The 144,179-nt window shown below is 39.0% G+C and overlaps 1 protein-coding gene across 4 annotated transcripts; it reads left to right on the forward strand.

Moving 5' to 3' along the window:
- The first annotated feature begins 2,343 nt into the window (after nucleotides 1-2,343).
- PRKCI (protein kinase C iota) lies at nucleotides 2,344-109,365 on the forward strand. Of its 4 annotated transcripts, XM_003416243.4 has the most exons (18): nucleotides 2,344-2,584; nucleotides 19,923-20,044; nucleotides 64,176-64,265; nucleotides 65,670-65,720; nucleotides 72,526-72,611; nucleotides 73,897-74,037; nucleotides 77,158-77,212; nucleotides 78,226-78,284; nucleotides 83,034-83,210; nucleotides 83,589-83,686; nucleotides 84,338-84,424; nucleotides 86,926-87,061; nucleotides 93,653-93,740; nucleotides 94,732-94,857; nucleotides 98,234-98,313; nucleotides 99,611-99,700; nucleotides 100,228-100,343; nucleotides 103,865-109,365. In XM_003416243.4, exons 1-18 carry the CDS (start codon nucleotides 2,481-2,483, stop codon nucleotides 103,950-103,952), a joined length of 1,794 nt encoding a protein of 597 aa, XP_003416291.3. In that variant the 5' UTR covers nucleotides 2,344-2,480; the 3' UTR covers nucleotides 103,953-109,365. The 4 variants fall into 4 exon arrangements, with proteins under 4 accessions (XP_003416291.3, XP_064131533.1, XP_064131531.1 ...); XM_064275463.1 differs by lacking the exons at nucleotides 2,344-2,584; nucleotides 19,923-20,044 and adding an exon at nucleotides 44,830-44,938; XM_064275461.1 differs by lacking the exons at nucleotides 2,344-2,584; nucleotides 19,923-20,044 and adding an exon at nucleotides 56,036-56,479.
- Nucleotides 109,366-144,179: the final 34,814 nt, after the last annotated feature.

Below are 144,179 nucleotides of genomic sequence, written 5' to 3' on the forward strand. Positions count from 1 at the left end.
CAAGTATCTTGTTACACATATTCCACCACAATAAAGAAATTAAAATGGGGGTTAAAAAAAAAAAAGGGAATGAAGAACTGATATGTGCTACAACATGGATGAACTTTGAAAACATAATGGTCTGTAAAAGAAGCTAGATACAAAAGATCGTATACTATATGGTTCCATTTATATAAAATGTAGAGAAAAGGCACATCCATAAAGACAGAAAGTAGATTAGTGGTTACCAGGAAGAAGGGGTAGAATGAAGAGTGACTGCTAATGAGTGTGGCGGTTCTTTTTGGAGCGATGAAAATGTTCTGGAATGAGAAGCTGTGATGATTCCACAACTTTGTGAACGTACTAAAAACTATTAAATTGTATACTTTAAATGGGTGAATTGTATGTATGGTGAGTTGTAAAAGTAATCCTGTTAAAATTAATTTCATGCTTTCCCTGATAATCACAACTCATAGCTTTCATCCTTCAGAAAAAAAAATTTATATAGTGGGATTGATGCAACTCGTCAGTATTTACAGGTCCTTATCCCTGGTGACCTAGTGGTTAAGAGCTACCGCTGCCAACCAAAAGGACGACAGTTCAAATCCACCAGGCGTTCCTTGGAAACTCTACGGGGCTGTTCTACTATGTCCTATAGGGTCACTATGAGTCGGAATCGACTCAGCGGCAATGGGTTTTTTTCTTGGGTATAGCAACAAAGTAAGCAATAAGCCTCAGTAAACAAGGGTCACCTTCAAAGCAAGCTACAGGCCAATGATGAATTTTCAAGCTGCAAGGAATAAGGATCTAAATGAAAGTTCCCAATTCCTTACCTTTCACTTCTCTATAAATTCTTCCTCCTCAAATTACATAAATTTCCATTTCTAGAGCATTATATAATCTTTCAACTTGCCACAAGCATACTAAATTTTCCGTGGGTCCAATTGAAATTTTGTCATCTCGTTTGAGAAATAACTTACATTCCATAACTAATTGATCCGCATTTAACATGTTGATGCAGGTCTCCAACTGCCCCAAACCTGATATCATGTCCTTCAAGGGGAAATTTTATTAGAGCACATAATCCAAGTCTGCAGCAGTTGAAGGATGTCACGCTAGTATAAGTGTCACACATCACTCTGATGAGGCAATTTCCCAAACCTATTTTAGTAAAAATCCAGTTTATTTGATTATTCCAACTCTTCTAACCTGGATTGGTATCGTGACTGGTGAAGGAGCTAGATCCATGCTACCTGTGATTTTAGTAGGAGTTATGTGACAGAGCAAGACCAGAGGAAAGTCAAAGATTAGGCTGCAAGAATGAATCCTTCCTAATCCTTGGTTAACCGGTGCTAACAGAACAAATGCTAATCAGAGTCATTAACGGGTTGATTGATTGTATAAGTATTCATTGTGCACCTGTCCCGTGCAATGGCAGCACAACGAGGGACTAGCCATAGGGGCCGCGAAGGAAGAAAAGTCTGTCTTCCATTGTATCTTTTAATTGCTTTTCCTCCTTTATTACATTCATGATCCTATTTGTTACAAATATTAAATTCTTTCCACAAGAGAGGCTATACTGAGTAAGCGCCCATATTCTTGTTCCCAAGGAAGATACTGCAAAATTTAGATCATCTCGCTATGAGTCGGAACGGACTCGACGGCACTGGGTTGGGTATGCAATTGGAAGGGAGAATTCGTCAGAGAACAAAGTCTTATTCGTGACGAAGCCCAATCGTTTCCAGGGCCATCAGATGCCCATGCTGAATTCAGAATTTCCACGCCGACGGCTCCCACGTCGCACCCTGGAGACAGACAGGGCCAGGGAAAGACCCGCGTTCCGCACAGAAGGAACCTCAAGTCCCAGAATCCCACGGGAACTCCAAATCCCAGAATCCTGCACCCAAATCTACCCCGAATCCCCAGCGGCCGACTGCCGACGCGACCAAGTTGGAAGCTGGGAGGATACACTGTAGCTTTTGTTCTTTACCATTTTTCTTGCAGGGAAAAGGCTTTTTACAGAGCTATAGTTACCCTATTTTTCTTGTCTTCTTAATTACAGCTCCGAAGATAGGCCCCCTCCCGGCGTATTTGGCGTGATGACAAGCCCTCACTTTTTCCTCTCCCCCCTTTCTCTGGCCTCCGTAAGAATGGTTCAGCCCGGCACTGGGGCTCCGGAGTTGGATCGACGGTTGCGCCCGCCCTATCCCGGAATGCGGGCCTTCGGAACGAGCGAGGTGGGAGGGGCGGACGCGGGGAGGCTCCCTGGGCCGCGCCTGCCGTAGGGGCTGCGGCGGCGGCTGCCGGGGTGGGAGGAGCCGCGCGCTTCTGGCTGCCGACGCTAGGCGAGGCAACCCTCGGGTCGGCGCTGCGGGCGGGGAGAGCAGGTAGGCAGGCGAGGGGCCGCGACTCTCGAGAGGCTCGGGCGGCTGAGACCCGTACGGCGTCGGCGCCTCCTCCCGCCCTCTCGGCCCCGGGCGTTGAGGCTGGAGAGGGAGGAGATGCCGACCCAGAGGGACAGCAGCACCATGTCCCACCGGGTCGCAGGCGGCGGCGGCAGCGGGGACCATTCTCACCAGGTCCGGGTGAAAGCCTACTACCGCGGGTGAGTGACGTGGGGTGAGGGCAGGAGGGGAGGGGACAGGCCAGCTCGATTTGGCTTGGAGGTGGGGAGGGTGAGGGGCTGAAGGTGTGCTGGGCGGGTTGGGCTGAACGGACGGCTTCTGGGACTCTGGGTGGGTGACAGAGTGGTCGGGAGCGGGAGATGGGGGTGCGGGATTGGAGGCACCCCCAGGTGTGGTGCCGGGGTCCTGGGGTGGGGGGCAGAGTAGGATCTGAGGGGGAGCCTTCTCTGAGATAAAGTGGACTTGGTGGGTGTTGGAGACTCACCCACTGAGAGATTCGTACGTAAGGCCTTACGTCAAATCTGGATGTGTTTTGGTTGAGAGTTGAGGATTCTGAGTAATGCCTCAGTTAAATCAGTTTGCTACGGCCTTAGAAGACAGGACTGCATCAGTTCAGCTGGCCCTTTCAATGATTATCGGCAGGCCTAAAGCACCTTGGTCTCTAAGCCAGGTTTATCTTCGTGAAGTGTGCCTGGACTGTGGTCGGGCTGCCAGTGTATCAGACACAGGAGTTATTATTTAAGAGTAAAGTTGATGGGTGTTCAAGGATGTGAATTAGGTACTTAGGTCTTGCCAAGATTAGTTCGCATATGTGTTAAGTAAAATTTTGTGAACCCCTTCTTGACATTGTTGATTCAAGGACCATCCTATAGGGCGAGCTATTGCAAGGTGAGAAGAGGACGAGCCTAGGCACAAGTCTTAAATTCTGTGATCTTTACTCATATCATTACCTAAATTATAACTCCTGTGGTTACCAGGAAGAACCCGTCCCTAAAACCATTGTGTTAAATCATGTTCTATTATCAGTGACCCGAAGTGCCACCCTTCCTTTGAACTCAGTTGTGGTTTTGAAATTTCTTTGAGATAACTATGTTTAGAAGCATTAGAAAGTTGAAATGTTAGTGTGAGCGTAAAGAATTCAGACTAAGGGTTAACAGAAAACCCAGCTGCTTGTCCAGGCAGAAGTAAATTGCTTCAAAAACTCAAGCACTGAAAGAAAAAAAAAAAAAGAGAAAAACTCTCAAGTACTACAAGATTGAAACTGCATTGCATACTTTCACATTCCTGAGAGGATCAGTGAAGATAGAAAAATCTCCAATTGCCTCTTTTGTTTTAATTTCGAAGAAAAAGAAGCTCCTAAATATTTTGTTGATTTGATGTCAGAACTTACTAGTTTGCTGCAATGAAGCCTGTGACCTCTATTTATTAGCTTGACTGTATTCAGGACTGTATAAGGTGTTATGTTGGACAATATATCTGTTTTTACTTTAATTGATCAAGGGGGTATTGATTTTAAAATAATACCAAGAAGTGTAAAAAGTTTGTGGTTGTCATAAGAGCTGTTTTAACTTGAGGGTGGTCAGCCATGTATTTTGCATTGTGGGAAAAGTTTTGCTTCCTTTACCTTATCTTTAATTTGATAGATAATTCACCGTAGAGTATGTTCCATTTTATGAAGTGGACAGTCCATGAATTGTTAAGTGCAAGGAATGAGATAATAGTACATGTTTTTTAAAAAAAATGAATAAAAAAGATGTTGATAATTGACAATTTTGAAAAACTAGGTAAAAAAAACAAAAACATGCAAATTGTACAGAAGTATAAAATAAAAAGTACTCCCCACCCCCCAACCCAGCATCCAAGGTAACTAACCACTGTTGACAGTTTATTCCTGGTTCTTTTGGAGGTTGCTTTTATTACTTTTTTTTTTTTATAACTTTTATTAAGCTTCAAGTGAACGTTTACAAATCCAATCAGTCTGTCACATATAAGTTTACATACATCTCACTCCCTACTCCCACTTGCTCTCCCCCTCTTGAGTCAGCCCTTTCAGTCTCTCCTTTCTTGACAATTTTGCCGGCTTCCCTCTCTCTCTATCCTCCCATCCCCCCTCCAGACAAGAGTTGCCAACACAATCTCAAGTGTCCACCTGATATAATTAGCTCACTCTTCATCAGCATCTCTCTCCCACCCACTGACCAGTCCCTTTCATGTCTGATGAGTTGTCTTCGGGGATGGTTCCTGTCCTGTGCCAACAGAAGGTCTGGGGACCATGGCTGCCGGGATTCCTCTAGTCTCAGTCAGACCATTAAGTTTGGTCTTTTTATGAGAATTTGGGGTCTGTATCCCACTGATCTCCTGCTCCCTCAGGGGTCCTCTGCTGTGCTCCCTGTCAGGGCAGTCATCGATTGTGGCCGGGCACCAACTAGTTCTTCTAGTCTCAGGATGATGTAGGTCTCTGGTTCATGTGGCCCTTTCTGTCTCTTGGGCTCTTAGTTGTCGTGTGGCCTTGGTGTTCTTCATTTTCCTTTGCTCCAGGTGGGTTGAGACCAATTGATGCATCTTAGACTGCCTTTATTACTTTTAAAAGTTAAATTCTGTTTCGTGGTATATCAACTTTAGAAAGCATCTATTGATTCCTTCCCCTGAAAGATGAGAAATAGGGTGCACACTACTTTCTGTTTCCCTACTCCCCCCCCCCCCCAAAAAAACAAACCCATTGCCCTTGAGTCGATTCCGATTCATTGTGACCCTATAGGACAGAGTAGAACTGCCCCATAGGGTTTCCAGGCAGTGCCTGGCAGATTCGAACTGCCAACCTTTGGTTAGCAGCCTGACTCTTAACCACTACGCCACCAGGGTTTCTCCTTTCTTCCCAGTGCCTCTCAATTTTTGGTTGTTAATTATCATACTCGTTCTGCTGGTTACCTTTATGACTTCAAATTATACAAATTCTTGACTTACTAACCTTACATAGTCTCCGGTGACTCCAACTATGAAAAATGGAATTAGTGCTTTTTCTTTTCTTGTTGTTTTATTAGTTTGACAAACATAAATAGGCCTAGTTAGTAAATCAAAGTGATTGTAAGCTTCTCTTTTAGAAAGAAGCCAAAGTCTTGCTGTATTCTAGGAACACAGGTATCTTATGTTGTCTTGGCTTGTTGCTCCAATAATTTAAAGGAGAGTATGAGGACATAATAATCTCTTTAGTGCTTTAACCTTTGAGGCGAGGAGGGAGGAAATTCTGGCCCAGTGGGACAGCAGAACCACGTGCTACCTGGTTGCAGGCAGCAGCAGCAGCATCAGGGACCGTTCTCCAAGACATTCAAGTTAACGTTTTGTTTTTTTTTTTAAACTTATGAATTTTTGCTAAGCAAAGACAAGAATTAACCCTCTCCCTTTAGTGCTTTTTATTCAATGAAAGCTTTCTAGTAGTGCCTTCATTTCAAGCTGCATTTAAAGACGACATCAACAGTTTCTAAATTGTATCAATTTTTGTCCTATGAAATTAGATCTGTTAAGATGATACGTTTATTAACAATAGTCTAAACTGGCGGTTGTGATGTTACATGGTCAGCTGCTTATTACTACTGATGAAGTGACAATGAGTCACCAGCGAGTATAGGTTATGAACAGGTTGGCTAACTAGAACACCTTCTACATGATTTTAGAATAGAAGATCCCAGCTTTATACCAAGAAACGTAAGGACAATCTGCATTTGAAAAAGTTTTATTTTTTCTCAGATTTTCTGAATGGCCTTCCCCTTATCCCCTTCTAGCAATATTGCCTCCCAGTAGTTGCTGAATCTTGGAATAGCCAGAATTATTTAGTGAATTAATTGCCCTCTCCTTTCAAACATGTGTATGCTATTCTCATTCTGTTAAGTTTGACTTCAGCGAAAATGTGATGTCTTCCTAGATACAAGAGCTAACTGGAATTTTTTCTAGTTTTAAGCAGGACACTGATAGCAGTGAGAATCTGATTTGAGTGGAAGCCACCTAAGAGTAGCTGTCTCATGACATGTACTTCTCTTTCCCTCCCAGAGGATCTTCTCAGTGAGTCGCCGTCTTCAGTCATTACCAAGTGGTGTTAGTGTGGAGGAAGAGAAACAGGTTTTGTTACTTAGTGATAGATTGCCATTGTATGTACTTACCCTTATAAAAAAAAAGTTAGCTTGATATTGTGGGATAGAATTTAACAAGGAAACGTCTGGACTACTGATTTCTTTACATTATAAATGTATGGGAAAATTTGCAGAAAGCTTGGAAAAATGCTTTTTAAACCATTGGTGTTGATCAGTTGTAACAAGCCAGAGGATTCCTTCCATGAACATCTGGAAATAAGGTGTTGTTAATTCCTTACGTATTCGGGATGTATAGCTGGTTCTGTGAAGAAGTATGTAAGATTTCTCTCACTGTGAACAAGTCTTGGCAAGACTTTTTTGTAAAAGTGTTGCAAAATTATTTTAGCGATGTACTTTATTGACGGTTCTAAGGAAATAAAAATACTATACTGAGTTGAGGGTTCGGGGAAGGTTAGTTGTTTGGTCTTGGAGTTCCTGGCATGCAACTTAACCCTGGGGCAACTGTGCCACATTTTTAAGAGACCACAGTGACCTGGTGCCAAAAAAAAAAAGACCAAAAAATCCCCTCAGAAATTTGAATTAGAAAATATGGAGATAAATTGCTTGTTAGCAGTGGGACCAAAGAGTTGAGAGAGTGGCTGGAGAGGCCAGGATGGACCATATGCAAAATGAAGGTCTGAGGAAGTAGAGGGTAAAGAAGCAGTTCTGTATAGGGCAGATTCTTCCAAGAGGTTTTCAGTTCATGGTAGCTTTCTAATACAACTCCTACTTACCTTTTTAAGGTAAAACTTGAGTCTCTCTCTCCCTTTTTTTAATATGGTTGACATGAGCTTAATTAAACCATGCATTTTTAAAAATTCCTATCCTAAGAATTGGACAAGAGTCTAGTTCTTGTCCTATGTCTTGCTTAGAATTTCAAATATTACCAAAGAGTGTTTAAATTTGCTTCAGCAACACTTGCCATAAGGAAGGCACACAGTGCTTATACTAAGTGGGCACAGAGGATGTATAGGTGGGTAATAGAAGACTGCCCCTGAGCAACTAAGGGATTCGTGAGAGAAAAGACGTGCCCGTTGCCGTCAAGTCTATTCTGATTCATAGCGACCTGTAGGGCAGAGTAGAATTGTCCCATAGTTTCCAGTGGGTTAGAACCCCCGACCTTTCTGTTAGCAACTGAGCACTTAAATGACTACACTATCAGGGCTCCTTGAGGGAAAAGATAGAAGCAGTTACAAAATAGTTAAAATGGATGTACGTGTGTGGGTGGGTGGGTGGGTGTGTCTTAGTCATTTAGTGCTGCTATAACAGAACTACCACAAATGGATGGCTTCAACAAACAGAAGTTTATTCTCTTACAATCTGGTAGGCTAGAAGTCTGAATTCAGGGTGCTAGCTCCAGGGGAAGGCTTTCTTTCTCTGTCGGCCCTTGAAGGAAGGTCCTTGTCATTAATCTTCACTTGGTCTAGGAGCCTCGCTGCCTGGGAACCTTGCGTCCAAAGGACATGCTCTGCTCCCGGCATTGCTTTATTGGTGGTATGAGGTCCCCATGTCTCTCTGCTTGCTTCTGCTTTTTATGAAAGAAATTAACCTAAAACACAACCTAATCTTGTAGATTGAGTCCTGCCTCATTAACATATCTGCCGCTAGTCCCACCTCATTAACATCATAGAGGTAGAATTTACAACTAATGGGAAAATCACATCAGATGACAATGTGGTGGACAGTCACACAATAATGGGAATCATGGACTAGCCAAGTTGACACACATTTTTTGGGGACACAGTTCAGCCCGTAACAGTGTGTCTGTGTGCATGTGTGTGCGTGTGCACCAAGTAAAAAGTACCTGCAGGAATGACTACAGGAGCCCTGGTGTTGCAATGGTTAAGCGCTTGTCTCTTAAGCAAAATGTCAACCAGTGGCTTGAACCCGCCAGTGACCCTATGGGAGAAAAGACCTGATGATCTGCATTTGTAAAGATTACAGCCTAGAAACCTCTATGGGGCAGTTTCTTTTATCTAGGGTTGCTGTGAGTCAGAATTGATTGACAGCACATAAAAACAGGGATGAATATTGGGGAGGAATGTGAAGTGGAGGAAGCTTTCCTAGAAGATGAAGCGCCTGAGGTTTTTAAACGGTAAGTAGACGCTTGCCTGGTAGGTGATGATGTTGGGAGGGGGATCGTTCCAGGCATGGAACACATGCATGGTGTGTTTGAGGAACTAAGAGCAGCTTGGCTGTTAGCCCCATAAAAACAAAAACAACCAATCCCACTGCTGTGGTGTCACTTCCAACTCATGGCAACCCCATGTGTTACAGAGTAGAACTGCTTCGTGGGATTTCTTGCCTGTAATCTTTACAGAAACAGATTGCCAGGCCTTTTTCTTCCATGGTGCCACTGGATGGGTTCAAACTGGATCACACACAACTTGTACAGCCCAGAAACTCACCAGTCCCATATTTGTTTCTTATTATTAGTCTGTTACTGGGACATAAAGTATGAATGGATACTGATGAAAAGTGAGCCTAGAAAGGATGAGAGGCTACATTTTGAAGACCCTTGAATATCATACTGCAGGGTTCAGACTTTTTCTCATTAGTGAAAGTTTTAAGCAAGAGAGATATGTGATCAGCTTTGCATTTTAGAAAGATCACTTTTGGAACCATCATGGGAGATAGACTGGGAATGGATGAGCCTAATTTGAAGGCTTTTTAAGGTGTCCAGGTGAGAGATGCTAATGAGATGGAAAACCAAAAAACAAAACAAAACAAAACAAATCCATTGCTATGAAGCTGATTCTGATGCATAGCGACTCTTTAGGACAGTGTAGAACTGCCCCATAGGGTTTCCAAGGAGTGGCTGGTGGACTTGAACTGCTCACCTTTTGGTTAGCAGCCGAGCTCTTAACCAGTGTGCCACAGGGGCTCCATGAGATGTAAAAAAACCATACCTGTTGCCATCAAGTCGATTCTGACTCATAGTGACCCAGAGGACATAGTAGAGCTGCCCCATAGGGTTTCCAAGGATCGGCTGGTGCATTTGGACTTCCGACCTTTTGGTTTGCGGCTGAATGAACACTTAAGCACAGCGCCACCAGGTCCTGAGATTGAAAAGAGGATGTGAATTCAGTAGCGATTTTAAGGGGTAGAATTAACATGTATTAGGGATCGGTTGCATGTAGGGAAGAGAGAGGCCCTACAACTCATAGATTTCCTGCTTGAGAGAGACTATGGGGAGGAGGGTTTGGGGGGGTGGTGTAGCAGGATCCAGGGCAGGTAGAGGGGAACATGGAAGGAAGATATTTGTGGGAGAAGGATTCAATACTTGAAACAATTAACTAAATTTTGAATTTGAGGTTTTTTTTATGAGGCATCCAGAGCCCTGGTGGGGCAGAGGTTAAGAGCTTGACTGCTAACCAAAAGATAAGCGGTTTGAATCTACCAGCCACTCCTTAGAAACCCTGTGGGGCAGTTCTACTCAGTCCTGTAGGGTCACTGTGAGTCAGAGTTGACCAGATGGCATCAAAAAAAAATTTTTTTTTAATGAGGCATCCAGGTGGAGATGCCTAGAATTCACTGAACAGTCATTTATTGTGCCTGCTATGTGTACGGGCACGGTGCATGACAGCTAACCTATGCAGAAATGTCTGAGAGTGATGATAGAAACAAGTGATACCCGTCACCAAATACAGATCATAAAGGCAAGGCACTAAACCTAAATTAAAAAAATATGGAAATACATAAAGTGGAAAATTCCCCATATAGCTTCTCACTCCCACTTCCTAGGGGTAGCCATTGTTAACAGCTTTGGATATTCTATATCATATCAATATACAGCTGCAGCAGTGGGCAGGATCGGGCAGCGTGTCCTTATGTCGTACGTAGGGTCTCTATGAGTCGGAATCATTCAAGGGAACATAACAACAACTATGTATGTTTATACGTATGTGTACACAAACGTTCTTACATAGACACACCCTGACTTTTATTTTTCCAATAATGGGTTCATGTTTCTACACGTTTCTGCAGTTTGAGTTTTTTCTTTCATGACTGTCTTCCCATGTCAGCGTAGACAGACAGACAAGTAGAGAAATAGGTAGATACAGAGTGACCCACCTCTTCGTAGTTGATGTGTAGTGTTCACAGTGTTGGTATAACATTATTTAATCTTTTTTCTTATTTGATAAACATGTAAAGCTTTCTTCATTAAATCACTATTACAAATAATGTTGAAGGAACATCCTTATATATAATATATATTCTTGTAAACACGTCATATCTGTCCATTTTAAAATTTGATATTTTTCTCAAAAAAATGTATCAACTTTGTATTCCCAACAGTGATGTATGAGTAAAGCTTTTTCTTTATGCTCTCATTGCATGATACCCGTCTTTTAAACTTTTGCCAAATTAGCAAAAAGTGGTAACTTTTTTAACAAGTATCTTTTTATATATTATTGATTGTATTCTTCTCTGTGAATTACCTATTCATATTTCAGCCCAGTGTTCTATTGGATTATTTTTCTTTTACTTATTCATTTGTTGAAGGAACATTGATATTTTATCTGTCAAAAAAGTTGGCAGCATTTCTCCAATCTGTTGCTTGTCTGGAGTTTTTCATTTTTATAGCTACCAAATCTACCCTCCCCCCCCCCCTTTTTTTTTGCCTTTGTGGCTTCTGGCTTTGCTGTCTTAGGTAGATGCTTTTCGCTTCTAAAAATACTTTTTTTTTTTTTCTTTTTGTTATAGATTAAATTGTATATCCCCAAAATATCTGTTGGACTCCTGAACCCTACACCTGTGGATGTGATGTAATCAATCAGCAATCTGTTGAGGTCATACCCGTGTAGGGCAAATCCTAAACCTAGTGACTTCTGAGTTATACAAAGAGCAGCATAGACACAGACTCACACACAGTTGGGGAAGACAGCTGCCATGTGAAGAGCACCTACAAGTCAAAGAACCAGGACTACTGACAAGGAAGGGATAAACACAGCCAAGAGCCTAATTTGGACTTTTAGCCTTTAGAACTGAGAAAATAAATTTCTGTCCTTTAAACTAATTGTGGTATTTATGTTACAGCAGCATTAGGAAATTAAGAAATATTACTTATACAGCTGTTTGAGTGATTATTTTTTTAATAAATCTCATATTTTTGAGTCTAGCCATTTGTGATGTACTGATACAACTTAATTTTATTTCAAAATTTATCCTAATACCATTATTACAGTGTCCTTTCATTAGTGATTTGAAATGACAATTCTGCTATGTAGTAAATTTCTCACAAGTGCAAAGGTACTTTGTTTCATTGATTTGGTGAGGGGAATCTATTTTTGCACATACCAGTTGGTTTAATATTCTAGTTATAAAGGCCCATCCATTAACTCCTGACTTCCAAATTTTCTTGGCTATTTTTGCACCTTTTCTCTTCTCGATGAATTTTAGAAAGTTTTTATTGAAAAAGGAATCCTATTGGCATCTTGCTTTGGAATTGTATTGAATTTATAGATTAATTTGAGAACTGATAGCTTTATAATGCTGAGCCTTGCCCTCCAAGTATATGGTATATGCCTGCTTACTCAGTTCTTTGGTACTTTCCAGTAAGGTTTTATAGTTCTTGTCCCATAGGTCTTGCAAATTTCCTGTTCAGCTAGTCCCATGTTTATAATTTTGTGAATGGGATCTTTAGTTCTTACAGGCTTATTATATACCATCTATTTTTGTATGTTTAACTCGAACTGGCCACCTTATTCGTTCTAATAATTTCTTGGGTAACTGTCTTAAATTGTATAGGTAGATAAGTATGTCTTTTGTAAATAATAACAGTTTTGCCTCTTCAATATATATCTTATTTATTTTTCTTATCTTAACATTTGGCTAGGATTTTCCAGACAGGGTTGAATGATAACAATGATCTTTTATCTTAATGAACTAGCATCAGTAGTGAAAAAAATCTTTATAAATAATCTTCAAAGATACCCAGCCTCCTTTTCTCTGTTTGAATTACATTGAAGAACACAGAAGCAAGTTTTTATAAGTTACCTACATATTCTAAGAACTGTGCTAAGTGTTTTGCACTCATTATTTTTACTTAATCTTCACAGTAATCCTCAGAAGTAGATAACATTATTTCCATTTTACAGAGGCTTAGTAAAAGTAAAAAGATGGATCTTTGCCCTTCAGAGAAGTTTCTCTTTTCCCGTTTACTGTATTGATGGGACTCTTTAACATTGCTTTTTTGTCACATTAAGTTTTCACAGTGGTTATTTTTTAGTCCAGCTTTTACTTCCTTGATTATTTAAAAAATGGAAGTTGCTTCTACTTTTCAATTACTGGCAACAAATTAGCATAATAATTATATGGCAAAGTGAGGGGGACAATAGTTTTCAGAAGTATACTTTAGTTCTGGGTGTAGAGGTGCATCAGATTTGATGCCTAGAACCAGTCTTTCCTGGTCAGCAAGTAAGAAGGAAGTGTTTTTGAACCCAATAGGAAGGAGGAGACACCATGCAAAGTGTAGCTCTCATCCAGTGTGTATTTATTGTGCCAAGTGCCAGGCACTATGTTATCTCTGAGTAAGTTAGTTCATTGTTCATTGTAATTTACTCCTCCTGGATTTTATGTTTTTTAGTTGAGTAATATGGATAATTTGGAAGCTGACAGGGATTTCCATATGGTGGTGGTAATGGAGATGTTTGAGTTGGAAAGGCTTAGAGGACTAAAAGGTAATAGCATTTGTTAGCAAAATGAAGTAATTGTGCCTACCTGAGATATCTGTATAAGAAGCATGTAATCAGGTTTAATGCGAACAGTGATCACAAAGTGAACAAATAGCATATAGAGTGCTATACTTACATAGACAGCTTGTAACCAGATAACAAAGCTTTATTCTGTGGAACATCTGTGGAGAAATGGAAATAGTTTTGACATATAGAATACTGAACTATAATGAAATGTATTTAATATTTTACTATTAATTTCTAAGCATATTAAAAAATAGCCATCAATAGTTTGTTAACATTATTGATGTTATGGAATATCTCTGATGGTCCAGGGGCAAGCAGGGTAAGTAGGAAGCAGAAGTTGGGTTTCTAGATATCTAGATATTGGCAGCTCAGCTGCTAACCAACGGGCTGGCAGTTTGAACCTACTACCAGCTGCTCAGTGGGAGAAAGATGTGACAGTCTGCTTCCATAAAGATTACAGCCTTGGAGAACCTATGGGGCAGTTCTACTGTGTCCCATAGGGTTACTATGAGTTGGAATTGACTCCACAGCAATGGATATCCCCCCAAAACCTTCCACCCAATGGTCTTACCATCCATGGACAATCCTTGCCTAAATCAGTACATGAGTGACTGCAAACAAAACTTTGTCTTTTTTCCCCTGAATAAACTTTTTTTTTTTTAATTTAGGAGGAAAGGTTATGTTGAGATAGGAGAAGGTCTGAATATGGCTCTTTTTCAGGTCTTTTATAAAAGCAGTTAGTCCTAAGGAAAACCGTTAGATTCTGTATATAAGAACATAAAAAAAAAGGAGTATAATAAATATTTAAGGCAGTTTGTCTTCTGAAGCCCAATAGCAAAGTTGAAAAATGTTTTTTTCCAGCCTCTCTTTTTAAAATTCAACTAAAATTATATCTAAATTTGTTATTTTCGGAATCTTTTTGTGGTAAAGCAGGCAATATTCTGTTGAAGACTAGTGGTAAGACAATTTATGCTAACACTCAAAACCAGAGGAAAAAAATCGTCTATGCATAATTTGTTTTATTCCTTCAGAATGTAATATCTTTGCTTTGTAGTTTACTTTTAGCTTTGGTACTATAATAAGAATATGGTTATTATGAAGTGTATGAACATGGTGCTTTTCCTCTTACCATATTTTTACGCAAATAACGCACACCTCCTACATTTGCCTGCCAAGTGTACCCTCCCCTTGCAAAAATTAGCATAGCATGCTTACAAAAATACCTTGTAAGAGGAGGGTGTTCTTGGCAAACAAACGTAGAAGGCGGACATTATTTGCATAAAATACAGTATTTAGGAAGTGTTTGTATAAAACTCTCATATGTTTTAGTTCCTGGAACTTATAAAGAGTGGCAGTTCATAAAGAAAAGCACCTTATTTGAATCTCTTTAGGGCTTATGTACCTAAATTTTTTAAGGATTATACAGATGGTTTGAAAATATTTGTGTTGTTGTTTCCCGTACCCGTTGCTGTCTATTCCAACTCAGAGTGACCCTATAGGACAGAGTACAACTGCCCCCATGTAGTTTCCAAGGAGCACCTGGTCGATTTGAATTGCTAACCTTTTGGTTAGCAGCCGTAGCACTTAACCACTATGCTACCAGGGTTTCCATGTTGTTGTTAGGTGCCATCAAGTCAGTTCCAACTCATACCGACCCTATGGTACAGCAGAATGAAACACTGCCTGGTCCTGCACCATCCTCACAATTATTGCTATGTTTGAGCCTATTGGTTGCAGCTACAGTGTCAGTCCATCTCACTGAGGGTCTTCCTCTTCTTTGTGGACCCTCTACTTTACCAAGCATGATATCCTTCGCCAGGGATCAGTGCCTCCTGATAATATGTCCAAAGTATTTAAGATGAAGTCTCAACATCCTCCCTTCTAAGCAGTGCTCTAGCTATACCTCTTCCAAGACAGATTTGTTCGTTAGATATATTCAGCGTTCTTCACTAACACCACAGTTCAAAGGCATCAGTTCTTCTTTGGTCTTCCGTATTCATTGTCCAACTTTTGCGTGCATATGAGGTGATGGAAAATACCATGGCTTGGGTCAGGCACACCTTAGTTCTCAAGGTGACATCTTTGCTTTTTAACACTTTAAAGAGGCCTTTTGTAGCAGATTTCCCGAATGCAGTACTCATGCAATTTGTATGTTCTAGAAATATATTTTGTTTTTGAAAAATAAGATTTCTGAGAGATCCCTGTTTCTTACAGATATACTTATTAATGTGTTTAGTTTAACTCAATATGGACCTTAATAAGAAATTTGTATTTTGATGGTATCTGATATATTAATTTTTTCCCTTGCATTCAAAAAGGAGGCTCTATAGAGCTCTATAGGAAAACCTAGCAGCTTAGTGGTTAAGTGCTATGGCTGCTAACCAGAAGGTCAGCGGTTTGAATCTGCCAGGTGCTCCTTGGAAACTCTATATCGGGCAGTTCTACTCTGCCCTATAGGGTCCCTATGAGTCGAAATCGACTCGACGGCAGTAGGTTTGGTTTTTTTTTTTTGTTATACAGCTCTGTAGAAGCCTTTCTTTCTCCTCTGATATAATTCCAAAATACAGCCTACCAACTCTTCATCTCCTTGTACTAGTAGCCTTGAGAGTACTTTTGAAAGAAATGTTGCTTTAAGGCAAGCATGTTCTCTTTTGATGTCGTTAGAAGATGGAACTGTTTTTAATTTTTATTTCCTTTAAAATTAAAAAAATCTAAATATAATTTTATAAAAATCATGTACTCCCATGGTATAAAAATTAAAAATAACCTGTGCCATTCAGAAATGAATCCCTGGGTGGCACAAACTGTTCCGCACTCAACTACTAGCTGGAGGGTTACCAGTTTGAACCTACCCAGAGGTGCCTTAAAAGACGGACCCAGCAACCTGCTCTGCAAAGTCACAGCCTTGAAAACTCTGCAGAGCAGTTCTACTCTGCACATATGGGGTCACTGCGAGTCAAAATCAACTTGATGGAACAAACAACATACCATTCAGAAGGGCCTAAGTAAAAAGTACACCTTCCTTCCACCTCCAGTCTCTCCCCACCCCCTAGTTCCACCATTTAGAATTAACCACGTTTAAAATTTTATTTTATTTTATTGTATCACTTGATCAATGTGAGAGATGAGGAATTTAACATTTCGATGTTATTTCCTGGCCTGACTGTGTTTAGTTCTTGTTGTGGTTACGTTTAGAACCTTATATAATATACTTAAACCTTCCCCCACTTTTATTTTTAAATTATTAACTTTAGACATAATATTGACTCTCCAGTAGGAAAGATAGACATTTTTGAATTTACACTTCTCCACATCCTGATTTTTCTTAGTAATTTTTATATTGCAGAGGTTTATAACATTGTTATTCTATTTAACTCCTAAGTTTTTCTTTAAAGCAATTTTAAAAGAAGAATTTACAATGAATGATTATGTAAATATTATACACTTGAAGAGCCAAGTAGTGTGATTAAATGCTTAGAGAAGGAGAGGTAATCTTGTATCAGTTAAACAGTGTCAGTAAAACTTTTTTTAAAGGTTCCCCTTACTTTTGCTGTTTTGGGCTAATATGTTTTCTCAATCAATTTTATCCCATCTGTTTTCAGTCATCCAGGATTTTCTTATACTTCCTGGTCTGCTGTTGGCACCTTTTTTGTTTTCTAAGGCTTTGATAATTTGTTGTTTTAGTGGATCCTTAGGAAGGAAGAAATGTACTTGTGTGTTCCCTCTACCATATTAAACCAGAAGCATCTGTGTATTGCTTTTAGAAGATTGGATTACTTTTATCCTGTAATGAGGTTTCATTTCTATTTAAAGTATATATGAATACAATTTTTTTTTAATTGATTAAACACATATATCTTATGCTATATGCTAGGAAATTGTGCCACAGAGAATTTACCTAACTCCTCAAGGTCACACAGCTGGTAAGTCCTAGAGCCAGGATTTAAACCCAAGCATCCTGGCTTTAGTTTTCTGCTTTTAACCATTATAGTATGGCTGCCTTTTATATGGCATTTCTCCTTTCTGATATGCTTTTTATTTCTACATTTCCCCATGCTTTTTTTAGAGTACAACATATGACACTTCCATTCACTCAGGATATATTAATAGACCACCCAGGCTCTGCTTCAGGTATTGGTGATACAGTAATAAGCAAAACAAAATGCCTGCTTTCCTGGATTTTACATTTAGTCAGAGAAGATAGATTATAAAAAATAAGTCATATGTGCTGGCAGTGTGTGTTCTCTGAAGAATAAGGAAAATTACCTTCATGTACCAAGGTAGACTAATTTAATCTCCAAAACAATGATTATGTTTTTCATCAGCCGATCTCTTAAAGTGGGATTAATTGATTGTACCCATTATGTTTTTGTAAAAAAATACCATTTGTTAATAGTTATGCATTGAGTGGATGCTACTGTGGAAAGTGATGTCTCAGGAGATTAGCTTGCAGGAGGTTTATTAAGGAGTACTCTTGGGATCAACACCTGTGGAATAAAAGGGCTAGGAAGGAAGCAAGTTTAGGCAGCAGTCAAGCTGCACTAAAGTCTCGGCAGAAACCTCAGTTGACTTTCCAAGGAGTTCCGAACATGGGTTGACATTTCAGAGCTCTTGCAAGTTGCATTTAGGGCCCTTAATACCTTTAGGTTCAGTCACTGGTGTGGGCTTCTCCAGGAAGGAGATGTGACCATAGGTTAGGAATCAACCTCTGAAGGGGTCTGACAACTGAGGATTGCCTTCTGGCAGCACTCCTAGCAGCTGGTATAATAAATCCTCTATTGCTGTTGGGGGACCTAGGTGGATGGGGATAGGGGTTTGGAGGGTAGAGGGGAAAAAAGGTCAGATCACAGCATCTACCAAAAATATCTTTAGGAGAGTTGGATTTGGATTCATATTCCATTTCCTATGAGATTTTTAGCAAGTATGCCTTGTACCTTGCTTTTTAAATCTGTGTAATATGTATGTCTAATTTGACAGTTATTGGGAAGATTAAATCAAAGAAGGTTTAGACACCTGGAAAATGATAAGTATTCTATAAATGTTTATAGGAAAAGAAAACAAACTAATATTTCCTTGTTAAAAGTACATTTTCTGGAAGGTGGATTTCTCATAGGAAATATTTCTTCCACGTTGAGTCAAGAACTATTTGAGTGCCTAAATAGTTATGGGAATATATTAGGAAGTTCCAAGAATTCTTGCCTTCTAGTTGTTTACAATTCAGTTGAGGACGTGCCATCAAGTGTATGGTAAGTTAAATAACAAAAGGTGGAACGTAAGCTACAAGTTGGACGGATTTAGAAGTAAAGACCATTTGTCTTATGTGGCTGAAAAAGTTTTAATGGAAGTTAATGTTTAATGGAAGTTGATGTTGAAGTGCCCATTAAAGAGTATTTTTTCCTCCCACAAACTGAGCCATAACCTGAGGGAATGTCGGGATTAAGGATTTGGATGATCAAGATCTTGTATGTGTCAGGGTTGTGAGTAAACCAGGTGTCTGTAATAGAGTATTTCTGTTGGAAGTTGTGGGACCAGGGTGAGAACATAAATTGGAATCAGATACAACAATTGGTCTCCATTTACCTGGAGCAGCAGAGGAAGGAGGAGACCCAGGAATTGAAGAAGGACTGGACTGTAGGTCTAATTGACTCCAGCAACTGCTGCTTCCTTTGCAGTGAGACCAGAAGGATTGGATGGTACCTGCTTGCTGTTACTGAACATTTTGATCAAGGATTCAATAGATGAGTGTTGACCTAAAGGAGAGAAAATGTGGAATTTCAGGTTTCTTATAGAACCCACACTTACTGGGCCCATTGAGGGTTGAGAAACTCCCGAATCTGTTGCCCTAAGAAAGCTTTTTGACTTTGAACTGAAACTATCCCCTGAAGTCATCTTTAAACCAAACAACCAAACCAGAAACCAAAACCACTGCCATCGAGTCGATTCTGACTCCTAGCAACCCTATAGGTCAAAGTAGAACTGGCCCATAGAGTTTCCAAGGAGTGCCTGGTGGATTCAAACTGCCAACCACTTGGTTAGCAGCCGTAGTCCTTAAATCACTATGCCACCAGGGTTTCCAACCAAACAACAGTTCAGCTGAATTAGTAAGGAATGTTTGCCTTGAGCATTGCGCTCCTTTAAAGAATAATCTATGTCAGATTAAATTGGCAGCAGTAACTCAACACATAGTTGAGGGCAGTGGGAAGAGATAGTGAGAATACTGACAGCGTGAAGAATTCAACAGTGTCATTGAACTGTACTTGTAGAAATTGTTGAATGAGTGTATGATCTGCTCTGTATATTCTCACGAAAAATAAAATAAATATTAAAAAAGAAATTGGAACAGATTTCAGTTAAATCTAAGGCAGAAACGTATCAGTGCCAGAGCTGTTCCTCTGTGGGGTAGACTGCCTCAGCAAGGAGTGAGTTTCTGATAACTAGCAATAAAGCAGAAGTAGAACTGCCATCTCTCGGGGCAATTAGGGTGGGCTTCCTGAGTTAGGAGGGAAGTTTGTATTAAAGTTTCTCACAAATCCAGTATTTTTCAATCATTATTTTATTTTTACTTTACAGAGATAGTAGTTTATTGGAAGTCATGTATTTTGATGCACACACAGAATTGAGAAGTCGATCAAGTTGTCAGATGCTCAGTAATAGGTAGAGCATTATTTGTTTTAATAATTGTCAAACTTAAAACTGCTTTTCTTTTTCAGGGATATCATGATAACACATTTTGAACCTTCAATCTCCTTTGAGGGCCTTTGCAGTGAGGTTCGAGATATGTGTTCTTTTGACAATGAACAGCTTTTCACCATGAAATGGATAGACGAGGAAGGTGAGTGGGAATGCATTTGATTTAAGGTGTTATTTTGCTGTTGTTTTTAAAATACAATAACAGAGTTCTAAAAATTAAAGGAGGGAAAGGTATATTAGAAATTCGATGCTCTTCTTATTTTTTCTCTAAGTATTTAAGCTAAAAGAGTACCAATCTTTGCTCTTCCCTCTTTACCCTCAAATTGAGTGAATTTACTTGACCTTTTTTTTCCAACAATAAGGTAAACATCTCATCAAATAGTGTGACATTTTAACTTTTAATCTAAGTGTTGTCTTATTTTGATTTAAGAGATTACCTATTTTTATTGAATATTAAAGAAAATGTTATGGAATGAAAGTGATTGTGACAATTGTTATTTTAAAAGGTGGTGGCAGAAACCCAATATCTTAGTGACTTTTCCTCACAGAAAACATTTATTGAATATCAGTGTACTGAGGATGCAAGATATTTCATATTCTTAAACTCAGTCTTCTAGAGGAGACGGACATGTACATAACAAATACAATAAATGCTGGAACATAAACGCATAGGAGCCTCAGGGAGTACAAAAGAAGCAGCATCTGCTTCTGCCTGAAATATCTGCGATGTTTGACCTAAACCTCTAACAAAGAGTAAAGGTTTTTGAGGTGGAGGAGGTGAGGGGAAAAACACTTAGGCAGAAGAATAAGCTGTAAAAAGGCACGGAGGGGTAGAGAACATGGTGTGTGTGTGGGAGGGAGGGGTCAATTCACTACATCTCAAGTGTGGGGAGTGGTAAGGTATGAACTTGGGCTAGATCCTTGCTGCTCAAAGTATGGTCTGCAGAACTTGTTAGAAATGGGTACTCTTAGGCCCATCCCAGACTACTGAATCCAAGTCTATATTTAACATGGTCCACAGCTGAATTCCATGAATGTTAAGTTTGAGAGCTCCAGGACTAGATTCTGAAAGACCTTGCAAACCACGATAGATTTTATTTTACATGATAGAATGTCAGTCATTGAAATGTAGTTAAAAGATACCCTAAATACACTGCTTCTGTGAAATCATTTTCATTGCAGTACAAACGGAATTTCATTTTAATATTTGGCTCAATATTTGGGACTATTTCTGTGTTCCCTGATATGAAGAGCCCTGGAAAAATATCATCCCTGCCCAAAGCGGTAGGTAAGCTCACATTTTTGTTTTTTAAAAAAGTTTTTAGAAGTTTCTCTAATCCATGTTCACTGTTTAGGAAAAAAAAAAGTAGTACAGGTGTTTATAAAATTAAAAAAGGAGCCTTCTGTTTGCCCTTTCTCTTCTCTCTTCCCTCACCAATCCCATTCTTAATGGAGAAAACCACTGGTAACATCTTAGAATACGCTCTTCTAGGTATTTTTTATGCATATACAAACAAGTATGTTTGTATAAATTATCTATAAGCAACACTTTTCATTTACACAAAAGGAATTATACGAATCATTATACAGTGTTTTCCTGTGTATTGTATGCTTTTAAATTTGTGTATATCAGTTCATAACCTTTTTAATGCTCTGCACACTATTCCATATGGTAGATGTTCAATGATTCATTTGTTTGATCCCTTACTGATGAGCATTTGAACTGTTTCTAGTTTTTCACTACTGTAGCAGTATATAAAGAATATTTTCACATAGTTTTGTACGATCATATGGAACTCCATATAGCAAATTCACAGAAGTGGGCTAAGGAATATGCACATTGTCAATTTTGGTAGCTAGTGACAATTTGTTATCAAAAGAAGTTAAACCAATTCATAGTACAACTACAGTGAATAAGAGGGTCCTTTCACTCTTGTCCTCATCAACCTCAGATTTTAGAATTTTCAACATTTTTGTAAATCTAATAAGTGAAGTGCTAGCTTGGTTTGTGAAATTTTGCATTATTTAAGAATAAGATTATCTTCATCTGTTCAACCACTTCTGACCTACTCTATCACAAGGTTGCTTTAAATATGATTAATTGTAAGTAGTATGGATATCTTACAGTTCTTCAGCCTGCAAATGAGACAATATAAATTAGCACATATAGCAAGTACTCAATGAAGTGGTTCTTATGAACTGATGTCATTCTCATTTTAATCCTGTCCTGATCATTTCATGCCATTTGTTTGTCATTTAGAGTTTTTCAGTCAGTGATGCTCAAACTGATTTTCGTAGGAGTAACTGAATAATGCTTTTTATTAAAAGAACTTGATATAAACACATTCTATTAAGATTTTTTATTAGTACTTTTATACTTTGTATTGTCTTTGCCTGGAGAGTTCTGCTCCCACATAGCTGTATCTTTCTCGCCATTCAGGTCTTAACTCAAATACCATGTCCTCCAAGAAACCTTCTTACCCCACTCACTTTGTCTTGTTACCCCGTTTTCTCTTGTTATTTTATTGTAAGGTAGAATGTAAGCGCTGTGAAAGCAGAGATCTTGTCTATTTTGTTTGCCATTGAGCTTCAATGTCTAGAGCAGTACTCTACATAGTATGTTCAAAAAATATTTGTGACTTACACAGAAGACTAGTATAGCAACTTGCCATGGTTTAGTTTTACTTCAGTTATTGCAGACTTAAGCATTGGAATTGTTTATTCTGTTTCTTCTTAGGAAACCCTGGTGGCATGGTGGTTAAGTGCTGCAGCTGCTGCAGAAGGTTAGCAGTTCAAATCCACCAGGCGCACCTTGGGAACTCTATGGGGCAGTTCTGCTCTGTCCTTTAGGGTCGCTATGAGTCGGAATCAACTTGACAGCAATGGGCTTTTGTTTTTTTTTTTAATTTCTTCTTAAAGGAATAGCATATTTTAATTAACAATTTCATGTAGGTAAATTAAATTAACTCTTTGATGAAACGGCTTTATCGTTTTATAATGCAGCGATTAAGTGTTCTTATTTTCTTGGGAAAACTACGAAATTGTAGCCTTTGCCTCATTCAAGTAAAAGATTAAACTTCCCATTAAGGTCTCTTGATTCCTGTGTGATCCTTCGTACCCTGGTTAATTCTGGTACCAGTCTGGTTTTCTTAATTTTAGGTACACAGAATAATTATTTTTTAAGTTACCTGGGATTGTTTTTCAGCTGTTGTAGTTATGTCACCTTTAGTTTTAATCATGTAGGCTTTGGGGCACTCTGATCTAGAGAAAAATTTTTAGTCTAGGAGGATTGGAAGATAGGACTATAATTTGGTTTCCCTGGCATATTAGAAACACCATTCTAGAAGCTAAACATTTACTTGTGGAATTTTATATTAGGTCAAATAAAGATCATAAGCTTACATTTTTAAACAGATTTAAGACAACTGCACTTCTTCCTTGTGCTCAAAACCAGTTTTACTGATCTGTTTTGATGTACATGTGGAAAAACTGGTTTGCTTAATCTCACTAAACATTAGGGAATGAATAGCAATTTTGTAATCATCACACTCCTGCCCCCGTATACTCTTGTTGGTCAGAGGATATGGGGCAGAGACTGACAGTTGTGACTTTTTAGTTCACCATATTTTAATTGTGACTTGTTGTTTCTTAAGGATGTACTTTTTATATTTAAAACCTACTATTAAATATTTCCTGAAAATATGTGCATTTATCGAGAGTCTGATTGCCTGATTTAAAATCTGTTTCTATTCGGTCACTTTTCTTTTACTAGGAACTAGCCTTTGGGATATTTTGTTTCCCTAATGTTAAAGTTTTTATGGAGAATAATGCCTGCTTTCACATCCCAAGAGGTGGAGCCAGGTGGAAACATTATTGCTTTTTATAACATAGCCTCAGAAATCATAAGGCATTACTTCTGCCATGTTCTATTTGTTAGAAGCCAGCCCATATTCAAGGAAGGAGGAATTAATCCCTCCCTCTTGATTGGAGTGGTACCAAAGAATTTGTGGACATGTTTAAGGACCACCATACTAATCAGATTGAGAGAAGATTGATGTATGGATCAGACTTATTCTTTCATAATAATCAATAATGTATACAATTGTCAAATGGCCCAGAACAATCATACCAACTCGTCAGTGCATACTCTCTGGTAGGCATTATAGTATGGTGGCTAAACAAGAGCTTTAGGTTTATGCTTATCTGGGTTCATAGTCTGGCTCTGCCACCTATTAGCATTGTGACTCTAGGCAAGTTCCTTAACATCACTGATGCTTTCTTCTGTGTAAAATGGATGTGATAAAAACGTAATACCTGAAGAGTGTCGGCATATGCGGAGCATTCCATGTATGATAATGATTATTGTAAACCCAAGGTCCCTGAGTGGCGCAAGCAGTTTGGGATCAGCTACTGACCTAAAGGTTTGGCGGTTTGCGTCCACCCGGTAGCACTGAGGAAGAAAGGCCTGGTGATCTGCTTCTGCTTCAGTAAAGATAACAGCCAAGAAAATCCTACAGAGCTCAGTTCTACTCTGTAGCACGAGGTTGCCATGAGTTGAAATTGACTCAACAGCAATGGGTTTGGGTTCTTTGGTTTATTGTAAGCCCCAATTCTGCCCCAAGTCCTTTGCTATTACAGATGCTCCAACCAGGCATGAGGCACGCTCATTTCAAAGAGATGAGCAAGTGTGGAGGGCACCTTGATCTAACTTGGGTCGCCTGCGAACTTGACGGCCAATCTCCTCCAGCTCCTACAGCTCTCAGATCTAACCTGGATCGCCTGCGGTCTTGACGGCCAGTCTCCTCCAGCTCGTACAGCTCTCAGTGAGCCCCTCCAAAGTCTGGATTGCAGGCTGCTGGGGTGGGTGGGCATGGAAAGAGCCCCATCTCAGCTGGCATGTGGCCAGGGACTCAGATCTGCCAGCGTAGGTGCAAACATGCTTTCCCCAGAAAAGGTGCTTGAAGGCACAGACTAGGGAAAGGGAAGATTAAAACTAGAGAGTGGTCATGCTTGGTTTTCAAATAAAAGGAGAGCCTTGGTTTCAAAGGCCCTTTGATTCTCTTGCTTTGGGAGTAGGGTGTATAGGTGGGGAAAAAGGCTGAGGAATCATGATGAGGTCTCCTTGCCCTAGAGCCCTAAGACATGGGAACACCTAGAACTGGGCAGCTGCACCTCATGGCCACAGCTGTGCCCTTGACTGAAACATTCATGCTTTAATTGCTCTGCAGGATTTCCAAACCAGGGCTTCAAATCCAGTCATTTTTCAGTTCAAACCCCTGCTGAGAGGTTGCATTTCCACCCCAGATGTACTGAATCAAAATTTACATTTTAACAAGATCCCCAGGTGATCCTTATGTAGGGCTTGTTGGAAACACAAATTCTCAGCAGGGAAATTGTTAGAAATGCAAATTCTTAGCAGGGGTTCTAACCAGTTTGAAGCCCTGTTGCAAACTAGCAGCCCTCATACTTAACTTGGTTTGAACCTCACTGAGTTTGTAAATTTGAAAGTATTAATGCTTTTTTTTTTTAAATAATTTTTATTGTGTTTTAAGTGAAAGTTTACAAATTAAGTCAATCTCTCACACAAAAACCCATATACACCTTGCTGCATACTCCCAGTTTCTCACCCTAATGAGACAGCTTGCTTTCTCCCTCCACTCTCTCTTTTCGTGTCCTTTTCGCCAGCTTCTAACCCCCTCCACCCTCTCATCTCGCCTCCAGGCAGGAGATGCCAACCTAGTCTCAAGTGTCCACATGATCCAAGAAGCTCACTCCTCACCAGCATCCCTCTCCAACCAATTGTCCAGTCCAATCCATGTCTGGAGAGTTGGCTTTGGGAATGGTTCCTGTCCTGGGCCCATAGAAGGTCTGGGGGCCATGACCTCCAGGGTCCTCCCAGTCTCAGTCAGACCATTAAGTCTGGTCTTATGAGAATGTGGGGTTTGCATCCCACTGCTCTCCTGCTCCCCCACAGGTTCTCTGTTGTGTTCCCTGTCAGGGCAGTCATCGGTTGTAGCTGGGCACCATCTAGTTCTTCTGGTCTCAGGATGATGTAGTTGCTGGTTCATGTGGCCCTTTCTGTCTCTTGGGCTCGTAAATGCCTTGTATCCTTGGTGTTCTTCATTCTCCTTTGATCCAGGTGGGTTGGGAACAATTGATACATCTTAGATGGCTGCTTGCTAGTGTTTAAGACCCCAGACGCCACCCTTCAAAGTGGGATGCAGAATGTTTTCTTAATAGATTTTATTATACCAATTGACTTAGATGTCCCCAGAAACCATGGTCCCCAGACCCCTGCTCTGCTACACTGGCCTTCAAAGCATTCAGTTTATTCAGGAAACTTCCTTGCTTTTGGTTTAGTCCAATTGTGCTGACCTCCCTTGTATTATGTGCTGTCTTTCCCTTCACCTAAAGTAGTTCTTATCTACTATCTGAGAACCTCCCTCTCCCACCGTCCCTCCCTCTCCGCTCTCGTAACCACAAAAGAATGTTTTCTTCTCAGTTTAAATGGTTTCTCAAGTTCTTATAATAGTTGTCTTCTACAACTGACTAATTTCACTCAGCATAATGCCTTCCAGGTTCCTCCATGTTATGAAATGTTTCACAGATTCCTCACTGTTCTTTATTGATGTGTAGTATTCCATTGTGTGAATATACCATAATTTATTTATCCATTCATCCATTGATGGGCACCTTGGTTGGTTCCATGTTTTTGCTATTGTAAACAGTGCTGCAATAAACATGGGTGTGCATATATCTGTTCATGTAAAGGCTCTTATTTCTCTAGGATATATTCCAAGGAGTGGGATTGGTGGAACCTATGGTAGTTCTATTTCTAACTTTTTAAGGAGGCGCCAAATCAATTTCCAAAGTGGTTGTACCATTTGACATTCCCACCAGCAGTGTAGAAGTGTTCCAGTCTTTCCACAACCTCTCCAACACTTATTATTTTGTGTTTTTTGGATTAATGCCAGCCATGCTGGAGTGAGATGAAATCTCATTGTAGTTTTGATCTGCATTTCTCTAGTGGCTAATGATCGTGCACATTTCCTCATACATCTGTTAGCTATCTGAATGTCTTCTTTAGTGAAGTGTCTATTCATATCTTCTGCCCATTTTTTAATTGGGTTATTTGTCTTTTTGCAGTTGAGGTTTTGCAGTATCATGTAGATTTTAGAGATCAGGCGCTGATCAGAAATGCCTAGCTAAAAACGTTTTCCCAGTCTGTAGGTAGTCTTTTTACTCTTTTGGTGAAGTGTTTGGGTGAGCATAAGTGTTTGATTTTTAGGAGCTCCCAGTTATCTTTTTTTTTTTTTTTTTTCCCAGCTATCTAGTTTTTCTTCTACGTTCTTTATAATGTTTTATGTACTGTTTATGCCATGTATTAGGGCTCCTAACATTGTCCCTATTTTTTCTTCCATGATCTTTATCGTTTTAGATTTTATATTTAGGTCTTTGATTCATTTTGAGTTAGTTTTTGTGCATGGAGTGAGGTATGGGTCTTGTTTCATTTTTTTGCAGGTGGATATCCAGTTCTGCCAGCACCATGTGTTAAAAAGACTGTCTTTTCCCCATTTAAGTGATTTGGGGCCTTTGTCAAATATGAACTGCTCATATGTGGATGGATTTATGTCTGGATTCTCCATTCTGTTCCATTGGTCCATGTATCTGTTGTTGTACCAGTACCAGGTTGTTTTGACTACTGTGGTGGTATAATAGGTTCTAAAATCAGGTAAAGTAGGGCCTCCCACTTTCTTCTTCTTTTTCAGTAATGCCTTATTTATCTGGGGCCTCCTTCCCTTCCATACGAAATTGGTGATTTGTTTCTCCATCTCATAAAAGAATGTCCTTGGGATTTGGATTGGAATTGCATTAAATGTATAGATGGCTTTTGGAAGAATAGACATTTTTATAATGTTAAGTCTTCCTATCCATGAGCAAGGTATGTTCTCCCACTTACTAAGTCTCTTTTGGTTTCTTGCAAAAGTGTACTGTAGTCTTTTACGTCTCTGGTAAGATTGATTCCTAAGTATTTTATCTTCTTGGGGCTACTGTGAATGGCATTGATTTGGTGATTTCTGCTTCGAAGTTCTTTTTGTTGGTGTAGAGGAATCCAAGTGATTTTTGTATGTTTATCTTGTATCCCGGTACTCTGCTGAACTCTTAGTTTCAGTAGTTTTTTGGAGGATTCTTTAGGGTTTTCTGTGTATAAGATCATGTCATCTGCAAATAGAGATACTTCTTCCTTGCCAATCTGGATGCCCTTTATTTCTTTATCTAGCCTAATTGCTCTGGCTAGGACTTCCCGCACAATGCTGAATGAGAGTGGTGATAAAGGGCGTCCTTGTCTGGTTTCCGATCTCAATGGGAATGTTTTCAGGCTCTCTCCTTTTAGGGTGATGTTGGCTGTTGGCTTTGTATAAATGCCGTTTATTATGTTGAGAAGTTTTCCTTCTATTCCTATTTTGCTAAGAGGTTTTATCATGAATGAGTGTTGAACTTTGTCAAATGCCTTTTCTGCATCAATTGATAAAATCATGTGATTCTTATCTTTTGTTTTATTTATGTGGTGGATTATATTAATTGTTTTTGTAGTGTTGAAGCATCCCTGCATACCTGGTATGAATCCCACTTGGTCATGGTGAATTATTTTTTTGGTATGTTGTTGAATGCTATTGGCTAGAATTTTGTTGAGGATTTTTGCATCTACATTCATGAGGGATATAGGTCTACAATTTTCTTTTCTTGTGGTGTCTTTACCTGGTTTTGGTATCAGGGATATGGTGGCTTCATAGAATGAGTTTGGTAGTATTCCATCCTTTTTTATGCTCTGAAATACCTTTAGTAGTAGTGGTGTTAACTCTTCTCTGAAAGTTTGGTAGAACTCTGCGGTGAAGCTGTCCAGACCAGGGCTTTTTTTGTTGGGAGTTTTTTGATTACCTTTTCAATCTCTTCTTTTGTTATGGGTCTATTTAGTTGTTCTACCTCTGTTTGTGTTCATTTAGGTAGGTAGTGTGTTTCTAAGAGTTCATCCATTTCTTCTAGGTTTTCAAATTTGTTTCAGTATAGTTTTTCATAGTAATCGGATATGATTCTTTTAATTTCAGTTGGGTCTGTTGCAATATCGCCCATCTCATTTCTTATTCAGGTTATTTGCTTCCTTTCCTGTTTTTCTTTTGTCAGTTTGTCCAGTGATCTATCAATATTGTTGAGTTTTTAAAAAAAACGGCTTTTGGTCGTGTTAATTCTTTGAATTGTTTTTCTGTTTTCTATTTCCTTTAGTTCAGCTCTAATTTTTATTATTTGTTTTCTTCTGGTGCCTGTGGGTTTCTCTTGTTGCTCTCTTTCCATTTGTTCAAGTTGTAGGGATAGTTCTTTGATTTTGGCCCTTTCTTCTTTTTGGATGTGTGCATTTATTGATCTAAATTGGCCTCTGAGCACCACTTTTGCTGTGTCTCAAAGGATCTGTTAGGAAGTGTTTTTATTCTCATTGGATTCTCTGAATTTCTTTATTCCATCCTTAATGTCTTATATAATCCAGTCTTTTTTGAGCAGGGTATTGTTCAGTTTCCAAGTGTTTGATTTCTTTCCCCTGCATTTCCTGGTAGTGATTTCTACTTTTATGGCCTTACAGTCAGAGAGGATGCTTTGTAATATTTCAATGTTTTGGATTCTGCTGAGGCTTGCTTTATGACCTAATATGTGGTCTATTTTAGAGAATGTTCCATGTGCACTAGAAAAGAAAGTATAGTTGGTTGCTATTGGGTGGAGTGTTCTGTGTATGTCTACGAGGTCAAGTTGGTTGATTGTGGCGTTTAGATCTTCCGTGCCTTTATTGAGCTTCTTTCTAGATGTCCTGTCCTTCACCGAAAGTGGTGTGGTGAAGTCTCCTGCTATCATTGTGAAGCTCTCTCACTTTTCAATGCTGATAGAGTTTGTTTTATGTATCTTGCAGCCCTGTCATTGGGTGCATAAATATTTAACATGGTTATATCTTCTTGGTGTATTGTCCCTTTAATCATTATATAGTGCCCTTCCTTATCCTTTCTGATGGATTTAACTTTAAAGTCTATTTTGTCAGAAATTAATATTGCCACTCCTGCTCTTTTTTGATTGTTTGCTTGATACATGTTTGTCCATCCTTTGAGTTTTAGTTTGTGTCTCTAAGTCTAAGGTGTGTCTCTTGTAGGCAGCATATAGACGGATCTTGTTTTTTAATCCATTCTGCCTCTCCCTGTCTCTTTATTGGTGCATTTAATCCACTTACATTCAGGGTAGTTATGGATAGGTATGAATTTAGTGCTATCATTTTTGGTGTGTTGACAGCTTCTTTTTCCCACTTGATTTTATGTGCTGAGTAGATTTTATTTGTATGTTGTCCTTTCCTCGTATTTGTTGTTGTCGATTTTGTTTCTGCTGATTCTCTATTTTTCACTTGTATTTTATTTTGATGAGTGGGATAGTTTGTCTCCTTGTGGTTACCTGATTATTTACCCCTATTTTTCTAAATTTATAACTAACTTTTATTTCTTTGTGTCGCCATATCTTCCTCTCCATATGGACGGTGTATGATTACATTTCTTAGTCACTCTTTATTATTTTAATGTTGTCTTCTTTTATATAATAACATTGCCGTTACCCTGTGTTGGGCCTTTTTTTTTTTTTTTTTTGAAATCTTGCTTTTTTTTTTTTAATTTTTTGGATTTCCCTTTCTGGGTTGACTTCTGGTTGCTCTGCCCAGGGTTCTAGTCTCGGGTCGATACCTGATATTATTGATTTTCTAACCAAAGAACTCCCTTTAGTATTTCGTGTAGTTTTGGATTGGCTTTTACGAATTCCTTCAACTTGTGTTTATCTGGAAATGTCTTAATTTCACCTTCACATTTAAGAGACAGTTTTGATGGATATATGATTCTTGGCGGGAATTTTTTTTCTTCAATTTTTTGTATATGTCATCCCGTTATCTTCTTGCCTGCATGGTTTCTGCTGAGTAGTCCGAGTTTATTCTTATTGGCTCTCCCTTGTAGGTGACTTTTCTTTTATCCCTCGTTGCTCTTATAATTGTCTCTTTATATCGACTCGACAGCAGTGGGTCTTTTGGTGGGATCTTTGGTTTTGGCAAGCTTGATCATAATATGTCTTGGTGACTTTCTTTTAAGATCTACCTTATGTGGAGTTCGATGAGCCTCTTGGATAGATATATTCTCATCTTTCACAATATCAGGGAAGTTTTCTGCCAACAAATCCTGAACAATTTTCTCTGTATTTTCTGTCGTCCCTCCCTGTTCTGGTACTCCAATCACTCGTAGGTTATTTCTCTTGATAGAGTCCCACATGATTCTTAAGTTTTCTTCATTTTTTAAAATTCTTTTATCTGATTTTTCATAAAATATATTAGTTTCAAGTGATTTATCTTTGAATTCAGATATTCTAGCTTCTACTTGCTCAATTCTGCTCCTCTGAGTTTCTGTTGACTTAACTAATTCAGTAATTTTATTGTTAATCTTCTGAATTTCTGATTGCTCTCTATGGATTTTTCGAAGTTATTAAACTTTTCATTATGTTCCTGAATAATACTTCTGATTTCTTCAGTTGCTTTATCTGTGTGTTCCTTGGCGTGTTCTGCGTATTGCCTCATTTCCTTCCAGATGTCTTGAAGGGTTCTGTATATTAAACTTTTGTATTCTGCATCTGGTAATTCCAGGAATGCACTTTCATGTAAAAGATCCCTGGATTCTTTGTTTTGAGAGCCTGTTGAGGTGATCATGGCCTGTTTCTTTATGTGACTTGATACTGACTATTGTCTCCAAGCCAGCTATAAGTTATTGTATTAGTTTATGCTTGCTTACAGTGTCTTAGCTGCTTGCTTTGTTTTGTTTTGGTATACTCCTGTGGTTTGCTTGAGGGAGCTAGCTTGATTATTTTCACCTTTGGAGCTCTGGTGTCCTGTCCCCAGCTGGCTACAGCTGTTATCAAGTATATCAGTCTAGGATTCCAGTTTTCTTGTATGAATTCAGCTCAGGTTTCCAGGTAGCTGATATCCAGTGTGTGGTACTGGCTCTGTCCTACAGTCTTAGAGGGGCAGGGGTGATTGGCGTATATACCCGTATCTGATTGCAGCAGTGGGTCACACTCTGAACAAGGCAGGGGGCTAAGAACTGACCCCCAAGTGTCTCTGAGGAAAACGCGTCTCTGTTCTCTAGAGCATGCTGGTGGGTGGGCTCTGCAGAGGGACCGTGGGCACCCAAAGTTTTCTCGTAAGGAGTGGGAGGTGCCAGTTGTCCCTGGACCCCTGTCATGGGTGGCTGGGCCACCTAAGTGGATCCACCAGTCCTTAGGTCCCTGTTGTCTGTAGGTGAGGACCTTGTTTAATAGGCAAAGCAATATCAGACGTCAAACACCCACCTCTCCACTGCAGAACTGAAATGGTTGGAGTTTGCCAACAAGGGCCTATTCTCCCGAAATAGGCCCACACAGGCCCATGCAGAAGGGAAAAGTGCTCAAGGTCCACAGACAGTTTATGCCTGGACAGTAGCCGCTTCCGGCCTGAGCTTCCCTGGTTAATGGAGTTAGCAAATTATCTTTTCCCTGAACTTGGTAATATTTTCCTTCCCCAGGCCGGGAGGATGGCCCTAGGTGCTCACCAGTGTCTATCTCAGGCCCAGGGATTCAGCCGCTGGAGCTGGCTTTGTGGGGGGGCCCGGTAAAATATATGCAAGTAGTTAGCTTTTGCCGAGAGCGCCCTTCTCCTCAGGTTCCGGAGGTGTGAGTGGGCTGTGTGGCTGGCTGCTTCTCCCTGAGGAAACTGCGGCGGAACGCTAGAACTAGTTTGCCGCGGCCGCCACAGCTCCGGAAATGGTGCCTGAGGGCTCCCCGCGATTCAGGCGCGGTAACTCCTCTCCACTTCTGAACGGTCTCTTCATTCCCCTGCCCCTCAGTTCGTTGTCTAAGCTTGCCTTTGATGCTCAGGGCTCCCAGCTTGTCACAAATACACTCGTTTCACTTGTTTTTTTGGGTCTTTTTTGTAAAGAGGGCTCAAGGGAAGCATCTATTTATTCCGCCATCTTGGCTCCGCCCCGTGTTAATGCTTTTGAATCAGGCATTTGCCCTCCCCTTATGTCAACACTCCTCATTATCTGGGTCTAGTCTGCTTTCCCCGACTACATTAAATATCTGCTTGACCCTATAGGCAAATTCGGTTTGCATCCCACTTGCTTTGTGCTTTTCCTCCTGTAATAATGCCAGTAAAACTTACATGTATTAAGCACATGTGGTGTTCCCAGGACTGTGCCAAATATTAACCAGCTATAGTGTTAATTATTATCCGGGAAGCTGTGCAAGGGAGGTGCCTCCACTCCACAGAGAAGGCAACTAAGAATCAGAGGTGTTAAATAACTTCCCAGAGCGACACAGATTCTGCATAGCAGAGCTGTTATTTGAATCCAGGTAGTGTACGTTGGGAGTTTTCCAGTTGCAAGTAACAGAAAATCCACTTCAACTTGTCTTTAAAAAAAAAGGGGGGGTGGGGGGGAGGAGGAAAATGCAGAACAGAATTTCAAGTTATCATGGGCTCCAGACTTTGTGGAAACATGGAGACTAGACGAACCCTTGAAACTATTGCTCTGAGAAAGTCTTCTTAAAACTGAACAATGGTTTAGCTTAATTAGTGAAAAAAGTCTGCCTTGAGCATTATGCTCTTTTAAGAACTATTTATATGGGATCAACTTGACAACAGCATCTCACAAGATTAGACAGGAACCTTAGGGAGCAGAGAGTTTATGTTAATGGGGAGGAACAACTCAGAAAAGGAGGGTGAGAATGATTACACAACTCGAAGAATGTTGTCAGTGTCACCAAACTGTACATGTAGAAACTGTTGAGTTGGTGTATGTTTTGCTGTATATATTATCAACAATAACAAAATAAAAAAATTAAAAAAAAAGAATAATGCATGCTTTTAACAAACATACTGATTTGTTTGAAGGAAAAGAGTATCTCTAGGAATGATCAGATCATTAGAGATAGCTGCTATAAAGAAATTGAAAACTCTTTTTCTATGAATATAAAAGTAGAAGGGATAGGGTAACAATTTTTTCCTTCTTACAAATAGACTAATACTATACAGGCTGTTATTTAATCTTCTTTTTTCACTTCACTTGTTGTGGTTATCTTTCCCTATCAGTGCATGTAGATTTATCTTATTCCTAGTAAATGATGTATGTAGTATTAAATAACATGGTTATGTTATTTAACCAGTTCCCTTTTGATGGATTGTTTACAGTTTGACCAGTATAATATTAGGACAGTAAATAGCTTTTGCATATGTTCTTTGGGCACCTGTACTGGATTATCGGTAGGGTAAATTCTCTGAAATGGCATGAGTCCTGGATTAAAAAACCAGTTGCCATTGAGTCAGTTCTGACTCATAATAACCTCATGTGTGTCAGAGCAGAACCATGCTCCATAGGGTTTTCAGTGGCTGATTTTTTGGAAGTAGATCACCAGGCCTTTCTTCCAAGGTGCCTCTGGGTAGACTTGAACCTCCAACCTTTTGGTTAGCAGCTGAGGACTTCAATTGTTTGCACCACCCAGGGACTCCCATTTTTGATGATAGGTAATACCCAATTGCCCTTCAAAAATACTGTACCATTTTGTTACACTTCCACCGATAGCATCTGAATGTGTTTTTTCACACTGTAATAAAAGACCATGTGAGGGAAGAAGTTGAAAACAGATGATTTTCAGGGGGAAGAATGTATTATTCTGATGTAGTTCTTTTATTTACATCCTGTTGGCTTGAATAGGTGAGATTCATGAAAATTTTAAATGAGTATAATAATTCTTTGACATAAAGTTATGGAATTTTCAGAATTCTATGCAGGTAAACCTCTTTCTGACTTGGATCAGATTATAAAATCTCACGTGTCCATAGCAGGGAAAATTGAGTGCCAAGATATAACAAAACAATACTTATGGTAACATATTTTCTAACATCTTTGGTCCTGTGTGTTAAGAACTAAAATGGGGGACGAATGCTTTTCATATTTTTCCTTATCATTCCACACGGTGTATTGACAGTGGTAATCATGCCAGAAAGAACAGTGGGGGGAAACTTTCATTGAGTGTCTTTAAGTATACTGAAGTGTTACTTCAGTTCTTCACATAAGCAGTATTATGGCTCCAAACCTGAAAATTAAAAATAAAAATCTACAGCAGTGAAGAAAATCTTAAGTACTCCTGAGCAGATCTAGATTTGCATCTAATATAATTTTTCCTTCTGCTTGAAGAACTTCCATTAACATTTCTTGCAGTAGAGGTCTGTTGGTGATAAGTTCTTTCAGCGTTTTCATATCTTTACTTCACCTTTGTTTTTAAAAGATAATTTTTCTGGGTAAAGAATCCTAGGTTGGCAGTTTTTTTTCTTTTCAATACACTGTCTCCTAGCTTGCGTTGTTTCTGATGCAAAATCTGCAGTCGTCTTTTATCTTTGTTCCCCTATACTTAAAATGCCTCTTCTCTGGTTGCTTTGTCTTTATCAGTGATTAAGATGGGCCACAGTGTAGTTTTCTTCATGTTTCTTGTGCTATGGTTTGACGAGCTTCTTGGGCCTGTGGGTTTAGTTGTCACCAAATTTGGGAAATTTTTGGCCATTATTTCTTCAAATATTTTTTCCGTCACTGGCGCCTTTCTTCAAGGACTCCAATTACATGTTTATTAGACCATTTGAAGTTGTCCTGCAGCTCACTGATGTTCTGTTTGTGTGTTTCAGTCATTTTTTTCTCTGCATTTCATTTTAGATAGTTTTATTTCTCTGTCTTCAAATTCTCTTGCAATGGCTAACGTGCCATTAATCCTATCCAGTATATTTTTCATTTCAGGCATTTTAGTTTTTATTTGTAGAAATTCAATTTTGATCTCTTAAAATACCTTTCATGTCTACCTAACATGGTCAGTCTTTCCTCTATCTTCTTGAACATACCAACTATAATTATAATAATTATAATACTGTCTGCAAATTCTTTCATTTGTATCAATTCTGGGTAAGTTTCAACCGATTAATTTTTCTCCTCTTGTGGGTCATATTTTCCTGCTTCTTCACATGCTAATTTTTTAAATTGGATTCTGAACATTGTGAATTGTACCTTATTGGGTGTTGGGTATTTTTGTATTCTTAAAAATATTTTTTAGCCTTGTTCTGGGATGCACTTAAGTTACCTAGAAATAGTTTGGTCCTTTATTGCTTGATTCCCTGTATCTTAAACTGTTACTTTATTTTGTCCAGTTTCTTGATTGCTTCCAGTGAGAGCATAAGTGCAGTTCTTTTTACTCCATCTTCTCTAGAAGTGAAAATTGAGGACGGGCAGTTTGATAGGATACCATATACTTCTATAACCACTGACTTCCACTTCAGACCAGAAATTCACTACTGTTGTGATTGAGCCTAATATTTGAAAGATTGACAACTTAAAACATCATGGAGTTCTTGGAAAATTTCAGCAAATCTAGATTTTAAGCATTATAACCCTTTAGAAGAGGAGTGCAGTGACTTTCACCAAGAGTTGCACTAGTTTTTCCAGAAGCACGGTAGCAGGGGGAACAGAGGGTGAGTGTCTGTAAATCTGTGGCAGACTCGAATGTCAGACAGAGGAATGTGGTGGTGCTGTTTCAGGCAAGTGTTACAGGTTGCCAGCTTTGGTTTTAAGCCTTGTTTGTTCTTTCAAATGTGGAGCACGGAATTCAGCCAGATGCTGAAATAACTAAATATAACTAGTGTTATATATGTGTTTCATGCTACACATCTTGTTGGATTACCTTGTAAATAATTGGATCTTTAATATTTATCAAACTTTTTGAGGTCCAGTATTCTTAATTTGCTTCTTTATTTTTGTAGGTGAAAAAAAAATGTAGCAGTATTAGGAAAAGAACAAGCCTATTGGTGAATATAACAGATTTTATTACCTTGAAGTTCTTTACATTGGGCAGTTACTCTGGGTATATTCCTGTTTTAGGATATGAATTCAGGTTTTAGTAACAGAGTGGGCTTTGATAAATAGCTTTTCCCCTCATGTTTCTTTCATGATGACTCTCCATGGAATGTTTTACTTCTGAGATATGCATCCGACTTTATCAGGCTTTAAACAGTTGGCCAAAATAGGTTATACTTGAGCTAAAGACACTCAGTCCAATAAAAACAAAATAGATGGGAACATACGTAATGTTACTGATTAACTCTTATTTTCACACTTCCTTGTAGTTATTAAATAGTATTTGACCTGGAAACCAAAAGCAAGCAGATACTGGCCTGATAAAAAGATAATCTCCAACAAAAGGGATTTTTGTAAATATGGTACTATTGGTAGTTAATTCAATTCATGATTTTTAATCAAAGTATAATAATAAAAGACACATGTGTAATGCACCAAGCACACTGTGAGTCATTTTAAATCTACGATCTAATAGCTTTTTTATTTTTTTTTACGTAGTAGAAAACTAAAGATCAAAGAAGTAATTTTGCTAAAATCATACAAGAAACCTGGTATTTGGATTCAGATTGATTGACTCCAAAACCTAGGTTTGATGTACTACAGAACAGCCTATTGAGAGCTGTATTTTTTCGTGTGTGTGAAAATATGCATAACAAAGCATACACCCGTTCAGTGTTTTCTACATGTACAGTTCAGTGATATTGGTTACATTTTTCACATTGTGACACCATTCTCTGTCTCTACCCATATTGTTTCACCTCCACTAACTTAGACTCTTCTGTCCCTAAACTTCTCCTCTGTGTTTTAGAGTTACTGTTGTCAGTTTGATCTCATCTCGATAATTCTTTAAAAGAATGAATTACTCAAGGTGAACATCTTTTACTACTTGACTAAATTGTTTAGTTTAAAGATGACTTCATGGGATAACTTTGGTTCCAGGCTCTAAGATTATCTCAGGGCAGTTGATTCAGGGGTTCCCCCAGTCTCAATGGGTACAATAAATCTGATTTCCATAAGAATTTGAAATTCTGTTCCATGTTTTTCCTCTTTTTGATCAGGATGTATTTATTGGATCCTTGATCAAAACATCCTTTGAGAGGTTCCCCCCCCCCAGGTTTCAACTTGAATCTGTTAAAAAAAAATTTTTTTTATTGTGCTTTAAGTGAAAGTTTACAAATCAAGTCAGACTCTCATACAAAAATCTATAAACACCTTGCTATACAGTCCTAATTGCTCTCCCCCTAATGAGACAGCACACTCCTTCCCTCCACTCTGTCTTTTCCTGTCTATTTGGCCAGCTCCTGACCCCCTTTACCCTCTCATCTCCTCTTCAGACAGGAGATGCCAACATAGTCTCATGTGTCTACTTGATCCAAGAAGCTCATTCTTCACCAGTATCATTTTCTATCCCATAGTCCAGTCCAATCCCTGTCTGAAGAATTGGCTTTGGGAATGGTTCCTATCTTGGGCTAACAGAGGGTCTGGGGACCATGACCTCCGGGGTCCTTCTAGTCTCAGTCAGACCATTAAGTCTGATCTTTTTCCTAGAATTTGGGGTCTGCATCCCACTGCTCTCCTGCGCCCTCAGGGGTTCTCTGTTGTGTTCCCTGTCAGGTCAGTCGTTGGTTGTAACTGGGCACCATCTAGTTCTTTGGGTCTCAGGCTAGTGTAGTCTCTGGTTTATGTGGCCCTTTCTGTCTCTTGGGCTCATAAATACCTTGTGTCTTTGTTGTTCTTCATTCTCCTTTGCCCCAGGTGGGTTGAGACCAATTGATGCATCCTTTGAGAGGTTTTTGATGCTTCTTTTGAAAGGTCTGACCCAGGTGATTCCTAAGAACATATTTTATTTACATAATATTATTTAAATTGCATTTGGGTACAACCTTGTATTCTCCAGGAGATTTTTTTCTTGTGTTTCAGAAGCACAGAACCAACTAATGAAGGTTGATATGATTTAAGACAACATCTTTCTCCAAGGCACACAACTCTTTAAAGGTTTTCCTAAACCTTTTAATATTTTGTTGTTTCTCTTGTTAGTTGCTGTCAAGTTGGCTTCTGCTCATGTTGACCTTATGTATGACATAACATAACAGAACGAAACGTTGCCTAGTCCTACAGCATCTTCACAATCTTTGTTACGTTTGAGCTCATCGTTGGTAGCCACCATGTTAATCCCATCTCATGGAGGGTTTCCCTTATTTTGCTGACCATCTCCTTTACCAAACATGATGTCCCTTTTTAGTGATTGGTCTTTCCTGATGTGTCCAAAATAAGCAAGATGAAATCTCATAATCCTCGCTTCTAAGGAGCATTCGGGCTGTACTTCTTCCAAGATAGATTTGTTCATTGGCATTGCCTGGTATATTCAGTATTCCTTGCCAACATCACAATGCAAATGTGTCAATTCTTTTTCAGTCTTCCTTTTTCAATGTCCAGCTTTCATATGCATATGAGGTGATTAAAAGACCATGATCTGGGTGAGGTGCAACTTAGTCATCAAAGTGACAGCTTTGCTTTTTAACACTTTTAAGAGGTCTTTTGCAGCAGGTAGTCGTTTAATTTCTTGATTACTGCTTCTGTGGGCATTGATTTTTGATTCTAAAACTAAAAGCCAAACCTGCTGTCTAGTCAAAGTCAATTCTGACTCATAGCGACCCTATAGGTCAGAGTAGAACTGCCCCATAGCTTTCCAAGGAGCGGCTGGTGGATTCAAACTGCCAACATTTTGGTCAGCAGCCATAGGTCTTATCCACAGCCACCAGGGCTCTGATTGTTTATCCAAGTAGAGTGAAATCCTTGACAACTTCAGTTTCTTCACCATTTATCATTATGTTGTTTATTGGTCCAGTTGTGAGGATTTTCATTCTCTTTATGTTCATATGTAATCCAAATTGAAGGCTGTAGTCTTTTACCCTTGAAAGTAAGTGCTTCAGGTCATCTTCTCGTTGGGCAAGCAGTGTTGTGTTGTCTGCGTACTGCAGGCTGTTAATGAGTCTTCCTCCAGTCCCGATGCTGTGTTCTTCATATAGTTCAGCTTCTCAGATTATTTATTCAGCATATGGATTGAATAAGTAAGGTGAAAGTATACAAACCTGCCGTACACCTTTTCAGATTTTAAACCACTCAGTACCTCCTTGTTCTGTTTGAATGACTCCCTCTTGATCCATGTACAGATTTTACATGAGCACAATTAATGTTCTGGAATTCCCATTCTTTGTAATGTTATACATAATTTGTAATGATCTACACAATCGAATGCTTTCGTGTAGTTGATAAAACACAGGGAAATATCTTTTTGGTATTCTCTGCAGCAAAGATCAATCTGACATCAGCCATGATATCCCTTGTTCCACATCCTCTTCCAAATTAGGCTTGAATTTCTGGTAGTTCCCTGTCAGTCTGTGGCGACAGTTATTTTTAAATGATCTTCTGCAGAATTTTGTTAGCATGTGATATTAATGACATTGTGCAGTAATTTCTGCATTCCATTTGATCACCTTTCTTTGGAATAGGCATGCATATGGATCTTTTCCAGTTGGTTGGCCAGGTAGCTGTCTTCCAAATTTCTTGACATAGATGAGTAAGCACTTCCAGTGTTGCATCTGTCGGTTGAAACATCTCGGTGGTATTTTATCAATTCCTGGAGTCTTGTTTTTTCCCAGTGCCTTTATTGGAGCTTGACTTCTTCCTTCAATACCATCAGATCATATGCTACCTCCTCAAATGTTTGAACATTGACCAATCCTTTTTGATACAGTGACTCTGTGTATACCTTCCGTTTTATTTTGATGCTTCCTGCATCATTCAATTTTTTTTGCCTACGGAATCGTTCAGTATTGCAAACTAAGGCTTGAATTTTCTCTTCGGCTCTTTCAGCTTGAGAAATGCTGAAGCCATACTTCCCTTTTGGTTTTATAACTCCAGGCCTTTGCACGTTTCATTGTAATACTTTATCTTCAGTTGCCCATTGAAATGTTCTGTTCATCTTTTTTACTTCTTCATTTTTTCTGTTTGCTTTAGCTACTCCGTGTTGAAGAGCAAGTATCAGAGTCTCTTCTGATACTCATTTTGGTCTCTTCTTTCTTTCGTGAATTTTTAATAACTTCTTACTTGCTGCATGTATGATGTCTTTGATGTCACCCTGAAACTCTTCTGGTTTTGGTCATCAATGTTCAGTGCGTCAAGGCTATTCTTGAAATGGTCTTTAAATTCAGGCAGGATTTATTCAAGGTTGTACTTTGACTCTTTTGGACTTGCTTTGAATTTCTTCGGCTTCGTCTTGAACTTGCATATGACCAGTTGATGGTCTCTTCCACAGTTGGCCCCCGACTTTGTCTTAACTGATAATAATGAACTTCTCCATTGTCTTTTTCACATATGTAATTTGATTCCTGTGTAATCCATCTGGTGAGGCCCACTTATATAGTCATTGTTTGTGTAGTTGAAAAAAACTTAAATATTGAGACATAATTCACATACCATACAATTCACACATTTAAAGTGTACAATTCAACAGTTTTTAGTATGTTCAGAGAGTTGTGCAACCATCTCAGTCAATTTTAGAACATTTTCATTACCCCAAAAAGAAACCTGTACCCATTTGTACCAGCAGGTTCTCCAGAGAAACAGCCAATAGGAGGGGTGTCTGTCTGTCTGTCTGTCTGAAGAGATTTATTTTAAGGAATTGGCTCACACAGTTGTGGGAGCTGAGAAGTCTGAAATTTGTTGGACAGAACAGCAAGCTAGAAACTCAGCAGGAGTTGATGCTGTATTCTTGAGGCAAAATTTCTTCTCCAGGAAACCACAGTTTTTTTATTGATTGGCTGAGACCTACCCACATTATCAGGGGCAATCTCCCTTATTTAAAGTTAACTGATTGTACTTGTTAAACGCATCTACAAAATACCTTCATAGCAGTACCTAGAATAGTGCTTAACCAAACCAGGGGCCGTGGTGGTACAGTGGTTAAGCATTTAGCTGCTAATCAAAAGGTTATCAGTTCAAATCCACCATCTGGTCCTCAGGAACCCTGTGGGGCAGTTCTACTTTGTCGTATAGGGTTGCAATGAATCAGAATCGACTTAGTGACAATGAGTTTGGTTTATAGCATAGCCAAACTGACGCATAAAGTTAACTATCATGTTATTAACCCATTGCCATCCAGTAAATTCCGATTTATAGTAACCCTATAGGACAGAGTAGAATTGTCCCATAGTGTTTCCAAGGCTGTAATCTTTATGGAAGCAGACTGTCTCATCTTTCTCCGGTGGAACCTCTGGCGGGTTCGAACTGCTGACCTTTTGGTTAGCAGCAAAACGCCTAATCACTGCACCATCAGGGCTCCATCACATCATTAGCAATCTAAAAATGTATGTCTGTTCAGTCTGGTTGAATCATACTGATGTTACTTTTTCATCTAGGCTGTTCAGGTATAAGCCTTAAGGCAGTTATAAAAATGCATATATGAAAACCGATAGTTTTCCTTCATATAAACAATACTCAGTCAGAAAGTATATTGGAAGAAAATATTTCATACATAGTAGCAACATACTTTTTTTTTTTTTTAATCTAGGAATAAGATGTAAGGAAATGTGCAGAAACTATATAAGGAAAACTAAAAAACAAAAAACTATACTAAGTGCCATTAAATAAATATATGTAGCTGAAAGAAACCATTTAGGACTTTGAACATTCCACTTAGCAATCATAATCTATTTAGCCAAATCTACAGGTTCATTAGGTGTACTTTTCTATTTTCCGGTTTGTTACAGACAGCAGTGTTGGTGGACTTTCCTTTGCTACATAGCCCAAAAAAACCAAAACCCATTGCCAAGAACCCCTTTTTCCCGTTTATGGTAAGAATTTTCTCCTTTTCAGCTTTCACCAACAGTTTTTTTCTAGGGCCTTTCAACTTCTGCCTTTCATTTGATGCCAAAGCCAGTGCCACATGTTTTAGGCTTTTCTTGCTGTACCAGCCTCCTTTGGTGCAAATTTTTTTTTGTATGTGTGTTTGTGTGTGATTTAGGTGAAAGTTTACAGAGCAAATTAGTTTCTCATTAAGCAGTGAATATACACATTGTTTTGTGCCATCCATTGCTAACCCCGCAATGTGTCAGCACTCTCCCCTTCTCCACCCCAGGTTCCCTGTTTCCATTCTTCCAGTTTTCCTGTCCCTTCCTGTCTTCTTATCTTTGCTTTTGGGTTGGTGTGCTCCTGAATCTCGTATACATGTTTGAAGTATGAAGTATGTCCCTCATGTGTGTTATTGTTGGCAGTATAAACTAATTGGTGTCGAGTCGATTCTGACTTATACCCTATTTGACAGGGTAGAACTGCCCCATAAGGTTTTCAAGGAGTGGCTGGTAAATTTGAACTGCTGACCTTTTTTTTAGATAGCAGCCAAACTCTTAATTACTGTGCCACCAGGGCTCCATAGACCTGTCTAATCTTTGGCTGAAGGTTGAACCTCAGGATTGAATTCAGGACTGAGTTAAAAGCGTATCTGGGGGCATACTCTTGGGGTTTCTCCAGTATCAGACCAGCAAGCCTGGTCTTTTTTTTTTTTTTTTTAATTTGAATTTTGGTCTACATTTTTCGCCCTCTCTGTCATGGACCCTGTATTGTGATCCCTGACAGAACAGTTGGTGGTAGTAACTGGGTACCATCTAGTTGTTCTGGGTTCAGCGTGTGGAGGTTGTGGTAGTTATGGTCCATTAGTCCTTTGGACTAATCTTTCCCTTATCTTTTTGGCCTCCTTCATTCTCCCTTGTTCCTGCCAGGATGGCACTGGTAAATGTGTCTTAGATGATTGCTGGCAGGCTTTTAAAACTCCAGTCACTATTTATTACAGTTGGATGTAGAACATTTTCTTTATAGACTATGTCGTGCCAATTGAGCTAGATGTCCCCTGCGATCACCCTCAGCCCAGTAGCTTGGTCTCTCAGGGCATTTGGATGTGTCTGTGAAGCTTCTGTGACTTTGCCCTGGCCAAGTTGTGCCAATTTCTGTTTTGATTGTCTACTGTTGTATATAAAACCACCCCACAATTCAGTGGTTTAAAAAATAACCTCATTTCATTATTATTTTATTTTTTATGGCTCTGCTTAACTGAGCAGTTGTGTTTGTTTTACTTAAGTCTCATGTGGTTGTAGTTAGGTGGTAGCCGGGGCTGTTGTCATCTCAGGGCTTGACAGGAATGCTGGGATAGTTGGAATTCTTTCTCTCTTCATGTACACTCAGAGCCTCTCCTCTCCTGTAGCCTCTGTGTGTTTCCCCAGCAGGACAGTTGGACTTCTTTCATGATGGCTTAAGGCTCCCACAAGTGCATAAGTGGAAGCCACCAAGTTTTCTTAAGGCTTGGGTCCAGAAATGATATACTGCTACTTATGCAGCATTTTCTTGGCTAAAACAGTCAGAAGCCAGCCAGTATTCAAGGAGAGGGGAAATAATCTCCATGCCTCAGTGTGGGATAGACAAAAGAATTTGTGGCCACTTTTTTTTTTTTTTTTTTTTTTTATCCATCACAGATGGTCTTTCTAGTACTATCATCAAAGTTAGGGAGGCACAGAAGTTTAGGTGATAGCTGGGTTGTCCAGTGTGGTCAGAGTTTACAGTAAATTTTGAGAGTACCTGAAAAAGAGCCTGAAAAGTTAGTTAGGGGTCATATTTTTTTGTTTACTTTTGAATAGAATGAGTATGGGTATGTAATAAAAGTCAGATAGTGGAAAGAGGGTATACAGGAAAAAGTCTAAATCTTCCTCCCTTTCTTCTTCGTCCTCTATCTGTCCAGTTCCTCATCCCAAAAGCAATCACTATTAACAGTTTATTTTGTAACATTTAACATATATTCTATGCGTATGTAAGCATTCATAAGGTTTTCACTGGCTAATACTTTTCAGAAGTAGACTGCCGGGTCCTTCTTCCTAGTCTGTCTTAGCCTGGAAGCTCAGCTGAAACCTGTCCTTCATGGGTGACCCTGCTGATATCTGAATACTGGTGGCATAGCTTCCAGCATCACAGCAACACACAAGCCCCCACAGTACGACAAACAGGTAAGCATATTGTTGTCATTAGGTGCCGTCGAGTCGGTTCCAATGCATAGCGACCCTATGCACGACAGAATGAAACACTACCCAGTCCTGTGCCGCCTTTATAGTCGTTGTTATGCTTGAGCTCTTTGTTGCAGCTACCGTGTCAATCCACCTCGTTGAGGGTCTTCCTCTTTTCCACTGACCCTGTACTTTGCCAAGCATGATGTCCTTCTCCAGGGACTGATCCCTCCTGACATGTCCAAAGTGTGTAAGACGCAGTCTCACCATCCTTGCTTCTAAGGAGCATTCCGGTTGTACTTCTGAGACAGATTTGTTCGTTCTTTTGGCGGTCCATGGTATATTCAATATTCTTCGCCAACACCACAGTTCAAAGGTGTCAATTCTTCTTTGGTCTTCCTTATTCATTGTCTAGCTTTCACATGTATATGATGCAATTGAAAATACCATGGCTTGGGTCTGTCCCACCTTAGTCTTCAAGGTGACATCTTTGCTTTTCAACACTTTAAAGAGGTCCTTTGCACCAGATTTACCCAATGCAGTGCATCTTGATTTCTTGACTGCTGCTTCCATGGCTGTTGATTGTGGATCCAAGTAAAATGAAACCCTTGACAACTTCAGTCTTTTCTCCGTTTATCATGATGTTGCTCATTTGTCCAGTTGTGAGGATTTTTGTTTTCTTTATGTTGAGGTGCAACCCATACTGAAGGCTGTGGTCTTTTGATCTTCATTAGTAAGTGCTTCAAGTCCTCTTCACTTTCAGCAAGCAAGGTTGTGTCATCTCCATAACTGAGGTTGTTAATGAGTCTTCTTCCAATCCTGATGCCCCATATTACACATGTGTATTTTATTCTATCCACCCCCATATGGCAGACAACAGGCACTGTTCTGTACTTGGATTTTTTTTTTAACTGAACAGTATAGCTTGGAGATGTTTCCGTATCAGTACATATAGAGCTGCCACTTTTTCTTTAAAGCCTGCATAAACTATTACTATACTATACATTTATTTCCAAGCTTTTGCAATTATAGTGTTATCATGACTTTTTTAAATCTTTTTATTGTACTTTAGATGAAGGTTTGCAGAACAAACTAGTTTCTCATTGAACAGTACACATATTGTTTTATGACATTGAGTAACGACCCCATGACATGTCAACACTCTCCCTTCTTAACCTTGAGTTCCGTATTACAAGCTTTCCTGTTCCCTCCTGCCTTCTAGTCCTTGCCCCTGGGCTGGTGTGCCCCTTTAGTCTTATTTTGTTTTATGGGCCTGTCTAATGTTTGGATGAAGGGTGAACCTTAGGAGTGACTATATTACTGAGTTAAAAGGGTGTCTGGGGGCCATACTTTCCGGATTTCTCTGGTGTCTATATGTCAGACCAGTAAGTCTGGTGTTTTTTTTGTGTTGGAATTTTGTACTACATTTTTCTTTAGCTCTGTCTGGGACCCTGTATTGTGATCCTGTCAGAGCAGCCAGTGGTGGTAGCCGGGCACCATCTAGTTGTACTGGACTCAGTCTGGTGGAGGCTGTGGTAGTTGTGGTCCGTTAGTTCTTTTGTCTAATCTTTCCCTCGTATCTTTAGTTTTCTTCATTCTCCCTTGCTCCTGAAGGGGTAAGAGCAGTGGAGTATCTTAGATGGATGCTCACAGGCTTTTAAGACCTCAGATGCTACTCACGAAAGTAGAATGTAGAACATTTTCTTTATAAACTGTTAGGCCAGTTGAGCTAGATGCTTCCTGAGACCGTGGTCCCCACAGCCCTCAGCCCAGTAATTCAGTCCCTCAGGGAGTTTGGGCGTGTCTGTGGAACTTCCATGACCTTTCCTTGTACAGGTTGTGCTGGCTTCCCCAGTATTGTATACTGTCTTATCCTTCAGCAGAGTTACCACTTATGTGTTTAGTGTTTTTCCAATTCCACCCTCATAACCATCAAAGATTATTCCTTTCTGTGTGTAAACCTTTTCATGAGTTTTTATAGTGGTGGTCTCATACAATATTTGTCCGTTTGTAATTAACTTACTTCACACAGCATAATGCCCTCCAGATTCATCCATGTTATGAGATGCTTTGCAGATTCATCATTGTTCTTTATCATTGTGTGTATGTACCATAGTTTGTTTATTCATTCACCTGTTGATGGGCCTCTAGGTTGTTTCCATGTTTTTGCTTTTGTGAACAATGCTGCACTGAACATGGGTGTGCATATGTCTCTTCGTGTGAAGACTCTTATTCTCTAGGATATATTCCTAGGAGTAGGACTGATGGATCATAAGGTATTTCTGTTTCCACCTTTCTAAGGAAGCGCTGTATTGTTTTCTAAAATGGTTGTATTATTTTGTATTCCCACCAGCAGTGCTTAAGAGTTCTGATCTCCCCAGCAGCCTCTCCAACATTTGTTATCTCCTGTTTTTTTGATTCTTGCCAGAATTGCTGGGGTTGAGATGGTAGCTCATTGTGGTTTTGATTTGCATTTCTCTAATGGCTATCAATCCTGATCATTTCTTCATGTGTCCATTGGTTGCTGCGTGAATGTCTTCTTTGGTGAAGTGCCTGTTCATTTCCTTTGCCCCATTTTTTAATTGGATTATTTATCTTTTTGTTGTAGAGGTGTTGTATTTTCTTCTAGATTTTAGAGATTAGACCTTTGTCTGATTTGTAATAGCCATGATTTTTTTCCTGGTCTGCAGGTTCTCTTTTTACTCTTCTGGTGAAGTCTTGCGATGAGCGTAAGCGTTTAATTTTTAAAGAAGATCTCAGTTATATAGCTGTCATGTATTGAACTATGTCCCCCCAAAAATGCATGTATCAATTTGGCTGGGGCATGATTTCTAGTATTGTGTGGTTATTGTCCATTTTGTGATTGTAATTTTATTTTAAAGAGGATTAGGGTGGGATTGTAACACCCTTACCAGGTCATGTTCTTGATCCAGTGTAAAGGGAGTTTCCCTGGGGTGTGGCCTGTACCACTTTTTATCTCTCAAAAGATAAAAAGGAAAGGGAAGCAAGCAGAGAGTTGGGGGCCCTCATACCACCAAGAAAGCAGCACTGGGAGCAGAGCATGTCCTTTGGACCCGGTGTCCTTGCACCTGAGAAGCTCCTCGACCAGGGGAAGATTGAGGACAAGAACCTTCCTCCAGAGCCTGCAGAGCGAGAAAGCCTTCCGCTGGAGCCGATGCCCTGAATTTGGATTTTTAGCCTACTCTACTGTGAGGAAATAAACTTCTCTTTGTTAAAGCCATCCACTTGTGGTATTTCTGTTATAGCAGCACTAGATAACTAAGACAGTAGCTTATATTCTAGAGTTTGTGTGTTGTTGGTTATGGTTTGTATCCTGTTAATGCTGTGTATTAGGTCATCAAGCAATGACCCTATTTTTTCTTCTGTGAACCTTATAGTTTTTTGCTTTATATTTAGGTGTTTGATCTATTTTGATTCAGTTTTTGTATATGGTGTGAGGTATGGGTCCTGTTTTTTTTTTTTGCAGATGGACATCCAGTTTTGCCAGCACCATTTGTTAAAAAGACTGTCTTTTCCTCATTTGATGGATTTTGGGCCCTTGTTGAAGATAGGTGACCGTAGGTGGATGGATTTACATCTGGTTCCCAATTCTATTCCATTGGTCAGTGTATCTGTTATACCAGTATCAGGCTGTTTTGACTACTGTAGCTGTATGGCAGGTTCTGAAGTCAGGCAGTGTGAGTCCTACTTTATTCTTCTTCTTCAGTAGTGCTTTACTTATCGTGGGCTTCTTCCCTTTCCATATAAGGTTAGTGATTAGTTTTTCCATCTCTTTAAAGAATGTTGTTGGTATTTGGATTGGGATTGCATTGTATTTGTAAATCACTTTAAGTAGAATTGTCATTTTAATGGTGTTGGGTCTACCTGTCCATGAGCATGGTATATTTTTCCATTTATGTAGATCTCTCTTGGTTTCTTGCAGTAATATTTTGTAGTTTTCTTTGTATAGGTCTTTTACATCCCTGGTTAGATTTATTCCTAAGTATTTTACTATTTTTTTTTTAGGGGCTATTGTAAATGGTATTGTTTTCCTGATTTCCTTTTCATCGTTCTTTATATTAGTGTATATGAATTCAACCGATCTTTGTATGTTTATCTTGTATCCTACTTTGTTGAATCTTTCTATTAGTTCCAGCAGTTTTCTTGTGGAGTCTCTTGGGTTTCCTGTTTAGGGACAGTTTAACTTCTTTATTACCAATTTGGGTGCCCTTTATTTCTTTTTCTTGCCTTATTGCTCTAGCTAGGACTTCCAGCACAATGTTAAATAGTGGTGATAAAGGGCATCCTTGTCTTGTTCCTGTTCTCAAGGGGAGTATTTTCAGCCTCTCTCCATTAAGAATGATGTTGGCCATTGGTTTTGCATAGATGCTGTTTATTATGTTGAGAAATTTTCCCTTCTATACCTGTTTTATTGAGGTTTTTTTTAAGGAATGGTTCTTGGACTTTGTTGAATGCCTTTTCTGTTTCCATCAAGATGATCGTGTGATTTCTTTTCTCTCCTTTTATTTATGTGGTGGATTATGTTGATTAATTTTCTAATGTCGAACTGTCCTTACATACCTGGTATGACTCCTTACTTGATTGTGGTATATTATTTTTTTGATATGAGGCTGAATTCTATTGGCTAGAATTTTGTTGAGAATTTTTGCGTCTATATTCATAAAAGATATTGGTCTGTAATTTTCTTTTTTTGTGGCATCTTTGCCTGGTTTTGGTATCAGGGTTATGCTGGCTTCATAGAATGAATTTGGAAGTGTTGCTTCCTTTATATGTTCTGAGATAGTTTGAGTAGTACTGGTGTCAGCTCTTGTATGAATGTTTGGTATATTTCTCCAGTGAAGCCACCTGAGCCAGGGCTTTTTTTTCTTGGGAGTTTTTTTTTTTAATTACCGTTTCAGTCTCTTCTCTTGTTACGGGTCTGTTTAGATTTTCAACAGCATTGTTGTATTAGTTTGGGTAGGTTGTGTGTTTCTAGAAATTTGTCCGTTTCTTCTAGGTTTTCAAATTCATTGGAATATAGTTTTTCATAATGCTCTGTTACGATCCTTTTTGTTTCAGTTGGGTCCATTGTAATGTTCCCCATTTCATTTATTTGAGTTATTTGCATCCTCTCCTGTTTTTCTTTTGTCAATTTGGCCAGTGGTTTGTTGATTTTGTTGATCCTTTCAAAGAAACAACTTGTGGTTTGTTGATTCTTTCTATTGTTTTCTTGTTCTCTATTTCATTTATTTCTGCTCTGGCCTTTATTATTTCCTTTCTTCTGGTGGCTGTGAGCTGTTTTTGCTCTTTCTATTAGCTCAAGTTGTGAAGCTACTGCTTTGATTTTGTCCTTTCTTTTTTGATGTACATGTATTGCTATAAATTGACCTCTGAAGGCTTTCTTTGCTGTGTCCCAAAGGTTTTGGTATGATGTGTTTTCATTCTCGTTTGATTCTAGGAATGTTTTGATTCCATCTCTGATTTCTTCTATTACCCAGTGGTTTTTAATTTTTTTTTTTTTAAGCAGGGTGTTATTCATTTTCCATGTAATTGATTTTTTTTTCCTTGCTCTTCCTGTTGTTTATGTCTACTTTGATGGTATTGTGATCAGAGAAGATACTTAGTGTTATCTCAGTGTTTTGTATTTTGTTGAGGGTTGCTTTGTGGCCTAAGATGTGGTCTGTTCTGGAGAACGTTCCATGTGCACTGGAAAAGAATGTGTACTTTGGAGCTGTTGGATGGCGTGTTTTGTATATATGTCTGTGAGGTCAAGTTGGCTGATTGTGCCCTTTAGCTCTTCTGTATCTTTGTAGAGTTTTTTTCTAGATGTTCTGTCCTTTACTGAGAGTGGTGTGTTGAAGTTTCCTGCTATTATTGTGGAACTGTCAGTTTCTCTTTTCAGTGCTGTTAGTTTTTTTATGTATTTTGGATCCCTGTCATTGAGTGTGTAGATGTTTATTATGGTTTGGTCTTTATGAGGGGTTGTCCGTTTAATCATTACATAGTGCCCTTCTCTGTCTTTTATGGTGGATTTTGTTTTAAAGTCTATTTTATCTGAGATTAGTGTTGTCACTCCTGCTCTTTTTTGATAGGTGTTTGATATATTTTTTTCCATCCTTTGATTTTTAATAAATTTTCATCTTTGTTTCTAAGGTGTGTCTCTTGTAGACAGCACATTGATGGATCCTGTTTTTAATCCATTCTATGACTCTCTGTCTCTTTATGGGTGCATTTAGGCCATGTACAATCAATGTAATTATTGATAGGTGTGAGTTTATTGCCATCATTTTGTAGTGCTTTTTTTTTTTTTTAGGCTTCAAATGCTGTCAGATTTTTTTTTTAATTAATTTTTATTAAGCTTCAAGTGAACATTTACCATTCCAATCAGTCTGTCACATGTAAGTTTACATACATCTTACTCCCTTCTCCCACTTGCTCTCCCCCTATTGAGTCAGCCCTTTCAGTCTCTCGTTTCGTGCCAATTTTGCCGTCTTCCCTCTCTCTCTATCTTCCCATCCCCCTTCCAGTCAAGAGTTGCCAACACACTCTCCAGTGTTCACCTGATTTAATTAGCTCACTCTTCATCAGCATCTCTCTCCCCACTGCTGACCAGTCCTTTTCATGCCTGATGGGTTGTCTTTGGGGATGGTTCCTGTCCTGTACCATCAGAAGGTCTGGGGAGCATTGCCTCCGGGATTCCTCTAGTCTCAGTCAGACCATTAAGTATGGTCTTTTTATGAGAATTTGGGGTCTGTATCCCATTGGTCTGTATCCCTCAGGAGTTGTCTGTTGTGCTCCCTGACAGGGCAGACATCGATTGTGGCCGGGCACCAACTAGTTCTTCTGGTCTCAGGGTAATGTAGGTCTCTGGTTCATGTGGCCCTTTCTGTCTCTTGGGTTCTTAGTTGTCGTGTGACCTTGGTGTTCTTCCTTTGCCTTTGCTCCAGGTGGGTTGAGACCAATTGATGTATCTTAGATGGCCGCTTGTTGGCATTTAGGACCCCAGATGCCACATTTCAAAGTGGGATGCAGAATGTTTTCATAATAGAATTGTTTTGCCCATTGACTTAGAAGTCCTCTCAAACCATGTTCCCCAGACCCCAGCCCCTGCTCTGCTGACCTTTGAAGCATTCATTTTATTCCGGAAACCTCTTTGCTTTTAGTCCAGTCCAATTAGACTGACCTTCCTTGTATTGAGTGTTGTCTTTCCCTTCACCCAAAGCAGTTCTTATCTACTAATTGATCAATAAAAAACCCTCTCCCTCCCTCCCTCCCTCCCCCCTTCGTAACCACAAAAGTATGTGTTCTTCTCAGTTTTTTCTATTTCTCAAGATCTTATAATAGTGGTCTTATACAATATTTGTCCTTTTGCCTCTGACTGATTTCGCTCAGCATAATGCCTTCCAGGTTCCTCCATGTTAGGAAATGTTTCACAGATTCGTCACTGTTCTTTATCGATGCATAGTATTCCATTGTGTGAATATACCACAATTTATTTACCCATTCATCTGTTGATGGACACCTTGGTTGCTTCCAGCTTTTTGCTATTGTAAACAGAGCTGCAATAAACATGGGTGTGCATATATCTGTTTGTGTGAAGGCTCTTGTATCTCTAGGGTATATTCCGAGGAGTGGGATTTCTGGGTTGTATGGTAGTTCTATTTCTAACTGTTTCAGATAACGCCAGATGGATTTCCAAAGTGGTTGTACTATTTTACAATCCCACCAGCAGTGTATAAGAGTTCCAATCTCTCCGCAGCCTCTCCAACATTTATTATTTTGTGTTTTTTGGATTAATGCCAGTCTAGTTGGTGTGAGATGGAATCTCATCGTAGTTTTAATTTGCATTTCTCTAATGGCTAATGATCGGCAGCATTTTCTCATGTGTTTGTTGGCTGCCTGAATATCTTCTTTAGTGAAATGTGTGTTCATATCCTTTGCCCACTTCTTGATTGGGTTGTGTGTCTTTTTGTGGTTGAGTTTTGACAGAATCATGTAGATTTTAGAGATCAGGCGCTGGTCTGAGATGTCATAGCTGAATATTCTTTCCCAGTCTGTAGGTGGTCTTTTTACTCTTTTGGTGAAGTCTTTAGATGAGCATAGGTGTTTGATTTTTAGGAGCTCCCAGTTATCTGGTTTCTCTTCATCATTTTTGGTAATGTTTTGTATTCTGTTTATGCCCTGTATTAGGGCTCCTAGGGTTGTCCCTATTTTTTCTTCCATGATCTTTATCGTTTTAGTCTTTATGTTTAGGTCTTTGATCCACTTGGAATTAGTTTTTGTGCATGGTGTGAGGTCTGGGTCCTGTTTCATTCTTTTGCAAATGGATATCCAGGTATGCCAGCACCATTTGTTAAAAAGGCTATCATTTCCCCAATTGACTGACACTGGTCCTTTGTCAAATATCAGCTGCTCATACATGGATGGATTTATATCTGGGTTCTCAATTCTGTTCCATTGGTCTATGTGCCTGTTGTTGTACCAGTACCAGGCTGTTTTGACTACTGTAGCTGTATAATAGGTTCTGAAATCAGGTAGAGTGAGGCCTCCCACTTTCTTCTTCTTTTTCAGTAATGCTTTGCTTATCTGGGGGTTCTTTCCCTTCCATGTGAAATTGGTGATTTGTTTCTCTATCCCCTTAAAATATGACATTGGTATTTGGATTGGAAGTGCATTGTATGTATAGATGGCTTTTGGTAGAATAGACATTTTTACTATGTTAAGTCTTCCTATCCATGAGCAGGGTATGTTTTTCCACTTAAGTATGTCCTTTTGAATTTCTTGTAGCAGAGTTTTATAGTTTTCTTTGTATAGGTCTTTTACATCCTTGGTAAGATTTATTCCTAAGTATTTTATCTTCTTGGGGGCTACTGTGAATGGTATTGATTTGGTTATTTCCTCTTCGGTGTTCTTTTTGTTGATGTAGAGGAATCCAAGTGATTTTTGTATGTTTATTTTATAACCTGAGACTCTTCCAAGCCCTTCTATTAGTTTCAGTAGTTTTCTGGAGGATTCCTTAGGGTTTTCCATGTATACGATCATGTCATCTGCAAATAGTGATAGCTTTACTTCCTCCTTGCCAATCTGGATACCCTTTATTTCTTTGTCTAGCCTAATTGCCCTGGCTAGGACTTCAAGTACGATGTTGAATAAGAGCGGTGATAAAGGGCATCCTTGTCTGGTTCCCGTTCTCAAGGGAAATGCTGTCAGGTTCTCTCCATTTAGAGTGATATTGGCTGTTGGCTTTGCATAGATGCCCTTTATTATGTTGAGAAATTTTGTAGTGCTTTTTTTGTGATGCTGACATTTTCATTGTTCCTCTTACTCTCCTGGCTGAATTCCTTTTGTTCGTGATTTTTTTTTTCCATTTTTTTTTTGTTTTTGTAGATTTTGTTTTTACTGAGACTTTATGTTTTTTTGTCTTTATTTTGATGAGTATGTTTGTCAACTTTCTTTGTGATTACCTTCAAATTTACTCTTACGTTCCTAGGTTTGAACCAGTCTATTATTACTTGTTTTCATATTGCCTTCCTCTCCATTAGAAAGTTTAATACCTACACTGTTTATTCCCTCTTTTTTTGTTCTGGTGTTGTTCCTATTTACAGATTAACCTTTCTGGTTCCCTGTTGCAATTCTTTTGGTTTTGGTCCTTGAGGGTTCATTTCCTAGCTTGGCATCTGGCTGGTAGAATCTTGCCTCCTAGATTCAAGCTGTGATCTGATGTTGTTTGTTCTCAGACTGAAGAGCTCCATCTAATAATTCTTGTACATTTGGCTTGGTTTTTACATATTCCTTCAATTTTTGTTTCTCTGCAAATGTCCTAATTTCACCAGCATATTTGAACAAGAATTTTGTGGGATATGTTTTCCTTCGTTGGCAGTTTTTTCTTTCAAGGTTTAATATATGTCATCCCATTGCCTTTTTCCCTGCATGGTTTGTTTCTGCTGAATAATCAGAGTTTAGTCTTATTGTTTCTCCTCTGTATGTGACTCTTTTTTTTTCTCAAGCTGCTCTCAGCTAACCCTGGTGGCATAGTGGTTAAGTGCTACGGCTGCTAACCTAAAGGATTGGCAGTTCGAATCCGTTAGGCGCTCCTTGGAAACTCTGTGGTGCAGTTCTACTCTGTCTTATAGGGTCGCTATAAGTCGGAATCGACTTGATGGCACTGGGTTTGGTTTGGTTTTTTGGTGGTGATTTTCTTTTGGGGTCTATTGTCTATGGGGTTTGTTGAGCTTCTTGAATGGCCAGTTTTTCATCTTTCATGATATTAGGGAAGTTTTCTGTCAGCAATAATTCAGTGTTCCTGTCTGTGTATTCCGTTTTCTCAGTCCATTTTGGAACTCCAGTCACTCGCATCTTTTTGCTCTTCATTGCATCCCACGTGATGCTCAGGGTTTCTTCAGTTTTCTTTGTTCTTTTTTCTGATTTTTCCTCAAACAGAGTAGTATCCAAGTGTTTGTCTTCAATTTTGCTGATCTTGTCTTCATTGTTTCAGACCTGCTCCTCAGCCCATCTATGACACTGTCCGTTTCTGAAATCTTGTTTATATTTTGGACTTCGGAAAGCAGAGAATACCAGAAGGATGTTTACCTGTGTTTTATTGACTATGCAAAGAAATTTGACTATGTGGATCATAACAAATTATGGATAACATTGCGAAGAATGAGAATTCCAGAACACTTAATTGTGCTCAGGAGGAACCTTTACAAAGATCAAGAGGCAGTTGTTTGGACAGAACAAGGCGACACTCATTGGTTTAAAGTCAGGAAAGTTGTGCGTCAAGATTGTATTCTTTCGCCATACCTATTCAATCTGTATGCTGAGCAAATAATCCGAGAAGCTGGACTATATGAAGAAGAACGGGGCATCAGGATTGGAGGAAGACTCATTAACAACCTTCATTATGCAGATGACACAACCTTCCTTGCTGAAAGTGAAGAGGACTTGAAGCACTTACTAATGAAGATCAAAAGACCACAGCCTTCAGTATGGGTTGCACCTCAACATAAAGAAAACAAAAATCCTCACAACTGGACCAATGAGCAACATCATGATAAACAGAGAAAAGATTGAAATTGTCAAGGATTTCATTTTACTTGGATTCACAATCAACAGCCATGGAAGCAGCAGTCAAGAAATCAAAAGACTCATTGCATTGGGTAAATGTGCTGCAAAGGACCTCTTCAAAGTTTTGAAGAGCAAAGATGTCACCTTGAAGACTAAGGTGTGCCTGACCCAAGCCATGGTATTTTCAATCGCATCATATGCATGTGAAAGCTGGACAGTGAATAAGGAAGATTGAGGAAGAATTGATGCCTTCGAATTATGATGTTGGTGAAGAATATCGAATATACCATGGACTGCCAAAAGAATGAACAAATCTGTCTTGGAAGAAGTACAACCAGAATGCTCCTTAGAAGCAAGGATGGCAAGACTGCGTCTTACATACTTTGGACACCTTCTTGGGAGGGATCAGTCCCTGGAGAAGGACAGCGTGCTTGGCAAAGTACAGGGTCAGAGGAAAAGAGGAAGACCTTCAACGAGGTGGGTTGAAACAGTGGGTGCAGCAGTGAGCTCAAGCATAACAATGATTGTAAGGATGGCTCAAGACAGGCCAGTGTTTCGTTGTGTTGTGCATAGGGTCGCTATGAATTGGAACCAACTCGACGGTACCTAATAACAGCAACAGTTGTTGTTTTTGTATGATTTCTAGTTGTGAATTTATTTTGGCATTTTACTCCTGTATTATTTTCCTGGATTTTTCCATCTTTTTTGGTTTGCGTTTTCTGTGAAGTTTTCTATTTTTTCCTCATTTTTTGTCTGCTTTTTATTTCAGTTCTTGAATAGCTCTGAATATTAGAGAATTGAATTCCCTATCAGGTAGTTCTACTGCCTCTTCTTCTACTGGAAAGTCATCTGGTGTTTTATTTTGGATGCCTACTGGCTCCGCCTTGTCCAGTTTTTTTTAGTATGTCTTAATATTGTCTGTTGTCTTCTGGACATTCAGTAGTTTTCCTTTGTTTAGTGATTGTAAATTTGTTTGCTTCATCCTTCTTTTTCGTTTTATTTCGTTATGTCTGAGCAGGTGAGCTGTGTGTTCTTTTTTGTTTGTTCATCCTTGGGCACAATACTTTTCACTACTTGTCCAGTGGGCAGAGCCAGTCAGTCAGCTAAGGTGCAGCAGGGCAGTTCCAGTTGAGGGGGAGGGGCTGGGATGGGTTGTTTGTGGCACATACTAGGGCTGGCAGGGTGGGCTGGGTGTCAGTGCAGGGCAGGTTCTGGTAGACTGCGCTTGTGCTGCTCGGGAATATGATGTTCAGCACATGGTGCAGGTAGGCTGGAAGGATGGGGGAGTTTGTGATGTGTGGAGCTAAGGTGGGTATGGGAAAGAGTAGAGAGAGGAGAGAGAAACAGGAGACAATAAAAAAAAAGTGCTAAGGGAGCTTGCCATTGGAATGGAGAGACGAGAAACTGAGAAATAGAGAAAAAATAAATGGGGGGAGGAAAATAATAAATAAATAAATATTAGAGGAAAAGAAAGAAAAGCGAAGCCCCCAGGGATTCTACCAGTGCAGCTGTGATGACCAGGGAAGTGGCTCCTAGGCCACACAGTACAGCCTGGCTAGAAAGGATAGAGATGTCACATAGCACCACGTATTCAGCAGACAGGAAAAGAAGGTACGTATATAGTGATGTGAAACTGAGAAATGAAGAAAGACAAAAAGGAAAAAAAGAAATGCCGCTAGGGATCTTACTGGTGCGATTGCATAGACGTGGGAAGTGGCTACCAAGCCATGCAGTATAGCCTGGCTGGAAGGGGTTCCCAAGCCACGAAAAGAAAAAGAAAACAAACAAAACAAAAACAACAAAAAAAGCCCCTGGGATCCCACCGGCATTGTAGCATAGGTCAGGGAAGCGGTTCCCTAGCTGAGCAGCCCTTCACAGCTTTTTAAGAAGAAGCAAAGATGGCATACAGAGCTAGGTGTTAAAGAGGAATGAGGTGGAGGTGGTGAGAGTCACAGAAGAAACTAAAAGAAGTGGACAGCAGCAACAAACAAATAGCACTCAGGAAACTGGCCAATGTGAGCGGGGCGAATCCAGGTGGCATGGGGCTGAGAGACTGTGTCCAGTGGAAAGCAGAGGAGAGGGGAAAGAAGGGTGGAGGGTGGGAAAGCATATATTGCTGGTTATCGGGTGCCTTGTCTCCTGCTGGGAGCTCCATGAAGCTGCCTTCTTGTACTCCCTGTCTGCTGACCTCCGACAGGAGTCCAGGATGGCAAATCCACGCACCGTTAGCTGATAGGGGACCTCCACACGTATCTCTCCTCGCTCTCTGTTCTGTGTCAGCTTCTTATTGCATTTGGTGCTTGGCTGAGTTCTTTATCTTTTCGTTTGATGCTTTTGGGTTCCAGGACTGACGTTTGTCTCCATTTTACTTAGTTTTTCAGGTGTTTTGCTACGGAGGGACAGTGCAGTGCTTCCGTCTGTAGCACATGTTGGCACCACCTCTGTCATGAGTTTTCTTTACAAGTGTCATTTTCCATATATGTAATATCTTTGATGGTAAAAAACATAAGAAAGATTGCTGACTCTTAAAAGATAATACATTTTTATTTTATTTTTTTTTGAAGTATGTTTTCTTTTTATTGTGCTTTATTTTTTTTTTAGGTGAAAGTTTACAAAGCAAATTAGTTTCTCATTCAGAAATTTATACATAACTTGTTTCATGACATTGGTTCCATCCCCACATTATGTCAGCACTCTCCCTCTTTCCCTTTCCGCCCAGGTTTCCCTGGTGCCATTTGTCTAGTTTTCCTGTCCCTTCCTGCCTTCTCGTCTTTGTTTTTGTGCAGGTGTTGCCTGTTTGGTCTGGTATATTTGATTGAGCTAAGAAGAACATTCCCCCCGTGAGTTATTTTTTGTTTTATAGGTCTACCTAAAATGGCTGAAAGGTGAACTTCAGGAGTGGCTTCAGTTCTGAGTTAGAAGGGTGTATGGAGGCCATAGTCTGAGGGGTTCTTCCAGTCTCTGTCAGACCAGTACATCTGGTCTTTTCTGTGAATTTGATCTTTTCTATGTTTTATCCTACTCTGTCTGGGACACTCTGTGTCCCAAGGATAATACATTTTTAAAATGAAAAGATATTGTGAAGTTGCCCTCTATAGAGTCTGTCCCAATTTTTATTCCTATAAAAAAGTATGAGAGAAAGGCCAAATTTTGAAGCAACTTTAATGCTAAACTCAAGATTTCCAAGTATATTATAAAGGAATTAGCCCACCAGGAATTGGGGAGCTAGTAAATGTTTTAAAGTAGGAGATTAATATTTAGAGAGAAGACCTTTGCAATTTAGAAAGAAGATTAATGTGAGAGGATTAGAGGTAGAGAAACTAGTTATAAAACTGGTGTAATAGTTCTCTTGAAACAGACGACCTTCAGATTTAGACAGTTACAGTGGGATGAGAAGAATGGAACTGATACCAGAGACATATCAGTAGTAGAAGTGATGGAACATGGTGACTGATTTGGTTGTTAGAAGAAAGGAGGGAAGAATCATCTAGAATGAGTTAGACTTTGGTGTGGTTTGGTTGCTGAATGGGACTTGGAGCTTTTGTATTTTGGCAACTAAATGCATTTTGATACCATTACCCATGATGGAAAACGAGAAGGACATGTCACAGTTATGGTGAAAAATAATATTTTGGTACATCTTGAGTTTGGGAAGTACCTGTACAGTATGTAAGTGAGGAGAGAGAGGGAATTAAAAATTTGGGTGTGGATCTCAAGGCCAGTATAGACATATAGGTTTGAGAACCATAAGAATGTATATGATAGTTGACTCTAGTGGGAGTAGCTGAGATTGATTTTCTCAGAAAGACATAGAGGGTCAAGTGAATGAGAGGGCCAAGGCAGCATCTGAGACACAGCCATCAAGAGTCAGAGCAGAGCTATTAGAAGACATCCTGGTGTGATACAATAGGGATCATACAACATCATCTAGGAAGTATCCTGGCTAAGTTAGCTACACCCAAATCTAATAAAGTCTCTGATTTTAACTGCCAGTATACAAGAAATTCAGAGGACAGAGGAATATGTTCAATGATATCATAGGTATGCAAATATAGAAATCCAGATGGACGAAACTCTGTGGAACAGACGATCCAGTTTCTTCAACAAACTAAAATGCATGGGGAAGAAAAGGAAGGAGAAACCTGTAGAGTAAAAAGAGTATTATGTGGACATTGTTTGGACCTTAACTCAAGCAATTCCAGGTATAAAAAAGTAAGATAAGACAATTGTGGAAGTGTGAATATTGTCTGGATATTTTATAGTGAGCTGTTACTTTTTATAGGTTAATAATGACATTGTGATTAAGGGATTTTTATTGTTTAGAGATACAAGGGTTTGTTCAAAATAATACATTGGAAGGGAAAGAGTGAGTGGGTCTACAGGTGAAATAAGATTTTGTAATGTTTGAGAACTTTCAAAATAAAAAGTTAAAAAGAAGTGTCGGTGAACCAGGAGAATGGTGCTTTAGAAACCTGGACACAGTTTTTATAGATAATCAATGGACAACTTTGTCAGGATGCTATAGAGAGGTCAACTAGAATAAAGACTTGAACAGATGCCGTTGATTTTTGGCAGTTATTTTGGGACCTTTGCTATAGTAGTTTTAGTGGAGCGTTTGAACTAAAACCTGATAGTAGCATTTTGAGAGATGAATAGAAGATAAGAACATGGAGATAGCAGGGTGAGATAATACTTGATAATAAAAAACATTTTATTATGAAATATAAATCTAAATTTAAAAGATACTAAATAAAGGTATAAAATGAAAAGTTGAAGACTCTGTCCCTTTTCTTTCCTGTATTTTTCAGTGTACAATTTACTCTTGAGAGGTGTGGCTACTGAATGAATGGAATAGCAACCTGTGTGGGAAAGAGATTTTTGAGGGGGAGATGCAAACGTGCCTTTGCCTGAGAAGACCTAGTGGGAAGAAGGAAAAAATGGAAATGGAACAGAGAAGGAGTAATGGAATTACTCTCAAAGAAGATAAATGTAAATAGGGATTCAGTGTCCAAGGTCAGATAAAAGAATAAAAGCACTCATTTCTTTGAGACAGCAAGAAAGGAGATGAAATGACTTCATTTTTCTCTCTCAAATGAGAGTGAGTTCTCTGTCAAGAGTGATTAAGTTTTGGGTAATGTGTAGTATTTAGTATGTGATAAAGTTTGGTGTAACCACAGAAATGAACAGAAGGATGGCAGTGTGGATGAACCAGCTCAGGCCCCAGCCATGTTCTAGGTGACTGTTTCATTGAAGAATGCCTTCTTCCAGGAAGATACACCACCTCACTGATTGCCAGGGATGACTCAGTTCTTTGGCTACTTGGCCAAACTATGAATGTTTACTGAAACTATGCATATATTTTAAAAGCAGCTCCATTACGACCGTTCTTCAGTCAAGAGCACTTCAGTGGCTGTACTTCCTTTTTGTGACCCCTTTGAGCAGGCTGTTATGTGAAGGGAAAACTTTGGCGAAATCTGTGGCTAAATCTAATAAATACCTGTTGCTGTTGATTCCAATTCATAGCTACTCTATATATACATGATGTCAGATGGATCTCGGCTAAAAGCAGAGAATACCAGAAATATGTTTACCTGAGCGTTTGAGTGTGTTGACTATGCAAAGGCATTCAACTTTGTGGATCATAACAAATTATGGATAACATTGTGAAGAATGGGAATTCTGGAACACTTAATTTGTGCTCCTGAGGAACCTGTACGTAGATTAAGAGGCAGTTGTTCGAATAGAACAAGGGGATACTGCATCATTTAAAGTCAGGAAAGGTGTGCGTGATCGTGGGTTGTATCCCTTTATCATACCTATTCAGTCTATACACTGAGCAAATAATCCAAGAAGCTGGGCTATATGAAGAAGAACGGGGCATCAGGATTGGAGGAAGACTCATTAACAACCTGCATTATGCACATCTTACAACTTTGCTTGCCGAAAGTGACGAGAACTTGAAGCACTTACTGATGAAGATCAGAGACTACAGCCTTCAGTATAAATTACACCTCAACATAAAACAGAAATCCTTACAACTGGACCAGTAACATCATGATAAACAGAAAATATTGAAGTTGTCAAGGATTTCATTTTACTTGGATCCACAGTCAACACTCATGGAGGCAGCAGTCAGGAAGTCAAATGACGCATTGCATTGTACAAATCTGCTGCAGAAGACCTCTTTAACGTGTTAAAAAGCAAAGATGTCACCTTGAAGACTAAGGTGGGCCTGATCCAGGCCATGGTATCTTTAATCGCCTCATAATGCATGCAAAAGCTGGACAATGAATAAGGAAGACCAAGAAAGAATTGACGCATTTGTATGGTGTTGGCGAAGAATGTTGAATATACCATGGACTGCCAGAAGAACGAACAAATCTGTCTTGGAGGAAGTACAGCCAGACTGCTCCTTAGAAGGAAGAATGGCGAGACTTCATCTCACATACTTTGGACATGTTATCAGGAGGGGTCAGTCCCTGGAGAAGGACATCATTCTTAGTAAAGAGTGAGTATAAAAGTGGAAGACTCCCAACCAGGTGGATTGACACAGTGGCTGCAACAGTGGGCTCAAGCATACCAAAGATTGTGAAGGTGGCACAGGACTGAGCAGTGTTTTGTTCTGTTGTACGTATGGTCACTATGAGTCGGATCCAACTCTATGGCACCCAACAACAACAGCAAGAAATGTAATAGTGATTACATGGAAACTTCTAACCAGCTATACAATGGCAATAGGATTACTTTCATGTATTCTTTTAAAGAAACTGGTAACAGAAAGTTTGTTCCTGGCCGTACTTACTAGTCATATTTCAGTGGTAATTTAAAATGTATTCATGGTATTTTCTGTTTGCTGCATTTTGAATATGTACGGTATTAAAGATAAAATGGTTTTACTACCCTATGATCCGACAATCCCATTCCTAGGTGTATACCCTAACCATAACCAAACTTGTTGCTGTGGAATCGATTCCAACTCATAGTGATCCTGTAGAATAGAGTAGAACTGCCCCATAGGGCTTCCAAGGCTATGATCTTTACGGAAGCAGACTGCCATATCTGTCTTCTGCAGAGCAGAACATATACACACCTATGTTCATGGCTGCTTTAGTCACAATCGCAAATGGAAACAACCACAGTGCCCATCAGTGGATGCATGGATAAGCAAATTGTGGTACATACATACAGTGGAATACTATGCACCCATAAAGAACAGTGAGTCTATGAAACATATAAAATCAGATAAAATGAATGAACCTGGAAGACATAATGGACCTAGAAGACATAATACTAAATGAAATAAGTCAAGAATATAAGGGCCAATAGTGTATGATCCTTCTTTTGTTAGAAGACAAGAATAGAGAGAGAGACCAGTGAGACCAGTGTTCATTGGTGGTTACCAGGGAGAGTTGTGGGGAGGGGGGGCAAGTACACTTTAGATCATAGAGACTTTTTATTTTTCTTGATGGGAAAAGTGGTACCAAATGTGGATGTAGTAAGCACAGCACAGCCCAGCCAAAGTAAAAACGAGTGTTTGAGCACATACGGATGGATATAGGCACATTAGCATAGGTAAGCTGAGGATAGATAGATATTTACCAAAAAGAAAAAAACCAAACTCGTTGCCCTCAAGTCGATTTCAACTCATAGCAACCCTATAGGACAGAGTAGAACTGCCCCATACAGGGTTTCCAAGGAGCGCCTGGTGGATTCGAACTGCTGACCTTTTGGTTAGCGGTCGTAGCTCTTTACTACACCACCAGGGTTTCCAGAAGTATCTATCCCGAAGTATCTATAGGTATGTGTAAATACACATTGTGGTAAATGTAACTAAAGTCACTGAATAATTTGTGAAATTGTCAAATGAGTACCTAACTTGCTATGTAAGCTTTTACCAAACACTCAATAAAATAGAAAAAAAGAATAAAATGGTTTTAAATGTATAAAATTTGGTGTATATGAACTTCGAGTAATATTTTATAGACATAGAAATGAAAGCTATGCCATCCACTTCAGAAAACAGAATTTTCTAAGTAAGGATTTGTTTTTATCAAATATTTTTCTATGTATATATAAAGTTGTTTTTCCTCAAGATTTTACTTTAGGAAATTGTGTATTAATCATCGCATTTAGTTAGCGGTTTTAAAAAGCTTCATTTTTTTGTATTTTTTAGGAGACCCGTGTACAGTATCATCTCAGTTGGAGTTAGAAGAAGCCTTTAGGCTTTATGAGCTAAACAAGGATTCTGAACTCTTAATTCACGGTAAAGGAGTAGTCATTTCTCACTCTTCTAGAATTATATATTCCTTGACCATTTAGAAAATAATCATGATGTAATTTTCTTAATCTTTGGTCTTCATTGCTAATTAATTGTTCTTATTCAGTAGTTTCACGGATGCTCGTTGTTGTTAGGTGCCATTGAGTTGGTTCCAACTCATAGGGACCTTTTGTACAACAGAATGAAACACTACCCGGTCCTGCGCCATCCTCACAACTGTTGCTGTCAGAGGCCTAACTTGTTTGGGGGTTTGGAAATGCGTGCCCTGGGCGCTGCTTGAGGTGGGGCACCAATTAGCAGTTTCTATTGGCCATCACTGTTTTCATCGCCAGCTGTGAGAGATTATTCAGCAATTTAACACTAATTGCCCGAGGTACTATTTTCGTAGTTAGGCCCCTGGATGCAATGTTTGAGCCCCATTGTTGCAGCCACTGTGTTAATCTGTCTTGTTGAGGGTCTTGCTCTTTTTCACCAACCCTCTACCAACCACTATGTCCTTCTCCAGGGATGGATCCCTCCTGATAATATGTCCAAAGTACATGAGATAAAGTTTCGCCATCCTCACTTCTAAGGAACATTCTGGTAGTACTTCTTTCAAGACAGAATTGTTTGTTCTTCTGGCATTCCATGGTATATTCAATATTCTTCGCCAGCACCATAATTCAAATTTATCAATTCTTTTTCAGTCTTCCTTATTTATTGGCCGGCTTTCGCATGCGTATGTGGCAATTGAAGATACCATGGCTTGGGTCAGGTGCACCTTAGTCCTTAAGGTGATACATTTGCTTTTTAAGACTTTTCTCAAATTTCAGAGAAGGTAGAATTAATGTGCCTTTTTTAGTCTTGGAAAACGCCTTCCTGTATATTAAAATGCGATCTGTCAGTGTTTCACATCAAAGTTTAGGATGAAGTTTGAGGATTGAGAGCCTAGTGAACCTAAGCTGTCTCATTTCAGTTTTGTAAAATATGCACATAATGATCTCTAAAGGTAAGGTATCTTTTAGTTTAGGAGTTAATAACGAAGCCATTTACACAGTATTTCATAGACAATAATGTATTTAAATGTCAGCAATGCTGAGAGATGGGTAGTGATACAGAAAAAGAGACCTAAGCTAAACAATCACATAACTGAAACATTGTAGACGTTGGAAACTAGGTACCATTCTGTTTCAAAATATTATGTTCTTTTCATTTTTCCATGCTACTTCTCAAATTTTTACGACATGTAGATCCCACTTAATACACAGTGTGTATTTTAAGGATCAGGTTAAAATTTGGTTCAGTATTTTTTATATTTGAATTTAATTTAAATTCCATATAATATGTGTTTAATTATCAAATTTGAATGTCTAAAATATGCTGTATTAATTTTAGCTTATTTTCTTTCAGTATTCCCCTGTGTACCAGAACGCCCTGGAATGCCCTGTCCAGGAGAAGATAGTGAGTGTTTATATACTTCATACAGAAAGATAACTGGAAAAAGTTATTTATGACATGATGGAACAAGTGAAAAGAAGTAAAAAATGGAACTTTTTTTTTTTTTTGCTTATAAACACTAGAAATTTATTATCTCACAGTTAGTTCCAAGACCAAACCAAAAAACCGAACCCAGTGACTTCGAGTCAATTCCGACTCATAGCCACCCTACAGGACAGAGTAGGACTGCCCCATAGAGTTTCCAAGGAGTGCCTGGCGGATTTGAACTGTCAACCCTTTGGTTAGCAGCCGTGGCACTTAACCACTACACCGAAGTCCAAAATCAAAATCAAGGTATCAGCAGGTCCATGCTCCCTGTAGAGGTGCTAGGGGAGGGTCCATTCTTTGCCTCTTCCAGCTCTGGTGGCTACTTACATAGAAAGAGAACTTTTAATTCATTTGAGTTCTTTTCCAGTTTTCAATCTATCTTATAATATATCAGCAACTGCTTTCTCTTTTTCTTAAACTTTAAGAATATACTAGCAATTATTGTCTTTTTCTTAAACTCTACATTTTGCCAGATCAAATTCAGAAAGCTTCTAGTTACAACTTACATAATTGTTGTGCATATGAAGGGAAAATAAAATTAATTTAAAATAATTTCTTCCCACTTTTTAATTTCAAAAATTTTCACACCTACAGAGAAATTAAAACAGCACTGAAAACAAAGATATATCCTTTGTCCAGACTGACCGATGGTTAACATTTTCTGTTTGCTTTATCTGTGTGTCTGCATATACACATATATATGCATCCATATACATAATAAAGTCTCTGGTTGGTGTAAATGGTTAAGTGCTCAACGACTAGCTGTAAGTTTTTTCAGTTCGAGCCCACCTAGAGGTGCCTCAGAAGATAGGCTTGAAGATCTACTTCTGAAAGGTCCCAGCCTTTAAAACCCTAAGGAGCAGTTCTGCTTTGCATAGATGGGGTTGCCATGAGTTGGAGTGGTCTCTACTGCAACCAACCAACCAACAACAACAACAACGTTTTACTGGAGTTCAGTGGCAGATTGGTTAAAGCCATGTATGTATGCTGCCTTCAGAGAGCTGATGGAGAAGCAGCTATCTTCCTTTTGTCTGGAGCCAGAGTTTTAAAAGACTTGTCATTTTAGCAGATCTTCTTGATTCCAGAGTCCCATTTCCAAATCGATTATGGATATAACACACTTTCCAGATAATATAATTTCCTGTGTTTTCATTCTACCTCATGAGCGTTTTCCCTCTGTCAGTTTTATTGGTGGGGATTTTAACACCACCCTGTCTCCACAGTATATATATTATTGAACTAGAACATGGAGGAAAAATGATAACCATTAATGTGGTCTCTTGGACCTCTAAATTCCTAGGCAACAGTAAAATGTTTACATTTGAGGTATGTCAAGTTGTAGTTCTTTGAGGTATGTCAAGTTGTAGTTCATAAAACCTCCAGAAATAGGATATTCTTTTAGTTAAAGTACTATTAACACAAACTTTCTGCTTTGGCTGCTGCTAACAAATTATTAAAAATAAAAGCACCTGTATTTGAGGTTCTGTAGTTCTGTGTTATACTATCTCAGTATTTCTAATTCAGAGCATTGGGAGTGGTCTCTTTTATCTTAATTTTACTTAGTAAACATTATGCTATATTTGCTGTAAAATAGAATTTTAGAACTCAAATGGAATCTTTCCACAGTATTAACATTTAATGAATAACAGGCAATATATATTATAGTGATTATCTTTACCAAAATTATGGAGATTTACTAGATTTGATCTTTTGGAACCTCTTTTTATAAGCGTGTTTAGGAAAAGTGTTAGTATTAAAGCCACTGGATGAAAGATTGTTGGGGAAAAGAATATTTTTGTCATCACAAAATATCACTTATAGATTACTTAGAAAAAAACAAAGTGCACCTTTACAGTGAAGAGAGCTAGCAATCACTACCTTTAAGTGATCAAACACCAGTAGTGGAAGTCAGTAGTCTGACAGCTACATTCCTTGTGATGTGACATAATAAGAAATACACATCACCTATGTAGTGTTTTTGCAAAAAGCGCTTACCTTTAGAACAGACAAATCCAAACATGGGCCATTCTACAAGACAACTGCCTAGACTTAAAAAAAAGAAAAAAGCCTACATCGTGAAAAACAAACAGTAACAAAAAGGCAGAATAAATGTTTCAGAATACGTTAAAAAGACAAAAGAGACAGAACCAAATGCAAGCCTGCATCTTGACTAGATACTGGATTGAAAAAAAAAAATGCTATGAGAGACATTTTGAGGACACTTAGGGGAAATTTGCTTATGGACTAGATAGTAGCTGATACTGAATTCATCAGACAGTGTTCTGCTGCTATCCATAAGGTTTCCACTGGCTAATTATTTTCAGAAGTAGACTGCTGGGTCCTTCTTCCTAGTCTGTCTTAGTCTGAAAGCTCAGCTGAAACCCGTCTGCTGTAGGTGACTCTGCTGGTATCTGAATGCCGATGGCATAGCTTCCAGCATCACAGCAACACGTAAGCCCCCACAGTACGACAAACTGACAGACACGTGCTTTGGAGGTTGGTTGGAAGGCACTCAGAAGACGACTGGGGAAGAGCTGCCTCCTCAAAGTAGAGTTGACCTTAATGATGTGGATGGAGTAAAGCTTTGGGGACCTCCACTTGCTGCTGTGGCATTACTCAAAATGAGAAGAAACAGCTGCAAATACCCATTAATAATGGGAACCTGGAGTGTACAAAGTATGAATCTAGGAAAATTGGAAATCGTCAAAAATGAAATGGAACACATGAACATTGATACCCTAAGCATTAGTGAGCTGAAATGCACTGGTATGGGACATTTTGAATCAGACAATCATATAGTCTACTGTGCTGGGAATGACAGCTTGAAGAGGAATGGTGTTGCATTCATTGACAAAAAGAACCAGATCTGTCTTGAAGTACAAACCTGTCACTGATAGAATAATATCCATACGCCTATAAGGAAAACCAGTTAACAAGACTGTTACTCAAATTTACTCGACAACCACTAAAGCCAAAGATGAAGAAATTGAAGATTTTTATCAGCTTTTGCAGTCTAAAATTGATCAAACATGCAATCAGGATGCATTGATAGTTACTGGTGATTGGAATGCGGAAGTTGGAAACAAAGAAGGATTGGTAGCTGGAAAATACGGCTTTGGCGGTAGAAACAATGCTGGAGATAGAATGATAGAATTTTGCAAGACCAATGACTTCTTCATCGCAAATACCTTTTTTCACCAACGTAAACGCGACTATATGCATGGACCTCACCAGATGGGACAAACAGGAATTAAATCGACTACATCTGTGGGAAGAGACAATGGAAAATCTCAATACCATCAGTCACAACAAGGCCATGGGCCAACTGGAACAGACCATCAGTTGTTCGTATGCAAGTTCAAGCTGAAACTGAAGAAAATCAGAGCAAGTCCATGAGAGCCAAAATATGACCTTGAGTGTATCTGAATTTAGAGACCATCTCAAGAATAGATTTGATGCGTTGAACACTAATGACCAAAGACCAGACGAATTGTGGAAGGACATCATACATGAAGAAAGCAAGAGGTCATTGAAAAGACAGGAAAGAAGGAAAAGACCAAGATTGATGTGAGAGGAGACTCTGAAACTTGCTCTTGAATGTCGAGCAGCTAAAGCAAAAGTAAGAAATGATGAAGTAAAAGAACTGAACAGAAGATTTCAAAGGATGGCTCTAGAAGACAAAATAAAGTATTATAATGACATGTGCAAAGAGCTAGAGATAGAAAACCAGAAGGGAAGAACACGCTTGGTGTTTCTCAAGCTGAAAGAACTGAAGAAAAAATTCAAGCCTCGAGTTGCAATAGTGAAGGATTCTATGGGGAAAATATTAAACAACACAGGAAGCATCAAAAGAAGATGGAAGGAATACACAGAGTAATTATACCAAAAAGAGTTAGTTGACGTTCAACAATTTCAAGAGGTAGCATATGGTCAGGAACCTATGGTACTGAAGGAAGAAGTCCAAGCTCCACTGAAGGCATTGGTGAAAAACAAGGCTCCAGGAATTGACGGAATATCAACGGAGATGTTTCAACAAATGGATGCAGCGCTGGAAGTGCTCACTTGTCTATGCCAAGAAGTATAGAAGACAGCTATCTGGGCAACCGACTGGAAGAGATCCATATTTATGCCTATTCCCAAGAAAGGTGATCCAACCGAATGCAGAAATTATCGAAAATATCATTAATATCACATATAAGCAAAATTTTGCTGAAGATCATTTAGAAGCAGCTTTACTGCTTTTGCAGTAGTATATTGACAGGGAACTTCCAGAAATTCAGGCCGGATTCAGAAGAGGATGTGAACCCACGGATATCATTGCTGATGTCAGATGGATCCTGGCTGAAAGCAGAGAATACCAGAAGGGTGTTTACCTGTGTTTTATTGACTATGCAAAGGCATTTGACTATATGGATCATAACAAGTTATGGATAACATTGTAAAGAATGGGAGTTCCAGAACAATTAATTTTGGTCACGAGTAACCTGTGGAAACCCTGGCGGTGTAGTGGTTAAGTGCTATGGCTGCTACCCAAGAGATCGGCAGTTCAAATCCCCCAGGCGCTCCTTGGAAACTCTGTGGGAGCAGTTCTACTCTGTCTTGTAGGGTCGCTATGAGTCGGAATCGACTTGACGGCAGTGGGTTTGGTTTTGGTTTTGAGTAACCCGTACATAGATCAAGAGGTAGTTGTTTGGACAGAACAAGGGGATACTGAATGGTTTAAAGTCAGGAAAGGCGTGCACCAGGGTTCTGTCCTTTCACCATACCCGTTCAATCTGTATGCTGAGCAGATAATCTGAGAAGCTGGACTATGTGAAGAAAAATGGGGCATTAGGATTGGAGGAAGACTCATTAACAACCTGTGTTATGCAGATGACACAACCTTGCTTGCTGAAAGTGAAGAGGACTTGAAGCACTTACTAATGAAGATCAAAGACCACAGCCTTCAGTATGGTTTACACCTCCACATAAAACAAAAACCCTCACAACTGGGCCAATAAACAACATCATGATAAATGGAGAAAATATTGAAGTCTTCAAGGATTTCATTTTAGTTGGATCCACAATCAACAGCCATGGAAGCAGCAGTCAAGAAATCAAAAGACTCATTGCATTGGGCAACTCTGCAAAGGACCTCTTTAAAGCGTAGTAAAGCAAAGATGTCACCTTGAAGACAAAGGTATGCCTGACCCAAGTCATGGTATTTTTAGTCGCATCATATGCATGTGAAAGCTGGACAGTGAATAAGGAAGACTGAAGAAGAATTGATGCCTTTGAATTGTGGCATTGGCAAAGAATGTTGAATATACCATGGACTGCTAGAAGAACGAACAAATCTGTCTTGGAAGAAGTACAACCAGAATGCTCCTTAGAAGCAAAGACGGCGAGACTGCGTCTTACATACTTTGGACATGTTGTCAGGAGGGATCAGTCCCTGGAGAAGGACATCATGCTTGGCAGAGTACAGGGTCAGCGGAAAAGAGGAAGACCCTCAACGAGGTGAATTGATACAGTGGGTGCAACAATGAGCTCAAGCATAACAACGATTGTAAGGATGGTGTAGGACCGGGCAGTGTTTTGTTCTGTTGTGTGTGGGGTTGCTGTGAGTTGGAACTGACTTGACTGCACCTGACAACCACCACGACAACTGAATTAATGTTGATTTTCTAAGACATGGTAATGGTGTTATGGTTCTGTAGAATTAAAGTGAATGTCCTTAATCTGAGGCAGTGGATACTAAGATATTTAAGGGTACAGACATCATGATGTCTTTAGTTTTCAGATAATTCATTAGGAAAAAAAATAGTGTGCACAGAGAAGAAAGCCAATGCGGCAAAATGCTGATAATCGTTAATCTAGGTGAAGGATATACAGTTGTTTATTCTAGTCTTTCAGCTTTTCTGTGGGCTTAAACAAATTTCAAAATAAAAAGTTGGAAGGGTGGTGTTTGTTGTAGCTTTATTTATAATTGTCAAAAATTGGAAGAAACCAAAATGTCCTTAAGTAGGTAAATGGATAAAGAAACTGTGGTATGTCCATACAATGGAGCATTATTTAGCGAGAAAAAGGAATGAACTATCCAGATGTGAAAAGACACAGAGGAGCCTCAGGTGCATATGTACAGTATATGATTCCAAAACTGAAGAGACAGTAAAAAATCAGTGGTGGGGTAGGGGGAGAATGATGCGGTAAAGCACAGGGCATTTTAAGGGAAGTGGAACTGTTCTGCATAATAGTGCAGTCATTGATACCTGGCATTATTCATTTGTCAGAGCTCAGAACCGTACAGCACAGAATGAACCCTAATGCAAACTGTGGACTTCTAATGTATCAGTACTGGTTCATCAGTTTTAACAAATGTTCCACACCAATGCTAGTTATTAATAATAGGAGAAACTGTGCAGGAGAGAGAGAAGGTAGACAGGAACTCTACTGCAATTTTTCTGTAAACCTAAAACTCTAAAAAATAAAGTGCATTTAAAAAAAAAATGCAAAAAAGGAAGACAAGTTGGAGGAGGGAAGCAATAATAGTTATTCAAACATTTATACTCCCTAGGCTTAATTTTCATCTAGTTCCTTGTATATATTTTACTCTTTCAGGTTTTTGTAATTTTTTTTTCTTCCAATGAATATAATGAAAAGAGTCACAGGCTTAATTATAAAACAAATTTTATTCACATTCTCCTTTTTTTTTTACTTAAAATTTTATGTCTCTCTTCAGAATCTATCTATCGCCGAGGTGCACGCCGCTGGAGAAAGCTTTATTGTGCAAATGGCCATACTTTCCAAGCCAAGCGTTTCAACAGGGTAGGTTTGTTTTGTTAAATGTTAATAATTTGAGACATCTATTCTTTTAATTCTAATATGAAAGAAAGGTAGTCTCGTTATTCCCTTTTAATGAAATAAGTAGGGTGGCCATGTGTTCCCTACTATTATCCAGAGACAACTTTTGATAGTCTTTTTTTTCACTCTGAGAAAGTGTTTCAGATTGGATTACAGTAAAACCTGCAAAAGGTGGAATCTATGTAAGGCAGAAACCTGTCAGAGAAGGAAAACCCAAACATTTTCCACTAAAATGATAGAAAAGTGGTAAGACTGTACCCTGTCAAAGGCGGAAAACTTGCAAGACCCGGAAAAACAAGACAGTCCTGTCAAGTTCCAGTTCTTACAGGTTTCACTAATTACATGGTCACTCTAGCTATAAGAAATTTTTAAAAATATATATGTAAAATTTCAAGCAGCCAGAAAAATAAAGTTTGTTTTGCAAATCACCTGATGTTATAATTTTAATTTTCATTATTTAGAAAATAATAGTGAGCACTTTCCTAGCTTTTACTATATACCAGTTATCCAAATGCTTTGTATGTATTGGCACATTTGATCTTCACATCAACCTTGTGAAATAGGTACTGTATATTTCCATTTCATAGATGAGGAAACTGTGGTGCAGGGAGTTAAGTAACTTGCCCAAGATGACACAGCTAGTCAGTGACAGAGCCAGAGTTTGATTGTAGGCGATCTGTCTCCAGAAGCCCATGTTTTTAACTATTCTTGATAACCATGAGTTTATATAGTTTATTCCATTTTCATGCTAAACTCTTTTCTTCCCAGTAGACTGACATTAAAAAGGCTGTGAAATGAAAAGGCACCTTAAGTATTGTTCTTCAAAAGATCAGGGCTTTGGTTTGACCACTGATCAGCCTGGGAGGTTTTATGTTTGTTTGGGAGTTGTCCGTGCATGGCTTTCTCTGCTATGTGCTTTTCAAGTTTAAGTCACTTTTCCCACTTTTATTGTTCTTAATTATATGAAGACCAAAAAGTCTTGGACTTAAACATAGAAGGCAACATGGTTGCAAGTCTCACTGTCTCTTTAGAACAAGCTCTCTTACCTGTTTATTTTTCCCTGACCTTCATAGGTTTTGAAAAATTATGTATGGGGAAGGTTTTTTTTTTCTTTTTTTTTTTTTTTTTGGTCACCATGATGAGGGTAATTGAGTTGGAGAAGAAAGCCACTGATTTTCATTATTTTATAAGTAAACGTGAGGAAACGACCTTTTCTGTTAATAAACTATTGTTGAACTACTCTTTCCAGCGTGCCCACTGTGCCATCTGCACTGACCGAATATGGGGACTTGGACGCCAGGGATATAAGTGCATCAACTGCAAACTACTAGTTCATAAGAAGTGCCACAAACTCGTCACAGTTGAATGTGGGCGACATTCTTTGCCACCGGTAAGACACAGCTATCTTTTTTAGTACAGCATAGTTGACAGCACTCCTAGAACAAAGGGGAGGTGCCAGGGAATCACAGTGCAATACATTTATTACAGAACTGGGGTAGGAATACTTCACAGTGCTGGTAACAGCTTTGGACTTGTTATCCAAATAACTAGGGTAATACTGGTTTCTAGGCTATAATTAACTTCTTTGTTTAGCCTGCTACAAAATCCTCTGGTCTAAATTTAGAAAGATGTGGGGTAAACTACTAAAGACTTTTTTTTCTCTTTAAGCTAAAATTATTAATTTATAGCTCCCATTATTCTAACATCTATACTCTGCAGAGATCAATTAGAAAGAGTCAGAATTATTGAGTTTGCTATTTAGAGTATGATATTCCAAGGGGGGGGTGTTGGCATTTTAAAATTTCATTTTTTTACTTTTATTTTAAATATGTAACTAAAATTTGTTCATGGAAAAAAAGGAATACAAATAAATAAAGAAAAAGACTAAATAAAAATCACCTTAAACTATCTAAAAATCATTGCCGTTTGGTGTATAGCCTTCCATAACTTTTTCTGTGCAAATTTATATGCAAAAATTTAAAAAATTTTTCTGTATGGAAAAAATTTTAACATATATAAAGGTAGATAGAACAGTATAATGGAACTGCCATATTCCACTTACCTAGCTCCAGCAGTTACCAACTCATGGGCAATCTCGTTTCATCTATACTTCCACCCACTTACCCCATACTCCCTTCATATTATTTTGTATTTATTTTAGTACGCACCTCTGTAGGTCCTCTACATATTTTAGTATAGACTCTTTTTAAAAACTAACTAAAAATCAAATATTCATCCAGGAAATGCTTTAATTTTGTTATAAATATCATAATTTTGTTTTGCAGTTTTTATTATGAATCAGGATCCAAGTAAATGTCACATCTTCCAATTAACTGATATGTCTGTTAGATATTTTTTAATTTATTGGTTCCCCCTTCATCTCTTTCTGTATTTTTTTTCCTTTACAATTTAATTGTCGAAGAAACTGCTTTGTCATTTAGAGTGGTGCATAGTTTTGCTTATTGCTTCTCCATGGTGATGTTTAACATGTTCTTTTGGCTTTTTTATTCCCTACATGTAGTAGTTGGATCTAGAGACTTAATTAGATTACAGTTTTGCTTTTGTTTGTGGGATTTTTTTCTTTTTTTTTTTTGAGACTTCTTCATAGAAGATGGGGTGTTTTTCCATCAGAAGGCACATAATACCTGGTTGTTTGGTTCTTTTACTTACTTTTTAAATGAAAGTGAGATCATACTATGTATACGGTTTTCTAACACATTTTTCATTCTGAACAATGTATTTCGGTCGTCTTTCTATATCAATATAGATGATAGAATGTATTCTCTTTATTTTTTAGCATAAGTTTATTATACGTTGAGGAAAACCAGTTGCTGTTGAGTTGATTCCTACTCGTGGTGATCCCGTGTATATGTCTGTACCATGATTAATTTAACCTGTTCTCTGTGATTGAACATTTGAGTTGTTTTCCAAATTTTCTAATAAAGAAAATCATTATGAACTTCCTGGTAAATTTATATTACTATTTCCGTAAGAATCCAGAAGTAGAATTACTGGATTAAAGGATACGCATTTTTATAAAGATTTGGATGCATCTTTCTAAATTGTCCTCTAGAATGATTATAACATATTTATTCGTAAGGCCTTCTTTGGACATAGTGAAAGTAGGTTAATATTGATGGCTCTTTGGTAGTAGAATTATTTAGCTAGTTCATATACATTTAGGAATGGGTTTGTAGTAAAGGCGGAAAAGTTCAGTCCTAAGGAAAAACAGAAGGCCAAAATTTCTGAACGTAATTTATCCAAGTTACTGTTGATATTGTTGAGAGTTCTTAGGTGCTGTAATACCTTGTATAAGTTCATAAATATAGAAGGAAAGATGGGCAGGGTTAGAGATTATATTGATACTTTAGGATGAGGACTGAAAATATTTAAACATCCATAAGGTTACTTACAAGCCTCTCTCTAAGACAGCCTTAAAATTATGGCTATGACTGTGTGCTTCTTGAGTTTAACTCTTTCCTGCTGGTTGTTCATTAAACTTGAATCCAAATTAATGAATTAATAAAAATTTTAATTTGAATTAGCATTGTTCCTGAGGTTATTGGCAGTTACTTGGTTAAGTTAGTTTCTAGGAGGTATTTCTTTTAATTTTTTGGGCCACAGACACATTGAGCATCTTCAGAAAAATGGAAAACCCACAGAAATTTATATATAATTTTAAGAGGTTTTTAGACAAGCTGAAGCCTATCTCTGGACCTCAGCTAAATGACTCATATTCTAGAGACTCCTTTTGCCAGGGACTTGAAAAAGCATATGGGCTTGAAGGAAGAACAGATAGTGTAGAAGAGAAATAAGTCAGAGTATTCAGGAGTTTCATTTGAGGTATAATTGATGTCGCTTTAATGAACTAAAATTAGTTTTGTGTTTTTTCTGCTATCTGTAAAATATGACTAACATTACCTCATTCACAAAAATATTGTATATTTTTGTTGTTGTTGTATGCCATTGAGTGGATTCTGACTCACAGCGACCCTATAGGACATAGTAGAACTACCTCATAGAGTCTCCTAGGCTGCTGTTGTCTTTACAGAAGCAGAGTGCCACAGAGCAGCTGGTAGGCTCGAACCTCTGACCCCTTGGTTAGCAGCTGAATGTTTAACCATTGCATCACCTTGGCATTTCTTCATTCACAAAAATATTATATGGTTTCATACAATAAAATTACAGTAAATTAAATATATTAACAAGTTATATTTTTCCAAATTTAAATTTTAATATGTTGTGTCTCGTTGGGAGCCCTGGTGGTGCAGTGGTTAAGAGCTATGGCTGCTAACCAAAAAGTCAGCAGTCGGAATCTACCACCTGCTCCTTGGAAACCCTAGGGGCAGTTCTGCTCTATCCTGTAGGGTCACTCTGAATCGGAATTGACTCTGTGGCAGTGGGTTTTGGTTTTGGTGTCTCCCTGAAATAATGTTGCCTCTGGATTTATAAAGCTATTGAAATTTTAAAAGAATTCACTGAGTTATTTTATCTCTGGAAATTTTTGTAGGAACCAATGATGCCCATGGATCAGTCATCCATGCATTCGGACCATGCACAGACAGGTAGGAATGATGCTGGCATGAACTGTTGTTCGTTGACACTACTGCTTGTGGTGACTCTGTTCTTCCAAATAAAAGTACCACTTTGCAGTGGTAAGATCAGTCACAATACTAATCATACACAGTTGGCATTTTAAAATGTAACAGTGTAAACTAAAACAAATGTGTTTTCTCTAGTTTAGATAATTTTCTTTTGAAATCCCTTTAATTCAGCAAACCTTTTTTTTTATGCAATAAGGAGAAAATAGAAGGACTAAGTATACTAATATTATGACAATGTTCAAATGACCTGTTTTTATTAAAAGCTTTATTATTAGAAGTAGAAATTATGTAAAAGATATAAAAATGCAGTCTAGAAAGTGTAAAATAGATCATGTGAGTTAAAACATCAGATATGTACAAAACCTTAAATACTTCTCTGGAAACTTTGAGATCAGTTAAAAGAGGCAGAACACCCTATGCTGGCCTGAATCAGGAAAGCGAAGGCAAGGGCGTTTTTTCTGGAAGGACAGAATACAGTCTCTTGGTCTTGGAAAAAGCTGATTATATGAAGCATAGGCTTTTCTGCCCTGATGAGCTTCAAGGAGTAGCCTAGAGTCCCATCTTTGCCAGTTCTTTACTTGTTGTATGTAGTAGTAGTTTGAGTATGAAGGGAATGAAAAGTCATACTAAAATAATTAAATAGCATTTATAGCATCACCCTTATAGAAGGGATTGTTGAATTAATTTGTAAAGAGGAAAAATGTTTAAAAAATAGGAAAAATATCTTCTAAAACCAGTACTTGGCTACCAGGTTGGTCCTCTTCTCTTTACCCCCGCTGAAGGTTATAATTTGACTCTTCCACTTACGTGCAATTTGTTATTATTAGGACAGGTGTTTAATTTTAAATGATGAAGACTTATTTAGAAATACAACAAAGTCAAATTGAGAAAAATTTTATGTTAAACTCAGTTAATGGATGCTATGTTGTTCTTCCTCTTTTATTTTTTTTTAATGTTTGGGATTGGGTTTTCAGTAATTCCATATAATCCTTCAAGTCATGAGAGCTTGGACCAAGTTGGTGAAGAAAAGGAGGTAAGATAATTTGTTTTATTGTGCATTATGTCATCAGCTTTTTAGTAAAATCTGACAGCTTAAAAATATGATAAATTGACTTCCTTAGGTTTGGGATTGTCATAGTACAATACAGGAATAATTTTTAATGATTACAGAGTTTTAATTCTGATTTAATTATTAATTGAATTATTACTTCAGCTTGAGTTAGAACATAACTTATTTTAAGATGTTGTTGTTGTTGTCAGGTGCTGTTGTGTCAATTCTGACTCATAGCGACCCTACACACAACAGAATGAAACTGCCCGGTCCTGAGCCATCCTTACAATCGTTGTTATGCTTGAGTTTATTGATGCAGCCACTGTGTCAGTCCACCTCGTTGAGGGTCTTCCCCTTTTCCGCTGACCTTGTACTCTGCCAAGCATGATGTCTTTCTCCAGGCACTGATCCCTCCTGACAACATGTACAAAGTATGTAAGACGCAGTCTCACCATCCTTGCCTCTAAGGAGCGTTCTGGTTGTACTTCTTCCAAGACAGATTTGTTCGTTCTTCTGGCAGTCCGTGGTGTATTCAATATTCTTCGCCAACACCACAGTTTGAAGGCTTCGGTTCTTCTTCGGTCTCCCTTATTCATTGTCCAGCTTTCACATGCATGTGATGTGATTGAAAATACCATGGCTTGGGTCTGGCCCACCTTAGTCTTCAAGGTGACATATGTGCTCTTCAACGCTTTGAAGAGGTCCTTTGCAGCAGATTTACCCAATGCGGTGCATCTTTTGATTTCTTGACTGCTGCTTCCATGGCTGTTGATTGTGGAGCCAAGTAAAATGAAATCCTTGACAACTTCATTCTTTTCTCTGTTTATCATGATGTTGCTCATTAGTCCAGTTGTGAGGATTTTTGTTTTCTTTATGTTGAGGTGCAGTCCGTACTGAATGAAGGCTGTGGTCTTCGATCTTCATTAGTAAGTGCTTCAAATCCTCTTCACTTTCAGCAAGCAATGTTGTGTCATATGCGTATTGCAGGTTGTTAATGAGTCTTCCTCCAATCCTGATGCCTCGTTCTTCTTCGTATAGTCCAGCTTCTTGTATTATTTGTTCAGCATACAGATTGAATAGGTATGGTGAAAGAATACAACCCTGACATGCACCTTTCCTGACTTTAAACCAATGAGTATCCCCTTGTTCTGTCCGAACAACTGCCTCTTGATCTATGTAAAGGTTCCTCTCGAGCACAATTAAGTGCTCTGAAATTCCCATTCTTTGCAATGTTCATTTTCTGAATAGCAGCAGAACATTTTAAGATAGCATAATCTAAAAGTTACAGTGTATTTAAGAATAGTGTTTAGAATATTTGGTAGTATTCTTTAAATACATTGTAGACCCTTGTATTTTGTGGGTGAATTGTTTATTTAAACTATAAGTGATTAAACATCTTAACTGCCACTGTTTTTTTCTATTAAGCATTTTATCAGTCTTTAGAACAAAATCGTTTTTAATTAACAACATTTAATTAACATAAACGATGTTTTGAAGAAAGCTTGTAGTAAAAAAGATTACCATCCCTCACATCTCTTCCTGCTTCTCAGAGGCAGCGCTTTGTAGCTCTTTCTGGTTGTCTTCATAACTCTGAATAATGTTTATAACTTTGTTTCTCAATTTTTCAACTTTATTTATTCCTGCCTATGAAAGATTGAATTACTTCTCCCTTTCCTTTTTCTTTCCAGTGTTTTGGCAGGTGTATTGTTTTGCTCTTCTCTTGATTGCTTTCTTAAAAGGAAAAAAAAAAACTTTTGTTGGAAAATTTCAAGCATAAGTAAAAGTAGAGGAGTAGTACGCCTTCTCACTTACCAACATGGTTAGGTTCCAAAGATCAAGTCATTATGCAAACAGTAGCATTGTATAAAATACTTGCCATTTCCTGTGCTGGCTTCCACTCCTCCCCAGCCCCAGCCCTCCCAGCTGGGCGCTGAGGCCCCTCTCTACCTTTGATGTTTTTGGACTTACCCTCGCTCAGCTAGCTGGAATCCAGATCCATGCTGCAGGCTCCTAGCTTGGGCTCTGCGGTGAACTGGATGTGGGAAACAGGATGGCATGGGCTGGGCGGTGCATGGTGGCCTTGGCCAGGGCAACTCCGTAGAGGCGAGTGCTGCCTATGCCCTTCTCCCAGTGCCCGCTGGCCAGTGATGCAGGAGGAGGGAGGAGAGGCATAAGCTGGGAGAAACTGGAGTGTCACGTGCCCGGCAGTTTCCAAACTGGGGTTAAATACCCCAGGGGTGGCACCACTCCTCCCTCTGTGCACCCTGAAGGAGCTGCACATGGCAAGGGTGTGCGGATTGGAGGGGTCATTAGTGTGCAAAATAGTAAAAATAGTTGGCTAGTAGATTTTTTACTATGGTCCTAAATGTGAAATGACAGATAACAAAATAGTAAGTGAGGAAAAGGTGTATACAAGAAAAACCCTGTATGCGTTACCTAGTTAAAACACATTATTAATACCTGGCCAATTTTGCTGCTTCTATCTGCTTCTCTTACTCCTATAATATTTTGAAGCAAATCTGTTGTTACCTATTAAATCTCATATCTTAGTTTCTTGCTCTATCAATTTTAGACATTATGTTGTCTCCCCTTCAACCATCCATACTCTTTCTTCCAGCTTTTCTCTTTTAGTTATGTATTTATTTTTACATTGCAAAGATTTTAACATTTATATTCCATCCTGCAACTACAACCAAATCTTTCATGTAAGATTGCCATTATTCCTGAAATTTTTGAAAACATTTACCAGGAAAGCCGTCTGATTCTGGAGTTTTCTTTGCAGAAAGAATTTTAGTTGTCGATCTTATGTCTAAATAGATTTAGGGAAATTCAGATTCTTCATTTCTTCTTTGTCTGTTTTATTTCTTGAAATTTCTTCATTTTACCATATATTTTCAAATTTATGGACATAAAGTGAATTTCTGAGACTATGAAGTGATACTGTTTTTCACTCCTGATACAGATTATTGTGCGTTCTCTTTTTCATTAATCTTGCAGAAGGTTATCAGGTATCAGTCTTCTCAAAGAACCAACTTAAAAGAAAATTATTGTAATACAATATATTTAACACAAAATTTGCCATTGTAACCATTTTTTAGTATATAATTCAGTGACATTAATTACATTCACCATGTTGTATAAGCACAACCACTATCTTTTGAAAAGTTTTTCATCACCCCAAACAGAAGCTCAGTACCCCTTAAGCAGTAACTCTCATTTCCCCCTCCCATCTAACCTGGTAGCCACTAATAAACTTTTGGCTGTATGCATTTGCTTATTCTAGATATTTCATATAAGTGGGGTCATACAATATTTGTTCTTTTGTGTCTGACTTATTTCACTTTTTTTTTTAATTGTGGGAAATATACATGTCACAAAGAATTTGCCATCTCAACAATTTTCACATTTAGGTTTAGTGAAATTATGTTCATGGTATTCAACCATCACCCTTATCCTTTCTCAGAATCTTCCATCACTCTTAACAGAAGTTCATTGTCCTCTAAACGTTGAGTCTTCCTTTTCCCCTACCCTCTGCTTTCCCCTTAGTGACCACTAATAAACTTAGATCTCTATACACTTGCCTATTCTAGACTTCACGTAAATGGGATCATAAAGTAAGTGTCCTTTTGTGACTCACTTACTTTACTCGGCATAATGTTTTCAAGGTTCATCCATGTAGCATTTATCAGGACTTCATTTCTCTTTATGTATGTATATACCACATTTCATTTATCCATCTGATGGAAATAGCCATATTTAGGCTATTTCCACCTTTTGGCTATTATGAGTAGTACTGCCGTGAACACTGGTATACAGATACCTGTTTGCATTTTTGCTTTCAGTTCTTTGGGTACATACCTGGGAGTGGAATTGCTGGGTCTTATAGTAATTCTATGTTCAGCTTTTTGAGGAACCACCAAACTGCTTTCTACAATGACTGTATTATTTTACAATCCTACCAGCAGTGGATGAGGATTAGCATAGTGGTTTCAAAGTTCATCCATGTCATAGCATTTGTCAGAACCTCATTTCTCTTTATGACTGAATTCTTTTTAGTCTTTTCTATAAATAGCTAGAAGCTTAAGTTTCTAGTTGTCAGTGGATTAGAAAGCTGACTTTGTCATCCTGTAGGGCCTTGGTATGCAGTGGAAAAGAATGTCTTCCATTAGGTGAACTGCTTCATGCTTATTTTCTGCCCGTAGTTTCTAAAAATGTCTCTGAATATGTCCTCTCACTAGCTCAGATTTCATATGCTTCCAGCAGACTCTTTCATCTTGATGTCCCATTGTCACTTCTAATTTAGATATGAAACACCAAGCTCATTATCTCCAACAACCCTGTCCATCTTATCCTCTCTCTACACTTTATCTTCCCTATCAGTGGTACCTCCAATCTCCCACTCACCAAAGTTTGTGTCATTTTTTAATTCTTGCATCTCCATTACCCTCGTGACAAAAAGTTACCAGCTAGCTCCTTTTTAAGACATCCTTAATGTTTCTCTGATTTCAACTCCATTCTCACCACCACTGCACTGACTTCAACTCACAAACTCATCCTAGCTCTTACGTAGTTAGATTATATGCTCTAGAATGATGTAAGAAAGGAATTATTAAGAGCTTAAATCAGAAAATATTTTAAATCGTTACAGGTATTATTACTAGGTCTTAGAAATACGATGTATTATGCAGAATACTTCCAGGTATAACTCTTGGAGATAAATGTTCTCAACAGGCAATGAACACCAGAGAAAGTGGCAAAGCTTCATCCAGTTTAGGACTTCAGGATTTTGATTTGCTCCGGGTTATAGGAAGAGGAAGTTATGCCAAAGTACTACTGGTTCGATTAAAAAAAACAGATCGTATTTATGCAATGAAAGTTGTGAAAAAGGAGCTTGTCAATGATGATGAGGTAAGCACAGTACAATGTTCATGCTTTATTATTTCAGTCTACTTTTCTAAATATATGCTTCAAAACAGATTATATAAGAGATATTTTACCTATTATTAGATTTTTTAAAAATAGAAATCAAATCACATCATCACGGGAAAGTACATGAGGTTCATACAAATTTTCTAGACATGTTCATTATATTGAAAGATTTACTAGTGGTTTTTTTTTGTATGTAAGTCGTTGTGTCATGGTATCAATGGTTTTGGTATTAAACTTATAAACTAGCTGCTAATAATTACTTTTGTGATAATTCAGTTGCTAAGAACAAATTTATCATTAGATTTGATGATGCCATTTCAGTTTGACATCATATATTTCTTTTGTTTTTTAAAATAGGATATTGATTGGGTGCAGACAGAGAAGCATGTTTTTGAGCAGGCATCCAATCATCCTTTTCTTGTTGGGCTGCATTCTTGCTTTCAGACCGAAAGCAGGTAAGATTGAAAGATAATGGCATGATTACTGGGCTTTACCCATTTGTATACTACACTAACCCTTTCTACTATAATTCATGGAGTAGAAGTCATGGAGAAGGACACAACAGTACTATGCTTATAACTTCTTGCAACTTATATTCCAATCAGCGAGAGCAATTTGACATGGGTCAGCATTAGGAAATTACCTGCTTTAGGCAAAAAAAGAAAAAAAAAAAAGCTGAGCCATGATTGTGACAGTAGAAATCCAACCTTTTAAATAATCCCAGGATCCTAGTTTTAGGATTTATGGTTTCTCTAGAGTTTCGCTGGTGTGGGGAGGAAGGAGATCATGACTTATTTATCTTAAGTGGCAGTTGAAAATTCCTTACCTAGTAAGTGCTAAAATTTGGGTTGGGAGTAAGTGGTTGTGGATCGCAAGTGGTACAACTTTAGAAGAGAAGTAAAAGTTAGAGAATTATCATCATGTTGGTTTAAACAACTTTCTATTCCTGCTGCCCTTTGTTTGCACCAAATTCCTGCCATCTCTATTAAGGGTAAATCGTATAGAATGCTGCCTCTGTTGTGACTGATTTCTGTAGTGTTTAAAATGCCAAGTTACACTACCCTATTTTGGATCATGGTTTCATGGATCCTTTCTTGTGTTTTTAGGTTGTTCTTTGTTATAGAGTATGTAAATGGAGGAGATCTAATGTTTCATATGCAGAGACAAAGAAAACTTCCCGAAGAACATGCCAGGTAAGTTTTTTGTTTATCGTTTGTGTCGAATTTTTTGTGGGGAAGTGACTTTTTATGTGCCAGTAGTCGAAAACAGTAAATAATTCATTTATTTTGATACTAGTTAATTTTTTATAAGTATGTTGAGGCTGAGCTAAAAGTTAGTTCACATTACACTGTAATCATAATATGTATTCTAGAATGTATTTAGTGCTTTCTAAGCAATTAAAAGTTTAAACAGTAGTGAAAGGAAAACCTTTAGTTTTCATTTAGTACTACAACCAGTTATTTTCAAATATTTTTTATGTTGAGCATCAAGTCACTTAAATAAATGATGAATTTACAAATACTTATTAATCTTAATCAGTTTGCAGTGATTTCTGTTTGACAATTTTTCATTAGAAAGTTGTTCAATAGATATTTGAGAGTAATAACAGTTCCTCTTAAACTATTATATGATTCTGTTTTTCCTCTAATTATAAATTTGAATTGTTCTGCCTTTGACTTTTTCTCTGTTCATGAATAAGAGAGAAGAGTGTTAAATATTAATTTTGTGCCTTTAATTTGATATTATTATAAAAGATTATAAATCATATGTTGGAGGAGTTAGGTGGGGAGGAATCATGAAATATTTGACCTTATACCGATTGACTGTGACCTTAGATAAACAGTTTAATCCATCGGTGCCATGTTTGTGTGGGATTTTTTTTTTTTTTTTTAACTCATAGTTAGCAGTATTTCCTGCTTCATAAGAGTAATGCCAAAATGAAACATGAGTTTCTATATGCATGTAATTATTAAATGGAGAACATAGGTTAGAGATTTCATTTTAAAAATTAATTTAATAGAAACCTCTCTCACCAATTATTTCTTGTCAAAAAGAGAAATTGCCCTTGAATTTTATAAGAATGTATAAGCCATACTAATCTAATGTTAAGCCCAAACTTTTTTTTTTTTTCTTTTTCTGTTCGTTTATATTTAGACTTTATCAAATGGTCGCCCTTCACAGCAAAGCTGTGAACATAGCTAGTATTTGTTCCTACTTTGTTTAGTTGGGCTTGGGGGAGGTGGTGTGGTTTTTACTGTATTAAAGTGCTGATTCTGGTTTTATACCATCCTTGCTTTTTTTAAGAACCAAAGAAGAGGTCAAGCTCCTTGATCATAGAATTAAGTAGCTAGAAGGTGTGCATACACACCGCTAAGCGGGATCATGATAACGTGCCACCAAAGTGGCTATAAACTACAAAAAAAGTCTCATCATTGTTTTAATTTTATGCTTTATAACACGGATAACATTCTTTATAATTTTGTTTAGTTTCATTTTTGTTATTTATGCCAACATTTCTGGTTATCATCAGTAAGCTAGTAGTAATTTTAAAAAGTTCTTACTTTAATGTTAAATTTTATGAGTAGCTTCTTTTAGTTCCTGTTCTGAAATCTTAGTATGAATTTATAGTGGGTTCTTAGCCTTTCTGGGGTCGTCAGTCCCATATAGAAGTGTTGAAAGTTGTGGAAACTTTCTAGAAAACGTACATATGACTTTGCCTTCACTTCAAGGAGGAGTATGGACTGGCCGAAGTCCATCCAAGGACACAGATTAAAAACCCCTGTTTCAGACTTTCAGGTTACCAACTTCATGAAAAATAGTAGGTCTAAGCTAGATTGAAACTTTTATAATTGTGTTTTGGGCCCAGATGTTTTAAAGTGGTGCTTCAATTTTTTTTTTTTTAATTAATTTTTATTGTGCTTTAAGTGAAAGTTTACAGATCAGGTCAGTCTCTCATACAAAAACTTACATACATCTTTCTGTGTACTCCTAATTGCTCTCCCTCTGATGAGATAGCACAGCACTTCCCTCCACTCTCTCTCCTCATGTCCATTTGGGTAGCTTCCGGCCTCCTCTGCCCTCTCATCTCCCCTTCAGACAGGAGATGCCAACATAGTCTCATGTGACCACTTGATCCAAGAAGCTTGTTCTTCACCATTCTCATTTTCCATCCCCTATTCTAGTCCAATCCCTGTCTGAAGAGTTGGCTTTGGGAATGGTTCCTGCCCTGGGGTAACAGAAGGTCTGGGGTCCATGCCCTCCAGGGTCCCTCCCGTCCCAGTCTGACCATTATGTCTGGTCTTTTTACGAGAATTTGGGGTCTGCGTCCCACTGCACTCCTGCTCTCTCAGGGTTTCTCTGTTGAGTTCCCTGTCAGGGCAGTCATCGGTTATTGGCTGACACCATCTAGCTCTTCTGGTCACAGGCTGATGTAGTCTCTGGTTTATGTGGTCCTTTTTGTCTCTTAGGCTCATAATTATTTTGTGTCTTTGGTGTTCTTCATTCTTCCTTGTTCCAGGTGGGTGCAATTTGGTTTTTAGTGTTAGATCCTAAAATCATCGGAAGGAAAAAAATCTTTAAACATGATTTTTATATTTCTGTTTGCAGGTGGGGGTAGACCTTATATTCCTTCTTCTAACAGCTTGCCACAATGTAAATATGGGAATCAAATATGCCTTTTTTTTTTTTTCTTTAGATTTTACTCTGCAGAAATCAGTCTAGCATTAAATTATCTTCATGAGCGAGGGATAATATATAGAGATTTGAAATTGGACAATGTATTACTGGACTCTGAAGGACACATTAAACTCACTGACTATGGGATGTGTAAGGTGAGGAAAAATATTTCTAATTACCAAGAAGGCCTTCAGCAACTCATAAACCCCAAACCCAGTGCCGTCGAGTCGATTCCGACTCATAGCGACCCTACAGGGCAGAGTGGAGCTGCCCCATAGAGTTTCCAAGGAGCGCGTGGCGGATTCGAACTGCCGACCCTTTGGTTAGCAGCCATAGCACTTAACCACTACGCCATCAGGGTTTCCTCAGCAACTGATAAAAAAAAAAATAGTGCGGCCTTAATAAAAAAGCTTCATGTTTAGAGATGGGGAAATGATTGCTAATTGGTTTGTTACACTTTTTGGAATTATAACTTAAAAACAAATGTACTTTTTTCTTAAACATTTGCCAAATTCCATATATTCTGTGTTACATGGGCTATAATTATCTTATTAAATCAGAGTTAATTTCTTCTTGTCTGTAACTTTTTTTAAATTGTAAAAAGATATGTAACAGCATTTGCCAACTCAAGTTAATTTTTTGTTTTGAAAGTTGTGACACAATCAAAGAAAAGTTGGAAATAAAAATTGCCTGTGATCCCACTCCCTGAACACAACTACTTCCGTATCACCTTCCAGCTTTGCCATTTAGTGACTCTTTAATTAAATAATGATTTGAGGATTTTCCTATGATATCTATCATTTTATATATTTAAAATGTAAACATATGATCCAGAGTATAATTTTTTTTAATAATAGAATAAAATAAGAATTTTAGTTACTTTCAGAAAGATAAGGTGTTTTTATTAATTGATGCTTTATTCTTTTGTAACAATGCTTATATAAGGTTTAACCTTCAATGACATAACTGTTCAGCATATGTTAGAAAATAAAACCTTCAACTACTTTTGCTTTTATGTACAAAACGTAAAGCCATTTTTCTTATGATATTCTTTTAATTTTTGTTATGTAAATATTTAATAATAAATAGACTAGTAAATTAACCCGAGTATCCATCACACAGATTTGTGTCTCCTTTTTGATCCTTCTGTCATTTTAACCCAGTAGATATTTTTTTTCCCTTCCTTTGCAAAAGAAAAATGACAATAATAAAGCATTCTTACAGTTCTCGAGAGAAAATTTGTTGTTGTTAATTGCCCTCAGATTGATTCCGACTCATGGCAACCCCACATGTGTATAGGGTAAAACTACTCCACAGAATCTTCAAGGCTGTGACCTTTCAGAAGCAGATTGCCAGGCCTCTCTTCTGAGGCACCACTAACCCAGCCCAGTGCTGTCGAGTCGATTCCAACTCATACTGGGAGGGTTCAAATTGCCAACCTTTCAGCTAGTGGTCAAGCATTTGACTGTTTGTGCCACCCAGGAACTCAAGAAAAAATAAAACTAAAAACTATAAAGAATGTTCACCTTGTTATAAAGTATACAAATTAAAACAATAATGAGACTTTTTTTTGCATGTCAGATACTGGTTTTAAAATTATAATAGTCTGTATTTATAAGAATTTAATGAAATGGGTGTTCTCATATGTCATTGGTGGGTATAAAAATTGTTACAACCTTTTCAAAAGCAGTTTGATGGAATGTATTAGGGATATTCTGAGTAAATATTTTGGATTATGAGTAGAGTTTATGATAAAAAAAAAATTTTTTTTTTTTTTTTTTGGCTATAACAAAGAGAAATTTATTTCCTCACAGTAAAGTAGGCTAAAAGTCCAAATTCAGGGTGTCAGCTCCAGGGGAAGGCCCTCTCTCTCTCTGTTCGCTCTGGAGGAAGGTCCTTGTCTTCAATCTTCCCCTGGTCAAGGAACTTCTCAAGCGCGGGGACCCCTGGTCCAAAGACGCGCTCTGGTCCTGGTGCTGCTTTCTTGGTGGTATGAGGTCCCCAGCTCTCTGCTTGCTTCCCTTTCCTTTTATCTCTTGAGAGATAGAAGGTGGTGCAGGCCATACCCCAGGGAAACTCACTTTATCTTGGATCAGGGAGGTGACCCCCCACCCTAATCCTCTCAACATAAAATTACAATCATAAAATGGAGGGCAACCACACAGTACTGGGAATCATGGCCTAACCAATTTATATACACACATTTGGGGGGGGGGTACATAATTCAATCTATGACAATCATGTAAAATAAAAAGTTATTGAAGATTAAAAATCGAAGCGTACATCTGGGGGCAGGTGAAGGGCTCCTTCCTGCTTTGTTTGTGCCCTGGCCCTTCCAGAAGCTGTTTCCTACCCTCAAGTGTCTTTTTTTTTTATATATAATAATATTCTATTGTGTTTAATGTGAAAATTTACGCAGTACATTAAGTTCTCATTTAACAGTTTCTACATAGATTATTCAGTGATATTGGTTGCGTTTTTTGCGTTGTGTCGTCATTCTCATTGATTCCATTCTGGTTTGGTTGTACCATTTCCAATATTCTAGCTTCCCTGCCCCCTTACCTTCTCATCTTTGCTTTAGAGTAATTGTTTTTTTTGTTTTACTGGGTTGGTCCTTTTTTCAAAAAAATTTTTTATTGTGCTTTAAGTGAAAGTTTACAAACCAAGTCAGTCTCTCATACAAAAATTTATATATACCTTGCTATATTACTCCTAGCTGCTCTCCCCTAATGAGACAGCATACTCCTTCCCTCCACTCTCTGTTTTCGTGTCCATTCAGCCAGCTTCTGACCCCCTCTGCCCTCCCATCTCCCCTCCAGACGGGAGATACCAAAATAGTCTCATGTGTCTACTTGATCCAAGAAGCTCACTCCTCACCAGTATCATTTTCTATCCCATAGTCCAGTCCACTCCATGTCTGAAGAGTTGGCTTTGGGAATGGTTCCTGTCTTGGGCTAACAGAAGGTCTGGGGACCATGACTTCTGGGGTCCTTCTAGTCTCAGTCATACCATTAAGTCTGGTCTTTTTACCAGAATTTGAGGTCTGCCTCTCACTGCTCTCCTGCTCCCTCAGGGGATTCTCTGTTGTGTTCCCTGTCAGGGCAGTCATCGGTTGTAACTGGGCACCATCTAGTTCTTCTCGTCTCAGGCTGATACAGTCTCTGGTTTATGTGGCCCGTTCTGTCTCTCGGGCTCATGACTACCTTGTATCTTTGGTGTTCCTCATTTTCCTTTGCTTAGGTTGAGACCAATTGATGCATCTTTATGATCAAGATTTTTATAGTAGTTTATGATAAATATTATAAATAACCTAAATGACCACTGATACGTAGATTGATAAGGGAAACTATGGAGTGACCACAAAACATGGCATTATGAAGCCATTTAAGATGTTTACAGAGAATTCATATAATTTAAAACACTTATAATGTAACATGAAGTAAAAATTTAAAGAGTAGAATTGTGTAGTTAGGTAGCCTGACATATTTATTCTGCTTTCTTTTCTGTATTTTCTAAGTTACTGTAATGAGCAGTGAGCATGCATTACTTAAATAATGCATGTATAATAATCACAAAAAGGAATGAAAAGTTCCTTTTCTTTTTTTCTTTATCCAAGAAGATGTGGGAATCCTGTTTTGCTTGGCAGATATTATTAGAGAAAAATTACTTAATATTTTGTTCTCTCATGTAAAAATAGCATTGGTTTGTTATACATTCTCATTCCTTACAGAAATTCTCAACCAAGTTTGTTAGGCTCTTTGATAAATCTCGGTGATATTATTTAGTAGGTCTTTAAACTGGTTTTCCTGCCTACCTCCCTCTCTACCATTCCCCCTTCGTTTTATTAGTGGGAAAAGACACAGGGGTTAGAACCTCTTCCCAAAGACTTGACTGACAGTACTTTGTGTCTTCTCTCACCACCACCTCTACACCCTTGTGGTGTTGAGATTTATGAGAAATGAACCCCCTCAAAGTTTGAATGCTCCCATCTTGACTTAAAGTCAACATTTAAACTTATTAAAGTCTGCAGATTTTTAATTTCATGGAAGTATTGAATGAATTTCTTTTGCTTATAACAATTGCTTGTGAAACCTGAAACACTAAATTTTTTTTTGTTTCCCCAGAAATACTTCCTTCAGGTTTAACTAATTTCTTCAGGTTCTCACAAGATGCTTTTATATAAAGAGTGCAGAAAGATAGTGATGACCGGAGGCATTTGAAAACTTGAATTAATATCTTCAGACTTAATGTTTACAATATTTTATGAACATTGCTTTTATTGAATGAAAACCTTTAGCCATTTTATGAATTGATGTGACTTTATTTTTTCATCAGTAGGAGAATTTTAATAGTAACATCTATGTTATGGTAGATAATTTAGCTGATGGGCATAGGCTCCTATATTGAGTGAGTGAATGATTTAGCATAGCTCTGTTACGATCAACAGACTGAATCCCTTGCTGTAATTGTCTTGAAAATGCTTGCCATTTATCGTAAGAATGTATGACAAGCCATTGCCAACAGTATAAAGCAGCTTAAAATTGCATTAATATTTCTTAGTATATAAAAATTATAGATATATATATTCCTATTAGGAATCATAAAAAATCCTTGGGAGTCTCAACGTATTACTAAATATTTTTTCTAGATGTTTATAGCAGTGTTGTTTATAACAGTTATATATCATATACCTGTTTCCATTGACTTGAGTCTCAGAGGGTTTCTGAGGCTGTAAATCTTTAGGGAAGCAGACTGTCACATCTTTCTCCCGCGGAGTGGCTGGTGGGTTTGAACAGCTGATTTTTTCAGTTAGCAGCCGAGCACTTAACCGCTGCACCACCAGGGCTCCTAGTGTTTATGTAAAGCTAAAACACCAAACCCACTGCCATCAAGTTGATCTCAACTCATAGTGACCCTATAGGACAGAGTGGAACTGCCTCACAAGGTTTCCTAGAACAACTGATGGATTTGAACTGCTGATCTTACTGGTTAGCAGCCGAGGTCTTAACCACTGGATCATCAGGGCTCCAATATTATATATAAAAGAGTAGAATTTGCAGAAAAATACTTACATATACTATGCCCAGCATCTCTGGAGGAACACATAAGAGCCTCATAATAGTAGTTGCCTCTGGGGAACAATTACCACATGAGTCAGGGACAGGAATGGGAGGAAGGCTTGATTTTCAGTGTATACCCTTTTATTTATTTTTTCCTGTTTGCAATTTTATATCTTATAATCTAACAATAGGGAAATAATTAAATTGTAGGTACATATGTTCAGCTGAATTTTTGTGGAGCCATTAATAAAAGAAGTCTGATTATGTAGGCAATGCTTACAAAGTAAAAAAAAGCAGATGCTTAGTTATATATATAATAATATTCTGCTTTTTAAAAGGCTTTTTACTGTTGATTTTTTATTTAATTGCCTTTTGACCAGAGAATGATCTAAATGATAATCTGTTTTTTGAAATACATTGAGATTTTCTTTATGATTTAGTATTTGGTCAATTTTTGTAAATATCTTACATGTTCCTCGAAAGGGTATATAGTATCTGTTTTTGTAAGCAGGCAATCTCTGTGTCTCTCTCTCTCTCTGCACTTATGTACATGTTCTGTATGTGTATATATTCTATATGATACATACCTATACCTGCTCTAGCTTTTGGCCAAATCTTTCTCTGCTTACTAATATCTGGTCTGTTTGATCTGTCATTTTCTGATATACACCAACCCAGAGCCAGTGCCGTTGAGTCGATTCCGACTCATATAGCGACCCTATAGGACAGACATAGATGTGTTAAAATCTCTTACCGTGATTGGGGATTGTGAAATTCTTCTAATAATTTTATCCACTTCTAAATCTATATTTTGATGCTGCGTATATACGTGCATACAAGTTTATATTTGTTATACTGTCTTGGTGATTGTTGCATTTATTATGTAGTTTCTCTGTTTATACTTATTAGTGCATTTTGCCTTAATTTTCTTTGTCCTGTAGCTGTTAAAATAGAAACCAAAAAACCTGTGCATTAGGAAGAAAGGCCAGAAGGAACACACCATAATGCCAGCAGTGGTTGTTTTAGGAAGTAGGATTTAAAATGATTCTTATCTGTATGAAATATAATTCATTTTACTTATATAATTTAAAATTTTACATTAAAGTTTAATTTGAAGAATATAAATTATTTTAAATGTAATTTTTATCTTAATTGAACTGGTCTTTGTGAACATCTATTGAGGATAGGTTTTCTTTAAGTTATTTAGTGGTAGTCTATGATTTTAATCAAAAAGGCAGTTTTACTAGTGATATAGTATTAAGCTTGATGTTGTTGTTGCGTACCACCGGGTCAGCTCCAACTCATTGCGGCCCTGTGTACAACAGAACAAAACACTGCCCAGTCCTGCACCATTCTCACAATCGTTATGTTTGAGCCCATTGTTGCAACCACTGTGTCAGTCCTTCTTGTCAAGGGTTTTCCTCTTTTTCACTGACCTTCTACTTTACCAAGCATGGTGTCCTTTGCCAGGGACTGGTCAACATTTCCAAAGTACGTGAGACAAAGTCTCACCATCCTTGCTTCCAAGGAGCACTCTGGCTGTATTTCTTCCAAGACAGACGTGTTCATTCTTCTGGCATGTATTACCTATAAAGTCTGAGCTTATGTGATAGCTGATACAAAAGTAATGAATTTAAAACAGAATTTTGGATCTTAAGTTTTCTCTCTTTTTCTTTTTTATTAAAGGAAGGATTACGGCCAGGAGATACAACTAGCACTTTCTGTGGTACTCCTAATTACATTGCTCCGGAAATTCTAAGAGGAGAAGATTATGGTAATAAATGAATAGGTGGTATCTTAGCTGTATGCTGAATGGCTGGTTGAATGGGATACCAATTGTATCATAGTACACTATAGTGTTTTAATATTGATCTTCTTAGTATAAACCTTCTTGATCCCTTTAAAACATAGGTGAAGACCCCTGAACTCTGAAATTAGAGACAGTAGGTCCTTGGCACTATTTGGAGGTATAAATTTGAATAATATTTTATTAGTGGCAAATAATAAACAGTGCCAGGCACTATCCTAAGCACTTTACATATATTAATAACCCTATGAGGTAAACACAGTTAATCCTCATCTTACAGATGAGGAAACTGAGGTATAGAAATTTAAATACCTTGCCCAAGGTCATGTAGCTAGAAGGTGGCAGAGCAGAGATTCACACCTCAGCAGTGAGACTGCAGAGTAACGAACCTCTGGAAGATTGTTGAGATTTCCTGGGATGTTTCCCCAGAAATCTGAAGGATGGTGGAAAGATTGACTCCTTGTCAGGAACCAGAGAGTGTATTTACCTTAAGAAAACATTTGACTCCTTGGGTTCTGGCCCTTGGATTTCAGCAGATGAAGAGGAAGATGTGGTACTTCTGACAGCTGCTCACAGTCTGATTCCAGGGCCCTTTAAGGATCTTTAATCATCTAGCAAAAAATCAAGTTTCAGACGATAGGAGGTTATTCTCAAATACAATTCAATTACATCCGTAAACAAAATGCTAGCTATGGGCATGAGTCTGATATTACAGGCATGTTTGGAAAAAGAAACTAATGTTTCATTGCCCATAATTTTATATTTAAAGTTATATTTTAGGTTCCCACCCTTGTTGATAAGTGAAGTACTCCTGTACTTCTGCATGCCTCCCATGATAGTTACAACGCTTTTGGAGTTTGCTTGTTCATTTTTTCATGCAATAGATTGAATCTCAAATTAGTGACTTTTAAGAATGCAGAGTGGATAATTTCATTGCTTCAAAATTTCTTTTCTGAAGGTTTTAGTGTCGACTGGTGGGCTCTTGGAGTGCTAATGTTTGAGATGATGGCAGGAAGGTCTCCATTTGATATCGTTGGGAGCTCTGATAACCCTGATCAAAACACCGAGGATTATCTCTTCCAAGGTAATTTGCAGTATTTTATAAGTGCTCTTTGTGAATATTCTAGAGCACACACGTGGACGGTACAAGTTAGTACTTGGAGTAGGCAAAAAGAGAATAATCTGGACAATATATTTCTGGCTTCATGTGTGAGATTTTGAGTCTTTTTTGTTATATCCTTTCTACTTCTGTAATCTTCAGTCCCATTCATCAGTTACCTTCTTATACTCAAAAAAAAAAAAAAAAGACTTCTTCAGATTGTATATCACAAAGAAAGGTTGGGGGAGTGAATCCTGTGGCTAGAGAGGACAATTTTACATGTGGACACTGAGGCTGAGTACCTAAGTCCAAGAATGGTATAGGGGAAAAGTAGAGTACCAAGAAGATAAAAGGGATCAGAAGGTGAAAAAGACTCCATAACTGGAAATACAAAAGAATTGAACAGAATAGAAACAAGCAGACAAGCACAAGGACTTCCTACCATACAATCTGAAGAAGTACTAAGAGTCTTTGCCATAAAAGTCTACGTTGAGTAAGTACAGCTATCAAAGGATATGCGTATACATTGAATGTAATAGATAACCCAGGTGGCCAGGGAATATGTGTAAAGACATTCAACCTCCTAGTAATTAACCAGTGACTAGTTGCCATAGAGTCGATTCTGACTCATGGCAACCCATGTGTGTCCGAGTAGAACTGTGCTCCAAAGGGTTTTCAATGGTTGATTTTTCAGAAGTAGATCACCAGGCCTTTCTTCTGTGCAAGTAATTAAAAAAAAAAATTTAATTAGCTTCTATTTCATACTCATACATTTGGCAAAAATTTTTAAAGTATGATAATGCCAAGTGCTGGTGACGATATGGAGCAACTGGAACTGCCATAGACTGTTCGTGGGAGTGAAAAAAAAAATTTTTTTTTAATTGCACTTTAAGTGAAAGTTTACAGTTCAAGTCAGTTTCTCATACAGAAATTTATACACACATTGTTATGTGACCCTAGTTGCTCTCCCTATAATGTGACAGCACACTCCTCCTTTCCACCCTGTATTTCCTGTGCCCATTTACCCAGCTCCTGTCCCTCTCTGCCTTCTCGTCTTGCCTCTGGGCAGGAGCTGCCTATTTAGTCTCATGTATCTACTTGAGCTGAGAAGCATTCTTCACAAGCATCATTTTATGTCTTATAGTCCAGTCTAATCTTTGCCTGAAAAGTTGGCTTCGAGAATGGTTTTAGTTTTGGGCTTACAGAAAGTTCAGGGGCCATGTGTTCTGGGGTCCCTCCAGTCTCAGACCATTAAGTCTGGTCTTTTTACTAGAATTTGAGTTCTGCACCCCACTTTTCTCCTGCTCCACCAGGGACTCACTTTTGTGTTCCCTGTCAGGGTGGTCATTGGTGGTAGTCAGGCACTGTCTAATTCTTCCTGGTCTCACTCAGGCTGATGGAGTCTCTGGTTTATGTGGCCCTTTCTGTCTCTCGGGCTCATATTTTCCTTGTGTCTTTGGTGTTCTTCATTCTCCTTTGCTCCAGTTGGGTTGGGACCAATTGATGCATCAGATGGCTGCTCGTTAGCTTTTAAGACCCCAGATGCCACTCACCAAAGTGGGATGTGGAACATTTTCTTAATAAACTTTATTATGCCATTTGACCTAGATGTCCCCTGAAACCATGGTCCCAGACCCCCGCCCCTGCTATTCTGTCCCTCGAAGTGTTTGGTTGTATCCAGGAAATTGTTAGCTTTTGGTTTAGTCCAGTTGTGCTGACTTCCCCTGTATTGTGTTTTGTCCTTCCCTTCACCTAAGATAATTCTTGTCTACTATCTAGTTAGTGAATACCCCTCTCCCTCCCCCCCACCCTCGTAACCATCAAAGAATGTTTTCTTCTGTGTTTAAACCTTTTCTTGAGTTCTTAAAATAGTGGTCTCATACAATATTTGACCTTTTGCAACTGACTAATTTCACTCAGCATAATGCCTTCCAGATGAGATGTTTCATGGATTCATCGTTGTTCTTTATCGTTGTGTAGTATTCCATTGTGTGACTATACCATAATTTGTTTATCCATTTGTCCATTGATGGGCACCTAGTTTGTTTCCATCTTTTTGCTATCGTGAACAGTGCTGCAATGAAGAAGGATGTGCATAAATTTATTCACGTGACAGTTCTTATTTCTCTAGGATATATTCCTAGGAGTGGGATTGCTGGATTGTATGGTACTTCTATTTCTAGCTTTTTAAAAAGTGCCAAGTCGATTTCTAAAGTGGTTGTACCATTTTACATTCTGTGAGAATGAAAATTGACACAGCACCTTTGGAGAATAATTTGGTGATGTCCAGTAAAATTGGTTATGATCTTTTGTGTGATAATTAATGCCAAGGTCTATTTTACCATTTTACTCATTTAAACTTCACAGCAGCCCTGTAAAGTAGGCATTGTTATTATTTTTGAATTTATTTATTTATTTTGCTTTAAGTGAAAGTTTACAAATCAAGTCAGTTTCTCATGCAAAAAGTTATAAACACCTTTTACACACCTTGCTGTGTACTCCTAGCTGCTCTCGTCCTAATGAGACAGCACATTCCTCCTCTGCACCCTGTATTCCCCGTGTCTATTCAACCAGCTCCTGTCCCCCTCTTCCTTCTCATCTCGCCTCCAGACAGGAGTTGCCCATACAGTCTCATGTGTCTACTTGAGCCAAGAAGCTCACTCCTCACAAGTATCATTGTATATCTTGCAGTCCAGTCCAATCCTTGTCTGGAGAGTTGGCTTTGGGAATGGTTCCAACCTTGGGCTAACAAAGGGTCTGGGGACGATGACCTCCGGGGCCTCTTTAGTCTCAGTTAGACCGTTAAGCCTGGTCTTTTTACAAGAATCTGAGATCTACATCCCACTGTTCTCCTGCTCCATCAGAGATTCTCTGCTGTGTTCCCTGTCAGGGTGGTGATCACTGGTAGCCAGGTACCAGCTAGTTCTTCAGGTCTCAGGCTGATGGAATCTCTGGTTTATGTGGCTCTTTCTGTCTCTTGGGCTCATCTTTACCATATGTTTTTGGTGTTCTTCATTCTCCTTTGATCTAGGTGGGTTGAGACCAATTGATGCATCTTAGATGGGCGCTTGCTGGCATCTAAGACCCCAGGCAGTAGGCATTATTTTTATCCCAATTTTTACAGATGGGGAAACCAAGACAAAGGTAGTCAAAGAATAAAACATATGCACGGAAATGGTAAACAATTTCAGATTAGAGATTATCTCCAAGAAAGAGGGAAAGGAATGGGATTGGAAAGGTACGTAAGGCACTTGGTCGTGTTATATGATGCCTCTGCTGAATGCGTTAAATATTTTGTAATAAAGATACAAGATCAAAGCTATGTTAAAGTTAAATATAATGCCATAATTTTATCTTTTAGTTATTTTGGAAAAACAAATTCGAATACCACGTTCTCTGTCTGTAAAAGCTGCAAGTGTCCTGAAGAGTTTTCTCAACAAGGTAGAAATCATGTACATAAACCTATTGTGGTATATCTCTATGCATAGAACTGTTAGGTATAGAGGTCGAGGCAACGTAAAATTCTAAAATAGCAGATTATTTAACTTTTTCAATTAGATCTGGAATTTGGCTCTTAATCAAAGAGTAATCGATAGCATTAGATGCTGGGATGAGCTGTCTTTTCTGCTTTGCCCATATAGGTTGTCTGCAACTATGTATTACATAGGGTGTTTTTAATGTAAATGATATCTACAATATGCTCAATTATGGAAAAACTGAATCTTTGCAAATAACCTCATTGTACTTCTAGCTCTCTTATTCAAAATTGTTTGGATCATTATCAATAGAATCTCTTCATTACCGTGTATTTATTGAGCACTTGGGACAATGGTGTTCTCTACAAGTTCTCATATCATACTCCATAATCAGATAAAAATCAGAAGAAATGAAATGCTCTTTGGCTATTAAAAAATTGTATACATTATTCAATTGTTTGTTGCAGCTGGAAGGTTAGAAGAGTTTTAGGCTCTTTTGGTAATCATAAATCTTTAAATACATGGCTGAGTAGAAGGTAAATTGATGCATATTTATCTCCTAATGTAAACAGGTAGGATAATAATAAAATAAGAGATGAAACTTTGTTTTAAATGAATAGTTTATATGAGGAAAGATTTAAACTTGAAACCTAATCTGTAGCACATTGAAAAGTGAAGATTAAAGGTGTTAATATGCAAAATAAAATGCCTTTTATAAGAAAGAAATATGGGAACATGTTCTTATTCACAGTAATGGATAAGCCAGGACTTTTTTGAAATTGCAGTCTCCTTGTGAGCTTAATGATCCAGATACAGTTGCATAATAATGTGTCTTACACGGATTATGATTTGTTGCTCTAATTGGGCATAGGACTTTCAAACTGAGCTGAGAACAAAATTGTGTTGAAGTTTGGGGGTTTGCATATTTTGACTGTCACTCTAACCCATGCCGAGGAAGTAGCTGAATGCTGCTTAAATGATTCTCTTATTCTTTTTCCTCGCATTATTCTTTAGCAGGAAATGGTGACAGTTTTCCACTTTGATTACATGATATGTGGAAAAGAGCCCTGAGGAAATCTGACCCATCAAAATATTCAGATAAATCATTTGGGTCTAGTCTTATACTTTCTAGAAATAAAGGGTAGGCTATTCTGACTTCAGGAATAAAGGTATCATATATAGTAGGCATAAAACAAAGGTCACAAAGATTATTTATAAGCATGATAATTACCCAATTCTTGAAACCCTTCTTTCCACCACAGGATCCAAAAGAACGATTGGGTTGTCATCCTCAAACGGGATTTGCTGATATTCAGGGACACCCATTCTTCCGAAATGTGGATTGGGATATGGTATGTAAATGTGGATTGGGATATGGTATGTAAGTGTGGATTGGGATATGGTATGTAAATGTGGCTTGGGATATGGTATGTAAATGTGGCTTGGGATATGGTATGTAAATTTTGATTGGGATATGGTATATAAATTTTGATTGCTTGCTTTATTAGGTTATATTATTATCTTGGCCAAATGTTATCGTGTTGGGCCAATGTTTATTATCTTGAATGAATGTTAAAAAACTAATGTATTAGAGCTTACTTAAGTAACTTAAAACCAGTCTCTAAAGTGATTTTTAAAGAACTTTTAAAACAAAAACTTAGAATATTAATATAATGGGGTAGGTTGTAATATTAATGAGGCCTATGCCAGTGTTTGGATTTGTAAATCATGTCCAGCATTGTTAATATTGTAGAACCTTGCCTATGGTCTCACTTTTGATTTGATAAGACTGGGAAACATCTGAAGGCAGAGGAGAAATGTAAAGGCAGAATTTTTCTAAGAATACAGGCTTGAGTTGTCGTCCAATATGTCTTTTTAGATGGAGCAAAAGCAAGTGGTACCTCCCTTTAAACCAAATATTTCTGGGGAATTTGGTTTGGACAACTTTGATTCTCAGTTTACTAATGAACCTGTCCAGCTCACTCCAGATGATGAGTAAGTAATTCTATATACTGAAATATTTTTCAAGTTTTTTGAAAGCCCCGTTTTTAGTGGCCATGCACAGTGTTTCATTATCAGATTATAATATACTTTTTCTTGCCTTTAGGTTACTGGATATTTGAATCTGTTATGCTATTATAAACTGTAATGATAACTGCCATTTACTTCTTAATGTATTTTACATGCATTATCTCTAATTGTCACAACAGCCTTACAAAGTAGGCACTGTCACCTTCATTTTCTAGAGGAAACCGAGGCGCCAGAGGATAAAGAAGGTTTCACAGCTATTAGGTGGCAGAGTCTGGATTCAAGTCCAAGTGTGACCCAGGCTGTACTCTTTCCCTGTGCTGCATGGTTTCCCATTTTGACAATGACCATCTTTGAGTTTCTGAGTATTACGTTAAGATAGATTCCTAGAAAGGGAATTGGGTCAGAGGGTTTGACATTTTTAAAGCTCTCAATATGTATTGCCAACTTGCTTTTTCAAAAGATTACATCAATTTATCAAGTCCCACAAGCAGTGATCTAAAATATTTTTTGTGTTTATATTGCAGCTGTTTAAAAATACAGGTTAGAATAATTTGGAGGTATTGTGATCATTTGCCTGTCATTACAGATTCATGCTCACATCTCAAGGGGATCCCTTAGGCAGTCATTTTACTTATATCTTGTTCATTCTTTTCACATTCCTCACAGCAGCTGGTCCTCACTGTCTCAGTGTCTTAGAAACCTGCAGTCCTGCGTCTGCCTCCGTCATTCTTAATGGATTAGCCTTGCCTTGACGGACTGCAAGGATTAAGACCTGTCTGCTCCCTTTCCAGCTCTCACCAGACCACCATGCTTCTCAGAATTGTTGTCTGACTCTTCTCAGCCTTCGTCACCTTCCTTTTCTTGGAAGACTATCTCTCTTAGGCAAGGGGCGCCCCTCCTGTTTTCCCAGTTCTGTTTCCTTCATTGTCTGCAGGATCCATTGTGTCAGTTACCTCACTGCTCTGCCTTCTTTAATCTCTCTTTTCCACTTTCTTTCCTTCTGCCTACAAACATGCTCAGATATCTCTTATCTAAATTTTTTCCCCTTTTATTTTAGTACCTCTTAGACCACCACGTTTTTTCTCATTTTTCTTTCATTTTCAGCTTTTTTTTTTTTTAAGGAGTTAATAGAATGCCAGTGGCAAAAGAAAAATAAGCAGTATCTCTGTCCAACTCCTGCAGAATAGTCAGCATTGTCTTGTACTTTCTTACTGCCAACACTTTTAACTCCTTAAAATTTAATCTGCTCCTTCAGCTTTTGAATGTTGAATTGACTCCTTAATTTCTAGATTTAAAAGCATTTTTTGTCATTCCTCATCTCCCCTGATATACTTAGGGCCTTGACGTCCTGGTTCTGTTTCATCTCTGTGACTGCTGTCATCTTTTTCACCCCATCCCCTTGAGACCGGGATGCTCCGTGGTTCTGTTCATGACAGCCTTCTCTTGACAATGTGCATTTTGTACCTTGGAGATTTCAGCCAACCCCATAGCATAGATACCAGCTATTTAAATGATTCCCAGCTAAACTAGCAAACGGTTACTGAGCAAAAGACACTATGCTAGGTACTGGACATTCGAATATCACAAAAAACTTACTGTTTATTAGAGGAGAGAGATATGTTCTAGATATTTCTGACTGCATGGTGTATTAAAAAAGAGCACTTGATTTATTCAAAAGGTAGGACATTGAATCCCAACTTTAACTCTTATCAGCTGGGTAACCTCTGGTGTGAATCACGTAGCTTCTATTTGCCTATTTCTTTTTATATTCCATACCTCATAAGGTGGCTGTGAAGAATAAATGAGAGGTGGTTTCTAAAACACATAGCCCCAGCCCTGGCCCCTCTCCTGAGCTGCATTTCCATCTCCTTGCTTAACATGTTCCCCAGTTTGTCAAACAAGCACCTCAAACAGAATATGTCTAAAATCAAAGTAATGATCCTTTATGGTCTCTTTTTCTGTTATTCTCAATCAATTCCTTGTTTTTATTTACCTATTTCTGTTCATTCTGCCACCATGTTTCCCTGTCATTCAGGCTCTACGTTTAAGTCATTGTTGACTCCTCTTTTTCTTTAACACACTATACTACCTTCAGTTGTCAAGTGCTTGCCTCTTTTTTCTTTACTTCAACACTTGCGTCATATACTTCCTTTTCACTCTCATTGCTTTAACAGCATCTCAATCCTCTTTCAAATTATACCTAGAATATTGCACCAGCCTCCTGCTTGGTCACCTTCAGTCCTCATTACTTTGTAGCCCATTCTGCACATCTCTTAAAGTAATACTTGAATTCTTCAGCTCCTTTAACTGGAGCGCTTCAGTAACTCCTACATTGCCAATTAGATTAAGTCCATCATCTGGGCTGGTATTAGGGTTCTAGGTGTATCTGTCACTGTATTCCAACACAAGCACCGTGTCCTCCTCAGTCTCATTTACTCACTATTGCCTGAGAGTTTGCTGTTACCTTTTCTCATGCTGTTTCCTCTGTATTCCTTTATCATTTTTACCTGCTGGGATCTTCCCATGCTTCAGAGCCACCTGAAATGCAGCCTAATGGATCAAGTTGAAACTCCTTTGTAAACCTGACTGGCTTCTTTGATCCAGCATCACCTTCCTTTCCAGCATCGTTTGCCATAACAGCCTTCTATTCCTAATGAATTACTTGCAGTTCCCCAGACCTGCCATGATCTTTCATAATTCTATTCAGTAAATGTTTGTGGAATGAACGCTGTCTTCTTTGATTTCTCAAACTAAACATGACTCCTTTCTTTAGAGCTATGGTTAGAGCAGGACTTATTTGATCTTTATGGAATTTAGCAGGTACTGCTTCCCTTGTAGCTTAATAGTTTATGAGTTACCCTTCCTCTTTTTGAAGGGACTGTATCCTGTGTAACTTTGTGCTCTGCAGTATGGCATATACATTGAAGTATTAAAAGATTGGACACCACTCGCACTTATTTTCAACTAGAAGCCCAGTGTAACAGAATGCCAACTTCTCCACTCCTTGTGACCCATATCTCCATGTGGCGTCTCTCCTCATTCCGGGTCTCTCAGTGTCCTATTGCCTTTTCTTTTGGCTCACTTTTGGCCCTTTTCTTTGCCACGTTCCGTCTGGCTGTTGAGGTGACTACTAGATGGAACGCTAATTCAGACCTCTATGCTCACTTATAATTAAGACTGTCATTCAGGTGAAAAGTTAAGATTAACTGGATTGTGACTACCTGTGCCTTTTTTATTTCCAATCTTCGAACTGCCTTTTGGTTCTAAGCTTGCTTGTGTGATAGTCTTTTTTTTACTTTTAGTACTTTTTATCCTTGATTATTTTACAAAAATATTTTGGGATTGACCTAAGAACTTGCAGTATCTTCCCCCATAATTTATATTTTATTAGCCTTATTTTTTGTTGTTTAACCTTAGTTTATCATTTAAATAAAAAGTTGAAGAAATCTTGATTATGAAAACAAATGTATTATCTCTTTCAACAGTGACATTGTGAAGAAGATTGACCAGTCTGAATTTGAAGGTTTCGAGTATATCAATCCTCTTCTGATGTCTGCAGAAGAATGTGTCTGATCCCCATCTGCCGGCTATGCGTTTTGCTTGTATTGCCATTTAATGCATGGATAAACATGTTACCAGCCTGGGTACAATGATGCAGGTTTAAAAACTAACCATTTGACATTTGCCACCTATGGAAAAGCACTCAGTATCTCCTGTTGTTGACTATAAGAGTTAATTATTACGTCTAAGCTTAACGTAAAAAAAAAAAGAAACTAGTTTCCAGACAATCAGTCATACCAAAATTTAGTTGTACTGGTTATTCAGTGGCCTACTTCAGAGTTACAAAGTTATTATCTCTTTTATTTAAAGGAAATACTTTCTACTGCTTTGAAAGAAGAATATCTGTTGGATTGAGGCACGTAGTGGGATTATAGCATAAAAAAAATAAGCCACCTACAATTTCTGTTGTTTAATTTTGAAATAAAAGATTAATTCAAAATACACCTTTTAATGTTACCTATTAGTTTCCAAGTTCTTTATGTTTCAAAATTCAGCTGGAAATCTTATTGCCCTGGATAATTAAGCTGTTGATTTTAAGGTAACGGTTATTAACTGATAATAAAAGGTGTTGCTTGCATACAGTTGGAGAACACAGATTCTTCTTGAGTAAAAAGATACGACACATTAAGAATCAGCTCTTTTTAAGAAGGTGGCACAAGTGATTTTTTAGGATGATAACGGAGTAACTTCTGCGCTTACTCCTTTAGCCAGAACCTTAACTGGAACGTTAATCACTGTAGCTCAAAGAACTCAGGATGCGACTGAAAGAAAATTTCTCAGTATATGCAAAGGAAAATATAGAAATTTAAAGTAGATACAGAAAAGTATAATAGTACTATTTATTTCTTATTGGAGAGTAAATTCCACAGTTGCTTTACGTAATTTGATTTAAATAATGAGGAGCAACTCACTTGTGAAAGCATTGCATTTATTCAGGGGAGGCAGAACATATAATATTTTTTGCTTAATAATTTATTATACAGGAAAGGAATTTATCTTCCAAGTAGACTGTCTTAACTATACTCATTTCTTCCCCCAAAAAAGACATTGTCCATACTTTTGGACCCATTTATAGTGTTTTCAGTGAAATTCAAGAAAAATAATCAGCACGTTCAGGGCACACATCCACTCACACCATGGTCCCAGCTCCTCAAGTGCATTCGTGTGAAGTAGGTAACACATGGAACATGGAGTAGAATACATTTCAGGGGCAGAGTTCTTCAGGCCATTTTTTATTAATATTAGTGTTTAGCAATTTCTTATTTAAAAGGGTGCCAGATATAGCACCCTTCTCTTCTTTATTTTAAATCATTTTTTTAATGAAAAGGGACTTCTTAAGAAGTAACTATGATTATCTAAATTACTTACAATTGTTGAATCTTAGTGAAATTAAATTTTAGGGAACACTAGTCTTAAATTTAGAATGAGAAAAATTATGGGCATTTAATAAATAATACTTTCTTTTTTAGAAGCTATATTTTGTTAGAAATATAATTTTTCTGAAGTTTCAGGCCATATATTCTCTTTTCTTCAAATAACTAGGTCTGAAAGCAGTGAAAATCCCAAAGGAAAACGTTTGTATGTAATCACATGTTCATTTGACAGGTATACATGTTCCTCCGAACACCTGAAACTTGTTTAAAACAAAAAGCAGTATTCACTTCAAGTCATGAATTTATAGAGAACGGTGACATCTTATGTCAGAAATGTGTTTATGATCTTGCTTTTAAGTGATGCTTTTTCTCCTAGGGCATTACTTCTTAAATTTTAGAATGTGGAGCAATCACCTAGGGAGTTTGTTTCAGGTGCGCGTTGCTGGGCCCACTGTAGAATTCAGTGCGCCTCTAGACCTCACTTTGAGAAACACTTCGGTGGAGTTATTCTTCCTTTGCCCTGTGGTTAAATATTAGAAAGCATATTCATGATAAAACATTTTGAGGAGGGATGAGCAGTGAGTTACTACCTTATCCACAATTTTAAATTTTGAGTGAATGACTTGAAGTTAGATCATCTTCTCAAAACAAAATCAGTTTTCTACTGATTTTCTAATGTTACAAATGATGGACATTTTTCTATGATGAGGTTTTAACCATTATTCAGGTGTTTTTTTTGTTTTTAAATCTTTTTTTTAACTAATAATATTTCATGTGTATATTTTATACAGAATTACATTACCAATATGTTTTTAATTGTGTTCTGTTTTTGCCATCTTTAAGTGCCATGCCGGTCCTTTGTGAAATAACAGTTCTCAGAATACTCACCAGGGGAATAAGGCAGAATGATGGTCTGAATGGTTAGAATTTCAGTGTTCTAAGAAAAGTTGTATTTTGCGTAAGCGTGATATTTGTGGTCAGATCATTTTATGTGTACGCAGCCTGGATTTAGATACCAGGTATTATGCTTGTTTGGTACCGGTACGTTTGTATTTTTAACTTTTTTGTTTTTGTTTTGTCATGTAGAATACTGCCTTGGTCGTCATAATGTAATCTGTATTTGCATACCATTTTTTTTTTTTACTTTAAAATCTTCAAATAAAATGTTTAATACCCCGCTAGAATGGAATGTTTTTAATATGTAGCAGATCAGAAATTTATATAAGTACAAAGTTACATCAAAATTTATTTAAGAAGGAAAATGAAAACTTTCGAGTTTGGAATTTTGCTGTTCTTAAAGCAGCATTCTGGTAGTGATGATGCTGTCTGTATTTTAGACATTCACCCATAAATTAAAATAATCCCCAGTGTATTTTTAATCCCACCTTTTCATGCATCTCTTCTAGTGGAAAACAAATTAGTAAAAAATCAGCGAAACACAGCATCTAAAGTGGTTTTAAAACTGAAGCAAATTTAAACAGGTTTAGAACAGATGATTTTAAGGATTAGATTGTACAGCTGTTGGTTCTACCCTGGAGTTCCAGAACTCTTACTTTTTCAGTTGTAGCTAGTGTCCCTGGATAAGCAAGTGGGAGCGTGGTGCTACAGGTTACAGCCCTCTTTACCATACTAAATCATTGTTTTCTTCCCTTCACAAGGAGAGGGACTCTAAAGCACCTTTACTTTTTTCGGAATTGACTCGTCAGAGAGCAAGGGCCTGTATTAAACCACCTGAGGACTGATCTCCTGTGCCTTCTCCATTATTTTATCCTAATCTCAACTCCTGCTTAAAATGCAGTTACAAGGCAGCATTAATGAACTATTGTCCAGGCTTCCTGTACCAAATCATAAATTTGGTTGTTTTCTCTTAGTAAAAGCCCAAAGAGGAGCTTGAAGCTTTAGGGAAGGTTTACATTAAGGCAGTTAGCCACTGGGGCAACCAGTTTCTCCCTGAAATTCAGTAGCTTGGCTTCTGGACAACACCCAACAGTGAGTCATTTGGTATATTTAATGGCTGTTCCATAAGTTTACCCTCCTCTGCTTTGGGACTTAAGGGATTAGTTAAGACCCAGGTAGTCTAGGCAGGTTTGTATCCATAGTTAAGTTAGTTCCAGAATTTTCTGGAATTGGGGAAAATGTTTCTATTTAATAGATATTTCCAGCATCCTCATCTCACTATCATGAAATCCTAACTTAATATCTGCCTCCATATTTTCCTATTCAAGGTGCTAAATAAAGTGAATAAAAAGACTGCCCTTGACATTCAGAATGGAGAATAGACATACTGGATGCTTATCTTCACAGCAGTCCAGTGATGAATGCCAAATAAATGCTGTGTGGTCATGATTGTTATCAGCTTCACTAATGAAACTTGTCTGGGTTTTATTTGATGTTCATATGTAATTGATCCATGGTAAATAGACATTTTTTACATTTATGGTAGATTCCCCAAAGCTTTCTGAATTCACATGTACCCTGTGAAATATTTGATGCCTGTGTATATATGTATATATACCCTCCCCCCCCCCCAAAAAAAATCCACTGCCTTCAAGTCAATTCTGACTCATAGGGACCCCATAGGGTTTCCAAGGCTATAAATCTGTGGAAGCAGACTGCCACGCCTTTCTCCTATGGAGCCACTGGTGGTTTGAATCTCCGACCTTTCAGTCAGCAGTTGGTTGTTTTAACCACTATGCCACCAGGGCTTCTATATATATAAATAAAACAAACAAACAAAACAAAACCCCTTACCATTGAGTCTATTCTGATTCATAGCAACCCTGCAGAGGGTTTTCAAGGCTGTAAATTTTTACGAAAGTGGACTGCCACATCTTTCTCCCATGGAGCAGCTGGTAGGTTCAAACCATTGACCTTTTGGTTAGCAACCGAGTGTGTAACTATGTGTGTATATGTACACACACACACACACACACACACAGAGGAAACCCTGGTGGCGTAGTGGTTAAGTGCTACGGCTGCTAACCAAGAGGTCGGCAGTTTGAATCTGCCAGGTGCTCCTTGGAAACTCTATGGGGCAGTTCTACTTTGTCCTATAGGGTCTCTATGAGTTAGAATCAACTCGACGGCAGTGGGTTTTTTTGGTTTTATACACACACGCACACACTCTGTATTTTTACACAACACATGCCTTCTATGTTTCCCAACCGCTCCCTTCAAGGTATTTTTGTTAATACACTATGCTAATTTTTTTTTTTTTTTTTTTACAGCAACATGTAAAAAAAAATTGGCATAGTGGTAATTTGAGAATACCTTGTGGGGTGGGAAGCAGGGAAGTGGTTGGCAAACAAACGTAGAAGGCATGCGTTATTTGTGTAAAAATTGGGGTGTACACACACATATACATGTTCACATTATGTGAAAGATTATTTTTGGCTTTTGTGCTGAGAAATATGAGTTGGATTTTACATGGAAATGGGAGAGAAAACTGTCAGATGCTTCCGCTTGGATATTGTGCAATCCAGTTCTGAAATTCATCGTTAAAATGAGTCCAGCTCAGAATTTCAGGCTTTGAATGTGAAATGCAGCAGTGCAGTTGACTCTCATCTGGCAACTTGTGTCTGTCTTACTGGCAGGGAGATTGTGGTTTGTATTCCAATTACCATTCTTAATTTTTTTTTTGTTTAACTGAAATTATAAGTATTTAAGAATTAAGTGGCTTTTGAGTGTGATCTTTTACAGGATACCTGAACATTAAAGCCCAAGCCAGATGGAGTCACTAGACTTGAGTAAGTGTTTGTTGAAGTTTGTATTGACAGGTTAGCTGGTCTGAAGCAAATTCTAACTGTGTAAGAAATAGCCTGTTGAAAGACTGTATAGTAAAACCCTTAAAATATTCGATCCTTTGTTTTTTCCAAAAAAAGAGAAGTGCTGAATCTCTAGAAGTAGTGCCACTTAACCAGACTTTAAACTCACATGACAAAAACTTACCTGTAATGTGGATATGTGGGTGACTACACTTGGTGACTTTTTACATTATTCATAACATATGTAGGAGTAAAATCATGTGAAGGTAGCTAAGTCCAGAAACATAATTCTAACTCAAATTTTATAGAATTTTTAAAATTCTTTTTCTAGGCACTCAAGATTTTTATTTAAAACCACCTTGGGATTTTTATGCAAGGATATGAATTTGTAAACTATTTTCTTCAGGTTTAAGGAGTCCCTGGGTGGCACGAATGGGTTAAATTTGACTGCTAACCGAATGGTGGTTCAAATCCATCCAAAGGTGCCTTGGAAGAAAGGCCTGGAAATCTACTACCAAAAGATCACAACCATTGAAAACCCTGTGGAGCACAGTTCTACTCTGAAACACATGGAGTCGCCAGGAGTCAGAATTGACTCTGTGGCAGCTGATTTGTTTTTGGTTTTGTTTTCAGGTTTACCCAGTTTGAAATTTCCTAACGAGGAAATCTGAATCTCTGTGCCAAAGGCTTGATATTTTGCTAAATTATTCTTACTTTCTTCTAAGTTTTAAACTTTAATTCACGTACTGGAGGCTTTACAGTGTAATTAGCACGATGCTAATTCTGCAGGATTTGGAAAAGTTATGTCTTAAAGAATCTTCGTGATGTAATGAATAAACGCATTCCAGAAAATCTGGCTTGAGTTAATAAAAAAAAGACGATGTGTATGTTATCCCTTTAAATAGGAAATATTTTCCTAGGGTTAAAAAAAAAAAGTTCTTCCTCAGCAGTGAGGTGAGGTCGGAAAAATATGGAGATGGGGTGAGAGAGCAGTGGTAAAGAGAGTGGTAGGTCCAGTTCTCTCAGAGTCCTGATTCTTCCTCACCACCACCAGGGGCCAGTCTCTCGCTGTCATAAGGTCAGCGTCGCCATGTACTTTAGCCCTCTGTACAAAGCAGTATATTCATTACAGACCCGTTGCCAAGAGGTTCCATGATCTTTCATCAGCCCTGACCATGTGTATTTTGATTTTACAAAATTAATAAAAATACGCCATTTAAACCGCTCTTCGGAAGGAAATCTCAGATATGTTATCTGGGAATCTGGCAAATTTGCATAGAACTGCTTTTCCTCCTTTAACCATTTTGGGTGTTAGAACTTCCTTCATTCAACACAAATGAGGGCCTACTGTGTGCCCCCACAGAGCACTGGGGATACATCAAGCAGGAGTCTAGTCCTGCCCTGTTTCACGCCCTGGGGCACATCTACATCTGCAAAGAACGCCTTTAGTTGAAATTAAAACCAGCATCGATTTTGGTCATTTAAATCACTTACAAAGGAATCCAATTAAAATAAAATCCAAGGGATTGTCCACATTCTTTAGTTGTGGGACTTCCTGTATCAAATACTGGGTGATATTAAAACTGTCATTCAGGAATAACTGCTTAATGGGTATGGATTTTATTTTGAGGTACTGAAACTGTTTTAGAACTAGATAAAGATCGTAGTTGTACATCATCATGCATGTATTAAATGGCACTGAATCGTTCATCTGAAAGTGGTTAACTTAGGTTGTGTGAATTTACCTTAAAAAAAAAATAACGTCATTCTCAGATTTAACCCGTGAGTGTTTGCAGACACTCAGGTTGTCCATTAAAAACATGATCTCAGAAGACTTTTGTCTGTGTTGGTATTTCTGAAACACTAAACATACTGGAGGGTAATAGATGAAATCATCAGTTTGTCAAGGAGAGGCATTTTCCTGCTAATCTCGCTGAAAATGTCTTCCCCATTTCCAGGCAGTTATTTACTTCATTGCCGAAAATAACTGATTGTACAATGTGCTGTAAGTTGCATTAAACAACCTCACACCTTCTCCTTCACAGGTTTTTCATCAACAACTTTTTTAGATTTGTTGTGTTGTTGACACCACTTTATAATTTGCTTTGTTACTTGGTAGTAAGAGCAACTAAGAAGTATGAAGTCTGCCCACTTTATTCTTCAAAGTATTAGAATTTTTTATTTTGAAATAGAGGGAAAAATGTGTACCTTATATTTGTAATGAGGCCTCATGTTTTTTACTTCTGTTTGATTTTCAATGACGCCAGTGAAATTTAAGCTTCCCAAAGAAAGCTGCTCCTCAGTGTTATGTCCATCCAAATACAAATATTATCTATGGATTGCAACAGCTGACACGTGCCCAGCATGTGCTAAGAATTTTGCACACCTTGTTTCATTTAATCCTGATCCACCTATGACAGTGTTTCTTCAAGTTTGTCCACAGGCCATCTACGTCAGAATTTAAAATGCGGGTTCCTGAGTCCCACCCAGACCTTCTGAACTGAAATCTTTGTGAGTGAGACCTGCTTTTAGCACCTCAAACTAGTCGCAAGGAGAATGTTAAGAAACGTCGCCCTGTATTATACATACAATAATAATAATTTCCATTCAAGAGATTGTTTCAAAATTGCTTTAAAATTTCAGTCTCCCTTTGAGAAATCACACACACACAACTAATGCAATTTTTTTTTTTAATTCCGTTTTGCGCAGCCCTTGATGGTTGTCTCTGACGGTCTGTTGAAGCCCTTAGTCCTTTCTCAGCAATGTTTGTGATTCTTTGCATTCCTGCCAGCCTTTCCCATTTCGCTAGACCCACAACTACCTCCCAACCCTCCCCACATCACACTGTACCTTGACAACTTTGGAAATACCCATTTTTCCCACTGGTCCATAGGTGCTGGTCCCAGCCCTGCTACCTCTGTACTCTGTCATTCAATGATTTGAGCCCCCCCTTTCATATACCTATGAAATACTCTTGGACAGCCCAGGCCCCCTCTCTTTTAAGTACCCAGAACTGTGTGGTAGCCCATCAGCAGCTGTTCCCATGTCCAAAATAATACTGAGAGCCTGCTGAACCAAATAATCCTGTTGCTGGCCTTGTCACCTGTGTCTTCCCCAGGTGAGAAATATTGCTGATTTCTGGAAAACCAGCGCCCCCCCCCCCAAAAAAAAAAAACTCCCCAGGCAACTGCTGGGGTTCTTTTAGTCATCTTGTGGTTGGTTATACCCACATGCTGGTTGTCTGGGGTATCCATCCAAGATGTACCTCCGGTAACCTACCTTTTCCACTACTCTCATTCCCATCCTGCTCTGTTTTTGCCCTTCCCAAACTCAACTTTTGCCTCTTTCCTTCCCTCCTAATATTTCTCCTATGCTCACTGGTACCCTTCTTCTGGGTAAATGAGCATCTGTTTTCTCAGCCTCTTCATTGCAGCTTCCTTCCCTCTTTATGACTCTGTCCCCTGAAAACATTGCTTTTCCTTCCACCCCTTCAACTGGAGGCTGCTCATTCTGATGTTTCCCACTGTTCAGCATTCTCCTGGTTATTAAGGCCACTTCCATACTATTACTCCTCCTATGTATAAAAACCCTTCTTTGGGGCTCAAGCTATGTGGATCTGCCATTTTGGCGTATGGTGGCACAGTTGTTAAAAGCTACAGCTGCTAACCAAAAGGTCAGCAGTTTGAATCCCCAACAGCTGCTCCTTGGAAATCCTATGGGGCAGTTCTGTTCTGTCCTTTAGGGTCGCTATGAGTTGGAATCAAATCGATGGCAACAGGTTTGGTCTTTGGTATATTCCATTTCATCTGAAGAAGATTTGGCACTTGGGTCTGATTTCTCTACCCTAAGGCCTGCCATTCTTGACTTTAATGTCTAAACCAGCCAGGCGTCCGACATCTCAACCAAAGACCAAATCTTGTCCCTTCTTTATTCTTCTTCATCTTTTTTTCCACTCTTCTTTTTCTCCTTCCCTTCTTCTTTCCAAAAAAAAGAACAGACTTGCTGGTCTGACAGAGACTGGAGAAACCCCAACAGCATGGCCCCCGGACACCCTTTTAACTCAGTACTGAAGTCACTCCTGAGGTTCACCCTTCAGCGTAAATTAGCCCATAAAACAAACAATATTACATGTAGCTTAACCATATATATAAGACCAACGGGGCACACCAGCCCAGGGGCAAGGATGAGAAGGTAGGAGGGGGAACAGGAAAGCTGGACGAATGGAAATGGGGAGCCCAAGGTCATGAAGGGGAGAGTGTTGACAACCAATGTCACAAAACAATATGTGTATTAAAATTCTTCTTTGGTCTTTCTTATTCATTATCCAGCTTTCAAATGCACATGAGGTGATTGAAAATACCATGGCTTTGGTCAGGTGCACCTTAGTCCTCATCATAATCTCTTTGCTTTTTAACACTTTAAAGAGATCTTTTGCAGCAGACTTGCCCAGTGCAATACATCATTGGATTTCTTCTGCTTCCACGGACGTTGACTGTGGATCCAAGTAAAATGAAATCCTTGATAGCTTCAATATTTTCCGTTTATCGTGATGATGCTTATTGGCCCAGCCGTGAGGATTTTTGTTTTCTTTATGTTGAAGTATGATCCATACTGAAGGTTGTAGTCTTAGATCTTCATCAATAAATTCTTCAAGTCTTCTTCACTTTCACCAAGCAAGGTTGGGTCATCTGCATATTGCAGGTTGCTAATGAGTTGTCCTCCAATCCTGATGCTGTGTTTTCTTCACATAGCCCAAACCAAAACCAAACCCAGTGCCATCGAGTCGATTCCGACTCATAGCGACCCTATAGGACAGAGTAGAACTGCCCCATAGAGTTTCCAAGGAGTGTCTGGTGGATTTGAACTGCCAACCCTTTGGTTAGCAGCTGTAGCACTTAACCATTACGCCACCAGGGTTTCCTCACATAGTCCAGTTTCTCAAACTACTTGCTCAGCATACAGATTGAATAAATATGGTGAAAGGATACAACCCTGACACACACCTTTTCTGATTTTAAATCACACAGTATCCCCTTGTTCTGTTCATACCGTGCTTCTTGGTCTATGTACAGGTTCCGCATGAACACAACTAAGTGTTCTGGAATTCTCATTCTTAGCAATGTTATCCATAATTTGATATGATCCACACAGTCAAATGCCTTTGCATAGACAGTAAAACGCAGATAAACATCTTCCTGATAGTCTCTGCTTTCAGCCAAGATTCATCTGACATCACCAATAATATCCCTCATTCCACATCCTCTTCTGAATCTGGCTTGAACTTCTGGCAGTTTTCTGTTGATGTACTGCTGCAACTGATTTTGAATTATCTTCAGCATAGTTTTACTTTTGTGTGATATTAACGATGCTGTTCAATAATTTCCACGTTCCATTGGATCACATTGCTTTGGAATGGGCACAAATATGGATCTCTTCCAGTCAGTTGGCCTGGAAGCTGTCTTCCAAATTTATTGACATAGATGAGTGAGCATCTCCAGTGCTGCACCCATTTGTTGAAACATCTCAATTGGTATTCAGTCATTTCTCGGAGCCTTGTTTTTCACCGATACTTTCAGTGCAGCTTGGACTTCTTCCTTCAGTACCATTTTTTCTTAATCATATGCTACCTCCTGAAATGGTTGAATGTCAACCGATTCTTTTTGGTACGGTGACTCTGTGTGTTCCTCCCATCCTCTTTTGTTGCTTCCTACATCATTCAATATTTTGCTCATAGAATCCTTCAGTATTGCAACTCGAGTCTTAAATGTTTCTTCAGTTCTTTCATCTTGGGAAGTGCTGAATGTGTTCTTCCCTCTTGGTTTTCTAACTCCAGGTCTTTGTACATTTCATTATGATACTTGACTTTATCTTCTCAAGCTGCCCTTTGAAATCTTCTGTTCAGCTCTTTTGCATCATTTCTTCCATTTGCTTTAGCTACTCTATGTTCAAAAGCAAGTTTCAGGGTCTCTTCTGACATCCATTTTGATCTTTTCTTTCTTTCCTGTCTTTTTAATGACCTTTTGCTTTCTTCATGTATGATGTCATCCTACAGCCCATGTGGTCTTCTGTCATTAGTGTGCAGTGCATCAGATCAATTCTTGAGATAGTCTCTAAATTCAAGTGGGAAATACTCAAAGTTGTACTTTGGCTCAATATTCTAAGTATTAGTGAGCTGAAAAGGACTGGTATTGGCCATTTTGAATTGGCCAATCATATGGTCTACTAGGAATGGCAAATTAAAGGGGAATGGTGTCTCATTCATAATCAAAAAGAACATTTCAATATCCATCCTGAACTACAATGCTATCAGTGACAGGACGATATACATCTACAAGGAAGCCCTGAGCCCTAGTGGCACAGTGGTTAAGAGCTCTGCTGCTAACCAAAGGTTGGCAGTTCAAATTCACCAGCCGCTCCTTAGAAACTCAATGGCGCAGTTCTACTCTGTCCTACAGGGTCCCTATGAGTCCGAATTGACTCAATGGCAATGGGTTTGGTTGTTTTTTTTTTTTTTTTTTTTGGTTTACAAGTAAGGAAGACAAGTTAATATGACTGTCATGGGTTGAATATGTCTCCCCAAAAAATATGTGGATCAACTTCATTAGGCCATGATTCCCCGTATTGTGTGGTTGTCCTCCATTTTGTGATTGTAATTATATGTTGAGAGGATTAGGGTGGGATTGTAACACCACCCTTACTCAGGTCACCTCCCTGGTCCAGGGTAAAGGGAGTTTCCCTGGCTTGTGGCCTGCACCACCTTTTATCAGAGAAAAAAGGAAAGGGAAGCAAGCAGAGAGTTGGGGACCTCATACCACCAAGAAAGAAGCGCTAGGAGCAGAGTGGGTCCTTTGGACTCGAGATCCCTGCATGAAGAAGCTCCTAGTCTGGAGAACATTGATGAGAAGGCCGACAGAGACAGAATGTCTTCCCCTGGAGCTAATGCCCTGAATTTGGACTTTTAGCCTGCGTTACTGTGAGGAAATAAATTTCTCTTTGTTAAAGCCATCCACTTGTGGTATTTCTTTTATGGCAGCACTTTTTAGATGACTAAGACAATGACTATTATTCAAATTTATACACTGAACACTAATGGCAGAGATGAAGAAATCGAGGAGTTTTTTACCAACTTCTGAAGTCTGAAATCGATCAAACAAGCAGTCAAGATGCATTGATAATTACTGGTGATGGGAATGCAAAAGTCAGAAATGAAAAAAGATCAATAGTTGGAAAATATGGCATTGGTTACAGAAATGATGCTGGAGATCATGTGATAGAATTTTGCAAGACCAATGACTTCTTCATTTCAAATACCTTTTTTAGCAACATAAACAGAGACTATATATGTTGACCTCTCCGGATGGAATACACAGGAATCAAATCGACTACATCTGTGGAAAGAGATGAGGGAGAAGCTCAATATCATCAGTTAGAACAAAGCCAGGGGCAGAGTGGAAGAGACCATCAATTGCTCATGTGCAAGTTCAAGTTGAAGCTGAAGAAAATTTGAAAAAGTCCACAAGAGCTGAGGAACAACCTAGAGTATATCCCACCATCCTCATTATCTCTACCTATATTGTTTCATCACCATTAATTTAGACTCTGTCCCTTAAAGTTCTCATCTATACTTTAGATGAACCGTCGTCCATTTGAACTTATACAGATACTTCTTTATAAGAGCACAGTGCTCAAGGCAAACATTGTCACTTCCTTCTTATCAGTCTTTTGTCTGCCACACTTGTTCCCACCTAAAGACCTTAACATATGCCGTTCCTATGCCTGTAATACTCTCTCCCCCATTTCCCAGAGTGGGCACTTCATATCCTTCAGGTGTATGCGTTGTTTTCACAGAGAGGTCTATCCAAGGCCACCTTGTCTAGTGGGTTCCTCCATTATACTCTATCTCTGAACATTCTCTGTTTTATTCATAGCACCTCTCACAATGTGTAATTATGCATTTGCTGGTGTATTTGGTTGTCATCTGTCACCTCTATCAATTTGTAAGTTCCACAAGGACAAGGGCTGTGTCAATTTTATTTACTGTTGCAGTCTCAGCACCTAGAATAAGGCTCAGTGCATAGTAGACACTCCAGAAACATTTACTTAGATGAATGAATAAATGAGTGAATGAACAAACATTAGCTCTGTATGTTGAAAAGAAACAGAAGAACTAGTTGGTACCCGGCCACAATCGATGACTGCCCTGACAGGGAGCACAACAGAGAACTCCTGAGGGAACAGGAGATCAGTGGGATGCAGACCCCAAATTCTCATAAAAAGACCATACTTAATGGTCTGACTGAGACTAGAGGAATCCCGGCGGCCATGCTCCCCAGACCTTCTGTTGGCACAGGACAGGAACCATCCCCGAAGACAACTCATCAGACATGAAAGGGACTGGTCAGCGGGTGGGAGAGAGATGCTGATGAAGAGTGAGCTAATTATATCAGGTGGACACTTGAGAGTGTGTTGGCAACTCTTGTCTGGAGGGGTGATGGGAGGATAGAGAGAGAGGGAAGCTGGCAAAATTGTCACGAAAGGAGAGACTGAAAGTGCTGACTCAATAGGGGAAGAGCAAGTGGGAGTATGGAGTAAGATGTATGTAAACTTATATGTGACAGACTGATTGGATTTGTAAACGTTCACTTGAAGCTTAATAAAAGTTAATATAAAAAAAAAAAAAAAAGAAATCCCACTGGCTCATGGCTCCACCATGAGTAGAGATTGGCAGGAAAACTTTCATTGCTCCAATTGGGTTGGGGCTAAGGAAACAGTATTTTTAAAAATAGACCACCCAGATGATTTTTTCTGCTTTGGTAAGGTTTGGAAAACAGGACTAGGGAAAGGCCTTCACCTGCATACTTTATGGTAAATGCTGACCTAGGATAAAGAAATATTTTGCTGCAGCTGGGAAGGCGAAGCATTCTGGGGTTTTGTGGGATTCCCCAGTACTGATGTAAATGGAAGCTTTTAGAGAAGGCTCCCAATTACTCAGGAAATACATGGAAATCACAGGAAAGTGGACTCCTGAAATATTGTAGAGTGTGACTGATTTTAGTTGGTTGTTAGTTTTCTGTTTTGTTTAAGAAGAATTTAGAAGAGAAGAATTTCAATGTGTGAATTGCTTCTATCACCTGAGTAAGGTTAATCCTATTAAAAATCCTCAAGGGCAGCAAATTTTCATACTGTGAAAGGAGATTTGGTTCACAGAAATAGCCAAAAGCCATCTGGAGTCAAGTTTAGTTAATGTGCGTAGCAAAGCTGGGAAATACTGCTCTGGGAATTTAAACCTTAATTCCCCCTCCCTCCATATCTTCTCCATTCCCTGCCGTTAAGAGGAGCCGCTGATGCTATCGAGATGGCTTCTGGAGGTAAACGGGAACTTCTCCTCCTTCTCCTGGGCCCACAGGGGAAAATTTTTACTTTTTCTCTGGGGAAAAGAAACAATGACCAGGAAGACATGCTTTTTATACAGCACAGTGATTCCCAAGGGCTGTACCCTTTGTCTCCTTATTGAGCACCCTGGAGATATGTCAAGTTGTGGGCCAAGGGCGGGGTGTAGACTATTCCCAAAGCTCTTCCAAACCAATATTCACAGGATCCAGGAGAGTATTCATAGTTCTGTACTCCAGAATTCTTGTTCATGAGATTTCATAAGGTTGGTGTGGTGGAGATAAAATCCTAGTCCCCAGAAGCTTACGCAACTGCTGTGTCTCATACCCAGGCCACTTGGTGTTCTCCGATGGTTGCTCTCTAAGGTAACAGAGAATATCCCATACAGAATCTCCTTTGTTCTCAGTGCTTTGACCTCTCTCTCCAACCCTCTTGCCCATCTCCTTTACTACATGGGTAACAGCTATCTGAAGTCCCTGGGTAGTGCAATGGTTGATGTGCTCAGCTACTTTCTGAAAGTTTGGAGGTAGGAGTCCATCCAGGGGTACCTCAGAAGAAAGGCCTGGTGATCTACTTCCAAAAAATCAGCCACTGAAAACCCCATGGGGCACAGTTCTACTCTGACACACATGGGATCGCCATGAGTTGGAATCAACTCAAAGACAATTGATTCTAACAGCTCTTCTGACCTACCCTACCTCTGCTGCCCAGGTGGATAGGGGTAGCATGTGTATTCTAGCATTGAACCAGGGCAGGAAAGGAATGAGATCACCTTGCTTTTATTTTCTGTTTGTCATTTTTTTTTTTATTTGATCACTCCTAACATTCTATATAAAAAAAAAAAAATTAGACATCTGGCATTGGGAGGATTAATATCTTGTCTAGCCATCTCCAAGTCTACATTTAAGATTCATATTCTCCCTGCAGGAAACCCTGGTGGTGCAGTGGTTAAGTACTACGGCTGCTAACCAAGAGGTCAGCAGTTTGAATCTGCCAGGTACTCCTTGGAAACTATGGGCCAGTTCTACTCTGTCCTAAAGGGTCACTATGAGTCAGAATCGACTGGACGGCACTGGGTTTGGGTTTTTTTAGTTTTTATTCTCCCTGCTAGCATGATTCTTGTGCCTTTGGGGCTTTGGGACTTAAAAGAGCATCTGTCTCCTTCTAAATCTCAAGTAACATTACAAATTCCTCTTCTATGAATTTTGACTAGATGGAAGCCGTGTCCAATTTCCCCTTCCCAATTTCCTATTTTCTTCACCACCTGACATCAGGCAAAGACAGTCTACAAATGATGGTGGACTGTACTGAATGACTGCTTTTGGTATTGTAGAGTAAGCAGATTTCTGGTGTGAGGACCTAAATGCCATTTTTAACATTATCTATATGGGAAAATATCTTCTGTGTTCCAAACAAAGGACAAACAAGCTAACTAGTGGACCTGTTGTTACCGTGGAAATAGTCTCTATGTGTATCCATGGGTGTTCATACACATACCACACATAAAGGTGATATCTTGTGGCATTTTCTCTAAGACGACCCTTTTGGGGCCTTGGCAAATCTCTGGCCACACTTAGGGTATTACTTAGGATAGGCTACATTGCTCTAACAGATAGACCTGTAAGGTAATGGAAGTTTATTTCTTCTAAAAGCCCAGAACAGATGCTCTGGGTCAGGGGCTGGGCGGAGAGGACTCTGTTTCCCATCAACATTCAGGGACAAGGCTGATGGTAGCTATGCCATCTTCAACACATGGCTTCTGGCTCAGATCTGAAGTCACTTGGATCGCTTACACTCACATTGCTTTGGGTAGAACTCAGTCCCATGGCCTTTTGTAATCCAAGGGAGACTGGGAATATCAGCTCACCCTGTGTCCTGGAAATAGCAGCAAATAGATTTTGGTGGCCTGCCAGCTGTCTCCACTGTGCTGGGGCAGTTTCTTTCAAACCAGTTGGGAAGCCCTGGATTGGCCCTCAGAGAGTCACTAGCACAACACTCTCTTGATTCTTGGTTGCTGCAGTTGCTCCCTTTCACTTTGATTTCTCCTTGGATCCCTGGCTCAGCCGGACATCCAGTGCCCTCCTTTGCTCTCCTCCTGTGCCCTGTCCTTGAGTCAGCTTGGCCCTGCCTCCAGGTCCACGGTCTCTCCCAGGATCCAACAGTCAAGTTTTTTTTTTTAAATAATTTTCATTGTGCTTTAAGTGAAAGTTTACAAATCAAGTCAGTCTCTCACACAAAAACCCATATACACCTTGCTACATACTCCCAATTACTCTCCCCCCAATGAGACAGCCCACCCCCTCCCTCCACTCTCTCTTTTTCGTGTCTATTTCATCAGCTTTTAACCCCCTCTACCCTCCCATCTCCCCTCCAAGCAGGAGATGCCAGCGTAGTCCCAAGTGTCCACCTGATCCAAGAAGCTCATGCCTCACCAGCATCCCTCTCCAACCCATTGTCCAGTCCAATCCATGTCTGAAGAGTTGGCTTCGGGAATGGTTCCTATCCTGGGCCAACAGAAGGTCTAGGGGCCACGACCACTGGGATCCTTCTAGTCTCAGGCAGACCATTAAGTCTGGTTTTTTTATGAGAATTTGGGGTTCTCTGTCCAACAGTCAAGTTTTCTGGCCCATTATTCAGCTGCTGGCTGGACTCTTTGCTTTTGGCTCCCATGTCTGCAAGTACTGTCCAGTTCCTACTCATGTGGACAACAGGACCCAGGGCTCGGAGCCCTTGTGTGGTTCACATTCCACCTCCATCCATTGTCCTTTGTGGGCCCTCCTTGGCTTTGGTGCTTTGGTTTCCTCTTTTGTCTCTCTTACTTCTATCTGACCTCCCTCCTGGCTGACTGCTTGGCCTTCTTCTGGTTGTCCTCTTCACATTCAAAGACACTCAGTTTTCCACCTCACCAATACATTGAACCCATCTAATCGCTTGGCACCCCACCCCCGCATTCTCACTACTCATCTATCTAGATAGCTGTAATGTGGCAGCCTGCATGCTGCTGTGATGTTGGAAGCTGTGCCACCAGTATTTCAAATACCAGCAGTGTCACACATGGTGGACAGGTTTCAGCAGAGCTTCCAGACTAAGAGAGTCCCGGGGTGATGCAAACAGTTAATGCTCTCGGATGCTAACCAAAAGTTCAAATCCCCCCAGAGACACCTTGGGAAAAAAAGCCTGCAATGTAATTGGGAAAAAATCAGCTATCGAAAGCCCTATGGAACAAAACTCTACTCTGAAACACTTGGGGCCACCATGAGTCAAAATCAACTCATTGGCCACTGGTTGGCTGATTCCAGACTAAGACAGCATTTCATTCTGTTATAGGTAAGGTTGTTATGAGTCGGAGTTGACTCCATGCCAGCTAACAATAACAATCACCCTCAATCTCCCAAACTCCAGATTGCATCTGTTTTGGGGGCCTGGGTCTTCACCTTTTCTTTCCTGTGAAGAGCTCCCTAGTTGGACACCATCTGTGGCCCCACTCAGTTCAGAACAGTCTAAACATATAATACACTCAGTAAGAATTGTCACTTGTCACTTAACATATGCTAGCAGACTCGTATTGGTGGAATTTTTGAGGTAGGTGATCTGCTGACCCTTTCCCATTTAGGCTGTAAATTCCTGGTATACACTTAATGAGTATCTTATTATGTGCCCGTTTCTACTTCTTTGTTTACTCCACAACACCTAGCATATACTAGGCACTCATTAAATCAAACTAATAGTAGCTTTTCTCTCACTCATTTATTATTTTAAGGGAAATACTTTTTTTTAGTGGAGATTTAGGTGATTTAAAACATTGGCCGCTCAGCTCTTAAAATAAGTACTGCAAATGAAACCAAGAGAGAAAAGATACTAGAAAATACTGAATATATAGCACTACAGAAGCAGACTATATCAAAAACTAAAGAGAAAGGTGGTTTAAAGACTGCATATAGATCAAAGAGATAAAGCTGTACACTCTACTATTTTGAAGCTTGCTTTGTCACGATGCTTATAATGTGGCTTTGCATGTTTTTAACAGTATTATAATAACTACATTTGAAATGAGGATGTGTCATGAGAAAAAATATGGAGGCTATAAAGAGAAGTGTGTATGCAGCCTGAAAGTTGGCCTGACCAAGACCTGAATTCTTTAGGGCATCATTTATATCTTTTGGCTAAGTGGGCCTGGAGAAGAAACTGTAAGAGAAAGAATGCTGGCCAAGATTTGAAAAGGGAGACCTGCTACGTAGGAAACAAATTCTTCTCTATATAACCCGATTCATTTGAAATGAAAGAGAAAAAACAGAAACCCTGATAGATGGTTTAAAAGGCAATGTTTGACTGAAGCCTGCCTGCTGTACCCATAGCTACCTGCCCACAAGAATGTGGCTCCCTGGTGACAGCTGCACTAATTATAGAAAAAACAAGTTGAGTGGAAGAAGATGAATTATGTAAATTTACATTGACTGAAGATCCTGTTGGAGCATTTAAGAATTTTGATTATTAAAAATAAGCCTAGGATTTTCTTACATTGAAAAAGCAATTAAAAGATGAAGGCTAATTTGCTGCAGTCTTAAAATGAAATCGGGAGCAGCCAAAATAGCATTTATAAACATTACTGTAAATTACTTGCAGGTAATAGCCATTTTGGGGATTTGAAAGGAAATAGCAAGTGTGCTTTAAGCTGCACATTTATATTTTATTTTTTGTTTATTAAAAAAAGAAAGGGACAAGAAAAGTCACCTGTTTTTCATAACTCTTAAGTAAAATAGGACACTGTGACTTTCTATGCTCTGTTTCGAGCAGTTTTAAAATATCAATTTAGCTTAAAATGCAGAGGATTAGAAGACAAGAAGGAAAGCCACTCAATCTTCTTCAAGAAAGCATTGTTTTTATGTGTGTGTATGCAAAAATGGGCTACTGAAATCAAATACCCGAACGATCATGCCTAACATGATTCTTTACATATGTAACAATTTGATAAACTCAGCTTTAGTGAGTATGTTAACAAAAGCAAATGAAACTGGTATTTAACATTTTTCTCAGTGAAACGTTACTCAACACTTACTTTAACATGCTGTAATTTTTAATGAATCTTTTTTTCTTACTCAGACACATTGGAAATGCAGCTAAATTGTTTCAGTCACCCACTCGCTGAACGAAAAAAAAAAAAATTTATTACTTGCTACATATCAGGAAGGCTAAAGGTCCTCCACAAAAGCAGCAGAGTTTGCAGGGAATGGACTTTCTCACTCCCCATCAGATGATAGTACTTTGAACAAGCAGGGATAGCACTGTTACAGCAAGGTCAGAAAACTGTGCTAATGCAAATGTCCTATGTTTATTGCTGCTCTTAATTCCCAAATGTATGCATGTTAATAATTTACAGTTCAGGGGCCATGTACTGAAGCCTTCTTCCAAATGCAAATCTCCCACAATCTGTAGTATCCTGAAAACCCCCGGGGCGGATAGAGGAAACGTTACCAGGTGGAAACCCCAGTTTCTTACTCGGCATGACTTGTATTGGCCAATAAATGAGAGACCAAGGTGGGAGAACAGGAAATGCACCTAGATTTCGTTGTACAAGGAAATGGTGTCAGCCGGAGCTGCTGCCACCAAGACTGCTGGCCAAGAGTGGGCAGGCCAGTTACTTTTAAAGGGGTTTACAAGTAGGGAGTTCGACAAATTACCTCAGCAACATCCTTAATCAGATTATGCAGTGCAGTGGGGTTTACATAAAAGCAGAATTCAGATGCAAAGCTGGGGAGGAGGAAGCCAAGCAAAGAAAATAGGATTTTTCATACAGCACTGTGGGGGCTGTCTTAAAAGGATGGATTGAGGATACCCAAATGTTCATATTTAGCACTGACACAACACTTTCCTCTGTAACATGCCTTACAAACATTAACTAATTAAGAGGAACAACACCCCTGCAAGGTATTTAGCGGGATGTAAAAATGAAAATCTACAAGCAAGACACCAAGGGTGCATAAATCATGAAGTGTTAAGTGAACATGACCTGGAAACCAACAGGACTCCCTTCTGCCTTTCCTGCCACTACCAACCGTCTTTGGGGAAAGTTAGATTTTATACCAAGTCATCTGGGGAGGAATGCCTGCATGAGGTGGGTGGGAGGACTATGATGATAAAGTTCTGAGTGTCACACTTGCAAAGGGGATGCGTTCACTGATTCAGAGAAGTGGTGTCAAGGCTATAGCCCTTTTAGAAGGACTCCAGAGAATATAAAATCAACAGTGTTCAATTAATCCATTCCAGACCGACTTCACAGAAAGGTGCCTCGACCAGGGAAGTGTCACGCTGGGCAACCTGACAGTGTGCATTTGGAGCGTCTAAGAGGGCAATTGAGCAGCCTGTGGTAGAATCCGCATTTTTTTGTTCTTTCAGGGGTAGGGGAGGGCGTTGTGAAGACACAGCCCCGTGATCTGACTGCACAGACTTCGCTCACTGACTCTATGAAGCTAGTCTCAGCTGGTGACACCTTGCATAGCGGTGAGTGGAGAAGCTCGGGGGCATTGAGAGGAGGTGACGGAGTGTTGTTTGGAAGAATCTGCAGCCCAGGGCTTTGGATGAAGATGACTGGGTTGCTGACTAGTGCTGGGATCCACGCCTCTGGTTCCTCATCTCTGATATGGATTAATAATATCTACCTCCGAGGGGGTTCTAAAAAAGGAAATGGCTATAAAAGTACTTAGGTGCAGAGTAGGTACTCAGTGTGCTGGCGTTCTCTTCCCTTTACTGCCTTGCGTGTGCTGCAGATACGCAGCTGGTGCAGTTCTGTCTCAATCCCAGGAGGTCTGTCCTTGTTAGAAGCAGTGGTAGGGTCGGAATGTACCCTAGATGCCCTCTAAAACCCTGGAACGGCCTTCTTCAATGTGGCGGGTGTGAACTATTGAGCACTTGAACTGCAGTTAGTCAGACTTGTGATGTGCTGTTGGTGTAAACGTGTGCCACTTTTTGGAGACATGGTAAGAAAAAATCCAAAATATTAATAATTTTTATATTGATTACATGTCGAAATGATAGTATTTTGGATATATTGGTTAAATAAAATATATTACTAAAATTAACTTCAATTATTTTTACTTTATTGTAGCTGGAGCCCTGGTGGCACTACGACTACCACTACCCATTGCCGTTGAGTTGATTTTGACTCATAGCTCTCAACCGCTAGGCCACCTGGTGGCACAGTGGTTAAGAACTCGGCTGTTAGCCAAAAGTTTAAATCCACCAGCCGCTCCTTGGAAACCATATGGGGCAGTTCTACTCTGCCATACAGGGTCACTGCAAGTTGGAAGTGACTAGACAGCAACGGGTTTCGGGTTTTTTGTTTTGTTTTGTTGCGGTTACTGGAAAACTTAAAGCTACATACATAGTTCGCATGTGTGGCTCACATTGTATTTCTATTAAACCGTGTTGCCCTAGAACATAACTCTCAAATGTCTTAGACCACACACTCCATCAATAAAAAAAAATTTTTTTACATTTGAGAATAACGCCCCCCAAAAAAACCCAAACCTGTTACTGTGGAATCCAACTCCTAGTAACCCTATAGGACAGAGTAGAACTGCCCCATACAGTTTCCAAGACTATAATCTTTACAGAAGCAGATTGCCAGGTCTTCACTCTCCTGGAGCGCTGGTGGGTTCCAATCACCGACCTTCAGGTTAGCAGCAAAGTGCTTAATCACTACTCCACCAGGGCTTATATAGTTTGAGAATATACTGCCAAAATATGTAAATGTTTTATGAATTATAAATGCACTTTTTATAGAGTAGAAAACATACAAAAAGAGGAAGTAAAAAAGAACACGAGAAAACATGACCAGAAGTCTTTCCATCCCTGATGATTGTCACCTACCTAGACCTCTGGGTGTGTGCATGTCTCTTTGAAGATCTCTGCTTTAGAACTGGCTCTTGATGAAGCAAAGGACCCGCCTATCACCCTCCTCTCCAGTGGGTTGGGTGGGGGGGAGAATTGGGTGATTACAATTAGAGAGAAACAAAATGACAATGTAAATCGTAACAATGCCCAGATTATACAAATACAACTAAAGTAAAATATTACAAATGTAGCAAGAAGAGTAAGGAAAAAAGGCTGATGGTAGATTCTGCCCGGTTGCTGCTGCAGAATTTTGATGGAGGCTAAGGAGGGGCCAAGCGAGAGGGAGGCAATGAGGTTTCGCCTGGAAGCCAGTCTGCATAGAAGATTATGAAAGATTGGGTAAATGTCAATAGTTTGAATCAAAGATTACGGGATTGGGGCTAAGGTACGCTCAAGGTGCTCCTTGGTACCTACTGCTCTCAACAGTTCTGAGTTTCTAAAGGTTCATTAAGAGATTTTTCCTGATTCTCCCAGAGGTGGTGAAACTGGGGGGAGGAGGTCTCAGGGAAAAAAGGAAGTGGAGCATGGGAAGGAGTTAGTGCCTATGCTTTTAGGTTGTCTGAGCAGGGAACATGAGTCTCACTGCGCATAGGGCCCGAAGAGGCGACAGAAACTCTCTTCTGAGAAGTGTGGAAGATGTTAAGATCTGAGTGCAGCAAGGAAAGATTCCTCTGCCCAAATTTGGCCCAAGAACCAAACAGACTCTATGGCTTGGACTTGGGAGGGGACCTGTGTGTACCAGAGACTAGAGGGCCTTCCCTGGATATAATACATTGCATGAGACTATCTGGAACCATTGCACGACCTTAGAGAGAGGAGAAAACCACAAATCATGATGAAGATTAATTTCCTGGCAGCAGAATTATGTGAATTATTTGAATACAGGTAAATGTGACTAGTTTTTTTTTTTAATTTAATTTTGCTGTTTTTCAGAATATATACAGCAAAAACAGACACCAATTCAACTGTTTCTATGTGTATAATCCACTGACATTGATGACATTCCCTGAGTTGTACAAGCATTCTCACCCTCCTTTTCTGAGTCGTTCCTCCTCCGTTAACATAGACTCACTGCCCGCTAAGGCTCCTATCTAATCTTTTGAGTTGCTGTTGTAACTTTGATCTTATATAGATAGTTCTTACAACAGCATAATGCTCAAGGCAGACTATTTTTTAAAGCTAAGCTATTGTTTGATTTTAACAAGACTTCAAGGGATATTTTTAGTTTAGGTTTTAAAGATCAGTTTAAGTTTTAAAGAAGTAAGAACCGTCACGTGAACAGATATATGCACACCCATGTTTATTGCAGCATTGTTTACAATAGCAAAAAGATGGAGGCAACCTAGGTGCCCATCAACGGATGAATGGATAAATAAATTATGCCAGAGTAGCAGGGGCTGGAATTTGGGGACCATGGTTTCAGGGGACACCTAGGCTGATTGGCATAATAAAAACTATTAAGAAAACATTCTGCATCTCATTTTGGAGAGTGGCGTCTGGGGTCTTAAACGCTAGCAAGTGGCCAGCTACGATGCAACAATTGGTCTCAACCTACCTGGAGCAAAGGAGAATGAAGAACACCAAAGACACAAGGTAAGTATGAGCCCAAGAGTCAGAAAGGGCCACATAAATCAGAGACTACATCAGCCTGAGTCCAGAAGAACTAGATGGTGCCCAGCTACAACTGATGACTGCCATGACAGGGAGGACAACAGAGAATCCCTGAAGGAGCAGGAGAGCAGTGGGATGCAGACCTCAAATTCTAGTAAAAAGACCAGACTTAATGGTCTGACTAAGACCAGAGGGATCCCGTAGGTCATGGTCCCCAGACCTTCTGTTAGCACAAGACAGGAACCATTCTCAAAGCCAAGTCTCTAGACAAGGATTGGACTGGACTACAAGACAGAAAATGCTACTGGTGAGGAGTGGGTTTCCTGGATCAAGTAGACACATGAGACTATCTGGGGAGCTTCTGTCTGGAGGGGGATGTGAAGGCCAAGGGGGACAGAAGCTGGCTGAATGGACACAGAAACACAGGGTGGAGGGAAGGAATGTGCTGTCTCATTAGGGGGAGAACAACTAAGGGTATATAAAAAAAAAAAAAAAAAGGGTATATAGTAAGGTGTATATAAGGCTTTGTATGACAGACTGACTTGATGTGTAAACTTCCCCTTAAAAAAAAAAAAAGATTATCTCAGGGCTATATTTTCAGGGGTTCATCCAGACCCCATGGCTCCAGAAAGTCTGGAGTCCATGAAAATTTGGAATTCTGTTCTGCATTTTTCCCCTTTTGATCAGAATTTGTCTATAGAATCTTTGATCGAAATGTTCGGAAGTGGTAGACAGGCACCATTGAGTTTTCCTAGTCTCACAGCAAAGGAGGCAGTTGTTCGTGAAGGCCATCAGCCACACACATTCCGTGTCCTCCTCCTACTCCTGATTCTCCTTCTTCCCCTGTTGCTCCAGGCAAATAGAGGCCAATTGCGACCTGAATGGTCATTTGCAAGGTTTTAAGACCCCAGAAACCGTGCAACAAACTAGAAGTAGAACAGAAGCACTAAACACATTATTAGACCAATTAACTGGGATGTCCCATGAAACCGTGACCCTGGACCTCCAAACCAAGGGTCCAAATCTGATGAGGCTTTTGGCTGTACGTAAGCAGCCTTAACAGCTACTTTTTTTTTTTTTTTTTGTCATTGTTGTAAGTATATCTATCACACAACTTTTGCAAGTTCAGCTTTTTACAGGTATATCTCCCACGGTATTGCCGGATGGGTTTGAGCGGCCAACCTTTAGGTTAGCAGTTGGGCACCAACTGTTTACATAATTTAAAAAGTCAAATAGGAATGAAGGTAAAAATCCTTTGCCCCACTCCCACAGTCCAGATTTTCATTTCCCAGGAACAACTACCTTCAACTTTTAGAACTGTTTCTTCCAACATTTACTTCCAAATCGCTAAATAATACATCCTAACTGCTATTTCTGACTTTTTTGCATTTTACATGTTGTCTAAAGATTTCCTACTATGGAAGACTAAAATCTAATTCTCTTTCTCTCTCTCTCTCTCTCTCACACACACACACACACCCCACACACAATTTATCTGCTTTCTCTTCTCAATACAGTTATACCACAATTTTTGGTTATTAATAGTGTTTACTGAAATCACTGGATGGTGCAAAAGGTTAATGCTCTCAGCTGCTAAACAAAAGCTTTGAGATTCAAGGCCACCCAGAAGCACCTCAGAAGAAAGGACTGGCAATCTGGAAATCAGTTATTTAAAACCCTATGGAGCAGTTCTACATTGTAACACATGGGGTCGCCATACATTAGAATCAACTCCATGGCAACTGGTTTTACAGTTCTATGGTTATGTAAATTTTATTCACAGCAGAGCCAGGTGATGTATTATGATTTTCCTTCTTAAATAGCTTTTTAGTTCCTTAAAAAAACTTTGCTTTTAGCTTTCTATGTTTCTATTTATTACTCATTTATCTTCAAACTTTCTCACAGAACAATGAGTCTCTTCCAATAGGCTCAAACATCAGGAAATGTGTCAGGGCACCCCCCCTCTTTGATAATCTGGACTGGGGCATAGTGATCACTATCATCATTCTCAGCTTTCCCTTTGTCAGCTCTCATCTTTTGCATTCTTTTTGTCCTTGTGAGTTTATGCTTGTTTTATTCATTTAAACTTAATTTACTTCCCTTTTAATGAGGTTTCAGGAAAGGGGAGAGTTTTTTTTCTCAGAAGAGCTTGTCAAGCAATGGGAAAGTGACATTTCCCAACCTCAGTGTTATAGAGTAAAAGTCATAGCATCATCACAAGAATAACAGCAACTGCAACCCATGCCCAATGCAAGACAACCCCAATGACAAATGCTAAAAGAAGTTCCTTGTTCCAGTCTGAGGTAACTCAGACTACCTGCATAGCAGCAGTAAGACACAGAGTGTCATACAGAGTCCTTATAAATTCTAGTAACACACAGACTTTAGTTCACAAACACCAGGTTCAGGTAATTCTTAACAACTCATTTTGTAAATTCTGGAAAGTAGCCCCTAGTCCTATGGGTAAGTGAACACTTAACATGCTTGTGGGTCATTCGTCTCTAAGAACCGAAGGGCCAAAAGTGGGACATTTTGAGTTAAAAAAAAAAATCAAACGAAAGATAATGTGTTAAAACATATAAAATATCCATGAACTAAAACCCAAAACAACACCTTGGTCATCTTTGGAGAATGCTCATTATTCTGAAAACTGACTTAAAAAGGGAAAAGACCAAACAGAAGCATTCCCTGAAACAATTATACCTCCAAGTAACCAACAGATGACAAAGGAGGATTCTTCTTTATTTAAAATATTTCCAGGTAATACATGAAGAAGGAATAAATGACTTTGCAACCTCTAATGGAATAATAGATCCAGTGGTTACTGCACCCATTTGCTGAAAACTGATGGGGAACTTTATAATAGATGGGTCAGATTGGCAACCTCTGAGCCTACCGATCGATTTTAATATCACAAACAACAAAGACAAGTAGACACTATATGTCTCCTTATGTGAGGTACATATAAGTACACAGCACTACCAATAAGATATTCTTGCAGGAAAAAAAAAATCACACCTAATCTGATCAAGCCTCTAGATTTCACTACCACTCTGCAGAAAACAGAGGGAGCAGAGGGAGCAGAGGAACTGGTACCATAAGCGTGCATCCGGCCAAATCATCAAAGCTCAGGATATGGGAAACCCCACAGTACAAATGACCCAGTTTCTTCCACAAATAAATTACAAGGAAAAAAACGAGTTTCTACAGATTAAAAGGGGGCAATGGTGGTTCAGTGGTAGAATTCTTGCTTTCCATGTGGGAGACTCAGGTTCAGTTCCCCCCAATGTACCCCATGCACAGCCACTGCCTGTCAGTGGAGGCTTGTGTGTTGCTCTGAGGTTTCAGCAGAGCTTCCAGACTAAAATGGAAGGAAAGACCTGGTGACCTACTTCTGAAAATCAGCCAATGCAAACCCTATAGATCACAACAAAGCTATCTGAAACTGATCATGAGGATGACGCAGGACCAGGCAATGTTTCATTCCATTGTGCGTGGGGTTGCCATGAGTGGGTGGCCTGAGAACAACAAAAACATAGATTAAAAGAGACCCAAGGAACTCAAATGCAATATATGGACCTTGATGCAAACACTCAAGCTATAAAGGCAAGCAAACAGACAAACTTTTGTGAGACAATCAGGGAAATTTGAACACTTAGTCAATTTTAAATGATATTAAGAAATTATAATTTTTAAGATATGATGATGGTATCATGATCATGTTTTAAAAGAACTTCTTATTGTTTAGATACACATACCAAAGTATTAACAAATGGACAGATGAGATTTGCTTTAAATAATACAGTGGGAGGGGAGAAGTAGGTGGAAGTACAGATGAAACAAGACTGGACATGAGTGGATAACTCCTGAAACAGGGTGTTGGGTACACAGGAGCATGTTATACTATTCTTTTTACTTTTGAATAAGTTTGGAATGTTCCACAATAAAAAGTTTTTATTATTATTATTATTTTTTAATCTTGGTATTCTTAAAAATCAATTTTTCAGCCCATTGGGAAAACTCCATACTTTGAGATTCTCTACCCTAAACCAAAACCAAACCCATTGCTATCAAGTTGATTCCAACTCATAGCGACCCTCTAGGACAGAATAGAACGGCCCCATAGGGTTTCCAAGGAGCAGCTGGTGGGTTTGAACTGCCGACCTCTTGGTTAACAGCTGAACGTTTAACCAGTGTGCCACCAGAGCTCTGCTAGAACCCTAAAAAGAGGCTTATTTTGCCTGTCTTTCTTGTCTCACAAACTGTTATTGTACAGGGTTGACTCCCTTCCCAACAGAGTCAGAAAACTAGTGTAGATGCCCAAGCCCCCATTGGCCATCACAGAGCCTGCCCTGTGTGGGCCTTGGGGCCAGACAAGGTCTTCAGAGCCAAAAAAGAACCAAAGTAGCTGATCACCATGAATAGTAGTAAGTGCTGAGTGACAAGTTGTCACCCTGGACCAGGGATAGGGAGTGATGAGGCCATGGTAAATTGAAGAGCATATACTCCATTTAAAAGCACTCAAATTGATTGAAAGAAAGAGAGGAAGAAATTAAGGGAGAAAGAAAGAAGAAAGATTAAAAAAAAAAAAAAAGGAAGAGAGGGAGAGAGAGAAAGAAAAGAGAAAAAACAATCAATACTGGAGAACCATACTGGAGCACAGCTCTTGACCATATTCTGTAGTCTTGCCCATGACCCCTGATGAAGACCTAAACCAATAGTTGAACTGAGTCCAGATTTTTTTGAGAAGTACAACTGTTGGACATATTCATCTCTCGATAGTCAGTAGAGGACTCCAGTGCCTAATCAGGGTGGATTAAAAAATAGTGTGCTTATCAAACTGACAAAACAAGAATGAGTAGGAAATGGACTACCAGGAAAAGGCAGTCCCTTGGGGAGGCTGACTTGTTGATTTAATGATAAGAATCTGTACACCGAGGGTGTCAGCCAGCACAGGAAATCCATCCGGGTGGAGAGTCAGAAGTGCCCCAGTCAAGGCTGATAGCCTGTGGCCATATCGATTGGCTCCAAAGGGCATCCCTTATACACACAGGCAAAAGCCACATGTAGACTTCCCAGTCATGGGAGGTTTCCCTGGGCACTGAAAGGGAGTGAAGGGTGAGGGCCAGGGGCCAAGAAAGAGGCAGGAAGCCTACTTCTCCTTACCTCCCTGTGATTGGTTGGCTTTTATTCAATTTAAAAATAATTCTGAGATTCTTCCTAAAATATAAGAGCTATATCAGAATGCAGAAGAAAACTATTACGAAAAGTAGGATTTTTGGTGTGTTTCAATATCTTGCTCACTAGATAAAATTATTAATTTATTTGGTGGGTTAGCAGGAAGACTTACTGTATCAACTTCTGCATTGTCAAAAATGCAGAACCATACCAAGTTCTGTGGAGGATTCAGACTGAAAGAAAACAGGGTTCTTGCCCTCCCAGATATTACAATAATTGGTAAGTATAAGTAATTGTAAGATCAGGAAAGAGAAAGCTTCGCAGGAGATCTGGGGGTTGACTCTGGCTTTGAAGACCGATTGACCCGTAGTGACTCTATAGAACAGAGTAGAACTGCCCTATAGGGTTTCCAAGGAGCCACTTGCAAATTTGAACTGCTGACAGTTTGGTTGGCAGTCTGAGGTCTTAACTACTACACCGCCAGGGCCTCCTGGCTTTGAAGGGTAGTCAGAATTTCAGTAGGTGTAAGCGGAAAGAGGGAAACCCTGGTGGCGTAGTGGTTAAGTGCTACAGCTGTTAACCAAAAGTTTAGCAGTTCGAATTCACCAGGTGCTCCTTGGAAACTCTATGGGGCAGTTCTACTCTGTCCTATAGGGTCGCTATGAGTCCGAATCAACTCGACGGCGACCGGTTTTGTTTTTTTTCTTTTTTCAACTTTTATTGAGCTTCAAGTGAATGTTTACAAATCAAGTCAGACTGTCACATAAAAGTTTATATACACTCCCACTTGCTCTCTCCCTAATGAGTCAGCCCTTTCAGTCTCTCCTTTCGTGACAATTTTGCCAGCTTCCAACTCTCTCTATCCTCCCATCCCCCCTCCAGACAGGAGATGCCAACACAGTCTCAAGTGTCCACCTGATGTAATTAGCTCACTCTTCATCAGCATCTCTCTCCTATCCACTGTCCAGTCCCTTTCATGTCTGATGAGTTGTCTTCGTGAATGGTTCCTGTCCTGTGCCAACAGAAGGTTTGGGGACCATGACCGCCGGGATTCCTCTAGTCTCAGTCAGACCAATAAGTATTGTCTTTTTATGAGAATTTGGGGTCTGTATCCCACTGATCTCCTGCTCCCTCAGAGGTTCTCTGTTGTGCTCCCTGCCAGGGCAGTCATCGATTGTGGCCGGGCACCAACTAGTTCTTCTAGTCTCAGGATGATGTAGGTCTCTGGTTCATGTGGCCCCTTCTGTCTCTTGGGCTCTTAGTTGTCGTGTGGCCTTGGTGTTCTTCATTTTCCTTTGCTCCAGGTGGGTTGAGACCAATTGATGCATCTTAGATGGCCGCTTGTTAGCATTTAAGACCCCAGACGCCACATTTCAAAGTGGGATGCAGAATGTTTTCATAATAGAATTATTTTGCCAATTGACTTAGAAGTCCCCTTAGAGCATGGTTCCCAAACCCCCGCCCTTGCTCCGCTGACCTTTGAAGCATTCATTTTATCCCGGAAACTTCTTTGCTTTTGGTCCAGTCCAGTTGAGCTGACCTTCCATGTATTGAGTATCAGGGTTTTGTTTTTTTTAAGTGGAAAGAGAATCTTCTTCACAACTATGTCTTTCATGTACTAGATTTTTCCTGCATTCCTTCCAAGGAAGCGGCTTTGCCCACAGACTCTTTTAGGTAGTCATGTTTTTAATGCCCACAGCCCCCTGTTACAGCCAATCTAGGCAAGAGGTTACCTGGCTCCAAAACTGTCAATCTCAGGTATGGCGTGACAAGTATGGCCCTGCTTTGAGAGATGTTCTGAGCCAGTGGGGTCCGTTTCATGACAATTTAAACTTAAACCAAAAAACCAAACTCAGTGCCGTTGAGTCGATTCCGACTCATAGCAACCCTATAGCAACCCTATAGGACAGAGTAGAACTGCCCCATAGAGTTTCCAAGGAGCACCTGGTGGATTTGAACTGCCAACCCTTTGGTTCGCAGCCGAAGCACTTAACTGCTACACCACCAGGGTTTCCAACTTAAACTTAGGATGGGAAAAAAGGCTTGCAAGAAGGATGCCATGTGTAAATCAAAGTTATGAAGAAAAGGTGGTACCAGGCTACCTAGAAGCCAGAGGACTTTCTGGTTCCAATTACAGATCTCCTTATAATCCTCCACCCCTAAGAAACTTGAAGTAAACAGGATGGATATCTATTTCTTAACCAAAATTATCTGATTAAATTATATGGGCAGGGTGAATGGAAATAACAATCTCTGTCCTCCCCCCGACCCCCACTTAGCTCTGAGACCTTGAATACCTTGAATGGCATCTTAGAATTTATAGGGTGAACATTGCCCTTATGTTTGTATGTGAGAGGAATAAAAAAAAAAAAGGCATTTTGGTATGAGTCAGCCAGAACTTCCGGTTTCTCTTACCCCCAGTTTCTCTCCCTCCTTCCCTCCCTCTCTCTCTTCCTCCCTCCTCTGCCTCATGGATGAAATGAGAGCATTGAGAAATGAAAGGTGGGAAAGAAAATCAAATCAGGGGTAGAGTCAACACACAACTGTAGCTGGAGGTAGTCTATAAACTTGATTCTGAGCTTCTGAGGTGCTGGGGGAAACATGATTAATAGCGATATTTTTAACCTGAAATTCTGATAAAAAGACCAGACTTAATGGTCTGACTGAGACTAGAAGGACCCCAGAGGTCATGGTCCCCAGACCTGTTAGCCCAAGACTGGAACCATTCCCAAAACCAACTCTTCAGACAGGGATTGGACTGGACTGTAAGACAGAAAATGATACTGGTGAGGAGTGAGCTTCTCGGCTCAAGTAGACACATGAGACTATCTGGGCAGCTCCTGTCTGGAGGGGAGGTGAGAAGGCAGAGGGAGACAGAAGTTGGCTGAACAGACACGGGGAATACAGGGTGGAGAGAAGGCATGTGCTGTCTCAAGAGGAGAGCAACTAGGAGAATGTAGCAAGATGCATGTAAGTTTTTGTATGAGAGACTGACTTGGTTTGTAAACTTTCACTTAAAGGGCAATAAAAATTAAAAAACAAAACAATATTTTTAGCATCCATAAGACAAAAAGCAAAGCAGTCAAGACAACAGAAATTTCTCTCATAAGTCCTCATAAAGCAACCAACATATTAAAGGTGGCTGTTTCCTAAAAGTTCTCCTATGTAGATGAGAACATAATGCCAACCTTCTTCTCAGGAAGGGAACTCTTGATGTTTTAAATATGGTCATTTCTGGTGGTTTGATTTGATCCGAGGAAAAACTTCAAGGGGGAAAAAAAAACACAATCTGCCTAGAAGTGTGGATGGTGGTCCAGTCCTCCAGGCAGCCTTTGATAAATAGCATTCCTCACAACTGTGCTATGATGAGAATTAAAGAGCAGGGAGGTTATATCCTGAAGGGCAGAAATTCAATACAATTGATTAACAGCAGATGCAGATTTTTGACATTTTGATATTTGGACAATCAACGGAGCAGAGGTTATGTTTGGCATCATTTTCTGGATGCAAGCAGCCAAACCAGAAGAGGTCATGAAGATCTTCCGGTTTAGGTAGAGGTCCCAAATGAATATCCAAACAGGTGTGGCACTGCTGGAGGGGTGAAGGGGAGGCCATAGAGGCCTGTGAAAGACTGGACTCTGATTTCCTATTTATTTTGGCCCACCATGATCTCTGTGGTGTATATTTCATGACCTTAACTTTTTTTTTTTTTTAGGAGTCTACTTCAGTGTTGGTGTTTGTTTATAACTAAATGATTTTGTAACATTTATTGGCAAATTGTTCTTTAATATCCTAAAATTATGGTAATACAGTGTTTATTTTATCTATTTTTAAATGTGTAAAATATACCGAAGGCCTGGCATGACAAGTATGGCCCGGCTTAGAAAGAAACATGAGGAAAATATTATATAAAGCTTTATTTGACAAGCTGATTTATTTAAAAATTTATTTATTTATAGTGGCTAATGGAACTTCAGCATAGTAATTTCACATTTATATTAACCTTTAATGAGTCCATGTGGTTTCTTTAAAATCTTTATTACCTGTGCAAAGAAAACCTACTCATTAGAAATCCAGCCTCTGATTTTGGTAACGGAGCCAATATTCATTTCCCACAGAGGCTATCTTAGTTATCTAGTGCTGCTATAACAGAAATACCACAAGTGGGTGGCTTTAACAAACAAATTTATTTTCTCACAGTTTAGGAGGCTAGAAGTCCAAATTCAGGGTGCCAGCTCTAGGGGAAAGCTTTCTGTCTCTGTCGGCTCTGGAGAAAGGCCCTTGTCTCTTTGAGCTTCTGCCTCTGAGCCATCTTCATGTGGCTTGGCATCTCTCTTCCCCCGTTTCTGTTTCTTAGCTTGCTTGTTTAATCTCTTTATATTTCTAAAGAGATTGACTCAAGTCACGCCCTACGCTAATCCTTCCTCCTTAACATAATACAGCCAATGGATGCCCAAAAGGGATTATAACCACAGGTATAGAGGATAAGATTTACAACACATACTTTTGGGGGACACAATTCAATTCCTTACAGAGGCCAATTCTAGTGAGCTTTAAAGTTCAAGATATTTAACTTTGGGAATAAAAGACTTTACAACGTATTGTATCAGGCAAATCTGCTGCAAAAGACCTGTTTAAACTGTCAAGAAGCAAAGATGTATGTCATTTTGAGGGCTGAGGTGCACCTAACCCAAGCTGTGGGATTTTCAATCGCCTCATATGCATGCGAAAGCTGGACAATGAATAAGAAAGACTGAAGAAAAATTGACATCTTTGAATTGTAGCGTTGCTGAAGAATATTGAATATACCACGGACTGACAAAAGAAGGAACAAATCTGTGTTGCAAAAAGTATACCTAGAGTGTTCCTTGGTAGTGAGCATGGCAAGACTTCGTCTCACGCACTTCGGACATGTTATCAGGAGGAACTTGTCCCTGGAGAAGGACATTACGCTTACAGAGTTGACGGTCAGCGAAAAAGAGGAAGACCCTTAATGAGATGGATTGACACAGTGGTTGAAACGGTGAGGATGGCACAGAGCTGGGCAGTGTTTTGTTCTGTTGTAGATAGGGTTGCTATGAGTCGGAACCGACTTGATGGCACCTAACAACAACGACATCATCGACATTTATTTCTCATGCTGTCAACTGAAAGAATATATTGACCACACACTGTAATTAGTTTAACTGATAAGTGGTTGAGACATTAATAGATAAAACAACAGCGCTGTTAATATTTTTCTAAGGCATATTTGCAAATAATCATTTTATTTCCTGAAGTTTTAATAGATAACTTAATATATAGTTTGTTTGTAAAGGAAAAGGGGCACATCAATATGATGAAGAGGTTAAGAGCTCAGGCTGCTAACCAAAAGGTTGGCAGGTGGAATCCACCCAACCGCTCCTTGGAAACCCTATGGGGCAATCCTACTCTGTCCTATTGGGTCGCTATGAGTCGGAATCTACTCGATGGCATACAACAACAACACAAGTACTAGAACACTGAGGCTATTTTTGGGTTAGGGATGGGACATCTTGATTCACTTCAAAGAGCCCACAAACAAATGATTTTTGCCACAAAAAGTCAAAAGGCATAATAATGCAGGCTGCATGCTTTAGGCAACTAAAATTATTTTTACAACTTTGTTAGAAATGACATACCATTTAAATTTGTACCAGTATGCTGTGTGTGTGCCAGTTGATTCCTTTGAGCTGGACTCTCTGGTGGCCTGTATGGAGGGTTTTTAAAGCTAATGCTGAGGACTTGAGCTATGGAAGCCACCTTCTTTGATGACTAAATGGTGTTCTCACTGTTCTCTCATGGCCAGGACAGTGTTAACTGAGGAGTCAATAATCAGATGGAAAATTACTTGTGGGGAAGGTTTTGCAAGTAATGAAAAACCCAAGTGAATAGAATGTCACTCTGCTAGGACTCTGTTGTGTCTATAATGCTGTGTCAGATAAACAGGAAAATGTGCACGTTAGTACTGTACAGTGATTCTCGGATTTCTTCTGCTAAGAAACCCTTTTGACAGCGAGTTTGAGAAGTCTTTTAAAAATTGTTTAGTAATGAATTTTCATCTATTCTGCATGCATCTTTCTTCCTCAAATGGTAGTAGCCTTGTTTCATCTGATTATAAAAATAGTACATAGTCATTAAAAAATAGACAAAGAAAATAAAACAAAGAGTGTAAAGAACACCCATAATATCACTTTCCAATTCTTTTATAAGTACCTTTAATAGTTTGGTATATGTCCTTCCAAGTTTTTTTTATGTGTATATATCTGTATCTATATAATGATTTAGAAGAATAGGTAACATCAACCTATTCATATATATATATATATATATATATATATATATATATATATATATATATATATATATATCTCGCCCAAACTGTTTTGTAGCTTATATTTTTCAGTGACAACAAAAATTGCCGCGAGTATCTGGGGCACAGCATTCCATCGTAAGGAGGTACCACACTACTAGCTTTCTCTGGCTTTTATGCATGCAAGAAATAAAGAACGAGTCAAGCTACCTCAAAATAAGTTAAAATAAGAGTCCATGTGACAAAAGGGAAACGGGATGTATGGATTGTTCAAGATCTCAGGAAGTTCTAGAGGCTGAGTGACTTTGAGAGGCTGTCATCAACAGTTCTTGGATCCTCATGTCTGGGCTCCTCCATTGCTGTGTCCTGTCATTCTTTATTGCTCTCTGCTGCTTCTTGTATGTTCTCCCACTTTTCCCTTCAATTCCAACTGGCTAGCTCTGCATTTTTCATTAAATTCTAGAAGGAGAGAGCCTAATTTGTCTAGTTAATTAATATCAACCTTTCTGGGCCAGGCTAAGTCATAGGATGTTGGCCATTCTATGGGTTCAGGAGCCAACTCCTGATCCACCCTTTGCTCAAAGGACTGTCATCAGGATGATCTCTGTTAGAAGAGGCTGGAGGAGTTCATGCATATGATTGAAATGTTTCGTGTTAGGCTTCCACTTTTCCTGTACCTTTTTGCATTAGTCCACTAAACTTCATTAGGATGAATTTCTAGAAGAATAACTGTTGAGTCAAACGGTGTAAAATTTTAATTTTAACTTCTATCCTGCCATAGAAGAGCCTGGTGGCACAAAGGTTAAGTGCTCGGCTGCTAACTGAAAAGTTGGTGGTTCAAACTCACCCAGTTGCTCCACGGGGAAAGACCTGGCGATCTGCTCCTGTTAAAGGTCACAGCCTAGGAAACCCTGCGGGGCAGTTCTACTCTGTCATATGGGGTCGCTATGAGTCGAAATCGATTTGAAGGCGCCTAACAACAACAACAATCCTGCCATAACTTTACCATTTCTCTTCATGTTCCCCTTACTGAACTCCACGAATATATTCTCACTCCCTCTTTCCTTATGGGTAAGCACGTAAGAAACAAAAGTTCTGCTTCTGTAATCAGCTCACAAAAATATTTGAGCCTTACAACCTTGTTCTTTTCTTTGTTTTTCTGTGAAACAGTTTATGAAATAATTTTGGTTATTTTGGGAAATACTCATATCTCTAGAATGTTTTTCATTTCAGAAAAGAGTTAGGGCAGCTTGACTGCTGCTGGGAAGGCTACTCTCCAAGAGAGTGGGAGATTAAATTCCAGGTGTTCTTTTTTCACTTAATGTTGCCAATTTTATAGGAGTTTATAAAAACAAACCACTTTCAGAGTGACAGGGAAACAGACAGAACAGAGAAAGTTCTCTCTGAAAAGTCTGCATTCCTGTTTCTGTTCTCCCTCACCTCCCCCCAGTAGGTGGGACTGAGTGATCCTGGTGCCACAGCTGTTTCTGGTCACTGTTGGGTTAGGAGAACTCTTCCTTCTACCTTTTCTTTCTGATACTGTTCTGTTGGTTTACAGCTTCTCAGGCTTGAGAGGGCAGAGAAGCACTTGGGACCTTGTTCAAAGTACAAATTCCTATACTCCAATCCCTGAGATCCTAATTTGATAGTTTTGGGGCCCAAGAACCCATGTTTTTAACAAGCTCCTCAGACGATTCTGGCATAAGTGTTTGGTAAAAATCCCACTATGGGAAAAAATTGCTTTGGGGACTTGCTGAGTACTTTTTGGGTTGGGAGAAATAAAAAACTAAAAGTTTTCTACTAAAAATTCTAGTGGATGATTTGTTCCCAGGTTTCAGCACCAAAAAAAAAAAAAAAAAAATCCTGTGGACAGGCTAGGGAGGTCAGAGAGTTGCTGGGGAGGTCATTTGGCTGTCTGCCAGGGACCTGACCAGGCTGGTGTTATCTGGGCTAATTAGAACCTGGCTTTTTGCCTTGAAGGTTCAGACACCTGATTTTGTCAATACTGTACGCAAGATTGGATCTGGTTTCTGAGCAGGCTCACATTAACCAAGCACACAGCACCTGATGCACACAACCAGTGTGCCAGTACATTTGTTTACAGTTAGAAAAGTAACTGGAATGTTTGTATTGGCATGGATCTTCCCACAGGCAAATGGCTCAGGAAGCCAGTTATAATCAGAAGGTTGTTTGGGTAAGAAATCAGATAAGGGAGGTGTTATGGATTGAATTGTGTCCCCTAGAAATATGTGTTGTAAATCTTAACCTCTATGCCTATGGTTATAATCCCACTTGGGAATGATTTGCATATGTTATGTTAATGAGACAGGATGAGTGTAGGATGTGTCTTAATTCAATCTCTTTTGAGATATTAAAGAAATTGAACAAGTAAGCAGAAGAGGTGGAGATGGGGGAAGAAAGATGCCAAGCCACGCGGAGTTTGCCCAGGAGCAGAGGAGACATGGACCTTCCTTACTCCAGAGCCAACAGAGACAGAAAGCCTTTCCCTAGAGCCAGCACCCTGAATTCAGACTTCTATCCTCCTAAACTGTGAGAAAATAAATTTCTGTTTGTTAAAGCCATCCACTTGTGGTATTTCTGCTATAGCAGCACAAGGGAACTAACACAGAATTTGATACCAGAAGAGTGGGGTGCTACTCTAACAGATACCTAAAACGTGGAAGTAGTTTTGAAACTGGGTAGTGGGTAAAGGTTGGAAGAGTTTTAAGGCAGAAACTATATGGGGCAGTTCTGCTCTGTCCTATACGGTCACTATGAGTCAGAATCGACTTGATGGTAACAGGTTTTAATAGTAAAAGCCTAGATTGCCTTGAAGAGGCTGTTGGTAGAATTATGGACGTCAAAGGCAATTCTGGTGAGGGGTCAGAAGGAAGTGAGGAGAGCTATAGAGAAAGTCTCTATCATCTTAGAGAATACATATGGCGCCAGCAACAGAATGTTATTAGAAATGCAGACATTAAATGTGCTTCCAGTGAGACTTTAAAAGAAAATGGTGAGCATGTGATTGGACAACAGAGGAAGGGTGATGCTTTTTTATGCCGTGGCAAAGAACTTGTCTGGATTATGTTCAGATGTTTGGTGGAAGGTAGAACTTGATCGTGATGAACCTGGATATCTGGCTGAAGAGATTTCTAAGCAAGATCTTAAAGGGGCTGTGTGGTTTCCTCTTGCTGCTTACAGTAAAATGTGAGAAGAAAGACATGGACTTAAAAATGATCTGTGCAAAATGAAAACAGAAATTAAAGATTTGGAAAATTCTGTTCTACAAACTAAGGACAAATGTCCTAGAATGTTCACCAAGGACATGGCTATGCAATCTTTTGTTTAAGAGATTAAGCCTGCGACTGATGGATCTAATCAACTACCACAACAGAAAACCCATCAGCTTAGACTGAAGAAGAAAGAGAAAAAACGAAAGGAAAGAACACTGTCTGTCTCTTGGAATTCTACAGACAGGAAACAGGCCAAAGAAGCTACATGTTTTGTCCTCCAAGAAAAGAAAGGGGCCATCCTTGGAGCAGCTCAGAGACCAGCAGAACTGTTGGAAGGAGCAGGAGATGCAGAGCTGCCTAGGTCTCAAAGCGTGGAGCCACGCAAGGGTGGATTAACCAGTAAGCAAGGTATGCTTGGGCTAAATTGCCTTTACTTATTAATATGTAGTGCACCATGTTACATGGGTTTTACCACATCTTTGTGGACTACACTACAGATTAGTAAGATTGGTGCACTACAGATTAGTAAGCAAGGACAAATATACCTTGCTTATTGGTTAACCCATCCTTGGCCCCGGCCATGGCCTCAGGGGTGTCAAAGAGTACAGCCAAGGCCTTCTAAGTTTCAAAGAGGCAGGACTTCATCAATTTGGCCAAGGAGATGGGGCCACTGCCCAAAGCTGAGGGGGTGCAGTTGCCATACCCAACGGGCAGAAGAATGGGGTCTGCCAGGGCCAAAGGGGTGGGGTCACCTCTCAGATGGACTAGGAGAATGGGGCCACTCAAAGAGTAGAGAGCAGAGTCGCCATCCAAGTGGGCTTGGAAGGTGGAGTTGAAGCCCAGGGCTAACGGGCCTCTACCCAGAATCCAGAAAGCATGGCCAACACCAAGTCTGGAGGGCAGGGTCATTACCTAGATGGTCTCAGAGAACAGAGGATAATTTTCAAGGCTTGAGAGATAATGTAAATTGTTCTGCCGACTTTTAGACTTGGTTGGTGTCCATGACCGAAGACCAGGTGAGCTATGGGGTGACATCAAGGACAACATACGTGAAGAAAGAAAAAAGTCAGTAAAAAGACAGAAGAGAAAGAAAAGACCAAGATGGACATCAGAAGAGACTCTGAAACTTGCTCTTGAACAAAGAGTAGCTAAAGCAAAAGGAGGACATGATCATGTAAAAGAGCTGAACAGAAGATTTCAAAGGGCTCGAGAAGAAAAAGTACTATAATGAAATGTGTAAAGACCTAGAGCTGGAAAACCAAAATGGAAGAACATACTAGGCCTTTCTCAAGCTGAAAGAATTGAAGAAAAAACTCAAGCCTCTAGTTACAATATTGAAGAATTCTATGGGCAAAAAGTTGAATGAAGCAGGAAACATCAAAAGAAGATGAAAGGAATAAACAGTCACTGTACCATAAAGAATTTGTCAACATTCAATCATTTCAGGAGGTAGCATATGATTAAGAACC

This window comes from Loxodonta africana, chromosome 23, assembly GCF_030014295.1.
Source record: "Loxodonta africana isolate mLoxAfr1 chromosome 23, mLoxAfr1.hap2, whole genome shotgun sequence".
Lineage (NCBI taxonomy): Eukaryota > Metazoa > Chordata > Mammalia > Proboscidea > Elephantidae > Loxodonta > Loxodonta africana.

What these genes read in the sequence shown, in the direction of transcription:
- PRKCI (XM_003416243.4), top strand. Translation starts at nt 2,481, where the DNA reads ATGCCGACCCAGAGGGACAGCAGCACCATGTCCCACCGGGTCGCAGGC. An exon ending in TTCTGAACTCTTAATTCACG is followed by an intron (nt 64,266 to 65,669) that starts GTAAAGGAGTAG and finishes ATTTTCTTTCAG; the next exon opens with TATTCCCCTGTGTACCAGAA. An exon ending in GCCCTGTCCAGGAGAAGATA is followed by an intron (nt 65,721 to 72,525) that starts GTGAGTGTTTAT and finishes GTCTCTCTTCAG; the next exon opens with AATCTATCTATCGCCGAGGT.